We start from the raw sequence: 144,179 nt of genomic DNA, 5'->3' as shown, positions 1-144,179 counted from the left end.
AACATAGGGAAAGCTTCTGGCAGCTTTTCACTGAAACCACTCTGCTATATAAACCTATTACATGAGCTCTCTGAAACCTAAAAGAAGAAAGAATGCAAGTTTTAATGTTATTATCATTGGCTTTGTAGATAAAAAACCCTTATGTATTTCAGCATTCACCAAAAAGGTGTGGACAAAGGAGGCTTTGAAATGCAGGTCTGTAACTCTGGGGTGAAGTGGTACCCAGTGTGATGTCTACTGGACCCTTAGTAAATCTGCAGTTTCTTCAGAAGTTTGCAAGAGAAAATTTAGGTGGAGGGAGATAAAACACCTTTGATTATCAGAGGAAAGGAAAAGGTATGAGTCAATTTTGTGAAGGAGCATGGAAGGCCTATTCTGTTTATGCTCAAAACAAACAAAAAAACCTCAACTGCGCCCTCCCCACCACTGGCTTGAAGTTCAGGCCTATCCCATCTCCATTCAATGTCTGGATTAACCTTCCACTTTCCAATAAAGTAGCTGAGGGAAAATGAGTGAGAAAATGCCTGGTTACAGGTATATTGCTTTAAGTGCGTGCTGGCTGGCTCCTGAGCTACGTAAAGTTGCAGAGGGGACACTGCCATGACCTGGTGGATATTAAGGAGGGTGATATTAGTCACAATTCACCCCTCAGCCTTTTTGTTAAATCTGATCATTCTCATTGCTGGAGTCCAAGCCACAAAATTTGGTATTTCTTTGTTAGAATCCTCTTTACTTTCTTCCAACCCCCGGTTCTCTCTGTAAGCAGAATAGAATGGTAGTTTATTTTGGTATTACTGTAGTGTGTCTACTCAAAAGAATGTAGAAACCAACACCGTGGATGCAATTTCTGCACAGCTCCTGGCTGAGTACCAGCACATATCATTGTGCAAGTTTCAGAAAAATACAGAAGTAGGCTGCTTGAACATAAAAATGCAAAATTAGTGGTACACTTCAGAGTACAACAACAGCTTCCTACTCCCTTGGAGGAAATTTCTGCTGAGGGCTCTGGGCAATTATTTCATATTTGCTTGTGATTGTGTTGTGGCTCCTATGGAAGGAGCTGCTCTGTGCTACCTGTCCTGAAGAAACTGTATGGGAAGAATTTGGAGAGGGAATAAGGGACCAGTAGGTACTGGCAAGAATAAGGAATATTCCCCTCAGCAATATTTACAAATGATTCATCAGTCATTTGTAACCATTTCCCTTCCATCCAGCTACCTAGGAAAATCTATCTACAATAAATCAGATTTTGCAGCTGACTACGTGTATAGGCAGTAGTTTTCTAAAGAAAGTTATATTTTGGATCTTTTCAGGTGGACATTCCAAGTGGTGTAGAGCTCAAAAACCAAGTGGAATTTTGTGAAATATTCATCTTTGCTTTAAAACAGCCACTGAGAGCAGTCATGGAAAATATCAGAAATCTGTTGAGAAGGTCGCAGCCAACAAGTTATGTGCATTCAGAGCTGTGACAATGGGATTACAACTTCAGTAGCAATTGAACTGCAACATGGGTTACCCCAGGAGTTTCCAATACAATTAATATTTTACTTTTCTCTTCATTTGATTTGCTATTCACATGGACTGTTGTATCCAAGATGGTCTTAATAACAGCATTTCTAGGGATTTGTTAAGACATTTGTTAAATGTCTTATAGGAATTCTGACATCTTTTTACTCTTTGATGCTTACTCACTTTGATGTAGCAGAAAAGGTATGTAAAAGAGGATCTGTTCCATAACAGAAACTTCTGTTAAATGTGATGTTTTCAGCTGGGGTGAAGTTAATTTTCTTCATACCAGATAGTATGGGGCTGTGTTTTGGACCACACATCAGACATTTTAAAATAGTTTTTGTTCTAAAAGCCTGCTACATTTGTTCTTAGTTTAGAGATCAATGTATCAGAGATAGGCTAGAAATCAATAGTCAAGAAGAAGTATGTCTTCATGAAGAGCTTTATTTCTAATTTTAGGGGTGGAAGTTTGTGTTAGAGAAGAACTTTAGAAAACCATACAAATGAAATCTGCTGTATCAGAGAGGATCATACCTGTGTTTTATACTGCATGTTCTCAAATCTGTCCTAAACCTTCCAGAAACCTAGTATACTTTATAGATATACTCCCAGCTGAACTCCCATCCTGTGTGCCACTGCACTTGAAGATACCTGTAGAACCTTATGTATTGATTTAAACTATAATTTTACACATTACACTTGAAGGGGCGAACTTTTGTGGTAAGAATTTTGAGCTTATAAAAATTTTAATAAATTACTTCAGTGTTACTTTTTAATTTGCATAACATGAACTTTTGTAAATTACAGATATACATTTTATTTATGCATATGGATTTATTTATAGACAATATATAAGAAGCATTTGCCAATTCTAAAATGTGACAGTCAGTATGCAGAGAATCATTTGCCAATTTTATTTTCAAAAAAAACTATCAGTATACATACTGTGGTCACACTGCCACGGCAGAATTTCCAACAGTCCTGAATTGCAACACTTTGGAGAAACTTGTAGTTTTAGAGGTTTCTGGAAACTGAAACAAAGAGCAGAGTCAAGGTTCAGATGTAAGAAAAAGAGAAAGAGTTGAGAGATTTCTGAGCCATGTATGCTCCTGTTGTGAGGTACATCTAAAGTAAATTAAAACTCTTTTTTAAGGTCAAATCCAATTAAAACATTAATATCTGAGTCTTGAAAAATCAGATCCCGCTACTGGTTCTGATGATTGAGAAGTCCTGCTGATGCAACCCACTGATTACAGGTCCATAGCTACAGGGAGCTTGTCTTCATTTGGGTTTCTTTGTTAATTAAGCCATAGTAAATAACATATTTTTTACAAGCAAACAAAAGCATCTCTTTGGCAGGCTGTGAGCTGCTGCTCTCTCTCCATCCCACTCCTCCTGGCTGCCCACCAAGCAGCTGCTGCCAATCTGGGATCAGTCTTTCTGTCTCCACACAAAATGCCTACTTTTACTGTCAACAGTGGCAGTTTGGATGCTCAGGCAGCTTTTCCACCAGTCTCCTTGCATCACACAGCCAGCCTCTGACAGAAGCACTGTTTGGAGCTGCAGGTAGACATAGCATAGCCTAAATGGCTGTAAGCTGCACAGCTCCAGGTCAATTCAGTTCAGTAGCTGCCTGCTTTCCAGACATCCAGAATGGTCCTAGTGTCTTCCCACAGTTCTGCTCTAAGGCAAAACTAGGCTTTCCTTTATTTATGGCACTGGACCAAAACATATTAGTATAAAGCTCCAGGGTACCTACTCGTACACATATGGAGAAATAGCAAAAGCTCTCTAAAAAAAATGTTCCTGATGGAGGCTCATATCCTGTCTAGATACAAATATGCAAAGTATTTGCTATTACTGGTGGTAAGTCACCACTTGTTAGCATTAGAAGTCAGAGAATAACCTGTGCCTTGGAGCCATTCTGTAATGTGTGCCAGGATAAAAAGAGGAAGATGAATAACTTCTTCAACCATTCTTGGCTATTGTGAAATGAAAGTGAAAGAAAGGGGTGAGAGAAATGAAAAAAGAACACAGAAAGAAATGGTTAGGGTTGAAGGGAAAAGAAGATAAAAGTATATGTAAATATAGAAACAGAGACAGAAAAAGAGACAACTAATAGAAATATATGGAAGAAGGGATGGAGAAGAACAAAAGGGAAGAAATTAAAGGATTGAGGCAGCACATCAAATTATCACAATGTTTTAATGTTGGCAGATTCTTTCAGTGCCTTGCTATCTGCATTTTTGCATCACAGGAGAATTCAGTCAACAAAAACAGGCTGGCAGTTCATACTGAGGTGTATGCAATCAACTCTGCCAGACCCTGGCAGGTGATGAGCAGAAAGCAAGGCACTAGCACAAGGACACATCTCCTCTGAGCTCCTCTGAGTAGCTTTGTTTTGTTAAGGGTGGTTTTTTTCTGGCTGTCTCCTTCAACTTCCATTAGAGGGAAATCTCAGTACTTTGGCTAGGATTGCATAGGCCCACAGCATCAAAGGAGTGCCACTGTCCTCTCTACAACTGCATTATTTTCCTTCATCTGCATCACGATGGGATGTGAGCAGGGTCAGGCTTGCTCCACCACAGCAGAATGAAGTTGTCTACTTTCAATGCACAATCTCAAGATAAGAAAAAACCTCCAAAATACAAACCACCAAAAGCCTATGAATAGCTTCAGAAGAGACATCACTTCACACAGAAAACCTTCTTTCCAATAATTTGGCTTAGCATCAGCCCTATTTGAGTGGCACAATCATCTGCCCATTACAGAGAAAAGGATAAGAGACATGCTATTCACTGAGGGAAAAAAAAACCCAACCCACCAAAAGCAGCAAAACCAATGTGACTTGGAGAGCATAAATAAGGTAGAAATTGAAGGATATAATTCAGTAATAGTGGGAAAGTGTCTCAGTTTAGAGAGAAGTTTAGGAGAAAAACCACTCTGGAATGAGTATTTCTTCTAAAAACAAAGAAGGGATCCAACAATGCCTTTCCTCCAATACGAAAAGAATAGTAGTGGATAAAAGTGGAAAAAAAAAAAATAACCAAAAATTTTTGACCAACAGAATGCACACATGGCACAGTAAAAAGTAAATAAATGCTAGATATTGAACTGTCAGATCTTCCCCCTGCAAGTGCACAGTCACGCCAGAACAAAACCCCAAAATGTCAGGGAAAGAAAATAAATCAACAGTGGTTTACCATGTGGTGGGATGCAAATGGTGCAGTGTCTGATTTGAAAGACAGGTGTCTGCCAAGGAAGGTGGGAACCTCTCTTTGAATAAAAAATATGACCCCCTTCCCTCCAAATTATTATAATTTGCAATTAAGTGGCTTTCAGGCAATGATATGGGAAAAGGAATAACCGTTCTTTACTAGCATGTATAAGAAGGCAAACAAACAACCACATGGCAGCACAGCCAGCAGAGCAGCAGCAGAAACCCACCTGCAGCCTTCTCTTGGCACTTTTCCCTTCTCACCTAAAAGCTACAGACTCACCTAAAAGCTACAACAACCATTTTTGGGCCTAAGGCAGATGATCAGGGAATAAACTAATTTTCATAAAATCACCCAGGACAGAAAAGAAAATAGCTTGTGTGAGTGTTTAAGTATGACTGAATATAGAACAACAAAGAATTAAAGGAACCTTTCCAGAAAGAGTTTCATATCAGAAGGGTCAAAACTACCTTTGGAAAGAAAAAACAAACCAAAGATGACAGAACGAAAGCAAGATGACAGCAATGATAAATCAGAAAGGGAATAAAATATGCCTGTACCTATGATTGAAAGTGGAAGAATTTACTTAATAGATTCATGGAGAAAAGTCATTATCTCACAGCTAGTAAGCATGTCAGGGTTGCACACCATGACTGCCTTACTGAAATTAATTATTCTTGAAATCTCTATTTTGTCCTAAAAGAAACGAGTAGGATGTATTGAGTGTATCTTTCACAATAATTTGTCAGGAAATACACATTTCAAGTAGTACTACTATATGTTACACTAAAATACAAAAAAGCTGCTTTGTGGAGGTTCTTTTTCTGTGCAGCATCCCGAAACAGAGTGCTTGTAACCACAACAGGAAACCACTTTCAGCACTTTCATTAGTTTTTCTAGGTATGACTAACCATGAAATTGTTTCACAACAAGTAGGGCACCAGAGGCATTATTTAGTCTTTAGCTGTGCTTGGTAGTTAAGCATACTTTTGAAAATACAACACTATTCCATAAAATGTCAGCTATGAATTATGCAGAGCAGTCTGTAAACATAGTAACATACAAGAAAACCCCCAAACTCCTTTCTAAGTAACTCGTAGGGTATCTTAAACTGATTTCAGGGCTGAAACAAGTTTAGGTACAAAATACTGAAATTTTTTATTAGCAACAACCAGTCTTTTAAGAAGTGAATATTCTTACCAGTTGGAAGCTCTGAAATGATTCTCAGTACTGTTCTAAAGGTTCCCCAGGGATAAACTTCATTCATTTCTCTGTAGAATTAATTTATGATAAATAATTATTATATTGTATGCACATGCATTATCAACAGTTTTGTAAACCCAAACTAATGACTTTGGTTTGTCCCCTTTTAGAAGCTGTCAAATGCCAAAGAAAAACCTGATGACCTGTGGGTTTTTTCTTCCCCATGCAGATGCACTCATGGGCAGCAGCTATCTCAAAAGTCCACAGCTCATAGCTCTTTACAACTCAGCAACTGCAGGCAAAATTAAGATTGAAAATAATGATCATAAAATATTGTACTTTGGGGTTTTTTTCATGTAGAAGCACAGATGGCTTTCACATAAAGACCAAAATCTGTGTCGTTGCATATTTTGTGGTGTGGGATGGAGACTTAAGCATTCAATCTCTAACATTTTACAAGTAATTTAGGAGAAATACTTATTTTATATATCAGAATTCAGCTCTTCTGGCAGCCTATCTATGCATGGAAGTGATATTTCGTTGACCATGAAAAAAAATTGGGGAAATTCAAGGCAGTAAATCAGGAAAGTTTAGGTGGAAAAGTTTTGAAGGTAATCTGGTACAACAACTTCAGAAACAATTGGTTCAATTTTACATAAAATAATCACTAGCCCTAATATATTTCAAAATGCATGTGTGTGTATATGTATATAAAGTGGAAAAATGTCAGAAATCAATTTGTTGACATCTGAGAGAAAAGCAGCCAGAAATACTTTTCATTCTTTGCACAGCTTCCTGACTTATTTCATTTGTGGCTTTCTCTGAAAAGATTAATTGCTCTCAAGGCAAGAAGAGACACAGAGCTTTTCAGAGTCTGGAAAATCATGTGTGCCTGGATCAGACTGATTTTTTTTTCTTTCCTAAAAAAAGCAAGGAGGGGGAAGGAAGCAAGCTCTTGATAGAGAAACAAATTGCTGTTAGAGATGAAGACAATCTCACACAAACACAAACTCAGATATTAGAACTAGGTGATCCTTAAGGTCCGTTTCAACACAAACCATTCCACAATTCTATTATTTTGGGTAAGAGAAGGCCCAGCTGTTGCTTGCATGTTTCAGCAAAGCACTCACAGCCCTTCATGCTTATTTACATTTTAATAGTGTTTTCTTCTCAGTCTGATTGATTTCTGGTGTATATAAATATCTCAAAGGCAGATGCCAAGTGGATGGTGCCAGACTCTTCAGTGGTGCCCAGTGAGAGGACCAGAAGCAATGGCCATAAACTAAAATACAGCAAGTTCCACCTCAACATGAGAGTGGCAGAGCACTGGAACATGCTGCCCAGGGAGGCTGTGGAATCTCCCTCTCTGCAGACCTTCCAAACCCATCTGGACACATTCCTGTGTAACCTGCTGTGGGTGATCCTGCCTTGGCAGAGGGGTTGGACTACATAATATCCAGAGGTTCCTACCAAGCCTAATACTTTAGGTTACAATGCAAGATGTAACCAAAAAGTATGTATTCTATCACCATCTACATAAACTGTTAAGATAGAGGGGCAGTGTTCTTTATCTTCTCCATGATAACTCCCTCTGGTTGCAGTCTTGGCTATGGGGCCATCAAGGTCTCCCAGCATGGCTCAGAATTACATCAACCCAGTGTGAAATGCTCCACCCAAGGGGAGGAACCAAACAGTCCTTCCTGGATATAATCTGAGACTTGAAACACCACAGGCAGCACTATGCACTGGATTCACAGAGGACAAGAGCTTGATACCCACCATTGGGCCTCCAGAGAAAGACCAGATTTTCTACAGGAGAATGGCTTTGATAGAATAACATCCGTCGTTCCAGCATGACTGTAGCCTCCATTTAATTAGATTGCTACCACCACCCTGACTAGGGTGTCAGGTCGTATTCTGACACTGTCAGTTAAGGCCAGTGATTGTGTCCTATTGCCTTTATTTTAATTTTCTACTAAACTGTAGTTCTGACTTGGAATCTCCCACTGATCTGCTTTGAAACTGGTACACCTAACAACTCTATGATTCTTTGATTGTTTCTGTAAAAAAAGATAGTGCAGTTGAAAATGCCTCTTCAATCTTCAAGTTTCAATAGTTGACTCTAAGCTTTAGACCCCAACCTCTGATTATGCCTGCAAAAGTATCTAACACCCTCTGTTCAAATCTGTGAGAGTCCTCAGTGTCCCCAGAAATATAAAGGAAACTTCTGACATTTTCAGATATCAAACACAACCTGGGCACAAGAACAACACTGAAGGGATACCTGAATCAGAGCCACCCTCAGTAATCATCTGTAATAGAGGACCATCAACAAAGTAAATTCCATTTAAACTTAGAGTTGTGTCTTGCTTGGATCAAAATGAAGAAATAATGCCCTTCTAATGCAGAAGGACCTCTAGACAGCATTTTTCCACAGACCATCATCAGGATATTGAGACAGTGGTGTAGTCAGTCCATGACATTTAACATGACATACAAAAAACGGGAGAACCAGTTACTGGTGGATAATGTGCAAAAGAGTTAGACACCTGCTTCCACCACATTTCCTTTCCATTAAAAACCAAATAAAACCCCAACCTAGACAATTTGCAGAGAGACATTTACCTTCTGATCATTTGATAATAAAGTGCCAGTACTGTTTCAGAAAGCAGATAAAAGCACTGGTAAGGAAACATTGTTCTGAGCTGGTGAGGTTTTCATAGGCTGGCTGCCAGTTCCAGGTCAATCTCTCAGCATTTTCTGTCTGCTTTTTAGCATTAGAGTATCAAAGTAATTAGAGAAGGAGGAAGAGGAGAAAAAAGGTAGAGTGAAAAATAAATGAATGTAATCTGGTAATCTGTTCAAAGAACAAAACTCCAGTGTAATGGATAACTTGTGTAATCATCCCAAAATAACTCCTCAGGGACATTTAAGAACAAATTCAACTTCTTCAGGCTTAGGTCTGAAAGTGAATTATATTCATATGGATTGAGTACTTTTTTCTTCTCAGAATAAAATTGTGCTCCAAGGAATCCTTCATTACAAATATTGTAGTATAAACCCACATCTCCCATGACCTAAGTTGATTTTGATGTGTAGATCTGTGTTTTGAAGGACAAAATTAAAAATTATTGCTATTAAAACTATTTTAAAATGATACTTTAGCAGCTGCATCATGAACATGGGAGCAGGAATAATTTCAAGGTTTGGGGATTTCCCTTTGGTTATTAATCAGTAGACCTCAGATCATAGTGAATACAGTGACACCACAGGGAAGAACCCACTGGCTTCTACCTGGTGCAAATCAAATTTATGCTGGGGTATTTCAGATGTGTCTCTGGACTACCATGATCTGTATTTGAAATGTTGTATTTTGTGTCCACATGTGCCAATATGGACAGTCTCCCTTTCTACTAATGGCCTTTGTAATCAGGGGTGCCCACATTTTTGTTTCCAGGTGTTTACCCACATGTTCACATGGAAGGTGGAGGTCTGTTGATGGCCAGAATAATAGAAAACATCTGTAGGATATTTTAACGGGGGAGATTTTCATTCATGCCTCACTCTGCTCTATTGTCTGTGGCCCTGAAATATTTATTCAATAAAGCTGTACTGCCCACTTAACAAATTACATCTTTCAAACTTATTTATGAGGGGTGACAGATGAGGTTACTGTGCAGGGGAACACTGATGGATGGTGGGAGCATATTACAACACCAACGTGGCATGAAAAATTATTCTTTGATTATTGAGAAGGAAGAGACCTCTCCTAGCACAGATAAACTGCTGCACTCACTAGTATCTGCTGCACCTCCTTTGTCCTCATTGCAAGAAGAAGGACTGAGAAATCAGGGAAACATTATTGCTAATTTGCATTTAACCAGCTTATAAAAATGCATGTACTAAAGCTCAGAGGTTATGAAAGAATACTTATTTACAAGTCACTTGGCAGAAAGATTTTCTTTCTCATACCATATGTTTCAGTGGTAAGCAGCATCAGAGAAAAATTGAAACACTTCATCCGTTTGAATGTTTAAGCCTCTTTTAAACAATTGCATTAGTTCAAACAAGAGCCAGGTCACTTCCATGGGCTTTGCTGTGTTGCTTGATCCACAGCCTTGCCCTTGCTCCTTTGAATTTGGATTTCAAAGTGTATTAAGCAATCTACCCACCCGCACCTGTGCATCCTCTTTGTGCAGCACATCACTGTTGTCTCGGCTCTCTTCAATCTCCAGTAGCACCTAGGCCTGGGTAGGAGCTGGAAAAGGGGGAGCATTCCACTTACCATAAAAATATACCTTTCTATGGCACTGTGAACCAGGGATACCTGAAGACAGGGCCAACCAAGCTGTGCCCTCTTCTCTCACTGAGGCACATAAAAAGCCTTTCTCACTGCAAAGTGAGGGAGGTGCATTTGGAGAGGAGTTATCCTTCCTCTGCAAGAAACGGAAACCTTTCATCCAGGATCCAGGAGAGCATGTTGCACGTTCTGACAGTTCTGCATGCTGTCTTAGGTTGCAAATGCAAGATGTGGCTGGGGGTGTGTATTCTATTACTACCTGTTAAAACTGGGTGGGGCAGTTTGCTTTATCTCTTCCAGGACCCATCTTCCCTCCAGGAAATGTCTTCTGCTAATGGGCCATTGAGTTTCACTGTGTGACTGAGAAAATTACATCATCCCACTGGGAGATGATACACCCAGGGGAGGAGCCAAGCATTCCTACCTGGATATAATCGGAGATGTGGAACATCACAGGCAGCCTTTTCGCACTGGATTCCCAGAGGAAGACCAGGCCCATCTACACCACCTCTGGGCCTTCAGAAGAAAACTCTACCCTTCTACAGGATCCCTGCTCCAGCAGAAGCACAGCTGGCACTGCAGGAGCACTGCAGCCACCATTTAATGGGATGCTGCCACCACCCTGACCCACAGGGTGTCAGGTCATATTCTGGCTCTGTCAGTGTTGTTTTGTATTACTGCATTTTTATTTTTCCTAATAAATAACTGTTATTCCTACTCCCACATCTTTGCCTAAGAGTCCCTTCATTATAAAATTGTAATAATTAGGAGGGAGGGGGTTTACCTTTTCCATTTCAAGGGAGGCTCCTGCCTTCTTTAGCAGACACCTGTTTTTTCAAACCAAGACACATGCCCAGCAGCTGAGTATCAGCCTTGGAGGCAGCACTTGCTCATCTGTAAGGCTCAGCAAGCTGACAAGGATGTGGCTCCTCCCTGTGTCACTGACCTTAAGTTTCAAACGAGTGAGGCAGTGAGCACAGGAGGAAAACAAGAACCTGTGTGGGGCAGAGAACCTGTTCCTACAGAGATATCAGCCACCATTCAGGACACCCCTGCAGCCCCACTGTGTGTCAATGTGACCCCTTTTCTGATAGGTGCCCCCCAGCCCTATAGGGTTATACCATGGGTCAGTCTTTAAAGGATGAGCACAGGGAATGATGCAAGGGATGTCACAGCATTCCCCTGAGCATTTGCTTAGCTGGATGCAGAGGTACATCCATGCCATGGAGGCATCAGGACCTCTCACAAGGAGACCCCACTCCAGTTTTTTTATGTGATTTTACCTTCATGTGCTCACCACAGCTGTGATGTGCAGGGAGAAGGTGAGAAGGTCATTACTTTTGAGGTGGAAACTCTATTTGGAGGATGTACTTGCTTGTGCTGCATCAAGCATGATGAGGTCTGTCAAGGAGTCACATTTCCTTCCTCTTTTAAAGGAGAGCACCTCAGGAATATCAGGCTAAAATCTTTCCCCTTCTCTTCCTTGTCTTTAATGGCAACTTTGTTTAGCTACTAACCCTAGCAAGACATCTTTTCATGTAGTTTGACATATACACACTACCTGAAAACATGTATAGAAAAGCTTATGTACTTGAATGGATGACTTAAGGACTGTGTGCAGGGACAGTGTGCTCATCCATATTTCTGTTGTTTTGGTCCCGACTCCCAGTATTCTGCACACGGGTGAGGAGCTCAAAAGGGGATGTGAAGGAACTGCCAAAACTGCAGCAAAGCAATGCTCTCTGCCCAGCACACAAAGCAGACCAATTTACTGGACAGGGTATAGTCATACCTACCCTTGTCCTTGATGTTTCTAACAGTATGGTGCATCTGACTATACCTTTTCTTCTCCCCTTGCTGATATGGGCAGCAACCTTTGGCTGAGTCCCATGTAAGAAATCAGAAACAAGGAGCAAAGACTTTTCCAGAATTAATTAATGGAAAAGGTAACTCTGCCAGCAAAGCATTATCTGGCAGTAGCTGTCAGGCACCAGTGTCCAATGTGCTCACTGTCAATTCATTCCCTTATTTCTCCAGATGAGGTATTTCAGATCTGCCTCTACTGCCCTTAGACCACAAACCATTTGGTGTGCCTGGACCAAGGGACATGTGGCCACCACAAGCTGCTGCTGCACTCTTTCAACCTGCTCTGGCACCACATTGGCTTTTAGAGAAACAAGATTAATTTTATTTATTTTCCAAGATTCTTGATGGTGCTGTTGCCAGATGCTCTTTCAGGTATAGCCTCCACATGTGCAGCAGACAGATGTTTCTGGTTTCAGATGTTTCTCCTCTGCCTTCATCAGCACCTCTGTCCCAGCTCCCTGCCTAACCACAGCTCAGAGATCAGCTGCTCGTCTGTTGCACTGGAAGACACTGCACCACTGGTGCTGGAGGGAGATTTTAGCTGCATCAGTCCTGGTAAAGCAGATCTGTCCCTTTGTGTTGTTATAGGACACGTGAAAGCACGACGTGAGCCACCTGCTATTTGCAAGGTAAAGAAGAAGATTCATTCTCTGACTCCCAACTTTTATACTTTCCCAAAGGTGACAGTGGATTGGAGAGTGAATGGGCCACTTCTCCAAAGACATTGGACAAACCAGTAGTACATCAAGTTTCTCTACCTCCATAAAAGAATATAAACAATATGTTGTTTACAGAAATTGTGTGGGAAAGTTCTCCAACAGAATGTAAACTCAGAAGGCTTTAGAAAGTCTTAAGAATCAGGGTGACACCTTTGGGCAGGTGAAACTCCTCCTGGCAAGGGGCTTTCCACACTCCTCTGCCTGACAAGCTCCTGCAGCTGGGCACAGGCACCGTGGCTGATCCTCTGCCATGTCCCTGGCTTATGGTTGTCCCCAGACCATTCCTACTTCCACACACACCAGAGAGTCACAATACCACGTTGCCCTCAAGGACAAAAGATTTGCTTCATCTTTAGCCCTGTCCAGTTTATAATTTCTCATTCTTCTTCTAGAAGAGACACACTGCATTTCCAGTCAGACAGTCCCTCTAGCCCTTTGCTAATTTTATACTTTTTTGGGGAGGATAAAGAAACCCGTTTCTGCATTACCTGTAACAATTTGTTTGTTTTTTTTTTTTTCTTGAACTCACTACCCATAAAATGTATTATATATTTATTTATTTTTAAAAGGCCCAGCTCCATAGTTAAGATCAGGAGCAAATCTGGACGTACCTAGAACTGTGAAACTTCCTTGTTAATCAGCCAATGACTTTAGCTGGGCTGACATTTTCCTGACTATTTTTAGAGTGTGACTCAGGCTCTGTGCTAGGAAGCCAGCAGAAATCCCTGTGGGCTGATACCAGAGCCTCATTCAAAGCTGTGCTGAAGCATCACATTAGAGGGAAAGGGAGTCAAATGGGCAAAGGATTTTGTTCACCTGCCTTTGGGGCTCTCCTTAGAAAAGCAAGTAAACATGGAAAACAAGATATTATGGCAACATAAGGTGATATTAGGAACTGAAAGGGAAATCGTCTTACCTGGCTCTGACAGGAATGTTCCCAACACATTTTTGGGCTGGTGGATAAAAACACAGAGCCTTATGAGTGTCTGCTCCTAGATGTGCAGCTGAAAAGCCAGAAGACACATTTTAAGTCTTTTTCCACAGCCAGTCCTATGAATATTTAACTGAAGCCTGTTTCTCTGCCTGTGTGAAAGTCTGTAGCACAATTCTCAGCTCCCACCTGGCCTCCTGACCATTTGTTACTGTGAAGAGAAGATCCACAGATCTGATTAATGACTGTTTGGTAAGATCCAAGGGTACAGATGGGTATTGGGGTTTGGGGAAGAAAATGGGGATGCAGGAAGAAAGGCATCAGTCTTTTGTGGTCTGCCTCGTTCTCATTAGTAAACTCACAGAAGGTTGGGGCCTTGTTTTAAAATCCCTGTGTGGTCTCCAAGACCTGCCTGTAGAAGAAGGATATCACTGGAGAAGAAACTATTTCTGTGAGCCAGGTTTCTCTTATGAAGGATGACACAATCTGAGCCCTCATCGATCAGCTTTAATGCAAGTTAAAGTAGTCAAACCTTCCCATTAAAAATTCCCTGGTTCCTCCAGTCACTGGATTTTAGTGGGTTTTTTTCCTTTCTAATAGAAGAAAGTATATTTGGCCTGAAGTGTAATGGACACTGCTGCATCCTGAAAAGAAATAATTTAAATTGTCACATATGCGTTCAAACAAGCAACAAGGCATGTCACTGCTCAGCCTGGATGTGGGTACCTTGGAAGTTCTGTGAGGGTGGTGAGGCCAGGAGCCCACCCTGCCCTCCCCCAACTTTTGAAGAACCTGACCCTCTCCTTACCCTGAAAAAGGAAGAAATAAAAGCTATTTTAGCAGAATCTTCAAATTAGGCTGTTCTAGTGCACACAGCAATGGTGCTTAGGGAAAGGTCCTTACTACTGCCTATCCCTCAGCTCTCACACAGATTCTGTGCACCTGGGTTTGCTGGGCTACTGATTACAGCCATGTACTAACTAGGGCTTGGAAAGATGAAAAATGCTTTCCACTACAGCTCTGTAACACACCATAATTAAAATGAGTAATTTACTTATTGTCATGGTGCTACTGATCCCACCACACCTTCCCTGCTACCTTGTGCTATCCAAGTCTCAGCACCTTGGTCCCTGGCTTGCTTTGGGATGCCAGGCTAGCAGAAGCGGGGTTTTCCTTAATTTCTTTCCCTCTTATGTAGACATATTCTTATTTTATTTCATGTGTGAGCTCCCTACTGGCACTGAGGTGGAAGTGAGCTGGCTGAGCCTGTGGCAAGGGCAGATGGTTTCCAGAGTCAGCAGCACTACATTGATTTCTCTCAGCCAAGGACCTGGCACTCAGCCTGCCCAGGGAAATGTCACCAGTGGCTCCAGAGTGAGACAGAAAACACTCATAGCACATACAACTGGGCATTGCAGTAATATACAGGAATGGCAGAAACCCCTGGACCCCACCAGCCAACCAGTAAGAGATGCAGAAAGCTTTAAACCCTAAGGAGTTTTAGTCATGGTTTGTTTCCATCCTATAATTATTTTAATTCTAGTTAGTACAACTACAAACATTACTTGTGGCGCCATCATCTTAAGCAGTGGAGAATCCCACAGGTCAATAGGATATTGCATTATGTTATTTCCTTTCATTGCTTTTAGGTCTCATCATTCCATGCCTTTATGTCAGGCAGAAGTAAATAACTACATGACTGTTTTCTGCAGTGGCACTTTACACATCGCTTAAGCTTTCTCTACAAAACAAACACCCATTTTCATATCCATCTTTAATGGGGGTAGAAAGTGCTTAGTATCCTACAGAATTTATGACTCTCTAGGTGCTTCTTATAGGAGATATTGGATATTGGACTGACTAGAAGTGCTCAAAGCAGACAGACACAGAACACTAGACAACATGAACCCCAGTGTGATTTCCAGCTCCATCCCAGGCGCCAGCTCTGAAAGCAGCCATGGCTTCTCTGCCCCCCCAAGATGAATTGCAAAAAAATCTCCAATCAAAAAGCCCCACCATACTTCAAATTAAGTCATCCTAGAGAACTGTCTTTTTCACCACCATTTTTTTTTTTTGTGATAATCAAGTACTCAGAGTTGCCTGAGCACAACCAGCACAGAAAGTTGTTGCTGCAGAAAATAGCTCCTCCTGTGTGATCAGAATATGAAGAGCTGAGAACTTGCATTAAAAGGAGAGAAGGAAAAATGCTCTGCAAAATACAGCAAAGCAGCAAGGCTGCCTTTGGCCAGAAATGTGCTGCCAGCTTGTAGCCAGGGTACCTCACAGGGACACTGCAGAGAGGACTCCTGCCCTTATCCTTCATGAACAAATTAAAATGCTTTCAAGAGACTGCTCCCTGCAAAAGAAAAAGGGACTGGAAAAGGCACTGGGAGGCCCATACAGTACCTGACACTTCCTGTTGCCTTGGTTTAGATGATACTTATATTTATCTGGTTTCTCAGATGTGTGCATCAAGCAGCAGTAGGCCTGACTGGTGGGGGGAATTTTCTCTTGTGCCAGGACAGCAGAAGGAAGATAAGCCTTTCCACATGGCCTCAGGATCTGCATGGAGGGGTTGGCACTTCTCTTCCAGCTTCAGTTGTTGCATCAGCAGCACCACCTCTGGGTCCAATGGCACCACTCCTCTGCACCGCAAGGAACAAGCTGGGCAACTTCCTGGGATTGTTAGCTACTGACCCAATAAAGCTAATTCATGTACATTTTCAAAGGTCCTTTCCCAGTTTTCTTTTCACACCTGTTCCGTGAGCACAGTTCAGAACTCTGCACCCAGAGTCACCCTGGAGTCCCTCGCATGCACAAAGCCAAACATTTGTTGAGATGAGCAGATGAGCTGTGCTACTGCAGGCTGAGCCATCACTGCCTGGCCTTCCTGCACTTTCCCCTCTCCAAGCCACTCCTCCTGACATAGAACCCAGCAGCCTCTTCTCCCTCCCCAGTCAGTTCTCCTGAAACAACCTCATCTCACTGCCACCTGCACACCCTGCCCCTTCTTTCCTACTCCTTGCTTCTGCTTTGCAAGCTGAACTACATTGTGTCAGGCATCATACAAATATCCTGCATCACTGTAGCTATTTTTAAGGGGCAATTCTTCAAAGCGTGTCTTATTAGCAGCTGTCTTCAATGATTTGCCACGTGACAAGCCATGTAAAGTCAGGTAAACACAAGGAAACATAGCAGTAATGGAGAAAAGGCAGGGAAGGAGGGAAAACACTCCTTAGCATCAAAGCTTCTGCAGAAGTGAGCAATAAAGGAAATAAAAGCATTAGCCAAGGAATAGATGACCTGATCACAGCCTCTCTGAGTGGGAGTCAGGGATAATTCCTATGGGTTTGGAACAGCAAACTGGGACTGACCACTAGGCTGGAGGCTGAAAACTCATAGACAGGATTAGAAATTTAGAGGGCACCATCTAATATAATGTCCTACATATGTGGGAAACAAAGGTACTCAGCAGGCCTGCAGGCAGCTCACAGGTCTGGCTCCTGCTCCTCACACTTCACTGATCTTGAAATAACCTGTCCTGGGGGGGAGGGGTCTCTCCTGCTGAGATGCTGCCCCAGCCCCAGCTGCTGGTTTTCTTTGGCCACCAGCATCCCTCCAGCAAGAAAGTCCCAAAGAGCACTTCCCACACAGCCCTGCTCAGCTTATGCTCTCACAGCTCATAGCTGTAGTCCAGGACAATCAATTCTCAGTTCCAATGGTTTTCATGAAAAAACTCCAAAAACCCATTCAAACACCTCTTCCTTAACACACCCACCCACCATGCTCAACACTGAACCCTCCCTTCAGCCAGCTTATCCCTGAAATCTTCATTAAAAAAAAAAAGTGTTGCTCATGTTGCTTTCAAAAGGTTTTCATTTTTTTTTTTTTTAAGATGTCAGCAGTGTCACCTGAACATTCTGAACATTAAAATGGATTCTGAGCTTTAAACACTAATATAAGCTCTCCATCAGGTCCTGCAGCTCAGTACCTGCAGCTTCTGTACCCCCTGTTCAATGTCAGAGGGCCCAAGTCCTCTAAAACGGAGTAACAAATGTAGTGAGATAGGAGCAACAGGGGTGACAGTATTTACAGTAAAGTATTAAAAGTAAAGATAAAAAAAAGAAAGGAAAAGCTTTTGGAACAAAAAGGCAGAAGCAATCTCTGTTACCATCCAAGTCTGAGGATAAACAAGACAGATAATGTATCCTACCACCAGCAAGAATAGCCATATTTGGGAAAGTTTCTGACATTACAACCAAGGGCAAATTAAAATGAGCTGGCAATTCTGCTAGAAAGTGAAAATCATATTTGTGCTTTGCATGCAGTTTGCATTTAATGTGTCACTTGTGTGGAGTCAGACTTCACATCCCTGAGAGGGTCAAATGCATTTATGAATTGCTCTGATAAATATCTCCAGTGCCTGAGGAATAAGACAAAGTACCATTGATTTGCCTTGTTCCTTTGCTGATGAGGTTTCATCTCAAGGGACATGATCTCACTGCTGCACACAATTTTTATTTTCAACAGAGGAGAGAGAGAAATTCTTATGGTCGGAATAAAGCTGCTTTGCCACCGATGGAGTTTGGTGGCCAACAAAAGACATGTACAGCACTCAGAAAATAACCATCACCCCCCAGCCATTCCTGTTTCCATGCCCTTGGTTGGTACACTGGACACTGACAGTGATTTGCCCAAAATAAGCCCATACTAAGCAGGACCCCAGCTCAGAGTAATGCTCCCCCCTCACTTGACAAGGGGTCAAACTCAAGAGAATCCTCCACCCCAAGTTGTTTTGTGTAAGAAATACATCCTTTTATTAAATAATAAGGAATGCAAAACACACCCCAGGAAAGTGAAGGGTCCTGTGTAGCAATGCAGAGGTGCACTCAGGGAGAATTTTGGACCATAAGCTGGTGGCTGGTTTAGCCCCACCTGTCCATTAAGTATCACACAATTTTGCTCACTCCCTTTCATTCCCAGTGGGTGGGGGAACAGAAACAGGGGGAAGAAAAAAAAAAAAAGACCCCCCCACCCCCCTTCCCCCAAACATTTGTGAGTTAAGAACAGGTTAATGAGTGAAACTCTGAAACTAATTAAAATAATAATGAAAATACATTTTAAAAAGAAAAACAGCTGATGCATTGTACAATTGCTCACAACCCACTGACCAACACTCATCTGATCCCCAAAGAGTGGTTGGCCCATTCCTGGGTAACTCCTCACAGTTTATATCCTGTGGTAATTTTCCATAGTAAGGAATATCCTTTGGACCAGTTTAGCTCCACTATCCTGGCCATATTCCCTCCAAACATTCTGTGTACCTCATCACTGGCAGATCATGGGCTACTGCAAAGTCTTCTATTTAAAGTAAGCACAACTGAGAAGCAGCCAACACGTCAATGTGCTAGCAATGTTATTCTCATATTAAACCCAGAACACAGCATTTAACAGGTACTTAGAATAAAATTGACTTACCCCAGCTAAAACAAGGACAGCTGGGGCAGACTACTCCAGTAAGGGATAACCAGCTTCAGGGAAAAAATACATTTTTCCCACCAGTCAAAGCACAGGCAAGTCCTTAACTCCCTGAAGAACAGGGCCCCCAGCATTCCTGTGGTCTTTTTCTTCTATCAAAAAGAAGGTGAATAAAGCCAAAGCACAGCAAGCAAAAGGTACACAAGCAAGCAGTACTTCCCTTTCAGAGGCTCAGTGGGTCCAAACTACCAGCCCCCAGAGGTACTGCAAATGGCAGGAGCACCCATCCTGCAGAGCACCTCCCTCCCACACACCTGGCTCAGGCAGGAACAGCCCCAGCTGGTCATTGCCGACCAGCACTGGGCAATTTGGGCATCTGCTTGTATTGAAGACTTTGCTAAAGCAAAGAGCGAAGTGTTTTTTTTTTTTCCCTTAACACTAATGATCCTTTTTTAAGCAGCTGAAAGCCAGTTGGGTCAATTTTCCATAGGAAAATCCCCTGCTCTATTGGGCTTTAGGACAATTAATTTTAAGCCACCACCCTCATCAAAGCAGCACTATAGCCAACACACCTCTGTGCAATTCTCCTCACCTGCTCTTTGGTATTTTCTGACTCTCACACTCAAGCCAGGCTGAAACCAAAACTCATCTCCTGTCTGCCTGGGTGTGAATAACCTCCCCTGTTCCCAGGCAGTGCTGCTGGCAGGAGGGAGCTGATGCCAAGCACCTCTCTGATGGTGAATGGATGCACCCCAGGGCTGGAGGGATGAAGTAATTCACACCCTGAAGCTGTACCTCCAGCCTGTGTTGTACCTCGGGGACATGAAACAGCCTGGAGAGGAGGGGTGATGGCTGAGCTGATGAATGGCACTGAATCAGATCTGGTGGAATTGTGTCCCATAAAAGCGTCCGTGTACAGACAGAAGCTTCTCATGGTTGGGCTGAAATAGGACATGGGATCCAGTATGCTACAATGGGCATCATACTCTAATTTGAGATTTTAGCTGCCTCAAAATTCCTCTCCCATCTGAGTGCAATTCCCAGTGCAGGGTGACTCTGGCAATTCATATCTGGTCCTGTTCCTGCGCAGTCTGATCCATAGCCCAAGCCATGCAAAAATGACCTGCTTTTAAGTGGTTTAAGTGCATGCATGAATAGAAGTTTCACCAATTTACTTTAACAACATCCTTTAGTCCAAGTGTAGATGAAATGTGCCATTTCCTTCCCCCATGGGATCAGGCTCTGGTGGGGGCTGCAGTGCTGGTCTTCAATCCCATTTTCATCCCTTTCCTGCTGCTCACCTCCTGCTGAAGTCACTGTCACCAGGTATCTTGGCTGGGTTTTGCTTTGCTTTCCCTGGGTATGACCCGGGGTAGCAGTTCTGCTCCCCTTCAACAAATCTGCTGGCTACTGGGCAAGACACACCTTTCCTGGGCTTCCCTTCAAATACACCCTGGGTGGCCCGGGGAATCTCACCGAGTGGCTGACAAGGGCTAATTGCATCTTTTAATTAAGTGACCTGCAGCCCATGCCATAGGTGCTGTGCTTCTCCAGAATATGGAGCTACTCATGCCCCAGCCTGGAGGGGATGGTTTGGTGTTTTCCTGTGCTTCCCCTTCAGTACGATGGACACGGAGTTCCCTGGGCAGCGTGCAAGGGGGAGAGTTCCAGGAAGATCAGAGAAACGCTCCACAGTGGGACTTTTCACTTATTTAACGCGGTAAATGGTCACTGATTTGGCTCAATAAATAAAGCCAGGAGCGGGTAGGTCGCCCGAGGCTGCGCGATGGATCTGCGAGGCGGGAGAGCCTCCTGCTGGAGAGACACGGCGGGACGCAGGATGCGAGATGCAGGATACAGGATGCTGGGTGAGGGATGCGGGATGCTGGATGCAGGATGCGGGATGCTGGATGCGGGATGTGGGATGCAGGATGCGGGCTGCGGGCTGCGGGATGCTGGATGCAGGATGCAGGATGTGTGATGCGGGATGCGGGATGCTGGATGTGGGATGTGAGGCGCAGGCAGCTGCCTCTGCCCGCTGTCCCCACAGAGTGATGAAGACTGCTTACTGCTCATTTTTGGAACCACTTTCTTAATCCTTGTGGTTGCGCCTCTGCCTCCCTTGCATCTCCTCCAGCCATTATTCCTTTGCCTCCAGGAGCTGAGGCTTGGTACCCCATGGCACCTCTGGAGCAACCCCGGGATATCCAAGAGGGGGCCACTGCTGGTGCTCAGGGCTGGGGCATGCAAGTAACATCCAAAAGCCACAGGAGTGGGGAGTGTTTCTGATGTGATGCTAGGCAGTTCCTTGGCTGTGTTACTGCCACGGTATTTGTCTCCATCTGCCTTTCCTGACATTGTGCTCTGCCAGGGACTCCATGCCAGGCAGTTAAGGAAAGGGTAGCGAGCTCTGGAGAAAGGCAGCAAAGACATGGAATCATAGAGCTATGGAATTGTTAAGGCTGGAAGATATCTCTAAGATCATTAAATCCAACCATTAATCAGCACTGCAAAGCCCACTGCTAAACCATGTCCCTGGGTGCCACATCTACATATTTTTGAACCCTTCCAGGGATGATAATACCACCGCTTCCCTGGACAGCCTATTTCAATGCCTGACCACTCCTTCAGCAAAGAAATTTCTCTTAACATCCAATCTAAATCCCTGCGCCAATTTGAGGTAATTTCCTCTGTCCTGCCACTCATTGTGTGGGAGAAAAGAGCAAATCCCACTAGGCTACACCCTCCTTTCAGGGAGTTATAGTGTGTGATAAGGTCATCCCTGGGCCTCCTTTTATCCAGGATAAAACGTCCCAGAAGCTTCTCATAGGATTTGTGTTCCAGACCCTTCCTCAGCTTTGTTGCCCTTCTCTGGTCACACTCCAGCACCTCTGTGTCTTTCCTGTAGTGAGGATGCCAAAATTGAATTCATGCTAAGGCATGGAACAGCATCCCACAAAGGCTCTAAGCTCAGCCCCTGAGCCAGGCAGTACTTACACCTGTTTTAGCAGTTAAACTTGATGATCTCAGAGGTGCTTTTGAACCTGAGGAATTCTATGATTCCATGATATAGTTAGACCTTTTTAAAACCAGGTGCAACATGAAGGGAGGTGACTTGTCCTGGTGTTACTCCTTTGTAGGTGTCTGCTCCCAGCCCTGGTTGAGTCAAAGTGGGCTGCTGGTTGGAGTCAGCATGGCTGCCCCAAGCAGGGACAGAGAAACAACTTCATCTGAGCTCTGGGTTCCAGCAGATGAAAGCTCTGCTAACACACCTAAGGCATTACCACTCGCAGATGGCTGCTCTGTCCCTCTGCCAGGACAGACGTGCTTCCTAGCTGGAGTAGGTGGAGGGAGAATCTGCCTGGGTTTCAGTCACCTGGAGCTGCTGCTGGCCTCCCTGTGCAAGCTCACCTTGGCCCTTAGGTGAGAGGATGGACTGTAAAGCCAAGCTGCAGATGCAGATGTCCAGGAAGATGTCCAGAGGAGCCACGCAGCAGCCTGCAGGAGGGAATGGCCCAGGCATGTGAGGGTGATGACACTTTGCCCACTTCCACAGCTGCCAGGACTTGCCAGCAACTTGTTTGCACAGTGAGCAAATCTGAGGAATGAGCATTTTGCAAAATTATAGCCTCACCTATTATGCACTGATTTCTTATAGCTGAATTCTGATAAATGCACTGGCTTATTAGATTTCTTTTGGGCCATAAAGTCTAATTATCTCAGGGATGCCCCCAAACCTGATCTCCCTACATTAGAGGAATGTCTTTTCAGTGTTTTTTCCAGAGTGGCTTCCTGAGACCCAGCACAGGTGAATGCATCTCTTTATGGGCACCCTAAAAGTGCATTTTCTTTCTTAGCATGGTTTGAACATCATGGGACCCTGCATTGTGCATACTGCTGTGCAGTGCAAACCTGGATAAATTCCCTTTGAATCTCACATCCTCTCCATTGACTGTGATGAGTCTGAGTGTCACCTCCTTAAATCAGAGGAGTGAATACAATTTGCCTTATTCCTTCTGGGAAAAAAAAACCCACAAAGCAACAGAGCACAGAGTAGCACAGCTTTATTTCCATATTTTGACCAGAAATTAATTCTATATAGAGCAGAGAGAGATGTAACACGAGCCCCAAGAAGGTTCTTACATTCAGGCATAAATTGCCTGACGCTCTTCGTTATTTACAGCCCTGGTGGCGTTGCCGGCAGCTGCCCCCGCTCCCGCCAGCTGTGCGGTGTGTGCAGCTCACACAACATCTGCACACAGCTGCCTGCCAAGGAAACCCGGCCCGCTGCCCCGTGCCAGCTAGGAAATGCAGACAGGGAACAAAGCAGCCGGCAGGCGGGGAGATCCGCGGGGAAGAGCGAGTCCGGATTTCTTGGCTAGCAAGACATAAATCCTCTTTGTTTTGGTGAGGAGGGCTTCTGCCCTTGGAGCGGGGCTGGTGGGGTGGGAGCTTCAGGCTGTGCTGCTGACAGGAGTTGAGAGGAGAAAAGGAATTCCCGGTGTTGCTGATAAAGGCACATTCAATCGCCTTCAATGTGGTTTTCCTGCCCTGAGCCAGTCGCTGCCCTGCTGTCGTGGACAGAGCAGAGATGAACGGGGTGGAGGTGGGTGCCCAGGAGCAAGGGGGCAGCAGGGTCTGGGGAGCTGAGAATGAAGTGGTCCACAGCTGCTGCCTCTCCAGCTCCTGGGGGGAATACTGTGCCGGGCTCCAGCCGATCTGGCATGTCTCCTCGAAAGAGGCACTGTGGCTGGGAAAGAGGTGTATGTGCCGGCAGCACCAGCCAGAAAGCAAAAAAGGTAAGCCAGGATGGGGGCAGGCTGGGACTCGTGGCAGGGCTATAACTTGAGTTGGCTCCTTCAGGGATTTCTCTCTGCCTTCTTTTGCATCTACTGGCAAACTTTTTTGTAAGTCACTTAAATTACATTTAGGAAGGATTTTTACTGTGCCTCAAACCTCTAGGAAGCAGCATACCTGTGCTGGATGACACAACAATCCCTGGGCTCTGCTCCACACCCTGCTCCCAGGGATACGTAGTGATGTCTGATAAGGTGAGAGAAGAGCAGCTGGATGACCCCTCACAACAGTGGTGCAACTCCCACTGAGGCATGGCACAGCAGTCATCTTTTAAAGCTGTTTTTACATATCATGCCGTGTCTGGGCTGAGGCTGCAGCTCTCTCTTGAGATAGCAGAAACATTTACCTCTCACACAGCTGCTGCTTTCTGTTTAGAAGCAGCTGAAGGGCAGAGGGGACCAGAGCAGTAACGAGCTGGAGATGTGTTATGAAGACCAGGCAGTCACTTGAGTCCCTTCCCACTGGTACCTTCTGCCTCCTATGAATGCCAAAGTATGCAGTGGCTGAGTTCAGGAAGGAACAACCCACAAGTTTCACATATCAGGCAATTTCTGTATGTTAGAAAATACATACAACACAATAATCAGATTCGTTTTATTAAAAAACTTGCAATAAAATTCCTTGGAATTCACCATCTCAACTTTGAGAGTTGCAATATTTTACTAGTACGTAATAACACAGTCTCACATATTTACATTATAATCCTTTATATAACAAAAATAGCCATATTGGACTACTGATTAATGCTTCCAAATATTAGCCTCAACATTTTGGTATTTCCCCCTTTCCCCCAGCTGAGTCACTGTCTATGCTCTTTAGCATTTACAGTATCTAACAAAGCAAAAAGGACAGAAAACAATAAAAAGTATGTGTCTCATGATTTCAGGCAAATCCCTTTCAGATGGTAGTTCTCTGACTCCCACATTTTTCAAGAGAGATAAAGTGCATTGGAGAGGAAGATGTCTGTGTTATAAAATGTCAGCAAAGAGTTAAAAGTTTATATGCAAGATTGTACAGAAGGGAAAAAAGGCAAAAAACAAATCTTCACAAACTACTACTGCACAGCTTTGGCAGCACGTCACAGGTAGCGGGGAAAGGGAGGGAATGAAAAAGCCAACTACAAGAAAAAGGATGGCCCATGCCATCCATTCCCAAAAATGCCACAGTATGACTTTGCCATGACCTTTTGGTAGGTGTTTCCCAAACCAAAGCTGCAGCATAGCCAGAGCCACAGTGCAGGAGTATAACAACCCTGCATCCCCCCAGCTTGTTGAGGCTGGTGGCTCTGCCAGGCAAGGGACAGAGAACTGAAGCCTCCCAGTAAATCTGCCCCTGCTGCCCAGAGCAGGACTGATTACTTTGGAGAATTTCACTGGGACAGACCATTGTCTCTGAATTTAATGAAGTTATTTTGTTAAGCTGTGCACTGATCCATTTGGTATTTATTTCGTCTGGGATTTGAATTCCCTTTATAACACTGGCATTTGCTGGTATGGCTCTGCTGCATGTGAGAAGAGACATGGCTGGAAAAAGCTTTGTAGCCATCATTGAAAACCAGGATCCTGATGCTTTGTTCAGGAACTGCATATAAGTGGGATGTCACCTTTTTATTTTGGTTTGCTTATAAACTACTCTAAATAGAAATAATTCTCTTCTGGAAATGGACGGAATGTATATTTTGACAAGTACAAAACCATTTTAAATGTTCACTAAATACAAGGAACATCTTGGTATAAAAATAACAGACCCTCCCACCCACTGTCCCCTCTTTACATATCTAATTATAAAATGGTACAGTCATTTCAGGTTCCTAACATGAAACAAGTGTTGAGGATGGCATTACATACACATATAAAACATTTAGATATTTGACATCTGAAATAACTGTATACATTCAGAGCAAACAAGCATCTTGATCGGGCTGTTATGTTTAATGCTACTCAGGACCAAGAATCAAGAAATACACAAGAAAGGGAAAAGACTATTACTCCTTTTTTTTTCCCTTCTTTTTTTCTTTTTCCATTCACTACAGAAAGAAGTAACTTCCACCAATTCACAATTAAAATGTTTGAGAGAGAGAAGATTAATTTCAGATGGAAAAATCATCCATTGGCTTTTCATTCAAAATCCACATCTTTCATTTCTTTATTTCTCCCTTTGAAATACAGCTCCCGCTTAGAAGGGTGTTTCCTTGAAAAAGAAATGGGCAGATAAAGAGGCCAAGAGGGTGTCCAGCCCAGTGGGGTAAGTGACACGGCAAAGGGGCAGCCCTCATCCTCACTCCCTGCCCCAACCTGCAGCTGCCATCTGCTTCACAAACAAATCCTCCCTGAACAGTCCATCTGACATCCCTCATTCTCTGAAACTATCAATTAGTTCAGGTTACAGCTTGGTAAAATGAAAGCAGTTCTTATTTTGGATCAATTCCCCCTGTTTAAGAATCCTGTGAAAGAAACACCTCCAGCCCCATTTTCTCTCAGCCCTAAACCAGTCCCCGTTGTGTCCCCTGCTTACTCTAACCAAACCCATTCACTGCCATGCTGCTGCCCCAAATACACTCACACGTTTTTGCAGCTACAAAACAGATGAGTCCACATGGGCTCAGTGCTCATCAACAAAGTTCCAGTGCCAGGGTCAGCACCAGCCATGAAGAAGCTTGGCTGTCCCAGCCTGCTGAAAGCCCCTGGCCTGTTTCTCATGGGGCCCTGGAGATGAACTTGGGCAAGATCTCTTCCCTTCTCCAACCTGCTCTGAGAGATACTGGCAGCACAAAACACAGGAAAGGAAGCAGCAGGTTTGATCCCATGATCTCCTTTCCCTGCAACAAAGGCTCACCCTTGGACAAACACTTGTGAGATGGGCTGGGAAGGAATAGGGTGGATTTCTCTGCCATTTTAGTCCTGCAAAATGATGCACCCCAACAACTTTTTGCAATGACTTCCTTGGGATTTGATCCAAGGGTCCTTAGTGAGATCCAAGGACCACTTATCATATGTGATTTCAGTAATTTCTTTTTCCAAATTGCCTCTATAAAACCTTTTTCTTTGTGACACAATCTACCTCAAATAAAATGCCTAAAAATGACAACTGCTTCTGATTTCACAACAGTACAGTTTCCATACTCACATCAATGCACTTTCATATGCATACATGTCAAGTTAATTCTATAGAGTGCTTAAAGAGTGAACTGCAGTGCTATGATAGTCCTGATCCTGGTTTTAGGGCTTTAAAGCAGTCAGAAAATAAAAAAACCCCAAACTCTCAGTAAGTGCCAGATCTGTATCCTCACCAGAATAGGTGAGCTGTGGGGAAGGGATGTAGACCTGGTGCCTTGCACATCTGCATGCACACATCAGGTCGTTTGTGAGTGCAAAATTCTGCCTATGCATATGCATCCTACCTATTGAACAGACCTTTGGACCTATTGAACAGACCTTTGGGAAGGCACCTTAGTGAAACCCAAAAATCCAAGTATTCTCTGAGTACAGTTTCTGTCTCACCAGGTTTTATCCTGCAACCCAGCCTGAGTGATGATGAGCCTCACTAAGGCAAATGTTTCTCCCACCTACCACTTGCTCATGGACAAGTGCTTCAGATGACAAGACAGGAATTGCTGGGAGAAGTACAGGACCAACTCAATGAAAAGAGTGCCTTTTCCTGGGAGCCACACAGTCCCCTGGCCACTGCCCCTGTGCAGGAGGTGCCCCCCACTCAGTCATGGTGCCAGCCTGCAGAATTATATCTATGAACACTTGCTTGTCAGAGGGCTCTAGAGGATTTTTCTCTTTCCTGGCTGCATGCTAAAGGCTGCTCTCCCTTCTGAACAGCCAGTACTGCATCCCCAGCAGCTAAGCCCCACCTACTTAATGCCCAGGCTTAGTGGGCAGCAGTACCAAGGTGTGCATGGGCACACAGATATACAGAATTAAGGCTTTCATACATGTTACAAACACATGCCAGGGGGTCTTAATGTTTATGAAGCACCTCAAATTCCCAAGGTAGTTCACGGGTTATATATTGTCAGTCAGGTCAAGCTTCAGAAAAACATTTCTTTTTGACACAGGCGCTTAATTATGCTCATAGAAGACTTGTTCAAAATAATGCAATTTTGATACAAGTCCAAAATTAATTGTGTTTCTTTGAAGAAGGATGGAATAAAACATTTACCTAAGTGCTTTCCTAAGTTCAGGCTTCAGTGATGTTAACCCAGCTTTGCCCTCATCATCGCTTAACAGTGCTCAGAGCTGCAGAATGCTTGAGGACAGGGATGGAACAACATCTTCCCTGAGTGAACCTGCAGGTAGAACTGGGAAAACAAAAGTAGAAAGCCTCCTGACCCAGATTTGTTAGGATGCCTCTTCTAAAAGGCATATCAATAACTGGTGATATATCAAAACAACCCACCCAGCTTGGCACCCTGCCTCTGCTAGTGGCCACCTGTGGACCCTGAGGGACCAGATTTAATATGGGATATTTAGGAAAAGTGTGTGCACAGCACGAGACCTCTACAAAGTTCCTCACTAACTGTCAGAAATACAGGCAGGGTCTGAATTACCAAATCTGTGGTGCCTTTTTGAGCACAGCTCCCTTTAATGATTTGCTGGGCAAAGGACCCAGCTCAGTATCAGCTGGGAGTTTCCCCTCCTGCCTCACTTTTCCAGATTTTGCTTGTTCTGCTGTGCCTTGGGTGTTTCTGCTACAGCAACAGCTAATTGGTCAATCTATCCATTGAGATCAACTCAATTCAGTTCATGAAATAAAATGAAGACTTTGTGACAGCTCCTCTGAAACCCAAGCAGTTTGGCCAGGAGTTCTCTGCCTGTGTGCTGAGCTACAGTGTGCCTGTGTGAAAGGATCACTGACAACTTGGACATCGTGTTTGTGATGTTCCTGTGACATGTAGCACCCAGGCTCCAGTGCTGCAGAAGAAATTGTACCAGTGTGTGGGCTTTCTAAAAGGAAACCTGACTGTATATAACCAGCCTCACTCCTTCCCCTGCAGTTGTTTGAAATGAATTTCATTCCTGGGTCCAAATTTGATGTAAGCACCACTTAAATATGATTTCAGCATTTTTACAGAGCTTAAGTGGAGCTGATGCAGTACCTTGTGCAAACTCTCATATGTAGGGATCAATTTCAACACTGATGTGTCAGGCCTTTCCCATAGCAGCAAGGAGTAGAGAAGACATAAAAGAATAAGAAAAACAAGATTACAGAACCACAAATATTGTCAAGACTAACCTAGTGTACCCTCTGGAACAGTCTGTAACTTTCTTTTTTAACAAAGATTTCCAGCTGCCTCTATCTCTTTAATTGAAAAAAGATTCTCATTACAACAGCCTCTAAAGATGTAACAACACATTTATGGGTCATTTACATAGAATCACAGAATGGCTTGGGTTGGAAAGGACATTAAAGACCATCTAGTTCCAAACCCTCTGCCCTAGACCAAGTTGCTCAGAGCTCCATCCAACCTGGCCTTGAACACTTTCAGGGATGGGGCATCCATAGCTTCTTTGGGCAGCCTCACCACCCTCACAGTAATAACTTATTTCTAATATCTAATCTAAATCTGCCCTCTCTGAGTTTAAAATCTTTACCTCAAGATTACCCCGCAGTATAGAGACTAAGAACACAGAACAAAATTAAACTAAATGTTTAATCAGTCCTAAATGGACAAAAGAGCATGGAGAGTATTTTTTCCTTCTTTCTGTACTGAAGAAGCAAGTCAGCCAAAATTTTAGGGATAAACATATTTGTTCCTGCATAAAATATGACAAACACAAATTTTGGCTGGAAGCTGGTTTTCACATTTAACAAGTAAATCCACAATGAGATTAAATGCAGTGAGCCCCAACAGTTGCATTTTGAGATGCCACCATAACACTGTCAAGTCAAAATGTTTGACCTCTGCATGAAATTTCAATGTAACATGAATTGTTGATTCTGTGAACTGATTCACGAGGCAGTAATGTGATTCAAATCATCTGATTCTCAACAGAAACTATGTATTCCTGTGTAACAGTTAGCTTCTTCACAGTTGACTATTTTCACTGAAAAACTGTATCACCCACTGAACAATTAACAATGAGCTCTTACCTGGAAAGCAGAGCTCAGGATGAAATAAATTATTATGTCAGGTCATTATTATTTAGGTGTTTTGATTTATACTAGTTCTTTTATTTTCATATTCCTTCTCCAATATATTTTGGTGTATGTATCTGTATACAAATTGCAAATATTCTGTTATACTTCTGACAGCATTGATAGGGACTCTGGAGGGCAACAAACAACCTGAACTCTTGTTAGATAACAAGCAGACAAAAACTGCTGCCAAAATGTAAGAAATGAAACACACTAAGGGAAAAGACCCAAAGCAAACCAGGAATTAAACATTTCAAACAGCTGTTTCTTGCTCCCTTAGCAATTTCTGACACTGACAGCAGCATCTCCAGTCCCTTTGTATGAATACTGTCATCTGCTTAATGCAGAACTGTTAATAAGCACTCTCTGGAAACCTCTCAGATGCTCCTTCTGCCCACTGATCTGGTTTTGGTCTGTAAAATTAAGAAGTGATGTTATGCTAGATCTCTTTTTCCAGCTACTGAATTGTCACTTGGAGGAAGGACACTAATGTAATGACACCTGTGAATAGCATAAAATACAGGACAGGACTACATGGATAGAGTGATTCTTTAAGCTCTTCTTTCTCTTCACATTGTACAATATTTGTCTAGAACAGAGCTCTAAGTAAGAGACAAACTGATGCCATTTTAACCCAAATTTCTGCTCATTCAGAGCTCTCTTACAAATAAAAGCCTTCAGAATATACCATTTCCAAGCCTGCCACTTAATGAAGGCAGGTGTTACATTAATGCAGGGTGCTGGTGCATCATCCTTCTGAAGCCAGCCACATGTAATTCATGCAGATATAACAAGGCAATGATAAATCCTGGTCAGATCATGAAGTGACCAGTGAACGGGAATTCAGATTTCTGGACTGAACTCTTGAAAAAGCTGGGGTCAGTCAATAAAAACAGAGCGTCCATCCATAACAAACTATAAACAAACAAACAAACAAACAAAATAAACATATGCCTTTTCAAAAAAAACACAACAAAAATTTGATAGAACAAGTGTAAAAAACACTCAAGCTGTCATTTCAGTCACATGTTTATGAGCCCCTGGAGAGTTCCATGACTGCTCTCGAGCACATGGGCAAACTGGAAGTGTCCATTTCCCACGTGAAGGTGTGTAGATGATGAAACCGCATCCAGGCAGACACAACAGATGCTATTGCTTTTCATGACCATTTCAGAATGGAGTGTTCAGGAGTGACAGTGCTCTGGAGGCATATGCATGACTGGTCCAAATCCTAGCAAGCTGACTCAGTCCCTACCTGTGACACTCCCCTGCAGTTTAGTGTGGGATCTCTGTTTTTCAAGATTTCACCTCTTCGCAGTCTTGATCAGTGGAAAGCTCCACATCGGAGAGTCCAACCTCCATCGCCATAATTAACGAAATATCTGAATCACTGCTGACTGCTGGCTCCTGGTCATCTGTGAGGGTAGAAAAGACAGGAAAAGCTCATGTCTTTCTGTTAATGTATTACTAATTTTTAGTTCTGCCGGTGGAATCCAGAAGTCTCTCCACCACTGAGACTGTGATTACAAACTTTGCTCTTATTCAATATCTGTCTAAAACACTTCAAAAACACCTCAAAATTCAAACCGTTCATAGTGAAAAACATGATGAAAAGGAGCCTGGATGGATAACATTTTCTTCTCTTAATCCTCCCAGGGCTTTTCATCCAGATCCTTCATGAACTTCCTCCCACCATGTGAGAATTTCCCTCCCTGTCCCCTTTCACTTTCTCAACTTGGTATCATCCTACCCTCCCCACAAAGATAGCAAGCTAATGACAAAGCCACAGGTACCTGGTGGAGCAACTCAGTCATCAGGAAAACATTCCTAACAGGAAAAAAATCTGCCCAAACCCTCATTAAGCAACAGAATCTCAGAGGACATTTTTAGGAGAGCACTAGTCTAAATGTAGGAACATTGGCATTAGACAAGGAAAAAACAAATCCAGGACTTTGGATCAGGCTATCTGCCTTCTCAAGTGGCTTCTCTCATCATTTTCTACTCTGCTTAAATTCACTGTTTCCTCTGATTTGAAGATACCTTGCAGGTTCTTGATCTAGACCAAAGGGATCTACCTTAATGCACCATGAGCCCAAATACACTAAGAGTTGTATTGTTGACTTCTGCCAAACTGCAAATCACATAGTTGGAAGAGCAACTTGTTTTTGTTTTGATCCCACAGCACTTACCATATGTATATTTAGCAGCAAATAAACCCAACAGATTTTAAAGGACTAAAAGGCAATTTTCTTCCAAGAACAATCAGAAGCAAAGCACACTAGGGAGATTTTCAAAGGCACAAAACCCTCATAGGTGGCTGAGTCCCTGAGAGAAAAAATTTGATGGTTCATATTTTCAAGTGGTTTAATTACAAAGATGGTATTTATACTGTAACAATACAATGTATTTAAATCTGTGGCAGTTTTTCCTTTACATATTTTACTTTTCAGACAATAGAAGCAGAGCCTGATTGATGTTAAAAAGTCTAGAAGTTGAATATCTAAGAATTAATAAGTAAGAAACATGACAGAGGAGCCAGGAAAATAATAACTCCTCACAGTTTAATTATTCACTTGAAGCTAAGTGAGCAGTTAATCACCTCTCAAGAGCAGCATGTTTTTTAAAACTTTTAAATTTTAAAACCCCCACATGTGTTTACTTACTCTGGGATTAGACCACATGTTCTGTGGAGAAAGCTTGAATGGGGTCTGCATTATTCAAACTGAAAGAGCCAGTGTTTTCCTTTACAATTCTTCCCAGTTTTCACCCTGGATTACTTTTATTACTTGATTGTAAGATAAATAATTAATGCACACAACATCTTTACATGTCTATCTCTTTTTCTGCCCTTTCAATATGACATTAGTAAACATTTCAAGGCATTGCTTCTGACCATAAATGTTTCCACCAGAGGTGGAGGAAGTATTTACAAGCTGAATGATACATCCTGCAGACTTCAGTGCAGGATGTATCACTGCAGAAATCCTTCAGTGCAGGACTTCTTAAATGATGTTGAACCTTCAGGTGAGCTGCTAGATGCTAGAGTACATCAGAGCATTTCATACACTTCCAACAACAAAAGCATCATCTTTAGTGGTAACAGCTCCCTGAGTCAGAATAATGTGGTTTCAGACCAGTGGATTATTTATCATTCCTCTATAATTAATTGGATTCTTAAAAACAATGAAAATTATGCTTAAAGATAAGTTTATATTTTTAAGACAGAGCTCCTGATGTTTAGCCATGTTGAACAGCCACTTGGAGCACTCTTGAGAGACAAGCTGTTTCCCATCTAAACTAGCTGTGCTGAAGAGTGACAGCATGCTGAAGAGGCAGGCAGAGCTGCCAACACCAAATGTCAGAGTATCCAATGAGCAGTGTTTAATAATGCTGAAATATTATTTCAAGAATTGTTGTTTCTTCCAGGGTTGCACAGCAGAAAAAAAAAAAATCTCAAGTTCAGGAGTTCAAGACAGGCAGATAGAATACAACCAGGTTTGCAGCTCACCTACCTAATATCTGATGGAGGTACAGCAGCACACACTCTCCAAACCAGCAAACTCAAGTCTTACTTTACAAATTGTATATAATTATTCAAATTCTTGCATCTTAGTCTTTGCAAAGTGTGGGCTTTTGTTGTCTTCTTTGGAACTGAAGTGCGGGCTAGAAGGAACAAGGAATGATCCTAAAAACACCCATACCTATGCTCTGGTGCTGTTTTTCCAGCACTGTGATAATGCCTAGAAACAGAATCATTCCACCTTCCTTGCTTGATACCAGTGCAGCAGTTCAAAGTCCTAAAGCTCCAGCTTCAGCAGAGTGGGGAGAAGAATTTGGATATTGCCATTCTTATGCCTGCCCTGCCATTTTTTCGGGAGCTGTAGGCAACATAAGGAAATTAATGCATCCTTCAGCATTACCTGCTGGCTCCTGTAAACAGGAGTCCTGACCCCAGCACACACAGGGTGAAACTCTGGGAGGCTGCAGAAGTTACACAGCCACTGATCAGCTGCAGGTGACTCTGGCTGCAAGGTCTGCAGAATGCCTCACTGTGGCTCCCGCACCCAGCACAAGCTTGCCAGGCTCTGCTGGTTTGTTTTGTTGGGTTTTTTTTTTTTGGCTGACTGCTCAATAACACAAGCCAGCACAGTTACTGTGATTTGTTGAAGTTAAGCAAACCTCAACTACCTCGCAAGTGCCAGGAGCTTAGCCTGCATTTTGCATCCCTGCCTTTCAGATCCTGTTTACAATGCCAAAGCTTATACAATCACACAGCTTCTACAGAAGATGCCTGACTCCCCGTTAACAACCTTTATGGCCCTTTTGCAAGTTTTTTGTAATTTGCTGTTATTCTTAAAGTCCTGAGGTCAAATGAGGAGCTCAACTTTCAGTGAAGATCTCACCTTTCATTTAAAAATAAATGAAGTTTAAGAGACAAAAAGGAAACTAAGTGTTTTAAAAATTAAATCTCTATTTTCTAGACAGATTTTATGTCGGAATACCTGACTTGTGATTTTAGATACTTGAAATTGGCAACCCTGTCTAACCACACACACTATGATACTTCCACTGTGCTTTACAGCACTTCTTGCCACGGGCAGAAAGCCTTTTGCTTAATGAAGCAAAAGGCACATCTCCAGCTGCTTTCCAGCCAGTGTCAGTGCCTACAGCAGGCAACTGTAGACCTCCCTGCCACATTCCTCCCATTTCAGGGAAACATAATACACCACAGCATGCTGCCTGTCCAGACAGACTTTTTCCACTCACTTGTATTTCCTGACACACATTCATCCGAGATATGAAATTAACCAAAATCCTTCTCCAGCCAATATTATTTTAAATCAATTACACTAGCATGGGAAGAATATCACCATGTAGATTTGGAAGTGACCTACACAAAAGTGGTACAACTCTTGCTTCCTGAAAAGTGCATCAAGTGATGCTTACATCTGAATATTAGTGCAATCAAACAAAGATGAAAATTTCTCTGGTGTGTTGAAAACAGTAATATTGCACACTAGTAATAGTTACCTACTGCTGCTGCTATTCATAACCATTGGTGTAAGTCTGTAGCTATTGTACACTAATAAATATTCCAAAAGGAAGAGGTCAGACAATGGGTTTCTAAGAACTTGACACTGCTTGCAAGAGGCTTGGGAGGGAGCTAAGCATTGAACAGTGAGTGAAAAGTGCATTTACAAACCCATTCTTCTGCCAAGCATATAGGCATGGGCACCAGCTGAGATATACTTATAATGACCCACTTAAGGGTGAGAAGCAAGCTGATGAAACTCTCTTGGACTTTGCACTCATGGGGGCCTCCCTCCTGCTCACCACTCTGCTCCTCCCGAGGAGGCTACATACCATACTGTCCTTTGATGTCCCTAGGACACAGATAGTGCTGTGGGGCTCTCCTAAAATTGTTCCAGGTTGCCTCAGAAGCTGAGTTTTTCCCCAGGCTCACTGAGCTGTAAAAGCTGTAACAGCCCATAACTGGGCTCAAATGTCAATAAGCAATTTGCATCCAGGAAATCAGCAGAAAAATGAGACCACACTAAAATGTAAACAACAAAAGCGTCTTGGCATTAAATATATATAAGGTTTGTCTAAGATGGCACTTTTTTTCCTTCGCCAGACCTTTGGGTAGCTCTCTGCTATTACACCGATTTGAGAGCAAGCAGAGAAGTGCTACTCATTTCATATCCTCACTGTAGTGAAATATACCTTTTTTCAGAACTCTTCAGTTTGTGAAGCCAGATTTAAACAAAAACATGAAATCCCTGGTGTTAGTTATGCTCCCAGATCTAGACAAGTATCTAAAATGCATGCATTACCATGAACCTGATTCCAGTCTAGGGCTCACTTATTCTGAGAAAACATTCAGATGTGTCTAGAAGGATTTTACTTCAAAAGAAACCAGAAATGTGACCATCTCCTAGAGCTTTGAGGACCTGATCAGAAATATATCCAGAGTGACTAGAGGCATTGATATGGGATCTTTATCAAAACACATTCTGCTCAGTTTGAAGCCACAGAAGAATGCCAATGCAAGCAGTGCTACTCAGGTTTTGCTTCCAGTATAAGAACAACCAGGATACAATTTGTCACATTTGATTTATGAGAGAGACATATCTAGAGTCCTCTATTTTTCTTGGCCTAAGAATGCACTTTCCTATTACAGAGTTTTTTGTTACCTCCTACTGTGGCCTTGCCATTGTATCACTTGGCTGTTTTAGTCTAAGAGGAAGAGCATCTTATGAAATTATTACCTCAAATGGCAACTCATTTCACAACAATACCAATTAAATTTATCACTAAGACCCCTTCTTTTAAAATTAGTATTGATTGTTAAAATTATTCTCAAGTAAATAATCTCACAGCTCTCCTTGGATCATTTTACAAGTCTCATATTCCTTCCATATCATCTTGAGATGATATGACACTTTAGAATGGGCCATAACTGCACTAACATAATATAAAATAAAATATATGTAAAAATATGCCTATAAAATCTCTAATGCAAAAGAAACAGTGGGGATATGTTTGAGGAGAAAGGGTTATAAAACCCCTTGCTACTAATGCAGTCCTTCTGCACACAGAGGCTAATAAAACGGATGAAGAAGTTTGGCTGGCTACAATTGAGAACAGAGCACTGGGGAAATATTTTATTGCTGTTCCCTAGAATCAGAGGGAGATTTATCTGAGCAGCAAGGGGAACAACTACTTGTGTGGTAACTGCTTTTGCAAGGAAAGATTAGGTTAGGTTTTTGTAAATAACAAGCCAGAGCTCTGTGAATGTACTAATGGCAACACAGCTTCTTCCAGGAGGTAAAGCAGATGATGTCTGAAACATTTTGCAAAGAATACCCAGACACCAGCACATAGGGAAAGAACCACATGCCATGACCTGGCATGATTAATTCAAGAGGACACTTCACAAATATGTTTACCTGCACTAAACCCCTAAGTGATTGAGAGATGTGATAGATGGGTCTGGATATGACATAAAACACTGGAGGCTCTCCCAAAGTAAACTTGTTTTTTTTTTCCTTACTACTGAATAAAAGGGCAACAAAACTTAATCTTTTTCTAGCATATGTGGTTTGTGAGAATATACAGCATCTCTTAATGAAAAACAGCCAAACACATGGTTCCTTGTTTTTAAACATCCTGCAGTATGAAGGGTTGCCATCATCATTAACATCTGGGAATCATACCCCATTATCTCAAGCCAAGCATCAAAATTGAAAAATTATTAGTAATATAATTAATTTTCTGAAACCTAAATTTGGAGCGTGGTGTACTTTAGCAATAAACTTTAACACCAGTTATTTGAGAAGACAGTTTGGGCTTTGGCAAAACCAATAAACCCATTTTCAGAGAGAGTGCAGAAAGTATCAGCACCCAAATGCTTTCTCCAAAAGAAATAAAAAAAAATCTGTCCAAATAAGTGTAAATAACACAGTGAGCAGAGAGCAAACACATTTGCAAAAGACTGAGCAAAAAAAGGGGGCAGAACACATACCAGATGTTATTTTATGGCAGTAGCTGAGCCCAACTGGCTAGGAAAGTAAAACTTCTTTTTTTCCCATTGTATATATATATATTATATATATATATATCTTTAATGAGCATATACAAAATCCTTGGGATTTTACCCAGGAATCAGAACACTCAGCCTTTGAAATTTAAAGCACATTTTAACATTATTTTAGTAGTCAACACTTTGGAAATGAGTCTCCTCTCTGTGAGAGACTAGTTGACATTTTGGGAACTTTTGATCAGCTGCCAACCCTCTCTGTGATACAGCAAACATACCTCTGCCAGTATGACACAGGCAGAATTTTGCTTTCAGTTTCCTCTTTGTTCTTACTCTTAATGGATCATGCTAATCATATTCCTGGGACCAGCAGGGAAACTCCTTCTGTGGCTTACATACTGCAACATAATTTTCTTTTTACATGACTAATCTTTCCTTTTTCCCACTGGAAACTTAGTCAAAATTTGGTCACAAAGATTACCAAAAGAGTCAGTGGAGTCATCATACTGTCTCTTGCACTTTATACTCTTGGATCAGCTCATCCCCACATTCAAGGTCCTTCACAGTTTATTTGCACATCTGATCTTCACAGAATCATAGAGGCCTGGGTTGGAAGAAACCTTAAAGATCATCTAGTTCCAACCCCATGCCATAGACAGGGATGCTATCTATTAGATTTTATTCACTACAAAGTGTTTTATTCCATCACTGACCTCATACCTCGGTCCCACACTCTCATCTTGTTTCACTAGCAGACAAGAATCACTCTACTTCCTTCACAACAGAGTATCCAGCCTCTTAAACCTTTGCAAAGCTGCTTTCCTTTCTCCTTACAGGCCTTCCTACTGTCTAGAAGGAGAGAAGGATGCTGCTGCATACCCTCCTTTACTGTTCACCACTGGCCATCCTCAGTGCCCAAACACTGCACCAGATGCACCTCTGGTCAGGACATCACATTCTTCTGATCCCATGGGAAGTTCCATAAGTAAATGTGAAGGTATTTCACTCAAAGTACCACTGGTACAAATTATTATTATTATTTAGAACATTTAGAAAATTATTCATGTCCTTGATTGAAAATCAGAAAATTACATCTCCCATAAGATGGGAAAATATTAAAAAAACACTGAAGTGCAGGGCTACAAGTACATGATGGTTTTGATTTTTAAGTACTTTAGCTGCCTTTGGTAATATATTACTGCACTCAACACCTGCAAGCTGTCCCTGCAGTAACCATATATCTAAAACATCAGGTGTGGTATGGGGACTATTTACTTGGTTTTCTTAGCTGCTGAATAAGCAGCACTCCTTGGTGTTACTGCAAAACAATGAGCATGAAGTGATAAAGTTACAGAAAAAACATGCTTTGTCATGTTAATGGTGTGTAAGGGTGAAATGTAGAGAGACAAACAACCTCTGAGCAGTGAGTGAACACCTTTTCTCACATTGCCAGCCATTCAAAACTCTGAAGGGGCAGCAGGTGTGAGACAAAAGCAGACCTAAATGCTGTATGTACTAGTGTGTGTTGTACAACACAGTCTATTGGCAGGCTGGCAGAATAAAGAGACTTTTACATCCAAGCAGTATAATCCCACAGTTTAATCCTGTGCAATTTAGCTATCCTGGGGACTGCTACTTGACTGAACTTCCTTATCTATATTTAAAAAACCCGTGTCAGCAGTGTGCTCTGCTTCTAGCAAGCCTGAAAGAAGGAACTAACAGCCTCGCTTAAATAGTGGATTGAATGAATGAGAGTGTTGTGGTAAGAAAAATTTCAATTCTTGTGTTCCTAAGGAACATCAGGAAGAGCAACCTTTGAAGGGGTGATTTAGAGATGAACCAGCCAACACCACACAAGTCCCTGGGAGCAATCATGTGGCAGTGGCATCCCCCCAGCTAGGTACAACATTAAACCAGAAGACTCAGTGTAACATAATGGTTTCCAAAACCTTTTTCTCTGGTCTGATCATGCTGCATAGCTGTGACCTCTCCTCGGGGAACTCCATGGCAGGAAGCAGCTGCAAAAAGCCAGCTGAGATTGCTTCTCCTCAGAACTGCAGGGAAATGCAAGGAAGCATTTGGTGCTTGGAAGAGCAACATACCATGGGCACAGAATAAGACTAGGACATGGAAGTGGACATGTTAGATAGGATGTTAGAAATTTCTCACTCCTTCAGGTCATGTGCAAGGTGGCTTCTAGTCAGTGAAAATCTACACAGGAGAAATTAATGCTGAGAACTTGATGTAAAACATAAGACTGCTGTGACAAACAAAACCCCCCATATTTCTGCCTAATCAATATGAACTGCTTCTACAATTACAAGTATGCACACAGCTATAACAGAGAACAGAACCTTGCCTCAAAGAAATCTCCTGTTTATTTTTGAATGAGGGAGTTGGAAAAGTTCACATAAGTCTGCCTGAGTTTGTCTGTCATGGCAGCATGTGCATGATTTTCCAATCTGTCTCTTTAAATACTTTCTACTGCACAAGCTCTCACAAAGCCTGGGTCACCAGCAAAGCACAGTACTGAGGAATCAGATACTGAACTCTCAAGAGCAGTTACACCAAACATCCTTGAGCAAAGACATCACAAAAATGCCTGTGAATTTATTAGAGAATTTAATGAGCAAGTGCACAAGAAGGGGGCTGAAGAGCTCAACAGTGGTGGAATTACTTGAATGAAGATTGTGCTTGTCTTTTCTCCCTCTCTCAGACATGATCATGCCTTCCTATCCAATGCTGCTAACACTGGGCTTCACCTGAGATGCCAAGAGCATTTCCAGGATAAAGGGACAAGTTGTTAGCCCCCTTAGAACTTTGTGGGCTTTAGTTTTGTGCACGTTGGTAGGAACTCCCTCCTCATCATGCATGTTGGGGACAGTGAACCTTGTCTGAAATCCAATTCCATTAGAAATGCCCATAATAATAATTTCACCCAGGGATGTCTTTCTCATTAGGTATTAAAAAATATATATACACAGTCATGAAGTCACAAGAGAAAAACCCCACAGAGGTGGTAGAGGAACCTGCATATCAGATAAGTAATTTTTACTGCTGTCACTAGCAAAATACAGGTACCAGCTTTGAAGTTTAACTTCTACTTTAAGGGAAAAACAGTCTTCCTTTTTGTTCAGTATAAGGAAACAACCTGCCTGAGAATGGGTTTGACTCTGTTTCAGCAGCAGCTCCAGTGCCTGAAGCAGGGCACAGCTGTTGGACCACTGTGCCTGACAAGCCAGAGATTAGGACAGCATTCCATGGTCATCCATCCACACACCCTTCCCCATCCTCTACACTACCCAAGGGCTGCCCACAAACAACAGACACGTGCAGAGACCCTAACATTGTATGTCACACCTTTTTACCCTCTGACACCTCACAGTGAAAGCAGTGTCCTTCCCACCAGTTCACACATGTGCACTTGCAGAAATTGACCATTTCTAGTCTCCTGCCACATGCTCACAAGACTGTCAGGTACATGTCCCCAAAAACCTGGGTGACATTGGACCAAAGTACACTCCTTAGGCTAAAGATCAATTCTTGCAAGTCCTTAAAAACAGAGTATACTTGACAGAAACAGCACAACTCAGAGAAAATATGATATTTAACTTTACAATACTGTTTAACCTGATTTGATTTGGACATCTTAGTTACATATTTTGTCACAGGACATAGTTTATCTACTTACTGTAGCTCAAGAGATAAAGATTGAGTTAAGTACAATTCAGCTGTAGACAAATTTGTAACAACAGAAAAAAAACCCCAAAATCATTAAGCCCCACCAGTTTCTCAATGACTCTGTAAAAAATCCCAGTTTAAAAGCACAGAATATACTTTTCAGTCTCCCAAACTCCATCAGGTTGTAGACATAGTCTTTCTTGATGGGGTGCACCAGCAATAGTACAATATTCTGCAGACAGGGCTGATGCATATATTGAAACAATGTAAGAACCTGAACCACTCACTACAGATATACCCTATAGCTTCACTATTACTTCCCTTCCAGGATGGGCACAGATAGGCAAACAGATTATAGAATGACCAATTACATAAGAACGTCCATTTTTCCATACAGAAGAAACAATTTCTGCTGTTTATATGTCTGTTAGCAATGAAGGAAAATAATGTGACATGCTGAAGTGTCATCTCTTAATTTTATAAGAATTGCAGAAGTTTTTAAAAATAAACTCTAGGTGCTTTCAAAGCATTCTACCAGTTTAAATCTCCTCCCTATTGGAGCATCCCATGAACTTTCCCACCTCGGTCAGTTCCCAAGTCCTCAGCCCTGGCAACAGCAGTAACCACTTACCATAGCATCAGTCCTCCTGGTGGGGAGAACAGGCTCCCAAATGGATTTCTGTGCTGCAACTTCCCCTGGTTTCTTCTTTCCCTGCCCCCTCACTGGATTGGTATCCCTGGTGGCCACCCCCCTTTCCCTGGAGACCAAAGCCCTCTGCCCCACCCTTAGCTCCGACCCCACCCCTGCCCCTTCTTAAGCTGTCCACTCCACGTGGTTGTCCTCTTTTCCCTCGCTGTGTTCCCTCCAGCCACGTGTGACATCCTTCTCTGGAATAAACCCTGCAAAAAGAGCCTTTCTTGCCTCTATCGCTGAGCCAGCTGTGGTGAGCGTTGAGTGAGGGTCTGACTGTGTTGCCTGAAGGTTAACTCAACTTGCTTTTCTACAGGAGAAACTCTCTTAACTCTCCTTTCTATAGGAGAGGCTTTTTTGGAACAGATTATAGGCAGCAGCTCCCACTACTCCAACTCCCATTTTTTTACCCTATGGGCTTCTTACAGAATCCATATGCTTCCTCTTTTGAAGCCCCTAAATAAAAGTTCTGCAATTAAGCCTTCTTTAACATCCACCTTCACAGATCCTTACAGAAGGAAGTTTTAATCCTAATTAAAACCAGTGTACACTTAATTTCTAGGGCCCCCTGTTCAGATACACTCTTGGTAGGTTCTTGTTTCTGGTCCTCCCTCATACCCAAAAAGGACAGCTCTGACCTTTATTGACCACTGACAACACTTACAGTGAGGTACTACTGACTTCTGGAGCTTTCAAAAAATGTCTCATTTAAACTAATTAACCTCAAATACTTCACTATTCTAAGATTTTTCTTCTCTGGAGCCTTACATGTTGATGTTTTAAAACAACAGCAGGAAAAAGGGCAGACAAGTAGAAATCAGTTTAGTGTAACAGTACCTCTAACACAGGGAGTATTACTCTGGGAGTGAAGTGGAAGCTGTCAGAAACCTGCTGTGGAAGGGATGTCCTGGGTAGCTGAATCTGCTCTCTACAATTGTAATGGCTGCACGACACAATCCCTTTCAGATTTGTTAGCAATTAGCATCATTCACTGCAGCAGCTTCCCAGCCACTTCATTCATCTTTGTGCCAGTGCAGAACTGCAGATGGGTGGCAGGTAAAAGCCATAATACCCAACTTTCAAAAGAGCCCTTCATGCAACGCCAAACCACAGAGCTTTAATTTTTTTTCACCATCCTACAGTGACAGATGAGTTCAGCTGCTAACTCTCCTTTCCTTAAACCTATCACAAGCCTATCAAGCCATACAAAACTTTTTATATTCCAGTGTAATTATGAAGCTTTTGAACAGCTGTATCCCAGATCTGATCTTCCCTGCAGCCTGCTCAATAGTTTCACTTTCAGTAAAGTATCTACAGCTGTGGCCAGTTCTTTGACTGAGAAGCAAATCTGATCAAGACCCCTAACATCAAAATGTGAATGTTTACACCTAAAAGTTTGTAACTTCTCACTATTTGGATAGTCTGAGTACTGGGAAGGTCTTTGTATGCCACTAGGTCTGTGGGTCAGCCTTTTGCAGAGGGTGCAAATTACTCAGACTGCTGCTGGCATTTATGGATTGGCAGGTAGGAGATGACATTGTCAGTTCATAGGATGTATAAACCTCTATAAATGGGACAGAGTACTCGCAGGAAAAGTAAAGTAGATTTCTGCAGCCTGCAACAGCCCATAGTTTCCATCAGGAACACCTCTACAAGGACTTCCTGAAAAGTTAAGAAAAACTGCCCAATTTAATTGGTCCATGTATAGTTGTTTTTATGAGAAACCTGTCTCTTTTCATTAGTTTAGAAGTAATAACACACCCCCCCCCCCCCCCCCCGCAAGAGATTATAGCAAAATTAAGAGGTTATGGCAAAACCTTTTATTTTGGAAAAGTAAACCCTTTTAATGTCCTTTGCATCCTCTTTAGGTTGCTTTCATGGCTTACATAGAGGATTAAGCAATATTTTTTACCTAATCAAAAGCATTTCACAGGAAAGAAAAATGAGTGCATAAAAACCCCATCATGAGCACATGATATGAGGATTAAAATATGACTAGGAGGTGTACAGAACCACTGTTTGTTTGGAACAGAGATGTCCAAAATGTTACTTGTGTCTTGTGGTAGGGCTAGTGTACCAAGTACATGAATGCACATTCAATGCACTCAGAGAACACATGATACAGAACAACAATTAAGAAAAGCTTTCATAAAAGAAGAGGTCAGCTGTTTATCTTGTATGTTCACTTTGTAAAATTTAAATCATTTTATGCCAATCTCCTTTTAACTGTAACATTCCTCTGACAATCATGCTCAACATTTTTTTTCCCATTAAAAATAAATCCGAAGTGCCAGGCATGGCCTGCTACACTCAAATATTGTTTGAAAAAAAGTATGAAAATAGATTTATGTAAAGAAGAAAAAAAATAAAATCAGCCTTTACAATAACTGAAACCAAACTGACAATTTCTATTTAAAGAGTTCAAATTAATTTAATGTGAGTCTCCTCCTGATCCTGTGTCTCCTTCCTGCCTGCCTTCCTTTTTGTCCAAAATGAGTCTGTATTAAAAAGAACATAGCAGAGTTTTTGAGTTTTGTCTCTCCAGCCTAATGCAAGAGTGCACACATGTTCCCTCCTCACTTACCTACTCCTTTTGCTTCCTTGCTCATGGTTCACACAAGTAACATGACAAAAAAGTGAGTTCCATTTACTGGGTTGCAAAATGCTGAGTGTGACAAAACCCAGAGAGGGGCAACCAAGAGCAAAACTAACACTGAAGTGGAAACTCAGTCTCACCTAGAGGCCACTAAAGCTGGCTAAAGGGCATCTGAGGATAATCTCATTTGCAAAGTGCCCTTGGAGCCTTGGGTCTGGCTGATAGGACAGGGATCCTGCAGGGACATCAACAGAAGCTGATTTTAGGCTGTATAAATTTAGGGCCATTTAGCATTTCCTTTCAAATAAGCCTCCAGTCACAGTGTAGTTTCAAGTGAACAGTTTCTGGCATCAGAAAATCCCCTCCAAAGCCCAGCTTTTATCAGGGATGCTTGGTGGAATGCTCATGGGAACATGACAAAGGCCAAACACAAGACATCCATTTTCTGAGTTTCTTCTTAGAGCAGTGGATGGGAAAGGTCAATTTAAGTTTCAACAAATTGCAGCTGGAATTTTACTAGAAATTATGTTCATTAGGTCACTTGGCCAGCACCACTAGCATCAAGACATCCCTAACACTCTACATGTGAAACTCAAAATGAAACAGAATAACTTAAAACCACTATTTCTCTGCATGAAAAACCTTTGTCTCTGTTTCAACTTTTTAAGTTATTATATAGTCCTGTTCCTCCTTTTGTGTTCTGAGCATTAACACTCCTTGGAGAGGCAGAAGAAAGAGTTTTTACGCTATATAACAACACCTCCCTAGAAAAATAAAAGCAACAATACCACTCTAACCACTTGGAAACCAACCATGCAACTTCAAAAAATGTAAATGCACTTGCACTTTTCATTATTATTTCCCTTGGGTACACCACTGTAAAGTTAAAGTCAAAACTCTGTGACATTGAGTTTGGTTTTAACCCCTTTTGCCATTCCTTTTTTATTCAAGTTTCTTCACTTTACACTCCTCTCACTGAAAAGTTGTCATGTCCAGGAGGTTCCCAGGCACTTCTAGAACAAGTTAGACCCCAGGAGCATTTAGAAAACAAAAGATTAAAATATTTGTATATTTTAAATCTAGTCTGGAAAAAGGGCTTTTAGAAGCTGAGTACCACTTTATAGTAAATTTTAAGTTTTTACAAGGGAAGTGGTCTTGTATCTTTCAGTCACAATCAAGCAAAAACTGAAGGATTAATTCAGGAATAAAAAAGAGACAGAAGAAATTACTTGAAACACATGTAATTGTTTCTGCCCTGTGGAATGTACATTTATAGTGGTTTAATTTTTGAAGGTAAACAACTAAAATCACAAGCTTTCTCCCAAAGCTTTCCTCCAAAACTGTTTCCTTGGAAGAGCAATCTTAGGCTTCAGGTTTCTCCACAGATGGAAGGATGCTCCATCTCCCAGAACAGGTTGGTAGAGGGTCATTTTTCTAAAATTTCCTTCTTTAAGGCTATTTTGGTCTTACAGATTGACAGGTACTCATGCACAGAAAGATAATTTGCTGGTGCCTTTTCAAAATGCAATTACAGGGAAGTAATGAAGTTTAGCAACACCTTAGTTGAATTCAATATCCTGAGCACTCAGGGGCAAAATCTGAAGTCAGGTTTCTCAAGTATACGTGACACACCACATTTGGTGGCTGTCTCCTAAAGAAACCTTAGCAGCTGAAAACACTTTTATAATAACACTGTGTTATTTAATTACCTGTGCAAGGAACTGGAAGATTTTAAACCCCCTTTGTGTGACTTTTTCCCCCCACTGAGATGCTACAATTTAGTAAATTTAATAAAGCTATTTCAACTAAGTGCTTTTCATATTCCTACTTTGCCAGTGGCACCCTTATTCTATACATTTTCTGTGTTCTTTTCCTATAGGAGCATTTTTTTCATTGTCTTATAGCACTATGCTACCTAGAGAGCAGAAAATAGAGCAAAAATTCACAGAGATCTCCAGGTAAGTTGTTTTGCACACTGTATATATTAATTAATGGCTTAATTATTGCCACCCAACAGAGCCCATGTTTTTGCCTACTCCCTGAGTGCCTCAGATATGTTAACATGAGTTACAATGAAAAGAACAGTCAAATGTATTAGCATTTGCAAAAGACAGTCACAAAAAAAAGCTAATTTAGGTGGATATTCATTAATGCAACCCTGATGCTGTGTGCACCCTGCTGAGTACAGCTTGAGTATATTCCCCAGGATATCAGCCTTGCCACTGTGGCATCTAGCTGGGCAAGAATATATCCACATGGGTCCTACTTTCAGCATCCCTAAATGGGAGGGCTTATGCACCCCTCCCATTCCCAGGCTCTCAGGCAGGATTAAATCCTCTAACATGCGTGCCAGAAGTTGGATATTTCCTCCTGGATATTGGGTTTGACTTGTTACCTCCTTCTCTTACAATCATTCCTATTTTCTAAAAACACTCATAAGCCAGTTTCTCCATCTGGCCTATCAGTCTCAAACATCAGTTTCAGGCACTATCTTCACTTAGATTTGCCCACATCCAGAGCAACAGAAGGTCCAGGAATTAAGAATTTAGTGAGAACTCTCACTTCTAGGTGAAGTGGCCAGGTTACTGTTGCAACCCTGGAGGATCCCTGAAGCACCCTAATTTCTGCAGGGCTTGGAGGAAAGTAGGAAAGGATGAACAAATGAGTAGAATTTCACTATTATTTTATGAGCAAATACCACTGATGATTTTTTTTGTTTGTTTGGTTTTGTTTTGTTGAGGCTGAAATCGTAGGGCGTTAAGAGACTATGTGAAAGTTTGAGCTGCTGCCCCTACAGGAGACTGGAGAAAATTTAGAGCAGAGCAGTTCCGGATGCCTTTTGCAGGCCAAACATCTCCTGTAAGATTGTTTTTCTACCTTACAAAAAACTATCACATAGTTACAGTCCCCCCTCCCTTTCACTTGATCTCTTCTAAATGCAACTCTCTCATGTTTTTTGAGAAACCAGAATTGCTTGTTACAACAGAAGAACTACAAGTGTAAGCATGAACATGATCCTTTAAAATCTTATGAGAAACCAGTCAGCTTCCTTGAGCAAATGATTCTCTTGCACGTTCACAGGCTCACAGCCTGGATGAATAAGGTGAAAAACATTATGTGAAATGTTTTTCCACATAATGACTGGAAACATTTTATCAGCAGAGTTCTTGCCTGACTTCTTTCATTTGAATTACCTTCACTATGGAGCACTAAGGCAAATGGACACTCATGAAGCAATGCAGCCAGAACAAAATACATGCAGTCAGAATCAGGAGTGACTGCTGCAGAAATGCCACTACTTTCTGACTGCCTCCTGTACCTCAGCCTCTTGTTTTTACCCTTCAAGAGGCACAGCTGCCTTTTTATTGTCTTTTTTTTTTCCCCACTAAATTTATGAGACGAGTTTGCTTGCTGTGAGCTGCTCTTACCTGTGAGGTTTCTGGAAGTGGGTCCATATCTGTGTATGTACTGACTGATCCAGCACAGCCTGACCCTGGCAGGGGTCTCTGAGGTGTGCACAGTATAGGTGAGCATTACCTATCCAGAGGCACCCTGGAATCCTCCCTTCCTCTGTCTGCCTTACTGTAGAACTACTGCTCTGCCATACTTCTTATTTTCAGGTGGTGATCCAAGCTGGATCCTTGTGTCTCCCATTTGGTTTTGTTTCTGAATTGATAAGAAAAAGATTCAGAATCAGAGAAGCATGTTATATCTTAAACAACACTTCCTGATGATTTCAGTGGAGGCTTTTGTGTAAAACTGATGAGAATAAAAACTCCACAGACATTACAAGTGTAAATAATCAAGTCGATTGTATGCAAGATACTGAACATCTCTTGCAAGGTAAGGCTTTTATTGTCAAGTATAAAAGAGATTAGCTAGTATGAAGTCATCTGGTCTCTCTGCATTTCAGATTTGTATTTTACGCTACATTGTCAATTTTGCTTTAGAAGCTTTCTTGTTCAGTGTTTTATCCAGATATCTGCTAAAGACATTGGAATATAGAGAAAGATAAGCTGTGTTATCAGTGGTACTGGTCATCAGGTCCCCTTTCTCCATGCACACATGCAATGCACATGCAGAGCAATTGGGAATGACACATCTGAGGACACACTTCTGCACCAACACAGTGAGGTGCCTGGACCCTGAGTGCACACCAGGAGCCCACTAAAGTCACTCTATCTCTCTCCTCCTCATCTGGGCAGAGTAGAGAAAATACAACAAAAGCTAAGGACAGGGAGAGATTACCACCAATTACCATCAGATGCAAAATGGACTCGTCTTGGGCGAAAAAGAATTTAATTTATTGACAATCAAATCAGAGTAGGGCAAGGAGAAATAAATCTTAAAACTCCTTCCCTCAGCTTCTCCCTTCTTTCTGGGTTTAACTTAATTCTCTCGCTGTTTTCCCCCTAGCAGCATAGGGAAGTGGGGGTTGTGGTCAGTTCACATTTCCTCTGCTGCTCCTTCCTTGTCAGGGGGAGGATTCCTCACACTCTTCCCCTGCTCCAACATCATGGGGACACTCCCACTGGAGACAGGCCTCCAGACTTCTCTAATGTAAGTCCTTTCCACAGGCACAGTTCTTCACTAGCTGCTCCAGCATGGGTCCCTTCCAAGGGGTGTAATCCTGAAAATATAGGCTGCTCCAGCATCCTGGAGCTAGCTGGCACTGGCTCCACTGGACAGCAAGGAAGTCTCTGGCAGCTTCTGACAGAAGCCACCCATGTAGCCACCCTGCTACCAAAACCTTCTCAAGCAAACCAAATACCAACACTCTTTACAAGAGCACTTTTCCTTCCTTAGTTTCATTGTCAGAGACAATAAATCCCTTAAGTCTCTTGCATTACCTGAACATTAATAAAATGCTTGTGTACTCAGAAATGAGCATTCAAATGAGATTTGAAGCTTCATCCTTTCTTTACCTAGTTGTCTATTGTGATTTTTGAGCAAATTAGACAGCTGTGTAGGGCCCAGTTTTGATGGAGATAGTGTGCTTGCTTTTGGGAATAGTGTTGTGAAAGCTGGCTTCTATGTCCCTCTCTTCTCTTGTGCTCCACATTTCTTTCTTCCTATTCTACTGGCACAACAACTTCTGGATCAGAAAACTAATCCAAAAGAAACAAAACCACCAGGAAGAAATTGGCTGGCTTCTGGACCGGGCTTCCAAGGCAGCTGCACAACATAAAAGCAACATGGAAGCAGGAATGTAATTTGAGACAGACAGAGGCAAGCCAGGGACTGTCATAGACTTCAAATATACAGTCAGACTTAAAAAATGGAGCTTCCACTACTGAAAGTGAACACTTTCTTCCATATCTCTTCCTAGACTCAAATATTAAGCAACCTTCATGGCATCTGCAGCCTTTTTGGGACCCTAGGTCAGTCCAGACAGCTGTGAGTGCTTACCATGCCCTCTGACTGAGCTATATTACAGCTCAGCAGGGACAAGGGACCTTATTGATCTCTTGTCTTCATCCTTGCTCTGTACACAGTGTCAATGGACACAGAAGATGTGAAACAGAAAACCAACAAATAAATTAGAATTTAAATTTCCTCCTTGATTCACAGCAGTTTTGTACACCCCTTTTTGCAATTTTCCATGCCGAAACACTTTGCATTTCACTTCTCAACATATGGAAAGGAGGAGCAGTTTTATAACAGAAAAACTTCCCTGTCCATTCAGAGTCTGGCAGGAGTCTTGTAGGTGTATGTGATAATCCAGAGTACATTTTTAGTGCCAGCTATGCTTCACTTGATGTCTCTTTCAAACCACCAGTGCTATATTGGCATCAGTGTTAGTCCCAAAACAATCTAGGAACTTAGCTCATTGGAAGTTTTGGTCCATGACAATTATTTAGTGCAATATCCTCACAAGAGCCACCAGGACTTACATCACACAGCAGGCACATGGGACCCAATCTGCTCAGTCTTTAACTAGGTCCCATCAGAATTCTCTCTCTGGGACAGTATTAGGACTTGCTAATGCAAGTGTTAAAAACTTGCTGTATTAACTAGTATCTAGAGAGTTTTTCCACCTTTTCCTCCCTCTTTACATTCCACCTATAAAACCCCACTATTCATAGCAAGGAGGAGCAGTCAAGTGGTTACAAGACAACAGTGGATTATATTCTTATCATGCACTTTAATCCACTTCCAAAGGCTGACTATTCTTCACAAAGGCATTTTAGACATATATAGATCAAAATAATTACTTGAAAAGTTATATTAATAGATTTAATGAAGAGCAGTGAAGAGCTATCAGAGAGATTTTAAAGCCTCCTAACAGTCATGATGAGCTATACCTTGGGAGGGTTTTATGGAAAGAACAAAATGAGAGGCAGAAAGGAACTACTGATATTGTATAGACTGTCCACACTGTTTTACAGTGTGCCAAACTCTGTGGACTTTGCAGGTAATATGACACCTTGGGGAAAAGTTTGTGGTTTTTCACACTAACATCCTGCTTGTGTGTTCAGTAGAATTATTTATGGACCTTCCTCCAGCTACAGAGATAGTACTAGTGGGATTTCTGAGGCCCCATGCAGTGGGATGAGACAGCCCACTGAATGGAATATAAAAGCTTGTCTAAATTGAAAAACAGGAAGTATTTACAAAGAGATGGCAAAGACAGTGCACATTATTTACTGCAGAAATTAGTAAGTGCTTGAGGGAGATAAATGACCATGGATGCTATAAAAGAATAAAATCTAATAACTACTGTTCACCTGCCAGTGTTACCATGCCTTTAGAATATCTAGATGTTACTTTCCCAGAAAACTACCTTTTTTAAACATATAAATCCCAGCTGAGCCTGACCCAAAGAATATTGCAATGGTCTCCGAACATTTTAGATCCCCCCTCTGAAGCTGGTATAGCTCAAAGCTCCTTCAAGTCCAGATCTCAGCCAAGTCCAGCTCACACTCACACCATATGTAGAGCAGGAAATTCCACCTGCACTGAGATTTCTAAAAATGTTAGCATTTTGCATAACTCACTACTAAAAATTAGGTGCCACAGATTGCTATGATGCATTATTGTAGAAAAAGATCCTTAGGTTGTCATCTGTCATATGCTCTGGAGAGGCAATAAAGTCAGAGCAGTAAACTCAGCTGAGATGAACTCTTACGTGTTTCACACTATTTCCCCCTGTCCACTCCCCCTCCCTTTTTTTTCCCCCAGAACTACAGTTTTTCTTTTTTTTTCCATCAATACCTTTTCAGCAACCTGTTACAGAAATTACAACATGCTATCCCAGGATCCTACACAATATCTCACCACAGACAGCAAACAATCATTAAGACTAAACACTGAACAGATTTTGGGCTGTGGATATGCCCAAGAGACTTGATGAAGGCTTGGATCTTGCTAAAGGGCAGCTGAGAGAAACTGCTGGTCCATTTTTAAGTGCTCAGTGCTGTTAACAGGAGATTCTTGGTTTAGCAAGGAACTCTAGGGCTTAGTCCCATCCAGATGTTCATAGTACACTACATTTCCAAGGGTTCCACAGATATCAGAAGCATGGGGAGCAAAAGGGAGGGAGAGAAGGCGAGATGTCTGCTGAGCATACACACAGAAATAAGAAGAAAAGCACTGGCTGAGTTTCAGAAGTTAAAATCTGACCCCACTGAAGTAAGCAGGTTTGCCATCATGGAGACAGAATTTTACCCAATGTGAACAGTATTCTGGGAATATCCTCCCTCCAGACACACTGAGGGAGGTCTTCTGGCTCTGAATAATCACTGGAATCACAGGATGGGAAACTAAACCCAAACCAAGACAACAATACCAGAATGATTAATCGACAGACAAAAAAATAATGTAACAACAATGAAGTGAAAAGCATTGCAGAAGTGGGTGGAAAGAAGGTGGCAAGTCCTTTACCTCCTGGACCACTGAACTTTGAGGAGCAAGGGAGGATGCAAGGACTTGTGATGATGGGTACAATAGGCCACATCAAGGCTGCACTGGAGTCTTGGAGTCTGCACAGATTCAATACCAAGGAGGAAAAAACTTGTAGTGCATATTGAGCCTTGGAGTAGGCTCACATCAGTAATGCTATATAACGAGGCCAGAACCTAGCAACTTCAGCAAAGTTTCCTAGGAGTAATCAGTGTCATAACTTACAAATTCCCAGGCAGGCTAGTTCACAGAAAGGGCACTCTCAGCAAGCTCTGTGGTTGTGTAACTGAGCATTCTGGATATGAGAAATACAATAAACACACACAATGCCTATAAAGTTCCATCTACTCTGACAGCTATGACCCAGTTATTTAGCCTACAGTTGCCCTCTGATTTAGTTAGCATTCGGATTCATACCACAACTATATATAAGGTCCTGGATGTTCTCTGTTCACTGCCTTAAGAGTTCAAGTTGCCTGCTATGCCAGGTTCTACCTTTCAGACTGCCTGAACCCTCCAAATTTACTTGATGCAACTAGAGAGTCAAATTCCCATAACTGCTGTAATTCAGCTTGCCTAACTCCCAGGCAAAGACCTCTTCTTTGCTGCAGCTCTGCTGCAAAAAGGGACTAAGTGACTTTTCTGGGAACTACTGTAAAATGCACCACACTGGATGTGGTGATGACAGCAGGGAAACTTGCACATCCATCACTGACAAATATTCAAGTACTGCATTGCCCTTTAGATGAGAAATCCAGATGAAGATTCATGTCTTCATGTCAATGATGAATGAACGACAGCAGCTAACTAAGTAGTAGAGCAGATTTCCCTGAGTGACTGTGTGACAACCACAGCAGAGGCAGGGATACATTCGCTTTTGGAAGGTCCCAAAGTGCTTTGAGCTTTCCTCAGGCCTTCCTTCTTCTCAAAGCCACTGGAAAGGCTGGCTTCCCCACCCACACCTCTGACAGCGTGAGGTTTACAGCCTTCAACCTGCTAGTTTTCTCCCCCTGCTCTCTTCTCTTGCTCTCTCTCATATAACCAGAATTATAAACAGGAACAAAGCTCTTTTCACAGTCCTTCCCTGGGCTTGGCCAGTCTCTTCAGGAGACAATCTCCTGATGCTCCATAGTTTGCTGTCTGTGTGCCTGGTCTTGGTGCAAGTTCCTTGTCTGTGGGCTCTGCTGCCAGCTCTCAGAATTGTCCAGTCTTCAGGTCTATGGTCCAATATTATCAAAGGTAAGGGGGAAAATAGAAGATAAGGTGGGAAACAAAGCGCACCAAGGCAAAATCAGGTATCTTTTTAGCCTTGCAGTATTCTGCTGGCTCTGAGAAATCTTTTCGCCCAGTTACTTAACTTAGCTGGCAACTTGGAAAATCAATTAAAAAAGTATTTTGTCCTTCTGCAAACTCTTGAACCAAATCTGGAGGGAAGAGAGTGCCTGGAGAGCTACTGAGCTCTTGTGCCCCCTGGCACCCTCAACACCTTTGCTATGCCTGAGAAACCAGAAGAGAGGTTCTCAGCCTGACAAGATCCTGGGATGAAAAGCACAGACTGCTCCCCATGCTGAGCTTGGGACCAGGCTGCTGGTTTTTCCCAGCATGTGTCCTGCAGCTGTGTGTCTAAGGGGCACCCCACAGCCCTCCTTCCCTGCCTGGATCCTGCAGAGAACTGTGGGGCAAGGATCATTAGCCATGAGAGGATCTACTTGCTTCTGGAGTGCTGAAGGGCAGAGCAGAGACCAGCATTTCGCCCAGTCTCTATTACAGTGTGGTGCCACCTTTCCTTTGTTTTTAAAATCAGCCTTAAATGCATTTAAAAACAATTACTGGAAGGAACAAAATCCCATCTTGTTCTGAACAGCTCTTGCCAGCACTCAAGGAGACTTGAGAAAACTGAATGTCCCCAGCTGGCAGGCTAGCCATGGAAGATGGCTGGGATTATAACATTGCTACTCACTCCTTGCTGGATCCAGAACTTACACCATAAAAGGACCAAACCTGAAACCTGAAATCCACAAAACAGAATGTAAAAATCTGGGCCACCAGTATCTAAGGCCACATGTCCAGTCTTTCTAGAAATTATTTTCACTTCCATGACATGGCATGACAACATGAGAGAAAATGGGATTATCAAGTCTGCCACAGAGTAGGTAGAGTAATGTAAAATCATTTCAGCCTAGCTGTCATCATGTCTCTCCTACCTTTTACACATAATATTATTACTTACCTCCTTTTTCATGCTCAGGCCCATAGCAGTACCTAGAAACCACTGAAAATGTATATTTTTTCCAGAACCTAAACAATCTCTATACACAAAACTGTATTTTATTACATTCTTCTACCTCTCTTCAAGTGTATCTGATGATTTTCTATAATAGTCTTGTCAATATACCAACTGTTATCAACCACATAGGTATCTTCTACTGATCTGCTATTTTGCCTAAAAATATGAATTTTAGACTAGCACAGTCCTCACTCAAAACAGCTGACAAGAATCCTTTTAAACTGTCAGATTTTTAACAGAGAACATAATTTTTAGGAACAGAGAGACATGCAGACATTTTGAGGATTACTTGTTCAAATGGTACCACTTACACACCTTACACAAGTAAAATTCTCCTTTTCCTTGTACAAATCATCAGTGCTGTTTAACTGCACTCAGGCTTTCAAGTACAGGAACTCTGACCATCAGCCCAGTACAGCAGAACACATGATAATTAAATTTACTTACCCTTCAGATTCCTTCTGGCCTTAAAATAAGGCCATTGCTCCAATGAGAAGCCCTCAAAGGGCTGCTCACTAGAGATGGGTTTGTGGCTGGAGTTTCTAGACATTTATTTCAGTGCAAATCCTGCCAGAAATTGGAACTTACTGCTTGTTGTGAAGTTACCCTCGCCAGCCTGGGGAAAGGAGCCCACGTCTTGGATGACCTGCAGCGCTCCCACGGGCCGGGCCGGGGGGTCCAGGGCCACCGAGCTCTCGTTCACTGTAATGTCACTGGCTCCTGTGATCTGGTTGGTCGGTGGTCCTCCTATGGATGCTTCTAAGTCCGGAGGTATATCATCCATGCAATCTGCATTTGGCTAATGGGAAGAAAAAGGAGAAAATTTGGATTCTACCTGATAAAAAGATTCAACTTACTTCTTACCTATTTGTCAGATTTTCTTTTTTTGGCTTTATTTCAGTGTTGAAAATGACAACATAAAATGAATAAACACACAGTGTTTGTCTTCATGTACTTAATACAATCTGTTGGAAGAGAGACCCAAAGTATGCCATGGGAATATTGAGTATTAAACTGTGTCACCTACAATTGCTAAACATTCTTATTTATACTTTTAAAAAGGTTTGGGAATGTGCACATTAAAAAAGTAATTAACTTATTGGTATGATCTGCTCAACATAGGCAGATTGCTGAATCAGACCACAAATGTAAACAGAGACAGGAGCTGAAGGGGAACAATTATATTTTAAAATTATTATTTTTTTTTTCAAATATACACTTTACAGAGCCAGTATCTGAACTTACAGGAAAAAGAATTCAATAAGAACTGCCTGTGTGTGCATCTATGCATGTGGTGCAAAACTAGAAGCTAAAACTGTTTATAAAACAAGTCTCTAAACATAAAAAGATCATCTTTACTAATACTGTATTTCCTACAAAACACAATTATGAGAAAAGAAACAAGTAGACAATAATGGGAAACTGAAGAGGATTTTTTGATTCACAGTTTTTCTTGCTATGTGATGCAAGAGCAGTGACAGAGACATAGCAAGAGTGAGCTGCAATATGCAGGGGCCTTGTAAAGTTAGGAAATGTTAATTTTTTTCCATTTATCTTTATTCTCCAGAAACCAGACAGCTAGTCTGGATCAGTCATTTAGGTTTCCTGTAACTTCAGGGGTTTGAGACATTTTTGCTATGTGATTAATCCCTTAGCTGTAGGTATGAATTGCTCCCTCTGCTCAGCACTAAGCAGAGACAGGGCTTACACTGGTAGACTGAAAACTCAACATTCAAACGGCCAGTGTCAGAGGAGGTGTACTCTGTTTGGTGGATCTGATTTTTTTTTCCTATGCTTAGTTGTCTCACATGCCAAGGCACTTTGGAAAATCTCACTATCTGCTTATCTCCACAGCAGGCATGAAGAAACTAAGCAAAATATGATACAGCAAAGGCTTAAAGAGAGATTTAACTTTAAGCACATGAGAAATCTCCTTGAATTCAAGTACTGAAGGTTACCATATGTTTACTTTTTTTTTTTTTTTTTTTCCCCAGAATCAGGAACTTAACATGTTTTCTCTTTTTTAACACATTCCCTGTCAGATTGTTGTCACTTCTTGAGTATTTTTTTCACAAGTGTTCCTAATGAAAAAGACAGGCAATTTAAGAAGTCTTGTACCCACAAACTGAAGTTTGGAATGAAAACTAGAACTGTTGTTGTCTGGCTCCAATCTAATCCACAAGCAGCAAGAATGCCTCAGATTTGGGATAAAAAAGGCACATTCAGCTATACCAGGTGTTAATGAAATTCACTGAATCTGTACTTTTCCAAGTGAAGTACCAATCACTTATCTGTAGGACAGGGAGCCAAAATTAACCCTTAGATCTATTACTCTTTCACTCTCTTAGCTATTATAATGTTTTCAGATTTTCATTTTTAATTTATTTCATATTTGATGGCAGTGTATATTAAAAACAAAAGGCCTATTTTCCTTTCTCCTATAGGCAAAATTATTTCAATTTTTCAGGGGACTGGTAGTGTGTCCTTTGCTCTGATTCCAGTTATTCCTACAATGGGGTTCTATCACAAACTTTTAAACCTTCTAAAGAGGGGGATTATAATTGAAAGTAAAACCAAACATTAAAGATGAAAAAAAATATTACTTGATATAATTAATCTCTTTACTCCTGAATAATTTTAATTATAAAAAATGCCCCAAATGAAGCAGCATGCTATAAAACTATTTATATTAAATGCTGATCAGAAAAAAAAACCCCCAAAAACCAAACCATTATGGCTTTGGCAACCAGAGTGACCCAGATACAGTTCTAAGTTTAATTATATTGGTTTTACTTGTGCCCTGCATGTAAGTGCTTTGAGAGCACAATTCCACTAAAGTCAAAGGAAAGCTTTGTATTGACTTCAGAGGGTTTGGCTAAGGCTCTTAGTTAATAGCTTCAAGTCATACAATGTGCTGCCAAAAATGCAGCTGACTGCATATCCAGCAGATGTTTGCAGGAAAGAGGGAGAAGCAGAGGGAAACTATTTTATGTGATATGATTGTCCCAATAGCAATGTAGCTCTTTGAAAGACACTTTCAGTGGTAACCCATTTCAAATATTGCAGGTGTAGTCTGAGCTGGATTTGCCAGCAAAGAGTGGAAAAGGTAAGGCCAACCATATGCTGATAGATAATTAATAATCTTCTGGAGCTGCAGAGAGAAGTGGAGGTGTTGGGGTGCTCAGCAATTGTGAAAAGGAGTGCAGGAGTTTTGGTGCCTCATGGCTGCCTGGGGAATCTGAGTTTAAGGTAGATAATATTTGAATTCTCTATTACAAGCTAAATGCAGAGTTTAATTGTGAACTGAATTGAAACATTTTGATATTTGGGGTTTAACCAATCCTTTCCTGGAAAATACAAAGTCTTCCAGCTAAATAAAGCACACTATAGCTACAGACTCACAAGCCAGGTCTTTAATAACAACCATAGGACAAACATGCAGCTGGCAGGAAAAAAATCCCCCATAGCCTGTCTATGGTAAGATTTCCTCATTCCTCCCATTGTAAAAGCCTGCAAAAGGACTTTGGCAAATTTGTACCCAAATCTCCCATCAGAGGCTGATGCCTGCCTAAGGCTTTTTTCTTCTTTTGTGTGTGGAAATTTCAGCTAAGAGAGCTCAGAGAGACTCAAGAATGTGGTTAGGAAATGACATTTTGCTTCATCCACTCTACAGAGATCTTTGCCACCTCTCACTGAGAAGCCCTAGAACTTCATAGGTTCTTTGAGGTCAACATCTTTTCCCCCAGCAGCCTATGGACACCTGGCTAAGTGATGAGTCTCTAAAAACAGTAGTTCATGTGTGCTGGTGGCTTTTTTGGCTCATAGGAGGACCAGAAATCACACCTTAGCAATGATGTCCACCCTGGGCTGTCCTCAGCTAGGCAGTGAGAGGGGTGAGGACAATATGATTTCTGTGCAGGTGGAAAACAGGTCCTAGGAGCTGAGCAGGAGCTCAAAAGGACACAGGCTGGGCAGGAGGGGTTATGCAGAGGAGAAGGAGGAAAGAGCATAAGGTAGGAAAAGAACGAACAGGAGCTGAGGTGTATTTCAGAAAGAGAAGGTAGAAAAAAAAGAGGAGGAGCAGCAACTGATAGCAGTATAGGAGTTTTTAACCCTCAAGCTACCAGATGATCTTATACCTTCACTTCCTTTGCTGTAAACCAGAGGAAACGTGACACATAGGCTACCATCTACTCCAATTTCTCATGGACAGCATCTCCTACTACAAGTCACTTTGAGGGATAAGACTCTCCCTTCATGAACATATCCAATGATCCATGTACCCCAACATGCTTCATCCAAGAGATGAAGAGAGCTGTTTTCAGCTTGTTGTCTTAGAACAACCTAAAGGAAATTTTTACAGAAATTCATACAATAAAATCCCCTAAAAATACTTTGCTAGTGGAACATTAAAATCCAAGTTCTCAAGTGCTTTATTTTTAGTGTTAAGACAGACCAACACTAAAGCTGATTTGGAAAACTTAATTTGAACCAGTTACATCAGCATCTTTAATTACATGCTCGGTACAATTATTTCCAAAGAAGCTCCAAGCAGAAAGCTCTCAGTGAGGAGAGAAGGATAGATCACTGTTCTCCTGTACTGTACAGCAGAGGAAAGGGAGCTATGAGAAGGGAAACAGTGGTTGAGGAAATGTAGTGGTGTTTCAATTATTCCTACACCTGCCACTACAGAGCTGTTCATAGGCAGTGAAATCCAGCCATGTAAACCAAAAATTTTACACATGGCCTCTGGGCATGTTTCTTGTTCCACTAGCTGTGCCCAGCCTCAAACAGCCTGTGGACATGCTTAGCCTTCAGCAGCAGCCAGTGAAGCCAGTGAGAGCCATGTCCTGGATGCAAATTCTAATAGCACTAAACTTTCTGGAGAGCCTTTAACATCTCACTGCAGGCCTCCAGAAAGCATGGCTCTGGTTTGCCTGTATCCCCTGATTATGAAGGACAAAGAACACATTAATGAAGTGCTTGGATAAAAATGTGAAGGGGCCATTGTGAGAGCAGAAATGGTGTGGTGCTGTCAGATGCACAGGGAAGCCATGGAACAATACACTGGGTAGGGAGAAGAGGTGTCAGAACCCTGTGTAACTGCTCATGGCAGCCTGTGAGCTCAGATAAAACCTGGGGAAATACTTCTGTATTTAAGTCTAGGTGCAGAGATACTGCATGGCAGAGCTAGCCTTCATTTGGGCTTGTCATCTTAAGCACTGATTTAACAGTTGCATCGCCTCTAAATATATTAAAGACAATATGCATGTTTAGCAGAAAAAGTAGCCAAAGTGTTTTGATGCATTACCCTAGCTACAATGCCCTCCTTCATTTTCCCCTTTGCATGTTTTCAGTTTGGATTATATTAGGTTTATTAACATATCAGCCTGCAACCTGCGTCCTTGTCTCCGTGAAACTGATTTCTCTGAGAATGGCTATATCCGCTCCTCGATATGTCCACGTGAGCTATTTTACTTTATAAAGCTCTTTCAAATGTGAACTGGTGCATCACTGACTGTGCATCGGGGGGATGTTTACAGCACCTGGCAAGGCATCAGCTGGAGGTGTTTTGGTATTGAACATCACAAGCCTTGCACAGTGGAGGAGAGTGACTCACTCCCTCCTAGTGAAGCCCTGAGCTCTGTGATAGCTCCAGCTGGCAGACGGTGTATGGCAGACAGGACATACACTATCTGAATGCAAACAGGCGATTTAAAAAGATCAATTACTCTGGCAGTTTCTAACCACATTTGAATGCTCCAAATAACAAAAAGCTTAATAATTTTTGGTATGCGATGTGCTCCATCACATGCTTAATAAAGGAGAAATGGCCCTTAACTGGAATTAGGAGTACAGACCTTGCTTCAGATAGACTTTAAGAGAAATCTGACAGAAAAAGGACTTTCTTCCCCAGAATGAGCAATTGTCCTTGGTGAGTGTAGCAAAGAAAATTTTATTTGCAGACTTCCTGCTTTCAGATTTGAACCAACGACATGATTTAAAAAATAAATCCAGTCCTGAAAGCCATGTGAAAAATTCTATAAATCCACCAAAACACCAGTGAACAACCTTCTGCTTCACCAAGCAGGCAGCCACAGACACGCAAATCCCGACACTCAACCAACGCCCATACAGACATTCCTCCTTGCTAATACGAGTGGGGTGCAGGACAGAGGTAGATAATAATTAATTGAGGTTATACTTATTATCAGAGGTTAATAATAACCAATTATATATATTATATATTATATCTATTGTATTTATATTATATACAATTACATTATAATGATATATATTATATAATTATATATTATAATGATCAATTATATGATAATATATAATTAAAATTATTATAATTATATTATATTATAATATTCAATAATATGGCAAAAAGAGTAAGATGGGAACAGACAGACAAAGGTTAGGGCTATAGTCAGGTGGCTGGTGTTTCCCTTCTGCCCTGATGGGCTGCTCTGCAAAGTGCTTACCGGAATCCCTAGAGCTTTTAGAATATTCATTTTACACATCGGGCAGGTACGATGGTCTAGCAGCCAGGGGTCTACACAGGACTTGTGGAAAAGATGCCTGCAATGAAAACCAGGATATCTTAATTCAAATGCAGCACAGCACAATTTACCACTTAGTGCCAGATGATTCCGAATTCTTTTAAGTGAGAGTATTTCAACTGGTGCAGTTTGTGACCTCTTCAAGGACTGCAGAACTAGGTTCTACACACAGGACTAAAATGATTCCTGCAGCAACTCAATGTGCACATGTGCACATTTCAATGTGTTTGGAATAGAAGATGTAGTTATTTAGAGAGTTAGTGAAAATATACAAAATGCATTAGCAAACCTGATATTCTTTAAATGTTAAAGGCTGCCAGTAAACAAAAGCTGCTTGCTGGAAAAGGTAAAAATCATGTTAGTTTTTCTTAATAGTTCTACAGACAAACCTGATTACACATCATTTAAATGTGAAGACATTGAGGGTCTAGTATTTTTCAGGATAGAGTAATAAAGAAATAAATTGAATTAGAAAAAAAAAAGATACTTTTCATTTAAACAGAAAAAACAGTACAATGCTTTTACAAATATTCTCTCTGACTTCTCCACTCTTTAGAAGCTGCTCATCAGAGAGAGCTCCTACACAATTCCCTGAAGGAATTGTTGTTAATCCTGTTCTGAGGATGAAGTGACCACCAAGCAACTACCTGAGCCCTGTAGCTGCTGGGCACTGCTTTTCCTAGACATTAATCAGGTGGAGCAACTGAACATTTTTTGTTTAGCTTTGCCTTTAACAAACTGATAATGACTGTAGAGATCTTTAATGTGTGTATGGCAGACTGTATTCTCTCTCTCGAGCATATTCTGTTACTGGGAATATTAGGAAACATTTCTTCACCCAAAGGGTGGTCAGGCATTGAGACAGGCTGCCCACGGAAGTGGTATCTGGAGGTATTTTATGACATGTGGATGTGGCACTTGAGGACACGCATTAGTGGTGGGCTTGGCAGTGCTGGGTCTATTGTTAGACTTGAAATACCTAAATATCTGTAAGATCCTAAGGCTCAGCCTGGAGCACGGCACATACCAGTCTCTACAAGGAAATGCAATCTCTGAGAAAGCCAGAGTCACCTAATGTACCAAAGTCACTCTAAATATTTAACTGCTACTTATTGAGCTGAATGGGTCAGCAGATGCATGGTATCACCACACGGCAAATTATTGCCTTCCTGTGCTTTGTATCACTTTATACAACTATAAGAAAGGGCAAACATATTCTTGGAAGTTCGATCTAGTCTAATTATATCAGTTGGCTGGGGTATCAAATCTCATTTGATCCTGTATGTCAACAGGATTAATCAAATGAAGCATTGTGATATTTGAAGTTTAAGCTACTACTTTATAACCTTACTGAAGTTCACAGCAGTACTTCCAAACACGACCTGACCTAACGGATAGCAACAAATGAACCAGATTTTGGTCTCTGTCCTGCTTAACATTTCCTTCCTTCTATCTTAGGAGGGTCATGTTTAGCACATCATCAGACAAGCATTCTGAATAGGTGAAAGCATAAAGATAAACATTCTTAGGCATGTGTAATTTTACATTTGGAAGTCTAACCAAAAGATTTTCTTGAGTTCGTTAATTCAATGTTAAGTCATGATGTCTTACCTTTCAGCTACATGAAATAATACTGAAATTCTTGTTAGTGATTGGTTTTCTTTATTAAGAAATTAATTATATTATCAAATTCATAAATATGCATATTGGCAAACATCTGAAGCACATTTGCGCCAAAATAATCAGGTCCATTTACAAAACCTGAGATATTTATTAATCTCTCAGAATACAAAACAGATTTCCAAAATCTGTTTTCAATAAAAATTACATAGTTTCCACCAAATCCCCTTTCATTTTCAAGCTTTTTCAAAGCCTTTCCAGCTTGGACAGCCTCAGTCAAACTGGTGTTCATATCAGAGAGTTTCATGTTTGCTCATCATCAAAAGCTTGACTTGCATGCCTTAAAGACTTTAATCTAAAGTTCAATGTTCCTAAAGTTGGCTTCAAAAACAATATTCTAAAATAAATCCTTACAATGACAAGTAATTTAAAAACATGACAGGTCTTGTCACTTTGCACATCTCAATACTAATTTAGCACAGTGTATTATGACTCCATTAATTTCAGATTTAATATGTAATTTAATAATCAGAGGGAACTTGATTATTTGACAGAAATCCACAGAATAATGGAATGCTACTGAAAATCAGATAAAGAGTTGTCTTTTGTACTGCATTATACAATTAGAGCTCTTATCTGTTTTGAACATGTAAACATTTGTGCAGAAAAGCAAGGTGGCAGGCTTTGCAGATTTGGATTTGAATGTTTATTAGGTATAGCACTATGTACATGCTTATGGCATTCAACATACTGGCAATTGTTTAATGTTCCAAATTCAAGCAAAAGAAGGGTCAGCATAAAGTAAAATGAGAGCAACTGCAGTATTTCACTGTCACATGGTAAGACAAAGATGTAAAAATATCAACTGCAACAAAAATCCCTCCCTTTGCAGTTCCGACTGATGCAAATTTTAAATGGAAGGAGAGGATAGAGCCATCATGGGTGATTTCAGAAGTAATGACCCATACAGGAAGACAGTAAGACCAAGTTTCAAGCTCAGGCTCAGGATATGGCTTTGGCAATCAAAGTCAAAGCTAGAAAAAAATACAGGTTTTTTTTTCCCCCTATTGTGTGCAACCACAGTCATTGCAAAATGATGTTGATTTGGACAGGTTGAAAAGTTTCTCAAAAGAACTGCAATTGATTCGTTGACAGAGAGGAAGGCGAGATGTTGTCACAACCTCATACAAAAAGATTTTCATAAGGGAAAGGAAACAACTGTTCTCTACCTCTCCCAGGGATACGAAGCACAATGATGTTGTTTAAACTGCAGCAAGTGAGATCCAGGTTACACAATAAGAAAGGCTGTGCCACAGTCAGGGTAACGAAGCATTGCAATAAATTGTCAAGGGGTTTGCAATCTTCATCCTGGGAGACTGCAGAGTGTGTTGGAAAAAGCTGCCAAGAATGACACATGCGTGCCAGTGCCTCTGTGCTTTTCCAGAGGTGGTGGCCTCCTGGGATCCCTCCTGCACTCTCCTGTGACTGCACACGCCTGTGCAAAGCTCACAGAGCACCAAGGAAAAGAAACTCAAAGTCCCAGAGCATTCAATTTACTATTATCTAAACAGCACTTCACATTTTTTAACTAGATGTTGCTTTAGTTTGAAATGTATTTATGTTTTTTTGGAGATGCAATTTTAATAATACAAGAAAAAAAATCATGTTGCACTCAGCCCAAAATAATAATAACAATAATAGTAATAATAGCAATAGTAATAATAATGATGATGATGATTTCAGTACAACTATTCTAAAGTGTTCAGCTTGCCAATAATTTTGAGAGGCTTTTTTTCCAGATTAAGGGAAACTATTCTCCTTCCACCTTTCACTCCTAGTCTCATCTATGCAGAAAGAGAGCTACATCCCTAATAACCCTAAATAAGAGCACCAGTTGCCTGGATTAGGTCTGAAGTAAAGGATTTAGAATTTTTGTGAGAGACTGAGTAGCACTGTAGTATTCAACAAGAAGGTTTGATATTTTGGGAGGCACATATGCAGTGTTATTTACTTCTGAGGAGGACAAAAGAAGATGATAAGGGTGAGAGGAAGGAATCAAAGGGAAGAATGTGTGTGACAAAATAATTTTCACAGCAAGCTAATAAAAAGAAAGCAGGAATGAAAATTCTCTGTTTCACTGGCGTGAAGGTTCAGGAGAAAAGAACAAGCTGGAATGAACTCAGAGAATGTGTTTATTGGTGAAAGAAATGAAACAGAAAAAAAAAAAAAAACTATGAGGCACTTAGCAGAGGTAAGGCTGAAAGAAATGTCTTGCCTCTCTGTAGAAGTTTAGTAAAGTTTAGAAGTTTAGTAAAAGGCACACACTGGGAACAGCAGGACCAGTACCTTCTCCAAAGCTAGAGCAGAAAAGGCAATGTTGTTTTGAAACTGGAGATGGAAGACAAGCAGAATGAAGTAGGGCTGTGGCAAGAGATGTCACTGCAGGAAGAATAAACTTGGTTACATTTGATTTTTTGTCAGTGCCCTTAAAGACAACTTCAGAGATGTTTGCTACTGTTAAACTTAAAACCGGCTGCAAGTCAACACTTTTTACTTTTACCAAGTGTAATTCCTTATTTATTTAATGCACTTTGTAGAGTGAAGTTTATTACTACAGTCAGTTGTGGGAGCTGCCTGATGAAGACAGAGAGGAAGAAGCACAAGTGCACTTGGAATTCTCCTCTGAGCTTTCCAGAGTGAGGTACATAAAAACAGCATCCAGTGCCAGCAGAAAAGAAAGGACATTTGGGAAAACAGCCCAAGTCCCAGTAAGCATGACTTTTTGACTTCAGAGCTCATCCACTGCTATACTGGAGGCTTAATGAGGTTCCCATGTTGGAAAATGCACATGGCTTAACTGAGGATGCTGGCACAGGTAAACTACAGTCTGTGGGTCTTTATCAAGATATAACACACTCCTACTTGCTTCACAGAAACAGAAATTAATCCACTTTCCTTTTTGTTTTGGATGAGGAGATGAGTTTGAAAACAGCAGAAAGAATCATGAGTACCATTTCATGTTTCAGAAGTTCAAACCCGTGCAAGTATGGAAAACACTGCCCTTGCAGTTTGTGTAGCAGGAAAGCCAGGGTTGGTGAAATAGCTGCTTGATAAAGATCTTTGAGATTTTATAATTCCAGACTGCTAAGGTTCAAACTGTGGGTATTTTACAAGACAGCTCTTCTACTGCTACCCTTTTAGCATGAGTCATTTTCTGGGTGACCTTTTAAGTCAGCCAAGAACTAAACACCACCTGTTAACTCTGTGTTTCCTTTTCACTCTGCTTGACACAATGCTGTGGGTAACAAAGGCTCATTGAATTACGAGGTGGGACACAAGTGAAAGCTAAAGCTTAGACATATATTTAAGCTGTTGTAGATATACCTCAAAACACTGCCTATCTCAATCATGCAAAATTTCCAAGCTTTATTCTGCTTCTGTGCAATCAGGATTGATGCCATACCAAGGTCCACATTTTCTGGTAATTTCTCATTTTTCCATATATCTGCTTCATGAAGTGATGTGTTTCTGTCTGCTTATAGGAAAAAAAAAAAAAAGAGTTCACATGGAATTTGTCATTGTGGGGGATTTACAGTAGGTCAAATTTGTGATTAATCTGTTGCTTTGTGTTAGCCATTTAGTGATGGCAGTAAACAGATTCAATGAATCACATGAACTAACAGAAATGGACAGCTTGTAATATTCAAATATCTATTAGGGTAAAACATAGCAGAAAAATAAAAAAGTATTTCTGTTTCTCAAGCCAGTGAACATGACTCAGGAGAAACAAGAAGTTCTATTGAAAAAAATATAATCTTTGCTCTATATGTGCAGCACTTCATATCTGTATGTCTATGGAAATCAAACCCTTGCTGTTGTTCTCCTAGGGGCAACTGATCCTAGGAAATGTCCTAAGAATTTGATTTCCTTAGAGAAGCCCTCCATTAGGTAACACTTCACAAATTACAATACAATAGCACAAAGATGAATACAGCTGTTAGGAGTGGCTAGAGGCTGCACTCCTGTGTCACATCACTGTGGGTTGATGTGCTGCACAGGGCATTTCACATGAGGTGTATTTTACTTGCTACATCTCTTTCTATGGCTGGGGATTTTTTCTGACAAAAGTCATATTTTTCTCAGGCCCAGGATAACAAAAGAAGTAGCTCAATGGGGAGCAGAAGCCTGCTCTATCCCTGGCTGCTGTGGCCAGGATTCACCTTCAAGTCAGAGGCAAATTCTCCTAAGGCATTTATTCTAATTTAAAAAAAACCCAAAAAAACAGTGATGAAAGCAGATTAATCAAAATTTTAGTTTAAAAAATCCTACTGAAGACTTTGTTATAGGCTCAGGTCGGAAAAAATTTCTGACTACCATACTAAACCCTCAAGGTCTCACCACCATCACTGGTTTCATTTCATGTTGAATAAAGAGGCATTTCAGATATCTTTACCAACAGATTTGGAATAGGCCAAAATAATAAACTCACCCTTCCCTCCCCAGTTTCTCAGGTAATCTCATCAGTTTGAAAATGAGGGCAGAGACTGTCTTGAAGTAGAGATTATTAGAGCTAAAAGCACATTCAATTTACCTGCAAGGCAATATCCTGACAACATCATTGGGCTTGTAGCCTTCGATACAAACAGCACAGTTATCAAAGTCTGGCTCAGTCTCCTATAGGAAAGAGAATATTCATAATATTCATTTTTTATTTTGTTAGCTAATCTCTTCATACAAGAGCCTATGTGACAAAGTAAAACAGTCACTGAAGCAGATTACAAATCCAGTAATGCATTTCAAAACCAGCAAGTCAGATTTTATGACATGTTTCCATCTGGAAACTTGCACTGGGAAGCATGTAGATTTAGTTACTATGTTTAAACTTCCAGAATTTTCTGCATCCTGAACTGAATCACCCTCTCCCCCACCTGAAGGACACAGTAGCTAAATAAGTAAATGGCATTTCTGTTCTGCCTCATTGTCCCAGAGGTCTGAAGGAATCCTCAACACAGACTTTAATTTAGTAACGAGCATTTTGAAAAATTACCTTGTCACCTTTCCTGATGGTCCTGACTTGCAGCTTGCTGATTGCTTTCTTCGCAGCATCTCCAAGCCGGCGCTGCAATAAAAAATTTGCTCTTAAGCAAAGATCATCTCTTCATGCAGAAATCAAAACCCTTTTCTCCCTAGGCTACTTAATAATTTTAAATACATGTAACAGGATAATGTATAAATATAAACATAATAATTCATAAAAAGGGCACAGTAGGTGTGCTACACTGCAGCAGTGCCTACCAGTGTAGGCAACAAGTCCATTATTTGGTTATCCTACTTCTTCCCTCTCTTTTTTTAATGACACTTGTTAAAAAAAAAATACTGGGCAGTTAGTGCAGTGAATGCTGAACTTTTTCTTTCATTGTTCCATAGCTAGTTCATGATCTTCAGCAGGATACAACTTCTGAAAGTGACCTGTTAATTTTTTATAAACAATAATTCTGAATAATCTCTCCTGTCTTTTTTCCTGCAACACACAGTTGCCTACATTATAAAGATGAGGTGGAAGCATCTGCAGTTTCTTACAGGTAAAGCACTGTATAGTCCTGCAGTAACATCCTGCCCATACATAACCATTTGCTCATTCTTTGCCTTTCTATCATTCCCTCCAGTGGACCATAAAGTGATTACCACGTGATGTTTCTGACTGTTCTCCCATATTTCCAAAACCCTGTTACTGCGCTGGCAGGGTCACAGCCACCAGGAATAAAGTATGTAATAACAGCCTGACACAAAACACCCTGTCCTCAGACACTGAAGATGGACATATCTGCTCCTTGCAGGAGGCTGGGAACATCGCAGGGCCAATCACACAGCCACTGGTCAGCACCCCATGTTACAGAGCTTCTTCCTGTATCACTGCTCCAAGGACTTGGCTGCTCACTTGTGCCAATCCAAGGCAGTCTGGAGACAGACTCACAGCCTGGAAAAGTCTTTGGGAGGTCATGTATTCCCGCCCCCGCTCAAGGCTGGGTCAACTTCAAAGTCAGAGCTGTGTTAGTCAAGTTTTGACTATCTCCAAGAAAGGAGATTTCACAACCTCTGTGGATAATTTGTTCCAGTGCTTAACAAATCTCAGCCTTTTTTCTTCTCTAAACATACTAATGGAATTTCCCTTTCTGGTAATTTGTGATCATTACCCTGTGCACTTCCAGGAAGAGGCTGATTCTGACTCCTCTCTGACCACCCTTTTTGCAGCTGGAAGCAGAGCCCTTCCTCCTGCTCGGCTCCCCGCCCAGCTTAGGATGCTCCCTTCACCCCTCCATGTGCTTCTGCATCCAACATACTGGTGACCCTGCTTTGGACACTCCTCATTTTTCCTATGCCTCTCTCACATGGTTTCATGCAGCAATGCCCACTCCAATGCCTTCTTTATAACAGTTCATGATACAGTGTGCTCCAATTTGCCACCAATAAATGACTTGGACTCTTCCCTTCTCCTCCTCTCCCCAACGACATTTCCAGCCATGTGTTGCAGAGAAGAGACAGACTTAGGGCTTTTGGTGATTCAGAAGACATTCAACTCTCTGAGCTGGGAAACTCCTGTGCCAGAATTCAGAGGGGCCTGTCAGCAGGAAGGATTCCAGCTGGAGGGAGTGAGAGCATGAGGCCAAAAAAAGAAGGAAGTTCAAGGTTTATATTTATACTATATATTTATATTTATATTTATATTTATATTTATATTTATATTTATATACTATATAAATACTACACTATACTATACTATGCATTTATATTTATATTTATATTTATATTTATATTTATATTTATAGTTATAGTTATAGTTATAATTTGAGACCTAATCACCACACAGATATGACCAGTAAATTGCCCCTTTGGTCTTCAGATTAAATTAAAATCACTGGATTAAATTTAGAGAGTAAGCTTGTTGGATTGGAAAGGCTGACAAAACACATGTAATATAATATTTAAAGCAGAGTGCCATTTCAGATCTGGCTAAAGAGGAGAAAACAATCTGGACTATCAGGAGATTTATATATGAGCTTTCCAGCAACTTAATTATTGTATGTGAAGGAGTATCTTGTAGTTAGACAATGTCTCTTTCTGTGGTCCATTTTTCTCAGAGTCTCCCTTAAAAGAATAAATAAGAGTTGGAAACATTTCTTGTCAGCTATTTGGTTCTTTAATGTAAATCAAAGATAGACTGATAACATACAGCAAGACAAGAGCCATTATGTCATGCTTCAGAAAGTGCTTGTGATCCCTTTTTATCATTATTATTACTTTAATAAATGAAATATCTCAGTTCTTTTTTGCACATTCTTGAAGGGGAAGGGACAAGATCAAAAACTCATGTACATCTTTGATCTGCTTGCTTTAATATTTGCTTTCTCTTATCTATTGTAAATAGATAAGTTCATAACTTACATGTAAATGAGAGTAATTTAGTTTGTGAGAGAACAGGAATTTCTTGGACTAAAGTCATACTTTCAAAGGATTCTCCCATTTGAATGCAAGGCATGCTATCAATAACCAATTATTTTTCCTAAAAGATAAGAGGCATTACAGCAGTTTAAGGGTTTAAATTGAGGCTTAGAGATTTACAGTCATAAATCTCATAATCTCATTAGCAATGCTGCAACATTCAGTACTGGACTTGAAGGAGTTAAGCATGTCAGATGCAGTGGTCTTGAGGAGATGGCAGTGCTCATTAAATAGGAAGGACAGTCGCATGGAAAGCACCACTTATGTGTTCCTGAGAAAGTAAATGACCGTAAATGCTGTGGAAGAGAAGTCAGAATAAGTGTTTCTCCCTTAATGGTCTTACTAAACCCTCATCTCTGCAGGAGATCACCTTGTGCCTTGTGCAGAACGAGATGCATCATCAGCACGAGGTATCAGACACATCTATCCACAGACAGAGGTTGCAGACTCCATCATGGGAAGCATCTTCCCAAACTGCTTTAAAGATTGACACCCTTATTCAGTGGCCCAAAACTTTCATTCCAAGCCACAGCCACCAGTCTTCCTTCTCAGATAAATGCTCTATATGCTGACAATCACATACTAAAGATTCACCTAGGACATGAAAGATTCTCTTCAAGTCCAGTGCAATGGACCTGCTTTGGCTTCCACTATCCTGCAAAACTGAAGGAGTCCAACCAGTTTCAAAATGACTGTGTAGGAAACTTCCTCTGTACAAGAAGCCACATGGAAAGAAGGCACATGGAAAAAATGTGGTAAATAAATCTGACACTGAAACATCATCCCTTCTTCATTTTCCCATCTCACAAACAATAAAAAGGAAACTCTGCTATTGCTGGTGAAATATGAAATCTGACAGACTGGCAGGGTTGGTTTGTTGTTGTTGTAGCTGTTTTTAAGTCTGTGCCCTGGCTGTTAGAGGGCTGTAACATCAGGTCATATTTTGCTGAATTATCTCTGGAACTTGTCATGTAATTCTAAACTGCTTCTAATTAGCTCTGCAATGTGATGTTTCTTGATTTAAACAATTTCCACAGCCTTTTATGAAATCTCTCAACTCCCTCATCTTCTGGAGCCCTCCAGGAACCAGCTGCTGAGGAAACAGATTTTCTTACACAAATTTATTCTCTTCATGTCAAAAGGATTTATCATCAAGGCAATGACCAACTTCCTGGATGTCTTGTTAGGTGGGAAAAAAAGGTTCAATCATGTGAATATCACCTGTCTTCTACTTCCGTATGTAATGTACAGCTGTGTGTGCTAGAGGTACTCTTAAAAATTATAGGTATTAAAATAAAAATTGATATCTCATCGTGTTTGTAGCGACACCCTGGCTGTAGGTGCACAAGCCCATAGTGGAAGACAATTCTGTGCACTACTGCATTGATTCCCAGCCAAGTTGGGATGAATAGGCTCTGGCATTCAGCAAGAATCTTTGAAATCCTGATTCTCCACTCATCAATATCAGGCACCTAATTGGAGTAAGCTGTGTCTTCCTTCTGTTACGTCAACTTAGATTTTGCACACATGATAAGGAAGAGTGGTGGCTGAAGATGTAGATGGATTATGTCCAGGTTTCATCTCAGTGTGGAGTCACAGGAAATTATTCCAGGATATTTTTTTCAGTCTTTCTAGCTGCCTCTCTCATGGCTGGACTCATTGCTTTCTTGATGGATAACTAAAACAGTTCATTTTGGATTTACTGCTTGCTCAGAAACTTACACCTAATGAAAGAAGGGAAGTGGATCTGGAAAGTTACCACATAGAGAAGAACTAGACAAAAGCGTTTATAAAGCTTGACAAAAGGACAGTATGGTTTTAATCAGAAATTTGTGATTCCATCTTTGAGCTACAAGAAAATGTGTCATAGAAAAAAAAAACAACCAAAACTTGATGGAAAACAAAAAGGAACACTCATGGATGGAAAGGGCAAGAGCAAGCTGTGCTCTTCTGAACTACTTACATTGTTATATTCCGTAGCCAGGACTAAAAGAAACAAAACTAAAAAGCCACAGAAACCCATTAACACAAATAATAGGGTTTAGCTTGTATATTGCTACCATTTTCATATGAAAAGAGCAAATAAAGAGATTAGATGTCAGATAAAACTGTATGAAGAAAATTTTATGAAGACTTTTTAGGATGCCCCTTATTATTGCCAAGTTTTTCCCTCCAAAATAATAATAGTAATATTTATTAATATGCAATTACTTAGGAAGCACCCTTTCTAATTCTTCTAAAGAACAGAACTAGTATAATAACCAAGTTATTAAAACCCCTCCATAGGACAACTGCTTGTGTACATGTGGTCTCAAACTTTGGAAAGAAAATACTGAAAAGGAAATATGTTTGAACATATAAACACATTAGTTTCAAATTATAACATATTACCTGAATGAGCTTCTTATTTTGCTGAGTTTCATGTTTATGTATGTCTATTTACACTGCTAAGCTGCCTGTATAATTACTTGACTGAAAGTACACTTACTCACACACACAAATTAGGCATGCTTGTGCTTTTGCAGACAAAGCATCTAAAAATTATCACAGCCGTTGGAGATTCACAGTGAATCTGCTGCCAATGATGTTCAAATTCCAGCTGGGATAGTTTCATTCTTGCTATCCAAAATTTCAGACTGTATATTTAAATGGAAAATACATTCCTTCTGTCTGTAAATACAGAGTAGCTGCTCTCTGTCTCAGAGGATGCCTGAATTTCAATGGGGGAAGGCGAGGGATTCCTACATATCAAGTATTTGTTACAGTGTGTGTAGCAGGGCTTTTCACTACAAGATGATTATTCATACTCTGAGTTTTACCTTTTCTGCAGAATAAGTAAGGCAACCCTCTTCGCCCTGACAGCAATTTATTGAGGGTTCAGAAACCTCTCTGAATTACAGTGCATTTTTTACAGTGCAGTAAAATGATTATCTCTTCAAATTTCATACATTGATAACATTTTCTACTGTACCATTAGAATTAAATGTACAAGCCTAAGCTTCCCAGTTCTGCTGAGATAGATGCCTTTGGCCAAGAAAGTATTAAATATATTATTATTGTTGCTATTATTATTCACTGCTGAACTACCATAAAGATGGGCAGTGCTTTATAAAACCACTGCTACTGACTTCTCCTCAGCTCTATAGGCTTTTTATCTTTTTCAAGGGCTTTGGACAAGATGCCAAAACCAATAACAATGGTTTAATAACATTAGTGGCTATCACTACAGTCCTGTTCAGTGATCATTGTCAAATGAAGAGGGACGAGTTTGTCTTTCTAGCCCAAGACACTTCTAAAGAAGCATTAGAGTGAGAATAGGTTTCTTTTCCCTTTCTCCACTTATCATGAAAGTTGCTTCACACACACATACCTCACAATGTTTTAGTCAGCATTTTGAGCTCAAGAGTCCTTAGTTATATACATTGCTATGACTTTTGGCTATATGTACCACAACAATATTCTCACAAATAAACATCACCTTTCTATTTTTTTGTGTTTTGCATAAGGAAAAAAACCCATAATATACATACACTATTAATTTTTTTTTTTTTCTTGAACCCCATCTATATTGACATAAGTCTTGGATTTTCCCAGCCAGAGTAATTTTTATATTCCTATTCTTTTCACTTTCTTGGGTTTTCTTTTGGTTTTCTGTTTTTACTATGCATTGACAATTTCTTTAACTTCTACTTCTGCAATAAGTCCTGTGGTTATTTTCAGAAACACAAACAGTTATTCCAGCCCTGCTCACCTGATTTCTGTCTCTGGCATTTGCGTAGCGGAATCTCTGGATGTAGTAGAAGACCAGCCATGCCAAGGAGATGATCATCAACACAATGAAGGAGATGGAGACGAACACCACTGAGGTCCTGCTGACGTACTTCTGCAGGTTGCGTGTCCCGATGGTTATGTACATCATCACAGTAATGTTCCTCTCCAGGAGGCTCACTATCTCTTTTCCTTTGGGTTCAGGAATCATTATTGCTACAACATCTTCTAAGCCTATCAGGCAGAGAGAGAAAAGGAAGCTTAAGTAAAACAAGTGATCACCAAAAGGCAATCATAGAATCACAGAGTATCTTGAGTTGGAAGGGACTCACAAAGATCACTGAAGTCCAACTCCTGGCCCTGCACAGGACATCACAAGAATTCTACCATGTACCTGAGAACTTGGTCCAAATGCTTCTTGAACTCTGTCAGGCTTGGTTCTGTGACCACTTCCCTGGGGAGGGTGCTCCAATGCCCAACCACCCTTTGGGTGAAAAATCTTTTAATATCCAGCCTAAATCTCCCCTGACACAGCTTCATGCCATTTCTTCAGGTCCCATAACTGCTCACTGGAGAGAAGGGATCAGTGCCTGCCCTGCTGCTTCCCTTCCTGCTGAAATTATAACTGCAGTGAGGTTTCCCCTCAGTCTCCTCCAGGCTGAACAGACCAAGTGACCTCAGCCACTCCTGATACAACTTCCCCTCGAGGCCCTTCACCATGCTCGTGGCCCTCCTTTGGGCACTCTCTAATGGCTCCATGTCTTTTTTATAGTGTGGCACCCCAAACTGCCCCCAGCACTGGAGGTGAGGCCGCCCCAGAGCAGAGCAGAGCAGGACAATCCCCTCCCTTGCCCAGCTGGTGATGCTGTGCCTGATGCCCCCAGGACACAGTTGCCCTCCTGGCTGCCAGGGCACTGACTCAGATCCAACTTTCCATTGACCAGGACCTCCAGGGCCCTTTGTACAGTGCTGCTCTCCAGCCTCTCATTCCCCAGACTGTCTGTACACCCAGGGCTGCCCCATCCCAGGTGCAAAAACTGGCCCTTTACTTGCTGAACTTCCTATGGTTGGTGATTGCCCAGCCATCTGATTTGTCCAGCTTTGGCAAAAAAAGTAACAAGAAAGCTGTGTTTTCTTCTGCTCTTTCCTTCTGTTTGCCAAGAGGGAAGTCAGATGGATCTGGTGAAGGTTTCAACTGAAACCAATTACACAGTATGTTTCCACATACTAATCTTGGTGAGATATGTAAAATGTGTTCCATGGCTTGACATAAACACAGGTTCTAGCACTACTGAGGCTTATCTTGATGGTATTGCTGTAAACACTGCAAAAAGGGAGGTACACTGCATCCAACACTCCCTATACATTTATCACAGTCTGTTTTGCAGGGTCATGAGTCTGTCAGAGAAGCCCCTCCAAATTCTGCATTCAGATCAGAAATGCTTTCAATCACAGATTTCCACATGGTTTCACAATTGGATCATGCCAAAGCATCACTGCTCTTGCAACGGGCTGGCAACCTAAGAGCACCTCAACATGTTCCCACTTTGAGTCCCCACAACCCAAGCCCATAAAGCAATTTGTGACTCTGCTGGGAGCTTGACTCTCTGAGTGATACAAGTTTAAAATCAGGATCACTGTTGAATTCCACATAAAGTTGTCTCTGCAGCCCAGATCAGCCCTGACACAGCGTGCAGCATGGCCCCACAAGGATGCACGTCAGCACAGCTGAGGCAGCAAAATCCCACTAATGGGATGAAGCAGGGACTTTCTGCAGTCCTGCCAAGCCTACTGGCATGACCCTGGGCACTGGGCCCTCCACTGATCTAGCTATCCTCAACAACACACCAGTTTTGCTTTCTGTACAGCACTGATGTTACTTCCATCACAGATTGCTGAAACTATTTTCTTTTCTTCTCAATTTTAAGTCCCCTGTGTACATGAAATATATGTGGTCTGAAATTATCTGGGATTCACCAGGTTGTTAAATGCCTTTTATGGCCTCACAAATAAACTACCACTGCTTTACAGTTGAATATTAGCAATATTCTGTTCTTTCACTTCATGAAACAGCCATGTAGACAATTTTTACACCTAAACTATGTTTGCAATAGCCAATTGTTCTGAGTAGTTAAGAACCAACAGGGTATATTGTAATGTAAAAATGTGCTAAGAACAACAGCAAATGAAATTATCACAAGCTAGCATTTAGAAAGGTACAAATAGGGGGTATCTGAACTCAAAGAGCTAGGCTGGGGTGTGGCCTCAGAATTTCACATGAAATCCCAGGAAATCAGCTGACATGTTGTTAATCCCATGGCTATCTGTATTTTGACTGTGGCAGGAAGAGAAAGCACTGTGTTCATAGGGGCACTCATGGAGATGAGAAGGGATCACTTGCCCTCAAATAGAGGTGTGGGAGGGTGACTTGCACTTTCAACAGCATCCCTCTCCCTCCAAGCTGTATCCAATGAGAGCTTCACCAGTGCAGTCCTGTATACTTGTCTTCAAAGTCCAGCTCAGACATTTCTTCACTAAGAAACCCTGGGAGGTATAAACCAGGTTTTCAAATGGATTTGCATGCTGAAGGCCACAAGGTATTCGGCAGGACTTTTGATATGCACAGGGGGGTGGTATTCAGCAGAAAACACTAATTGTGGTGGAAACTTTATAAAATTCTGCTGGGTGCCTGGATCAGCTGGAGGTACTGAAATAGCTGTGGCAGACTGCTGCTACTCCCAGAAATCTGCTATGAAGCTGAGAACTGAACCCTCCTCTCTCAAGTCTCAGAGTAGAAGTGCAAACACCAACCCTCTTCTTCTTATGAGGCTTTCCATCATAATAATTTCCTGATTATGAACAGGTCAGTCAATGAATAGGGAGGATCAAACGTTTGGCCAAGTCAGGAGTTTTAGATAGTCATGATTGGAAACTTAACCTTCCCGTTGATACTCTTCTATAAAGCTAGTTTTTAAGCTATTTTCTGTTATTTTTTTCTACCAAGAATATACCATCAGCAGTCAAGATAAATCTAGCCTTGCAACTCTTCTGATACCTATTGATTACAAAAGGTTAATGCAAACATTACCCTAAAGGCCTAAGGAGAATTTGACAAGTCTCAAAGTGGCTGAGAAGGGCACTGGTGCCATACCAGTAATTTTCCTGCAGTCAAATAGACAAATTGTCTGGAGCAGGGCTTAGCTGTCCACATGGCTTCCTTTGTTGTTTTCCTCATCTTTAAAAAAATAAAAATTTTAAATTCATTCTATGGGAAAATCAAAGCACCAATCTCATGCATAGCCAAAAAGAACCCACAATGAAAAATTTAACAGCCAAAATTACCGAATTTATTCAATTGCCCTCAAAAGCCACCACTCTGTCCAAATGACTTATCCAGTACTGACCTTTAACGTCATTGTCAGTGCAACCCAGGACACTGCACGGATATCACCTGAAAGCCTATAAAAATGGAGATAGAGGCAAAACCATTTCCAGTAGAAAATACAGATAATATCTTAACGATTTAATGATCTTGAATCTTGTGTGTCTTTAAAAACTTTAACATTGTGTTTAATTATGTTCAATTATATTATAGTTTATTATGTTTAATATAGCTTTAATATATTTCTGGACACAGGACACTAAGAAAATTGCCATGGATATATACTAAATAAACAGTTCTGAAATGAAATGTAGAAGACACTTATTCCAAGAGGAAAGCAGCTGCTTTTATTTATTCAGACCCTTAATATATTAAAATTTCAAGGTACCTGGTTATTTTCTTGGAAAATATTACCACTTGCAATGAAGCATTGTTGGACAAAATAACCAGAGCAGTGACAAATAATACTCAGAATTTTTTTTTATCTTTTACTGATTTAATGATAATTTCTCCAAGACATTATAGAGAATGCTATTTATTGATCATGTTATTAAACTATGTTTTTAATCTCAAATATGTACATATTAGGAAAAAATAAAAGAAAAGGAAAGTAATTTATTTATATTTTCTCCCTTTTTAAAGAAAATATTTGTATTATCTCAGTTTCACATAAGCTGCAACATACATAAAATGTATGCAAATTAAAGAAGGAAAATAACATAATGTGACATCAGTGTTAGAGGTGCATTTTTATCTCCAAGTACACTTTTGCTCAACGGATTAGAAAAAGAGAAAGGATCTAGTAACATGTACTGATGCTTCCCTGGCAAGTTAAATGCTACCACTGCCTTTCATTAAACACACCCACAGTGGGAACTGCAATTTGTGGCACTCTTGTTCCTTAACACATTTCTTTTTCTGGCCAACATTAATGCAGAGTCTGACATGAATTTTTAATCAACTGTCAGGATGAATCAGAGTCCATAAATCACAGGTATTCAGGCTGCAGTGAATGGATTTTATACTTGGGGTTTTTTTGGCTAAGGAAACATTTAACATATCAGTGTTCTCCCTTGATGAGCCAATAACAAAATAAGTAAGGTAGAAATTACAGACATTTAGGATGATTTAAGTAATTTTAACTTGCTGAAGTGTACCTGCCTAATGGAATATTTTTGGGTGGAGAAAATGCATGCTTTAGAAAAAGATCCATAAGACCCTCTCCAAACCCACCTCTCCATGCAGTACTTGGCTATGGAAATACATTTTAGCAGGTATGCCTTCATGCAAAACCTGCAAACTTCAAGGGTAAACATCTATTCACTAGTGACAGAGGAAATGAAAGACTTTAGTGCAGTAACAGTGGCTTTTGTAGAACAAATGAACAGGGGTTACACCAAGAAGATGTACATATATGTTACACTTTGGCTGCAGGCTGTGCTTACAAACCTGTGGTTTTCCTTGATTTTGCTCTGGGTGCTTTCAGAGGTGACACTGAACACAGTCCTCTCTTCTCATTAGCAGTCAAGCCCAGCAGTGGCAGGGCTGCTCCTTTAGTGCTTTGTCAGTTTTTGATGGAGACTCTAAACTGTGGTCTTTCTGACACATTTTAGAATAGGCAGTTTAATTCTTCATGCTTGGCAACAGCTGGAAGTCAGTCAGAGAAGTTAATTGAACTATTTGAATAGAATTTCAATTTGGGAGGCACATAGAGTCTTCTCTCCAAGATATCCTATCAAGATATAAATGAAGATTTGTCTTATATTGTAGATCAAAATCAAGCAGTAAAGTGCTTACTTTTACAGATTTTGTAAGTGAAAATCCAAACACTATCTTGAATTCAGAAATTGCCCAGTTTCAATCTGGCTCAGAGCTGAGGAACAGAAACTTTACAGGAAGGGGCAAGAGCCTAAGCAACTCTTCCTTACTTCTTGAAGAAATAATTTCATTTTTAGGAATCCATTTCAGCAACCAGCAGCTACAGTAGGGAAGTCAAACAGACACATATCTAACTGATCCCACATTCCACCCAGGCTCAGCCTGCAGTGTGTGCCAGCCCCAGGCAGTGTCAGGGAATTCAGTGGTGTTGGTGGTGGTGGTGCTTCCTGGGAGCTCAGCAGTGCTCCCTCTGCAAAAGGACTCACTGTGCTGCCAACAACTGAGCTCTCCTGCTGCAGCTTGTGCTGCTGCCTACTTCCCTCTGAATGGATTTTATGCTATGGTCTGGATGATGGGTAGTATTTTAAAGCTAATTCAGAGCAAAAAACAGACATTTGTTAAAAATTACTATTTTTTTCCTCTCCAGAATAGCAATTCAGCTGAAAAATTACTCCTGAAGAGAATGAAGAGGACTCCATAGTGATGGTGCTGTGATGTCTATGTATGTCTAAGCTATAGATGAGAACAGTCTGTTTGTCCATCAGAAGATGCTACCTTTTGTTGCAGATCTTGCTCTCTTTAAAGAGGGCATTACTTTATATTTGTGTTTGGTATCTTTCCAATGAAGTTTCGTGAGAAATGGTATATAGGTTAATGAGAATGCCCCTGTGAATTGACCTAATATCACAGAATCATAGAAAAGTTTGGGTTGGAATGGATCTTAAAGATCACCTAGTTCCAACCTCCCTGCCATGGTTAGGGATGCCATTCATTAGATCAGCTTGTTCAGGACCCCATCCAAACTGGCACTGAACTACTGTCTCAGTTGCAAATTTGCCCTTGAGCTACTATCTTCATAATTGCAACAAGGATTCCAAGTCTTCATGACTATCCACTGAGAGCTCAAGCTCAGTTCTTCTATTCTGTATGGTGCAATTACACAGTGATCAAAATAACAGCTGCTACCTGCTTTTCTTCTTAGAAAAATCCATCAAATTAGCTTTACATTTTATTTTTGAGAACTCAGAAAGTACATTTGAAAATCAAAGCAATATTTTCAAAAACCTGATCTCTGAGCTTCACCCAGTATGGGGAAGAAGAAGCATAATATTGTTTAAACAACTTTCTAGACACTTACATAGCAAACAAGTAGATATTACACTACTAGTAAGAAAGCCAGGTGGGTAAAAGGACTGTTCCCTGCAGGAACATCTCCCTACTGGGCATTCAAAACATTGGCCTCAAATTGAAGTATTATTAAATGATACTATAGGAAAAACATTGGCAGGAGAAGAGCAATATACAATAAGTGGCAATAATACGTAGTCAACACATCATGTGTCATAGGTGAATGACTACAGCCTGTCATCTATAATCTCTTACATAAACTGTCTCAGTGGCAGAGGACTAGAAAGGACACCAACTTCTAATGAGGTTTCATAACAGATATGAGCAGCTACAGATCAGCTTGTCCTAAGTTATTCAGTGAGACTCCTCGCCTAAGACTCTTAAGCTAAAAAGGTAGTTCTGAATAAAAGAAGAAGGGCCTGACATGAGAACATAAGGGGTTAAAACACAGGATCTAGGTATTCAAAACATCCAAGAGCAACTAAGTACAAAAAACATTGAGGGATCATGAACTGCTGAAGGCTTGGAGAGCAATTCTGGACAGGTAGGATTCAATGTTTACCCCGTGCTTATTCTCTTCCCTACGCAGCTGCTGTTCATCATTATGAGAAACACCATCTGAGACAGACAGACCTTTGGTCTCAAACCATAGTTTGTTTTCACACTAACTGGGAACTGAAAGTTTTAACTCCTGTGGAAAGAAGAAAGATTAATTCAAGTCATGACACCAAAACAACAGGGCCAAAGTCAGATGTTTGATTATACCAAGAAGTCTCTGTCTAAGGCAAAATAGGGAAACTGTATCTGCTTCTGAGACCACTGATGAACAAGGAAGGACAGGGGCTGAGGCAGTCAGTACCTCTTGCTTTTCAAAGCCCCAGTGAGGGACTGACCCAAGGCAGAAGAGTGCATTTCTGATGTGGAGGCAGGAGGATAGGCTGAATGCTTTGAGCTCTGTACCACATATGTGTACACGAAATGTCCTGCTTCCCCCACAGGGGTATGAGCACAGCATAAAGCAGAGGAAAGCAGCAGCAACACGTGAGGTGACTGCATCCTCCATCAACCCTCATGCTGAACATCACATTTGTCTCCTGCAGATGGACCCAGCCACCTCTTCTCTCAGTGACCATCCCAGAAAGGTGTTACTGTCACCAAGGGCAAGGGACTGGGAAGGTTTTAGGCAGGATTTCAGCCTACAGTGTAGGAAAGCTGCAGAGCAGGACACAAACATCTTTGTCCACCCACTTCTGCGATCCATAGGCACGGCCATCCCCTAGGCACCCCCATGCAGCAGCCTCTCTGCCCTCACACCCTGTGGGGTGGAGGAGGAGATGTGTCAGCAGAACAGCAAAACAGCAATGCCACTGTTCTCTGCTCCCACTGCTAAAACTGAGATGCATTGGACAGGCAGAGTTATCACCCTTCTGGGGTGCCCAGCCTGAGAAGGAAAAAATGCATGGGAAGGCCAGAAGCAAGTGCAGCCTAGCAGCACATAGCCCTGTATTTCCAGATATCAAACTACTGAAGCTATCAGAACACAAGATTTCACCATATAATAATCTTTCTTTTTTTACTCTAGAGCCCTTGCTTTGCGATGATGTAGGAGTTTTCATCTCCTCCCACCAACATTTCCAATTTGTTTTCCTTGTTACAAAGCAGAGAGATATTTCCTTCAACTTACCCTCTCACTAATTTCCCACTTCTCCTTGGCACTGCTAGCACTTGCCTCGGTCCCTTACCCATCTTCCAAAACATTTAACTATAAATCAGGTTTCCTTTAGAAGGCAAATGCAGTAACCATGGAGAGAGCAGCGACACCTTTTCCCCACAGAACTTTTCCCATTTGCAAAAGAAGGAAATTAGGAAATTCTTCTATGCAAACTATTTTTTTTTTTCCTTAGACAATATAATTGCTATGAAACATTTGTCATTGAAGAAGCACAAGTATCTATCAGAATAATTAAGTGACACATAGGGAAAAAAGATGTACTGATGTAAATGACTGATTACAGTATTTAAGGGATGTAAAAGCTTGCTAATTCTGTCCTGAATTGGACAACAACAACCTCCAGCAGAGATGTTCTTGGTTAACTTCTTTTGCTGCTAAATCCAGGAGAGGCAAGATGCTTCTGACTGAGATCTTTCCTGTGGAAAGCAGCTTCAGACACTTTATTGCTGTTAAGGGACAAAGAAATTTCTGTTCATGTTTTTGCAATCAATACTGATCTTGCGAAGGCTAAAAGAGCTCAGAATATATTGACTTTCTCTAAATTTTATGCAGCAACTGCAGCAAAGGAAAAAGAAGTAAACAGCTACAAAGCTCACAAAATCAAATTCAGCATGATAGCTGCATTTTTCCTGGGCTTTTTCCTACAGTATCAGCTCATCAGTCTGCTGAACTAACCAGTGCTAATCAACCAACGTAGTGATACTTATTCATACTTAATTACAGAAAACAGGCTGTTCTTCAAGAGGGTTTCTTAGATCCCAGCCCAACCCAAGGCAAAAATTGTTGTGACACTGTTATCTTAACCAGAATAGTATTTCATTATAATTGCTAAGCCTTTGAACTGAAGACCTCCCTAGAATTTTTCCTCAGTTTCTAAACCATATATATACACTTCTAATGGCATGTGCCACTTGCTTTCTGCATTGGAATTTGCACTGGGATACTTATGGGTTTTTTTATGTACCGGGGGCCAGAATTACTCCTTCATGCAGGCTTTACAGCTCAGCTATGCTCCAACTCAGACCAAAATATGCTACAAGGATAATTTATTAGCAAAATACAGCCTTTTCAGAGTTCTGGCAAAACACATCCACTGTCTAAAGCAGAAGCTGCTTTGTTATTTTCAGTGGAATGGTGCCAAAAAAAATTGCCTCAAATAGCATCCTATGTAGTCAGGGTAGAGTACAATGCAAACACAAACCAGTTAATGTGCCTGGTGCTCTTAGAAGAGTGTAAATATATATTCTCTACACAGAAAAAAAATGCTGCCATTATTATGGAGATTAATAATTATTACTATATGCATTATTGCAGGACTTCTAATTTAAACTTAAGATACAGAATTGGTGGTTTTTTTCATGTACTGACCAATCCTGCCCACTTACTCATAACATGAAAAAAAATATTAGCGACATATGCTAAATAAACAACCTGCCAGTCAGAGCAGCCTTGCAGGGCATGTGTTTTTCTTTTCCAGAGAAGATGAATGAAAATCCCCAGACCAAGAGATTCAGACAACTCTGATTGAAACCGCACACAACTCTGATGGCTCTGCATGGGCTGGAGTGGTTTGTGGTTCAAAAAGCACAGACTGAAAGAGTAAAGAGCTAGAAAAGAGCATGGCACATCTGCTGTGGCTTTAGGCAACATTGCTGGGCTTACTCCAGTTCAACTGACCCTGAATTAGCTGGACAAGAAACAGACTCAGAGCAACAATCCAGAAATGTAATAAAATTACTTCAGGGAATTTCCTCTTTCCTCACTCAGGGAAACATCCCCAGAGGTGCAAAAAACTGTTTTTATCAGTCCGTGATAAAAGGATAAGGAATTAAAATGGAGTGAAAAGAGAGAAAAATGGGAAAATAAATGGTAAAAAAGCAAAACAAAAGGATAAATAACTAACATCTCAGGCAGAAGGTGAAGAACAGCAGAGTGAAGTAAGACAAAGCTGAGGCAGCATATCACCAGCACACGTCCAAACTTTCCAAAATCACTCAGTGCTATTAGATTTGTATGAGAGTTTTTAATGCCTCTACAATATGGGCCATTAGCTCTCTCTTTTCTAAGTTGAGTGATCCCTGTCTTACTCAGCCATTCCTCATATGGAAGCCATTCCATACCTCTGAACATACTTTTCCATATAGGGGTTGGATAGGTTTGATTAATAGTGGCTTGTTTGCCAACATTTTTTGTAGTTGCTGCCACCTGAAAGATTTCCCCAGGAAGAAAAAGAGGGTTCAATTGCTCATGCTCAGTGTACGTTGTTGCCACAAGCCTGATCCACCTTCTTTGTCACCTCCTGTTGGTGTGACAGGGGAGACTGATGCCAAAAGTTTCTGCACCTTCTGCAAAAGCAGCAGTTGAGTTTTCACATAGTAATTAGCCCTCATTTGCTTTAATCCATGATAACAAAATCATTCCAAAAAGTACAAAGAAATACTGAAATTATTTTTCAGTTCAAGCAACCCTTTTCTTTATATCTTCCTAGCTCCTGGAAAAACACACACTCCTGTGGGTCCAGCAACAGGGGCCCTGTCTTACTTCAATTTTCCTCAGACAAAAACTTGAATAACAAAGTCTCTCTTTGTTTTTTTTTGTTGGAGAAATCTTGCTCAAGAACCTTGTTAGGGAAACCTTCCATTTTGAGGATGGGGCAGGGCTGCTCAATCTTTGGCCTCTCTTTTCAGGCATTATGGTAAAAAGCTGATTAAAACTGGGAACCTATTCCATACACTGAAATAAAAAAGTAAAATCAGCATAAATCAGAGAAAAACCAGGGCAAAAGTATATTGTGCAGGTAATAAAATTAATCTCATTTGTCAAGAAATCAAGTTTCATTTCATTAGTCTCTGTCACTGTCAATTTTGCAATTTTCCAGCTGTCCCTATGATCCCTTAGAGTAAGCAATACTTAAAAATGTCAAATAAAAAAGAAAGAAAACCAAGCAGAAGATAAATATTATCTTTCCTATATGGTGAACATACTGACATAGTTAATTATCTACACCAATGCAAACAGATTAGAATAATTTTTAAGAACTGTGATAGCTTTTAGAGTAAAATACAGCTCTCAGTAGATTACAGATTTCTCTGTACATCATGGGAAAAGGTCTGGGGGAAAATAAACACCTTTTAAACTCATGTCAGGGTTACAAAATTTAGCAACCAGTTGGTTTATGTGATAAAAACAACACAGAATAACACAAACAGAGGCATAATTATGAAGAACAATTGGGACAAAATTGAGAACAAGCCATCTAAAAACGTTGGTTTGGGGTGGCAGAGGGTTTTCTTAATTAGATTTTTGATTTTTTTGAGGTTTTTTTACCCAAATGAACTATCTTGGTGTTAGATAACAATCCTCTGACTGACTGATTCAACTATCAGCTCTGGTATAAGTGTAATTAGATTTAACTTTGTCTGCTGCTCTTCAGTCTAACTAAATACTTAGGCTGAGCCCTGACTCCTACAGGAAAAGAATGGTTGAGGCAACTACAATTCTATTTTTAAAATCACAGCTCCTGAGTTCTCTCTATGCCAGTCTTTAGCAGCACCACCAAGCAGAACTAAGCTAGCTGGCACCATGGATTGTGCTGAGCCAGCAGAGGCTGCCCAGAGAAGCTGTGGATGCCCCATCCCTGGAAATTTTCACAGCCAATCCCACCAAAAGGTTGGATGTTATTCTCTGCTGCTTCAACACCACCGTAATCTCTCTGAAGTGGCTGTAATGGTGGGTAAATATTATAAACTGAGAGTGAGTCTGGCACAAGTCACAGAGGAAAAGCAAAGAGAATACAGCTCTGGTTTCCCCAACTCACCCACGTCTACAAGTCCCACTTTTTGGCTCAATTAAAGCACAGGAGAGAATAATCCAACTCTCTGAGGACTCAAGAGAGTTGAGGAACATAAAGAATATTTTCTGATGCTTTAGTTCTTACATGTGTTTTCTATAACTCCCAACACATACCTATTAATGCTCCTGAGGAAAACCCAGCCCAGCCATTTCCCACAACAGAGCCTGCTTCTTACAAACATAGCTCAAAAAAGCAGAATGAGTGGCAGGGGAGGGATGCCAGGGATCACCTGTGGCCCCGCACATTTTTTTAATGCACTTCTTCAAGCCAAGTGATATTTCTAAGAACAAAGAAGTCAAAATGGCCAAACAAATCAGGGGATAAAAAGACAAAAAAACCCCCAAACCAAACCAAACAAACAAACAAACAAAAAAAAAAAAACCAACCAAAAAAAACCCCAAAAAACAAACAAAAAAAAAAAACAAAAACAAAACAAAATGAGAAAAACCCAACCAAACAAAAACAGGTGAAAAAAGAGACTGAAAACTGGAAAGTCTGGCAGAATAGCTGACGAAAATAAAATCTGCCATATCAGGGTAGAGCTCAGAGGTAATCTAGTGGCAAAGAAAAGTACAATCCTGGGATTTAGAAACAGGAAACAATGAGCAGAAGCAAAGAAGAATTGGAAGGAACAGAATAATGGAAATGCTTATGGCTGTGGAGAGTGTTTTTTGGAGAGACCTGAAGAATTTGAGGAGCTTTATTGAAAACAGGACCAGGAGATGACTTGATTATATGTGTACACATATAATATATGTGTACACATATATATATATGTGTGTGTATATATATAATATATATATATCTACATATATGCACAGTTGATCTGAATAAGACGGTCTTTGTCTACATTGGAAAATGCTAAAGTATTTAGCATAAAGTATTAAGATAGTTAAAGTATTAAAAGAGTCTTTTCAAATCAGAACTAAATCACAAATAAATTATGGAGTTTTAAACTGTGAGAGTGATTAGATTGTGGGAGTAGCATGCTGACTGAAAATTATCCTTAGTAAACAGATCTGATTAGAAAAATGAAAAAAATCCCTCTCCAATTTTTTAGATGTGCACCCCGACTCCTCAGGAGCTTTAAAACAGAGAGGGTAAACCTCCCCGGTCTTGCATCAAACACATTCAGCTGAGAAGAAAATTCAACAAAATACAAACTTTCCTGTGTCTCTTTCTACATGGACAGAATTCCAAACAAGGGTTCAGCAAGGATGCATACGTGTATGAGAATGTGTGTGTGAGTGTGTGTGTGTGTGTGTGTGTTTATTTGAGTCACCAATACTTGTCTTGGCAACTGTAATTGCCACTAGCATTTGGGATTAAAGGAACATGAGTGATAAAATGAGATTATTTGACAGGAAGTTCAAGATCACCAGAGGTTGCTGTTCACACATGGCTCTCACTAATGAACTCCTTAATGTTTATCATTGAGCTGGTCATCCTTGGCTGCAGGAGGGAGTCTGGAGAGGGAACACAAGCTGCACATTACCAAACATGTATGATCTTTCATAAGGTGATGTTCCAACCTGAGCTCAAGAGCAGAAAGCCTAATTCAAAACAAGAAACAGAACAAAGACATACCGGAAAAAAGAAAAACTTCACAAATAAAACACAACAGAAGTGTTTTTTTGGGCTTCAATGAGACAACTGAACTGTGTGAACCCAGAAATAGCTGGTAGCGCTCACCAAACCTCAAGCTCTGCAAGATACACCCACCCTAAGCTAAAACTACACATCGAGCCTGAAAATGTTTTGAATATGCAGGCCTTCTTACAGATGAAAAAAAAAATAAAAAAGAAAGAAAAACGATCTTCAACGGCATGTGAAAGTCTAAATGTCTTGGAGAAAAATATTTATACTTCTACAGAGGCATACTGTTTATCTTTCCTGACTTCACAAGGAGAAAGTCACTGGAATGCTTTCTAATGCAATACAGAGAAACAACTGTGCTCTGGAACCTTATAGTTCTGCAATCCATGTGGAGCTTGGATATATAGCTTCTCTTTAAAATCTTTTTAATGCACACCTTGCTATGACAGTAATATAAACACCTCAAAGGTGCATTTATATTATATGAAAAGCAAATATCATATAAACCTTATTTTCTCACCTTAATCAGGAAGGAAAGGTCTGTGCTTCCAGATAGAAGTCACATACCTTTTCTCCTTAAAGCTGGTTCTCCCCACAATGAAATGAAAGTGAAATCCCCCCACTGGCTAAAATAATGCAGAACTGGATATTTTGGATGTAAAGTTAACTGTGGAAGGGTTACTGAAGGGAAGGGAAAACATCTTCCACCACTGAAAAAGCTGTCTGGTTTTATTTATACACTGCTCTTTAGACAAGAGGTTTCAATAGACTGCCTCACAGGCCTTATTTTCCCAGCACAGGATATGAGCAATCCTTACTGATTCTGTATGGAAGTTACAGACATCCTAGAGAAAGGAAAGAGGGCCCTAAATATCCTGGCAGGTATAAGGACTAAATGTTTTCTTAAAGTCCTGAAGTATGTCCCAGCATTGTACAGGTTGTAATTTTTAGCAAAATAGAAGTGCAGACTTCATAAAACAGCACTTTACACAGCATCTGAATGAACCAATGCCAGTTATATGCTTTAGCTAAAACAATTCCACAATTTCATTTCAGAGATGCTATTTCCAAATAATTAAAACAAGTTATAATTTTTGAAGAACATTTCCCTGCAGATCAACAAATCTCTCCATCTGCTCAGCAAACCCTTTTCCCACTGTCAAAAGCATGTGGGCATGATGAGAAGAAAAGGGTTGTAGCTCTGATGTGTCTTTCAGATGTAAGATCTGCATTTCTTTAAAGATGCCATTATTTTTTACATCACTATTATTAAATTTGATGGATCTGTATGCTTCATACTTGAATAATACAGGGAAATTTTTATTCTTCTGTTTACAGCTTCTTAGCCTTCCAAGTGTTCACATAAGAAATTACTTAAGGAAAGACCCAATTCAAATCAAGCTGAGATATCTCTGACCACATTAGCAGTTGCAGGATATGCAAGATATACCACTCCATGTTTCTGTTGATATATGCTACAATGGGCAAAAAAAAAATCTTGTGTTTTGTAAAACCATTCTTTGGAACACCAGGGCAGGTAAGACTGATCTCCTTAAGTGAAAATATCAGCTAAAAATTTTATTTCAGGTGTCTATCTTTGCAAACACTTCCAGTCCATTTCTCCTGGAATAACCTTTATTTACAGGCTCTTGAGACATTTACTGTGCAAAGGCTGGAAATGGAATCAAGAACTAAGACAGCATTACCTGCCCTTGTGGGAGGTTCCCTTCTCAAATGAGCAATTACTGCATTAATCCTATCTATTACCCAGGGATTAGCCTGGTTTCATGGGAACAGTCCTGCAGAACTTGAAGAGATACCAGATCTTCCAAGAATACAGCTGTTTCGCTTATACTTCAGTTGGAAATGTAAAACAGAGTTTGCAATAGTGCACTGCAAAAAAAACCCCGACATTAGTCTGGCAGTTAATGCAAAAGGTTCAAAAATACGGTTCTGTGGCTTTTCTGGCATCATTCTGCACCTGCAGAAGGCATGAGAGCACAGCTCTGCCAAGAAGCTGGACTCAGCAGGTACTTGAGTCCAGCTCAAGGCAAGGGCAGCAGCAACCCTGGAGCATGTGGTCACTTTCCATCAAAGATGTGCCTGTGCAAAGAGTCAAAATCCATGGATTTCCTGACATTCCCAAAAGATGACAAATTTGACAATACAAGAATTGTTGGAGGTTAGAATTTTTCCTTTTTTTTTTTTTCTTTTCTCCCAGGAAATTTTCTTCCATTTGCTGCCCAAGAGATGGCAACGAGGATACATAAGAGGAACAAAAGACGTGGCCTAGATGGGAGAGGAGTGCAGCTGGCTGCAGTGTCCTAGCTGGGGAGCTTTCTCTTGGGAACTGCAGAGGAACTTGGAGGGTTTGGCTGGGGTGTGAGGAGCTAGGTTTGGCCCTCTTCGCTCTCTTGCTCTCAGGACCGAAGACAGGTGGGGTTTGGTGCTGGGCTGCTGCTGCCCAGAGGATTTGCTGCCATTACAGAGCTTTTATCCTCCCACTGCTTCTCCTACCGTGGGTGAGCCTTCGCTCGGAGGAGCAGCTGTTGAACTGGGACGTTTCCAACACCCAACCTCACTGGGAAGGGGAACCTCACCCTCTTCCCCTCCTCGTTCCCAGAGGAAGCATTTCCCAGCTGCTTGTGGGAGCTGCCTGTGGAGTCTGGCAGCTGCTGCCCAGCCCTGCCGTTTGCTGCCATCGCTCTGGGCTCTTTGCTGCGCTTTATCCCGACATCCCACGGCCGCTCCTGGAACGGCTGCAGAGTTTTCACTACACTGCAGGTGGGTTTGTGCTGCTGATGCTGTTGGCTTATCTAGTTTCATATATATATATAGATATAGATACATATATATATATATAGATATCCAGACAAATACCAGTAAACATCTGTTACTCTTTTTCCCATATCTTTGCCTGAAAGCCCCGTAATTTTAAAGTTATAATAATTTGGAGGGAAGGGGGTCATATTTTCCATTTCAAAGGAGGCTCACATCTTCCTTGGCAGGCACCTGTCCTTGCAACCAGAACAAGGATATGGATTTTGTTTGTAATGCAAAGTTACTGCATTATGTACACATTTAACAATGATAATGCTGCTGTCTGTGTGCTTGGGTGTGTAAATCTCTTGTGTCATGACCTTCAGTCTTCCCTGCTAATTTTTATGATTCTAGCTTTAAAGCAGTTAAACATCAGTTTCCTGATTCTTGTAGATCTTTTAGGGTTCCTATTATGAAGGTCAAAGTCTCTAATGCCACTTGCTTGCATTAATGTCAAGTTTGAATAAATCTCTCACTTCCCTTTGTGTTTGTGGTCACCCAGTCTCAAAGCAATTCATAGGCAAGGGTTCAGCAAGGTCAGTGTTTATGACATGAAATGAAAGAACTTCAGAAATAAAAGAAGGAAATACCAAAGACCTTAAAGGAACTTAGCCAAAAAGCAACACATTTTATGTGACACTTCAATTACGTAACATTTCCCTGGAAGGTGAGCCTGGCAGTCTCAAAGATTGGTGCATTAAAAGTCAACACAGAGGACTTCTATACCAAAAATATTCTTTCTGACACTTAAACCTGGACAGTCACTTTCAGAAGGCAAATGAGAAAGAACAAAACAAAGGACTTAAAATGGAATAAAAGTCTTCTCTTATCAAGGATTTTGGTGGTGATTTTTTAATGCTCTTTCTACAAAGATGCAGACAAAGTATATATTGAGGAAGATTTCAAGTTTATTAGTGCATTCCTTTAAATATTTTTTCCCTCCTGCAGAGGACAAACAGTTTGGTCTACAAAGCATTGTCTGGTTACTAACAGTGCAGGATTCAGTACCATGCAAATGGCACGGATATTCCCAACAGTATTTATCCCATCTACAAAAAAAAAAATGCACCTAGCTTAATAAAAGAATCCTGGAGCATTGTGGAAAACATTTAAGTCAGTACAGAAAGAGCAGAGTGAGTAAGAGCACCCAGGTTAATAAACCAAAACCAAACCAAAACTTTGTGCCCCATAGCATCAGTTATTTTTACTGTGAAGAGCACTGGCCTAAATGACTTTCTGAAGTCCCTTCTAATGCTATTTTGACACCTCTCAGTTACTAGTTTGTAGCACTTACTTGCTATATCATGGTGGTTCCTAAAAATGTTTAGTAGAAATCTACATGCAAGAAAAAAGAAAAAAAAAGAGGTAAAGAGAAGCCCCATTGAAACAATGCTTGAGACATTGCTCTGGATCAGTTGTTTGTGAGCTTCACCTCAAAATATGGCAATCTAAACATTATAAGAAAGAGAAGAAAAAGCCCCAGACAAATTAAACATAACACTTTGAACATGGGATGCCTAAGGTCAAAAAAGATGATATATTCATCCTCTGCAGATGCCTTGGTCTTTGCAACAAAAAATAGACTGTACCTACCTATTTGGACTAGTGCTGCCACTTTAGGATAACTTTGGTTAAAAAAAGCTAGCATGAATGCTTTCCAAAGCAATCCACCAATTGCTATTGGGCAACATCTGTGGGAGACCAAAGAACTCGATTCCACACTCTGAAGGGTGCCCCAAAGCACAAATCTGTTCATCTCAGTTTAATCTCAGTTGGAAAGTGATTGGAGAAACCTGCAGGGAATAATTGCCAATAAAAAAAATCAATACCTATTTCTTTACAAGAAGCAAGAGAAAAGTCAAGGAATACTTTTTTTAATATCCATAATCAGAGGTCATAGCAGAAGCACATGTTGTTAAAAAGACAGGCTTTGCCAAGGATCCAAAAGGGAGGTCACTAGGCAATTAGTACAGCAGGCTGCACTGACCTAGAAGTTTGAAATCTGTCACTCCATGATATTCTCATTCTCCATGAGGGAATGAGCCATCCATAAACACGTGAAAAAAAAAAAAAAAACCAGCATGCAGAAATAAAAGATTCTCTTCAATCTGATTTCTTCAGATTTCATTTTAGTAGGAAATACTGTTTGCATCTTTCAAATCAGTTCTCACATGTCACGCAGATTAGACAGTACCAAATGGAGCACACAAAGACAAACAAAAGCTGACTTCCATCTAGCCTCAGAGAAACTGCAGTCATTCCAAGGCAAGGAGCCCTGCTGCTGACTGGAACATGCAGCCTATAAAAGCTGGTGCTAGTTTGACCAAAAGTGCTACCCAAAATGCTAAAGGGCACAAGGACCCCTCAGGAAAGAGAACAGTTCAGCTATCCCATTGAAGATAGACATCAGTGGCTTTTGCTGGGATGGCAATTCCCATTTCAGATTTAGCTGTGAAAAAACAAAAGTTAACTTTCATGGATCAATGGCAACAATCTTATCAACTTTGAGAAAAGATTGGTTCACCCGAGCTTTCATTACAATGCCAAGTTTTTAGAAATCATCATAGTGTCAAGTTCTCATGAAAAAGGTAATCATAGAAGGAACTGAAGCTTTCATATCACTGAGTTATCTACAACACTGGTTGAAAAGGAGGGAAATGCTGCTAAGTTGTATATTGGTAATGGCTTCAGTAGTTACCAACCCAAAATACTGCTAGAGTGTAGCAAGCACATATGTTCAGTTTAGAAATTCCTGTATCACTACCCCTGACTGGAGAAGTGAATCTTCAAGAGTTTCAAAGGTATGATAAAATTTTCTTGCGTTTTAAAAGAAGACAGTTGTATTGCTCTAATCTGCTTAACCACAGTGATATTATCAATTCTTCATACTAAGAAACACTTCAATGTTAAAACCCATGGTTTTTTACTTGGTTGCAAATTCCTGTATGCATTAAGTAGACATCTGGATTACAGCAAACACTGCCCTTTTTGGTTTCCTTGTTTATTAAATTACTCAGCACTTCATGTACATTATGTGAACTCTTCCTGGGGGACTTAAGTTTTGAATTATACATGATACTTCACATTTCTAGTCAATAATATAATGTTTTTTGTCTTTCAATAGTTGTTTCATTCATTAACTCCCTACAAGCAAGTTGGTTACATTATAAAGTATAATTTCTGCTCTTGCTATGCTATATTTTCACGAAATCAATTTTTGCTTTTGTTATCCTATATTTTCATGGAACCACAAGATTATTAAGGTTGGAAAAAACCCCGCTAAGATCATCAAATACAATTGTTTTCTCATTTTTAGAAAGAAAGAGTTGATAAATTTGAACTGTAGGTGTCAAAAGTCACCAAATAAACAAACCTATTATGTAAGCAAATAGTACATACCAATGACAGGAACACAGTTAATCTTCAGAATGTTTTTGTTTGGCATACAATATTAGTCAAATGCTCTGATGGCAAAACCTTGCTGGTTTATTGGAGTTTTACAAGTCTACTTAGAAGGTACTGGAGAAACAGACCCAAAAGAGGCAGAAACCTGGAACTGCAAAGAAAGACTTCTGTACATGTCTTGGGCCAAGGCAGATTGACCCTGGGCTACAAAATTAAATAAAAATGGTGCCTGAACTACATGGGGCCAAAGGGATGCTTTGTTTTGGTGGTGTTTCAGAGCTGCTTGCTGAATAGGAAGGCTGGAATTGAATACCCTTTGGCACTGGACAAGGTGTCTCTTCCCATCAAATCCCCCAGAATGGGATGAGGGAGGACTGGGATGCAGACTTAGGAACAGACTGATTGACCGTGATCATCAAAGAAGAGTGAAAAGGTTACAATTACAACAGGACTAAGGAACAGGAGTCTAGAATCATACATAGGGCAGACCCAAAAAGTAACATGGGAAAAGAGCAAACAGACAAACAGATGATCCAAAAACCTGGGCTGCCCCAGACATGGTTGCTTGCCAACCTCTGGAAATTGAATGGAGAGGACCACTCTTGAGTTTTATCCACAATCCTTCTAGATATTTGTCTAGAAGCTAAAAATCCACTGGTATTGATCCAGTAGCCCAAGGAGACTTTCTTCTCACTATGTCATCTTCCACATTACACATAGCCCTACCATGCCATTTATACACTCTCCACAGACAGAAATATCCAGGTAGCGATAACATGGGTATATAATGAGACAGAACACTTCCCTGCAGTTGTTAGTTCAAGCTTAGCAAGTCCGGCTAAGCAAACACAACATTCCCAAAAGATATACGCAGACTATGACCCTGTGACTCCACACTGAGCTTTCCTGTTATCATAGAATTGTTTAGGTTGGAAAAGATTTTGAATCCAACCATTTAACCAGCATTGCCAAGTCCAAGACTAAAATAAGGCTGTAAGTGCCACATCTACACATCTCCTCCAGGGAAAATACAGACTTTTAATATCTCTTATTCCTACCCTCATTGCATGACAGCTAGACAGATACCAAAGACACTCACATCTGAGCTTCCAGAAACAGGCAAAAAATACATATTGCATTAAGACACAGAATCAAAAAGTGAGTTTCCCTGCATCATTCAACCTGGTTGGAAGCAAGCTGTGGAGGAGGAGGAGGTTTTGAGCTGAAGGCAAAGGGCTATCTAGTTTTTGTCTTGTCCCCTAGGCTATTATTAGTTCAGCCCTGTCTGTACTGGTTGAAATCGCATCTCTGTGATGTCAAAACACGGTCTTACATCATTTTCACAGAGTAAAGCAAAATGCAGTCCTGAAAAGGTAAGGTTATCAGTAGCTTTAGTGCCTATTACCAGGCTTTGATGGTTTCTCAACATCCCCCTTGCACTCATTGCGACCTGCGAGAACCGTGCATTTTCTTGATTTCATTAAGCTTTCACCTCCTAGCAAATGCTGCGTGCCAGCCAGCATAATTTGTTTTCTCCTGTGAAGAGGCTCTGTGGAGGCTGGAGCTGCAGAGTGTGGATTCACCCTGCACGAGCACACTGCAGTAATCTGTACAGACAGAGCACTCGGGGACTGCACCAGGTGCCCTTGGGGTGCTCTCTTTGGCTGCGGCAGTAACGTGGCTAGGAGACAGCAAAGCCTCTGAGCAGCACGTACAAGACAAAGATTCATTCACTCTAATCAGACTTATGTCTTCCCTGCCCCCCTGTATGCCAGCAAAAGTGAGGAAGATGAACACAAGAGGCTTTACCACTCAGACCCACGAACTACCAAGCACTGTATAAACTGGAATTTAGCAGCCATAGCAAGATCTACTGGACTCAATCTAAATAAGAAAAATACAGTAAGATAAATGTATCCCAATCCCCATCTGTCCTCTAGGTGAAAAGGAAATAGTCTTGCTACATATGAATAGTTCCCACACATATGCTGAGAAATACTCTTATCTATAAAGGAAGGAGGCTAACATTAGCATAGATCAATTTCAGCTCATTTCAGAACTATTCTGTATGTGTTGAAAAGAAAACAGATGATGGGACTGTCAATTTAACCACCCAGGGTCTGGTCAGTATTAAAAAGTGATGAAAAATGTAATCACAGCCTTAGAAACTGGTCAAAGGAGACTGATGGTGAAACTATGGCTCCATTTTTTTTCCATAAGGGAAGTTGAAGAGAAAAGCCAGAGTGATGAATGTGTTGGCTATTAATGCCAGGTTCCATAGGCAACAGCCTGCAATTTAATCCTATGAATCACTAAAAGGAAAATGTTTGATTGAAACAGCTTGCTCTCAGAAGAGCTCCCCCTTCCTGCCCCGAGTCTGTTCCTGAATGAGCTTCTGCTGTTCAGAACAACAACAAAATAGATTAACTGTTAGATAATCTGATTTGAGGGGGGAAGTGCCCCACTAGCCATGCCACACTCTGCTAAAAGCACAAGGCATAAAGAGTCACAAATATCAAGCAGCACATTCTGGTCTTTCTCTTATGTTTGTACAGAGTTTGGAAGCATTTCTTCTCCAGTCAAAAACGGCAAAAGAATTTAATGTGGCGACAGCCTACTCTTTGCTTATGCCCCCATAGAACATGAAAACTGCTAAGATATTATTCTAGAAATATAAGCAATGCATATTATAAAAACCTCCTTTAAAATAAAAAATAAACCTCATCTAACAACAATTTACTTCTAAATGTATAAAATTGCATGTATGTGTTTTATGTTCCTAAGTAGAGAGCTAAACCTCAGTAGTATGTCTGCTTTTTCTTTTGCTTCCAGCAGCTTTTTATTAGTCAGGCCTATTCTCCTATATTTTTGCAGTGATCTCTTTCTAATGGTTTTATTTCTTGCTGTCAAGTCAATGTAAATGGCTGTTGCTGAATATGAGAGATCTGCTTTTCTCCACCCAAAGAATTGATTTAAATCATAAAGCACCTACCAGGAAAGAAGCAGGCAGTGAAACACAGCAGCTGCTGCTTTTTTTGAGCAGCTGGACAACAACAAGCTGACAAAATCAGAGCAACACTTGGGGATTTTTCAAAATTAGGACCTGCGTATTCTCTGCATATTTTTTTTTTTCACATTTACACAGGTTCTAAGAATTTATTTTGTCTGGTCTTCAAAATCCAACCATTATTGTGTGCAACCTTAAGTATTTTGCAAGTATTATACACTACAGTAAGATAAGTAAAGTACATTGCTCACTGCAAAGAGGAAAGGAGATGTGCACATAGGTACTTAGGAGGTACCTGGCTCTGAAAGTCATAACCCAGCCTTAATACTTGCTGGAACTTTCCCAAACATCTGGGATGGCCTTGGACTAACCTGGTCCTTAGGGACTGTGCAGACAAGGGATTTTCACTCTGTAAGCCCGTTTAGTACCTTGTGGGCAAAGGCATGGCTTACCACAGGTACCTCAGAAATCACTGCACCATGGGGGATTAGAGGAGTAAGATCTGTGATACCTGGGCTGGGAAGGGGTGTCTGAGGTCTATCTCCTGCAAATTGCTTTGCTAGACATGGACTGTGATTTTTAGAGCACCTCCTCCTTGAGCTCACTTCCCTGCAGAGGCATTAAATCAATCCAAAGCTAAAAAAGTAGCAATCCAGACACTACATTGCCAGTGTAAACTCTGCTGCCTTTGTTTAGGCTGCAATGTTATGTCCTGGAGGGCATCTCAGAATTGCTGAAATTCTGAAGAACTGACAAATACTGACAAATGACTATTTTGTTAGCAAAAGACAAAAGACAAATACTGACAAATATTGACAAAAGACATACTTGACTATGTTGCTTAATACAGAGCAGTAAGTACAAGAAGAAATTTTAAGGGCAGCCTAAGGGACCAATTTAGTGAATACATGTAGGGCCACTGGATCACAGCTGAATAACAGCACTTACATCCTGTTGTGTGCATGATGTGCCCAGATGTGTGAAAAAAAATGGAGCTGCAGGAAGAGTGATCTTCAAGTTACAGTACAAACAAGCAGCCACCACAAAGTCATCAATGCAACACATTTGTGGTGAGGGGAGAACAGGTACGCATTTGGCACTCTTTAAGAATTAGTGTGTGCAATGAGAATCTTTGACCATTAATCCCAGAAATTTCCATTTTCCAAAGACGTTCAGACACTTGGCCAGATGTTTCTTACACAGCCTTTAAAAGAAACTGCCCTATGCCTGTATCATAAATATTTGACTGTCTCAGTCTCTTAACAATGGAAATTTATTTATCCAACAGCTTATTAATAAAAAGACAAACAAACATACTGCTTCTTCTGGATGTTTTGGTTCTTTGCCACACACAAACTACAGGCAACATAAAATGAAACAGTACAGTTTCAGACTTTTTTTTTAGTAGGAAAGTAATGAAATTTATACTGTCATAAAACCAACTCTGAAATCACAAAAATTTTCTCTTAAGTTCTAGCTTAAGTTGGGTAAATAATTTTCTGTGCAATGCCTTTAGCGATATAGAAATGAACTCTTGCAATTATGTCAGGCTACTAAATAACTCTTTAAAATTAACCATGACCCTGCTCAGAATAGCACATGCATTTTTTCTTGTGATGCTGATAACAATTTTGACCAACAAAACAAAAAGATTCAGGAAGTGGAAGCAGTGATAATACTAAGTGGAAAAAAGTCTTTAATAATGCGTCTCAGAGTTCAAAAATCTAAGAGACTCACTTCCAGTGTCAGAAGAAAAACAAACCAGATCCTATTCTTTTTGGAATGAAAATGCCTTAACTTCAATGGAAACAGCCAAGTTCCATGTGTGAACTTTTCTTCCACTGCTGTTTAACTAGCAGGAGCCTGGCTACGTTCTTCATAGGCTCACAGTTTAGTTCATGGCTGCAAAGAACCTGCACTTTTGCATTAATAAAAATGGGTTCTGAGCCAAATCCTTGAGTCTGAACATAATCAGCCTCTGAGGATTAAGTCTTTATCTAAGCAGAAAGGAGAGATACTACCTACAAGGACAAATTTCCAGAGATTCCCCTAAACTTATTTTAAAAGCTAGTCCAAAAGAGTCATTCTTATGATTAAATGTCTTCTGTAGTCAAGATGTTCTCACATAATTTAGACAAACCTGTAGACTTCCAAAATTTTAGCTGGGGCTGTAGTCCAGCCTCTTCTCACTCAAGAAACATTTTAATGTTAATTTCAGTCTAAGCTCAGAGAAATCCTGGGTGAACTGGTGCCATGGCACAAGCCCTCAGACATTCTGCATTTCAGGATCCATTGCCATTGCTGAAAAGCTCAAGTTGCCAACTTGTGTATGTCTATGGCCATCACATTCTAGAATAATTTTTCTTCAAAACACTAGCATGCACCTTCTCAGATACCTCAACTCTGGTTAAACTACATATAAACTATTTATAAAATGATTAACCAGCCAAAGCACCCACACCAAAATCAGGACCACCACAGGTAGAAAACCTGCCATCCTTCTCTCTTCCAAGCTAAAGGGCTTTATGAGAGTGGTGAGGCACTGGAAGAGGTTGCCCAGAGAAGCTGTGGATGCCCCATCCCTGGAAGTGTTCAAGGCCAGGTTCAGTGGAGCCTTGAGCAACCTGGGATAGTGGAAGGTGCCCCTGCCCCTGGCAGAGGGGTTTGAACTCTGTGATCTAGGAAGGTCCCTTCCAACCCAAACCATTCTATGGTTCTATGATTCTATACAAAAGTTAAAGTTTCCTAAACCTTTTCAGCATTGAGACTCTTCGTACAGGTAAAAGAAAAAGGGAGATTTAAAACCTAGTAGCAAAGAAGCATGTCCCAATTAAAGAGTATTTAGGGAAAGTCTAAGTTACTCACTCTCAGGGCCTTGGTTTGACAGAACAGAAATTGGGGTCCACCTATTCAGCTTCTCAATCTAATCCTTCAGTTTGCTTCTCCCATCTGAACACACAGTAGGACAAATGAGATAGACTGCAAGCAGCTGGACTAACAAAGGATTGGGACCACACCTTCTACAAAATGCTTTAGGTTTTTGTCTTTTTTGGATCTCCTTTATAATGCACTTTAAGAAAGAAAATGCACGAAGCAGGACAAAGAAACCCCAGAGGTTGTTTCTTCTGTGCCCACTACTGCCACACAAATGTATGACATCAATAAAGGAAGTTATGTTAAAGTCAGGAAATGAAGGCTGTCAGTAGACCTATTTCCCATAACTACATCAGTACTTGGTCAAGTTTTTAATCTGAATACCCTGCACTAAACTTAATTATTCTTTCTCATAACAAAACAATTTTCAAGAAAGAGCTTTCAATGTAGGATGAAAATAGCAGATGGATCATCCATTTAAACCACAATATTGCAGATAAAGAAAGCATAAGGGTGTCATTCAAATTTTGTGCCTAATCTTCCTCCTATTCTATGCTCCAGGAGGAACCCAACTAAATGAATAACTACTGTGCATGAGGCAGTAAAATATTATTTTTTTAAAATTACTAACAAGAATGAATTTATCCTACCTTTGTCTTTCTCTGCTATGCTATGACTGAGTAATGATAGTTCTTTACACATTTATTATCCTAGATGTACTAAACAACAGAAGTCAGCTTTCCAATGTCCAGTAAACAAGGAATAAAGAAAACTTAATTCTCATTTATCTGCCTACTTTCATCCCATCATCCTGTTATTAGTAAGATCGACTTAAAAGGCCAGTTTTCCCTCTTGGGACAAAGCACAAACCAAACATTTCTGCACCATCCAGGATTTTTTCTGTAGTCCATTTATAAACCAAGGCTTACTGCATCCATTAAGGAGTATGGAAGAAAGAAAAGCATAATTTGTGGGCACTATTACAGCAAAAAAAAATTACAAGAAGCAAACTTTAATCCAGGTACTGGTACACATGGCACCAGCAAAGCAAAGTAATTTAGATCAGCTTAAATTAGATTAGAATCACATTCTGTAGTAATGTAAAATATAGGTATATTTTAGTAAAGCCAACATTTTTTTCTCCTAAGCAGATTTCAAGTATTAGTATATTTACTTCTTTGATGTCTATTCTCATTCTGCATTTAGATATGAGTAACTCTGTTACAGCTCATCTCATGTAATTGTTTAGAAATTTTATCATCATCATTGCAGTGGTTTTCCTCAGAACAGTATTATTCTTTCTTCTCTAACTAAAAGGTGTTTAAAACAAGGAGCAGAAACAACTGGTGTGAGGGTTCATGGACCTGATGACAGATCAGACAACTAAAAACTTGCCCCCTGTAGAATGAGTCATCCGTGTGAGTATAAAATGAAAACAAAAATTAACAATTCATTTCTGTTAAAAATATTAATAAAGCATTGGTGGAAAATGCAAAATTAAACTTTCTGCAAAAAAAATTGTTTTAAATGCCTATCCATTTCCATAAATCTTCCTATCCAAATTCAATGCATACTGCTTTTTTTATGTCGAAAAAGGCAGAAATCAAAATTTTTTATATGTTCTAGATTAAAAGAACATTCATTCACCTCTTCTAAATAATTCATTCTCTAATATAAGATACAGCAGAACATGGTCTTTTAACATCAGCTTAGATGGGTTTTTCAGAGTGCAGGACACACAAGCAAGGAGTGAATCCAAACAAAACCATTATGGGAACTGTACTATGACTCTAATGACAAAGATCACTAAACACAATGGACACATATTACAAACACTATTAAATACACAAGATAATATTCTAATGTTTTATCACATTATGCTCTAATGACAGAAGAGCTCTCCTGAATCTTGTGTGTACTAAATGAAATACTCAGAAAAGATGGAGAATTCATGATGGATGAATACTCAGAAAAGATGGAGATCAGAATTCATGAGATGAGAAAGAGAAGGCTTTTATTGTAAAATTATACCATGAAAGAAATAACTTTCTGCACTGTCTAGAACCAATTTCTGTACCAAGAATTTTGTACCTACTGCAGTGCACTTTTTCATCAGGAAAAAAGCAAGCAACCAGACATGGTCATTTGCAATGGGATTCAAAAGCAACAAGACTCCATCTAAGACACTAGATAACATTGAATAATAGCTAAGGGCCATAAAAATGAAGACGCCAAATGTATCATTTATGAGCTGAGAGGATTTCACAGATTTTGTGTGTTAGAAATAAATTTCTCCATGCCTTTATTTTAATTTCTGAAGCACATTAAAGAATTAAAAGAAAGCAGGGTGGTTCAAGTGCTGAAAATTGCCAAAACAACACATTTGAATCTTGCATCAATACAAAAACTTTATGATTTCTTTTATTTAGGACTTTTCTGCCATAATAGCTCTATAGACTTGGAGAAGTCATGCTACCATCAGACATTTTAAAATAAGAGGAGAAAATCTTTAGATTATTTTAATTTTTTTTCTCCAGACTTCCTAATTACCCCATTTTAACAAGGTCTTAGAACCATTAGTATAATCTGTGACACAACCAAACATGAAGTCTATAAAAGACTAGTATATCATAATATGCAGAGCTGTTGTCTTTCTCTCTATGACTCTCTGTCCATTACATCATTACCTATTACAGGTTTCTACAAGCAAGCACCACAAAGCAAGGAATAATGAAAAAAAAAAAAAAAGAGAAGAAAATAAATCAAGGGAAAAGAAAACTATAAGTTGGCAAAGGTGAAGAACCCAGGTCCTTCTCACAGAATTGTTGCTTTTGCTTTCAAAATATGAGGCTTCAGCTGGAATGCTTATTATGATTAGCCATAAAAGTGTTTTTGAAGTCAGAGGCTCCTGCACCTAAACACATCTGGATCTTCCCAGGATCACATACTATATATTCTACAGTGCCTTTCATAGACTCAGCTGTAGGTATCACTTCAACACTTTTTTTTACTGAAAAGCAGCACAAAATAAAAATCTCAGGGAATTCAGGTACTCTACTTTTTCATGCTTTGTCTTTTGAGACCTTTTGATGAATAATTTATTAATGGGCAAGTGAAAAAAATAGAAGGGAAAAGGTATAAAATCTTTCTCCTATCATGTACGAAGTGTGAAGAGTGAGTTTTCAGAACAAAACCAGGTCCTCTAAGAACATTCATATTCATAACAGCATAGAGGGAAAAGACAAGGAACAGTACAGTTTGTATCTTACATTTCTGTGGGGATTCCGTAACAATCATAGTTAATCTTGAAATCTGAAATAATATTGTGGAAATGTAATGAAAATCTTAAATGTAGCCAGAAATTAATGTATTGGGCTCAATTAACTTCTAACATAACTGGAAAAGTTGACTGTGATGGGAGCTCTGATTTGGGCTGGAAGATTCATGGAAGCACTTGGAAAGGCAGTGGCTGTGCTTACTCCCTAGTGACTTTGCTATGTGCCTGTCCCTCCCACCTGCAAATGCCACTACAAAGCGGACTGGAGAACACACAGCTCTCCAAGTCTTTCCTGAAATCCCCCCCCACCTGGTTAGGATCCTGCTGCAGAAGCTGCACATCCTCACACCTTTCTGGGGCTCTGAGGAGCCACAAAGCACTCAACAACTATAGGATGTTCCCAGTGTGGGGTGCTCCAGCAACCTCTAAAAGAGTGGGGGTGCTGAGCTTGGCCCAAAGACACTGATGAGGTTGAAGGGAAGCTATCCCTATTTTTCCCAGAAACAAGTCCTCAGATAAAAATTATTCGAATGTCAAGCAGAAGTACAAAGTAAATGAGAGGAGAAAGGAAAAAAATAAGTAGTTCTGCACGAACCTCCCCTCTTCTTGTTTCTGGACCTCATAGCTTTTTTGTGGAATAAAAAGAAAAAAAAAGCCTTAGTAAAAAAAAATTGTAAACTTCCAATGACTACGCTTTCAATTCTCACACAGAAAAGTGACAAAGAAGAAACCTACAGCAATTTATGGTCTCATTTTGAAAAACTGACAGGTTGGAAAAAATAATTTAACTGATGAAAACTTGAATGATGAGGGTTAGAGGCCTGCAATGAAATATGTGACAATGAACTACATCACTGTAGGTAAAAAAAGTACCATGAAATACAATAAAATTCATGGCAGTGGACTGCAATATTCATGGTGGGTAAGGAAGAGAGAGGAACATTAAAAATATAGTTTTCAACTTTTCTCTTTCTGCTTTCTGACACACTTGCAGTCATTCTCCAGGCATAAGCAACGCTACATAAAAAGAGTAAGAATAAAAATACTACTCATATTTAATTAATATTGTATCTCTTATTTTTTTTATTTAAAGAAATTTAACTAAAAGGAATCAGAACTCTTAATATATTATAATGAGGATTAATTAGCATCACTACTTGTTCCAAAAGGGAGATGTTTTAACACTGAAAAATCCAGAGGACAATTTTGGCCTCTGTAACACTGATAGTAATTTTTTAAAAAGTCCCCTCATAGCAGCTTCCCTTAGCAGTGCTGACAGTGAAAAAAGGCTTCTGTAAAGCACTGATATGGAAAGTTCAAAACAATAAGAAAATAGCATATTTTAGAAAACTAAACAAAAATCCCAACACATTAACTATGGGGGAAAAAAAGACAACAAAACTAAAATGTACACCACTGCCAGTGGAAGTGCAGAGCTCAACATGTAATTAACCCACTTTCATACCTGCCTACCGTTTGTATTCATTGTTTGGCTTGGGTTTTTTTCTTTCCTACATTTAGCTACAACATGAGCCAGGCACGTCTTTTTTCTGGCAGGTGGACCTCTTCCTCTTCCTTCTAGCTTAGAACAATGTTGGTAAAGATTCATGTAAAAAAACTCTTAGTATATAGGATGTGTTGGTAAATGAAAGAATAACATTATAACAAACTTAAGGAAATAGTTTTCTTTTTCATAAGTTATTACCTTAAGCAGATCTAGCTTTTATAACACATATGCCACGGACACACAAATATTAGACACCATCTAATAAACCTTTTTGTCAAGAAATAACAGCACTCAACAATATCAAAGCTATCCTTGAAATAAAGATATAAAACTCAGCCATAGTGCCTTTATATTCCCAGGCAGTATTCCAATTATTTTTTTTTTTCTTGTCATCTCAGTAAGTTTTGCAGTATAGCTATTTATGGATGATGAGTGGATGCATATTTTATGTGTTAAGCAATACATTTTATTAATTGTAGAAATTTTAATCCATCTTTCTTATGGCAAAATCTTAATTATACTTCAGCCATGGTACTTTGCTAATACCAGTCTTTGTCACAGCTGTTCCAAGTATGTGAGTGTGTCTCACCTACTTTGCCATTCAGAGTTAGGAAAAGAAAGAAAAGTACCCTGGGACCTTGTACAAGCTTGGACTGCACTGTCAGCTAAAATGTCTGATATTTTTGACTTGAAGACATTATTTTGTAGTTGATATTGCAACAAAATCTGAAAGAGGTAAAGGAGACGCTAAGGGATATGGCAGTGCTAAAAAGGAAATTCCTGTTTAGAAGAAACACAGCTTAAACAATATAATAAACTATTTTCTTTCTTTATAGAGTTAAAAATAACAATCCAAATGTACTGACCACATGTTGCTGGCTAAGATCTGAGCTCTTGATAACTCATTAAGAATAATAGTACCCAGAGTACTTCACTGGGTAAATTGGAGCCAGCTCCAGGCTTAGACAGATCAGGCAGATGCCCAAGACAGCTTTAGGTCAGGACAGGACAGAGCCTGGCCAGCTGCTGGTGCCATGCCAGAACGTGGGGCACGTGGCTCCACAGCCACTGTAGAGGCACAATCCTGCAAACCAGTCTGTCCAGGCTCCTGCCTCTTGGTTTTCCCCTGCTCCCTCCTCCCTTCTTCCTTTGGAGGGCCCGTGCTCAGGCTGGGCTGCCACAGAGTGCAGGTTTGCCCAGCAGTGGTGGCTTGGCTCGGCTCCATCCAGAGCAGAACTCCCAGCCAGCTCCTGGCCACCAGGCTGACTCATTCCCAAGTCAGTCTGTGTGCAGCCAGATTCTTAAATGCATGAACTTTTGTTCAAATCCATAAAACTGGCACACCTCCGTGGCTTATTCAGATACTGCTTCCCACTGCATAATCCACGTCTTCCCATTTAGATTTTAAGTCTGGCCCAGTTCATGATATCATTGCTAATGATTCTCCAGTCATGGTTGTGCTGCATATATTTTCTTTACCCCTATTTTTGGGCTTCCTACTTTCTTGAAAATATCTCCTCACATCAAGATCAATCTACTTCAAAACAATTGTGAACCATCAATGTGGTTCACATTAGTCACCTACAGTATTGACAAATAAGTGAATTTGCAGACTGTGAACCCTTTAGACTTGACAAAATTCCTCTCCAACCTACAGAATATCAACATATTTTATACATCAGAAGATCTATAGACAGAAAAATCCAGCCTGAAATACTTTTCTGCTACAGCAGGAGGAAGTCACTGATGGGATTTTCTGTCAAGAAGCAAATGCCAATGTTTAAAAAACAGGTTCTTATATTTTAAGTTTCTGTAATTATGCCTGCTACAAAGAACCTACACTTTTTATATGCCTCATTCACATCTCCCTTATCACATGCTCTAGCTGCTCTTCCCTTGCTGTCTAATGCTCCTGGCATTATCTCCAGCAGTCCCCCCAGACAGTTCCTCCTGCCACCAAATTCCATGGCCTTAAAAGAGATGTGATGTGCCACTTCCTGCTCCTTAGGGTATGTGAGGAAGCTGCTCAGGGATGGCAGTTACAATGCAGAACCACTGGGAGCTCAAGCTACAATGCCTACAAGAGTACTGGACATCTCTGTTTAAGTGAATAAATCCTGCTTCCAAAGCAAGTTTTTTTTTTTTGTTCTGAACAGCAGACACATATGACACCCTGATGGCATGCTTCCCATTTGAGGCTGTGTGCATAAATCCCATGTTTTCTGATAATATGATGTCCTTTAAATGGTTTGTCACCTGCTTTTTCAAAATGTGCTTTTTCAAAGTTGAGGAATCATACCTCTAGTAAAGGTTTAAATGCCAATTGTGATGCATAAATAGCAAAGCCAAGCTGGGCAGAGCAGAAGAGCAGGTCCTTTTGGTTCAGTGAACAGATGCTGTCTCATCTCACTGGGATCTCTTTTCCGGGTACATGTCGTATAATCATGTGCAACTCTCTGATATATATCTGGAACTTCCGGACCAAATCTTTAGTCTCGATGCATTTATCTAGACCATACCAAAATACTTTTAATTATTCTAAACTTACCTATTAAAATGCAGCATTTCTAGATTTGAAGCCTCCTCATTTTCACTCGAGAACATATTACCACACAAATATACAGGGACTGAAGAGACAGAATGCTAGGAAAAATGAGTATGTTGGAGTCTTGCTATTAATTATTACTGTCTTAAGAAGTACAGACAAAAACTCATCAAAATGTGCCCATCTGCATTAAGCCATGGGACTGTGGGGGGACACACATGGAGTAGGGGTCAGGGACAGTCACTCATCAGTAGGCTACTGCAACACCAATGTCTTCAGCAAAAGTAGCAACTCCAAGAAAAGAAATACTGGTCTGTGGGATTCCTTTTAGGGGACAAGAAATGGTAAGATGGAAATAGAGGCAAAGGAGGAGACAGAAGGCCTGAGGATCTGAAAGAAAATAATGGAACTCTGAAACTTATTTCTCAACATATGTGTGCATACATGAGGAGGGAGCAAAGTTACAAGGACAGCTCTAAGAAACGAGAAGAATTCAGGCAGAAAACGAAAAGATAAATAGGAAAAAAAAAAAAAGACTCTGATAATCTAATGAAGCAAAACAGTAAAATAAGTTTTCACCCAGAATCATCTCCCTGGTCCCAGGTAATGCAATATTCAACTTACACTCAGTTGTTTTTCAAAACACCAGTACTTTGTGTGAAACAACAGCAAGACAATCTGATTCTTCCAGCTGCACATCCATCAGCCTCACCCTTTTTCCTGACTGACCTTCACAGAATATAAGCAGCATGCCCATCTGCCCACCAGATCAGTTTCGGCTTAAGCACAAGAGTACGATTAATTAGCAAAGAAAGAGTCAAGGAGAATTCATTCACAAAAGTAATCATGAAAATACATCTAAATAAACGTGACTGCTGTGGGAAAGAAGAGGTGAAATGCTGTGTGTGCTGCATGATTCTAATTTTCTGTTTGTTCCAACTCCCACCACCATCTTCCCTTAGATGGGAAGTGGCAAAAATTGTGACCCAGAAACCAGTCAGACACAAGGAGTGTTACCTAAAAGGGCTGTGTTTCATTTCCAAAAGGCTGCAGGCATATTCCTCACACAGCTATATATGTGAATAATATTACACATGGAACAGAGACCAAATTTTGGGACTGAGATCCACCTCATTAGTGGAGCTATATATCAAAGCACAGAAAAAGCAGTTCCATAGACAAGCACTTCAATTATATAATTATCCTGCTGGCAGCAGTTCAGTTCAGCTTCTTCTGCTTTCACTGTATTTATATTCAGTTTATGTAAAAGCCTTCTGTACACATGTGCATATTTTTCCATGCATTTCTTATTCATAATTGCTGTTTACTTTATGTTGTTAGCTTTTGCACTCAACTTGCCTGTGACCCTTTGTTATTAAAAAAAAAAAAAAAAAAAAGCAACAAACTCCACAAAAAGAAACACTTGCAGAGTGTTTAAAGGAGAAACTTCTATTCAAGGAAGAAAGAAAACCACCACGTATGCAAAGAAGTGTGGTGACAAATACAGGAAATTATTAGGTACTCATATTCTTTCCTATAGCTCCCTTTGCATTTAGGTTTTGAAGAGGGAAACAAAATAGAAAGGTGATCATTCTAAAGATCACTCCCAATAAGGTATAAAAATGAAACAAACCCCGCTTTTGCAGACAGATTTTTCTCATCAAATCCTTTTCTTCCACTAGCTTTGACACATCACTCCTGAATGCACACATCTCAAAGACTCCAGGCAGACAACACGAAGCCTTTCCCTGGTATTCAGATTTAGGGAACAGTGACAAACTGGCACCTCTCTTCTCTGCTCCTTCATTCCCACTACACTGCATCTGAGCAGATCATTCTTTCAGCAGCTGTTTTTCAGGCAGTCTTTCCCGACAACGCTTTTTTCTCACAGAGGCAGCAGTCAGTTCATGCAAGCGCCAGGAACATAAACCAGCAGTAAGGAAAAAACGTGAGTGCAGCTGGCAGAGCAGCAGAAAAAGCATGCTCATAGCATGCTGTTTGGAAGACAGTCCTCACAGCTTATGCTACTGTCATATTTAGATTAATGATGCATTTTATTTTCTAAACAAGCTAAATTCCCTCCCTTCTTCTCCTCTTGCTCATACACATACAGATGCTACCATCACACAAATCTCTCTCATTATGTACAATTCAGCCTCAGCCCAGTACAAGCTGATCAAGTTATCTTTGACACTGAAATAGAAATTCAATCTGAAACAGGCTTTCAGAGAAATAATGAGTATTGTTATGCCTGACCAATCAATCTTTGCATGTTAAGCAGTACCAAATAATCTCTCTTTAGTTCCATCAACTTAGATTAAACCCTCACCCAAAATGAATGCCTTTCCAAGGAACATGTAACATCTTTTTTGACCAAAATAATGAGAATTTAGAATTCAGACTTGGTTAGAAATACTTTTTCTACCTTCAGAACAGATGACAAAAAAGAAGTTGTCAAAGGAACCCTAATGAAACGTTCTAGTAACCCTACTTTTGAACTGCTGAATAGACAATGTAATTCAAACATTTCCCAACAGCACAAAGAAGGAGACAAACCACAGCCAGTATTCGAGTCCACTGTCACAGCTGCACATCACAATCTGCCAGGAAAGCCTCCTGCTTGCACCAGGAGCTCCGTGAAGTGTGGAAGTCTGTGAGCCGTGCCATGAAAACAGAGGTCCAGGATGAGAGACACCACTTTGCCAATGTCTTGGTTTGAAAAGACAGGTGTCTGCTAAGGAAGGCAGGAGCCTCCCTTGAAATAGAAAATGCAAACCCTCTCCCTCCCAGTTATTGTAATTTTGAAATTAAGGGGCTCTCAGGCAAAAATATGGGAATAGGAATAACAGTTCCTTACTAGGAAAATTAAAATACAAATGCAATAGTATGTGAAAACCACTGACAGAGTCAAAGTACAACCTGACACCCTGTGGGTCAGGGTGTTGGTAGCAGTCCCATCAAATGGTGGCTGCAGTGCTCCTGCAGTGACAGCTGTGCTTCTGCTGGAGCAGGGATCCTGTAGAAAGGTGGAGTTTTCCTCTATATATCCAATAGTAGTGTAGATGGGCCTGGTCTTCCTCTGGGAATCCGGTGGAAAAGAAAGGTGCTCCTCTGGGAATGCAGTGGGAAAAGGCTGTCTGTGGTGTTCCAAATCTCTGATTATATCCAGGTAGGAATGCTTGGCTCCTCCCCCTGGGTGCATCATCTCCCGATGGGACGATGTAATTTTCTCAGTCATGCAGTGAGACTCAGTGGCCCATTAACAGAAGATATTTCCTGGAGGGAGGATTGGCTGTGGCAGAGATAAAGCAAACTGCTCCACCTGTTTCTAACAGGTGTTCCAGTTAACAGAAGGTAACTGCTCCACCTCTAACAGATGGCAATAGAATACATACACACCCCCAGCCACATCTTGCATTTGCAACCTAAGACAATCAACATCATCTAAATTGGATTTTTGCACTGAAAATTTGTGTAGTCACCAGAACTACAACCTGAAATGTCTCGTTCTCTGTGCACCCTCCTGAAGAACTTAGTTCCCATGAGCTATGCAGCATTCAGGACTTCCAACTGATCCATATGCAGTACATTTCCCAATAATAGAGATAATAGAATGACCTTTTTTTTGTGTTAATAGATAAAGGTATATATCTGATTTTCCACCCAGCTATCACCACTGGCAACTGTACACTACCCACTGGCCACAGGGGAGTGTGTGGAATACTGTTCCAAGTGGGGAACACTGGTATCCTGAGAACACATCCCCTTGATTTTTGTTGTTCTGTGAGCTTCTTGTTACAGATTGCTGCTGCACTGCAAAAACTCTTCAGTGAAATTACTGAAATGTAAAATTAACCCACTGAGAATATTGAGGATCCAACACTACCATCAGAGAAATTACCCACCAGTTAAAACCTGACAGTGTGTCTTCCATGTTTACAAAGTAGCAGGCTAGATAATTTATTTCTATATATCCAGTTTAATAATATTTAAAGGCGGTGTTACAAAACCAGATTATTAATATGCCAAAAACAATTATCCCTGACCATCAATATATTGCACATCTCTTGTCCAAGTTCTCATCTCACATCCCGTCTTGTTAATAATCTTTTCCATATCCATCCTTAATATTAAAAAGTATGGGATATTTCACAAGTAAGCTTAGTCCTAATTTTATCTGTCTGGGAGCTTGCAATCACTCAGGCACTTTATGTGTTACTCAAATCCTCAGTAAGCAACAGAAAGTACTCTGAAAATGGAATGAAGTTATTCCACTGGAAACTCTCCAAAAAGAGATCAGTAAGTATTGGGAAGCTCTTGGTATTCACTCCACTGGGAAGGGAATGCAGGTCAATTCATTACAACTGCTATGATCTGACAAGTGTTCTTGGTACTCAGGCCTCCATACAAGCAAGCCTTGCTTCATCTTAAGTAACAGCTCTCAGAGACAGAATAGGCACTGCACATTCCATGGACGTGCTGGAGCATATTTGGTCAATATTAAAGAGAAAGGGACAACCCAAGGATTCAAAGAATCCATGACTTGGTGATTACAGAAACATTTCCAATAATGACATGTACCTGATCAAGTTTGTTTTCCCGCTTTTTAGCTCCATTCTGGCCTACTGTTAACTGCACTCACTTTTGAAAATATATATTTAAGTAAATACAACAATATTTTATCTGATATCATCAACTCTTGTTGGTATTTTTTTAGACACTTCTGCAACAACAGAGGAAGAAAGTGAGCTTTGTTTATTTATAGGTATCTGCATTCATTTATGAGTAGGTGCTGCAGGTTAGGATTTGTTCCTTTTTCTGTTTTCTGTCTCAGGGAATTTTTCTCCCATTTGTTGCCTAAGAGACCTGAACAATGGATACTTAAGAGAGATAAAGGATGTGGCCAAGATGGGAAGAAGTGGTGCGGCTGGCTGCAGTCCCTTAACTGGGGGATTTCCTCTTGGGAAAGGCTGAGATGCCTCGAGATTTCAGCTGCAGGGTGAGGAACTGGGTTCAGCTTCTCTCTCTCTCTCAGGACTGGACGTGAGATGGTTGGGCTGCTGCTGCTATGGGGAGAATTCACTGCCACCATGGAGTTCTGTCCTTCACTGCTTCTCATCACCGTGGAGGAGCCTTTGCTCGGAAGAGCGGCCGCTGAACTGGGACCTTTCCAACACCCAACCTCACTGGGAAGGCCCCTCACCATCTGCTTGGATGCCTCCGGGGAAAACCCGGAACCCTGACCCTCGATCCCCGCCGGGGAGAGCTGCGCTTTATCCCGACATCCCACGGCCGCTCCACCTCCGCCGCTCCTGGCATGGCTGAGGAGTTTTCACCGCGCTTTGTGGCGAGCTCTTCCCTGCTGCTCCCGCCTGCTGCTCCGAGGTCCCTGCTGCAGCCCACGCCGCACTGGGAGTGCTCCGTGCCGTGGGTTGGCACAGGAAAGCCGCTCCTCTCCTCTGTCCCTGCCCCGCAGCCGCTCCTCTCCTCTCTCCCTGCCCCGCAGCCGCTCCTCTCCTCTGTCCCTGCCCCGCAGCCGCTCCTCTCCTCTGTCCCTGCCCCGCAGCCGCTCCTCTCCTCTGTCCCTGCCCCCCGAGCCGCCATGGCCGTGCGGAGAGGCGGCCGCGCCGCGCCGCAGCGCCCCCTGCAGCCGCGGGGAGCCACCGCACCGCCCTGCCCGGCCAGGAGCCAGCAGCGCCCCCGCTGGCCGTGCCCGGAACTGCACCCGGGGAAAGGGCCCGGCAGCGCAGAGAGGCTGCGCTGGGTTTGTGCTGCTGTGCCCACGGGGCTGCGTCTCTGCCTGCTTTTATAAATCTGTTCTAGTAAATAACTTTTCCCATATCTTTCCCTGAAAGCCCCATAATTTCAAAGTTATAATAATTGGGAGGGAAGAGGGTCATAGCTTACATTTCAAGGGAAGTTCCCACTTTCTTTGGCAAGCACCTCTATTTCCAATCAAGACAGTAGGTTCATGTGAACATTATTCCATTGCTGTAATAACCTGCTTAATAGGCCTGAATCAGTGAGCACATCTCTATAGATAAATAGTGCTGAGGGAAAATACACACAGGGATGGGGAAAAGCTGACATTCAATCTAAATTGTGCAAAGGCCCTGCGAGAAAAACATCAAATTTAAAATGCTTTTGTCGCTCAAGGTTTGATTTTAATAAACTTCAGGTTATGCTTTCCAGAAGAAGGCAGCCTGGGGATATGCTATAGCATATTTCAGGGTCAAATAAATTTTGATTGTTGGAAAACTCAAAACTACGCCCTTAATTATACACTTAATTTGCCCAGAGATAAACACCTTTGTTACTAGTTCTGAAATAACAAGAAATGGGCTTCTGAGGATGAAGCTAGTCTCAAATAGGTAGATTTGGGATGTGCCTTTCAAAGGTTCTGAGCAGCCAATGTTTTCACTAATGGAAGAGTTGCAGGGCCTTAGCATCCCTCAAAAAAGACCGAAGTTAAATCCTTTGAAAGCCATAGCCATTAACTATTTGCAACTTTTTATATCGGATTAGAGTTTGCATAATAAAAGTAAATCTCACTAAAAGGGACACAACCTGGAGCAGTGATATGCAACAAAACAAATTTACAACATGGTTAAACTAAGCAAATGAAGATTTCCACCTATACAAAAGGATGTGTGCTTAAAATGTAGTGTTGCATTTATGTATTTCTTTTAAACCAGCATTGAACAAATAGAGAAAACTACCAAACTTTTAACTGAACACAGCAAACCCAAAGTAATTCAGACACCTTATTACTTGATTCTAGTTCCATAGGACAGAACAGTTCAGCAAAAAGAGTGTGTTCTTGATGATCCAGTTCACCACTGACCAAAAATAACATTTATTATTAGCATAAGCAGGTTCAGCCTCCAAAATGTGCTATTTCATCACCTGTGGAGATAACACGTGCTACATGCATCTTACTTCCCTTTCTAAGGGATCGCCAAGTTGTGCTGCAGTGTGCATTAGGAGCAGCATGCCCTGTCCAACTATGCCCATTCTCTCCAGGAGATTCAAGAATAAATTCTTGCTTCCATGGGTTTTGGTGAGGAACAGAACGTACAAGAACCTACAGTGTAACTAGAAAACACACATTAATGTCATAAAGTATATGATCCAGTTTTGAGAGTTTGTTTTTTGTTTTTCCTCCTGAAGCTCTCTGTGCTGACATAACTCACCGTTATTTTAGCTTTTCCTAAAAGACATCATCAGTAACTTTCTGTGACACATTCTGCATTTGACTGCCTCTTTATTATTTTTTTGTTCAGATTCTTCAAGTATATTCATTTCTTGAGAGCCCCAGCTGAGGGTGGAAGAAGGATGGTAAATCTGCAGCAGGTTCTGCCCTCAACTTCACGTGCATTTTTCCCAGTAATTTTAGACTGGGTGCCTGTGAGATAACACAGTCAAGCCAGACACTAATTACTATGGGACATGTCAAACACTCATTTTATGAAAAACATATCCTGCTCTCAAATTGATTTCTCTATCAATAAAATACTACTTGTCATTAAGTAAGCAACATGAAAAAACAGCTTCTCTGCCCCAAGCCCTGTTTTAAATGTCTGAAAGGACCATTTCTCAGAGGCAGAAGTCACCATGCACTCCAAATTCTGCCTGTACTAATCTGAAGCACTTCATTTTGTATCTCACTCCATCAGTGAGCATTTTCTCTACATTCCAGCAATCAACTGAAGATATAGACAGGATCTTTTTATGGCAAGGGAGTGAGTACACTGGCATTCTGACAGCAAAGCTTAATCTGGAATTAAACTCTGCAAGCATGCCTTAAATACCACTTCCACTGCTCATTCACTTTATTTTCCCTAAAGGTTTTTCCTCTGAAGCAAATATAATATGATTTTAAATCATCTACCAGTGTGTCAGAGCTAGAGTTAAGTGCACTTGTTTTGCATCAGTTTTTTTGCTGCTGTTGTGTTCCGATCATTCCAGAGCTAACTAGTGAAACCATCCCAAAATAGCACTGTCAAGAGCTTGCAAGGGCAGACGGTCATCTTGGCAATAAAAAGAACTTGTTGAAGAGCATTTTGTGTTGAAACAGAATTCTCTATTTGTGCTACAAAAAGCACTTAGTCTGGTTTGGAGCCACAGGAGCTTAGCACCTGAAAAAAATGTTCCAGTTAAACATATGGGGGAGGGAGATAGTGCGTCTTTCATTACCAGATTTAATGGCACACAGGAAAAGATCAACAGTGCTGTCAGACAGCTGAATTTCATTTTAGCTCATGATCAAAATACACCCAACTGTTATTTTTATCACAGAGCCCAGATATGGATTATTTTCTCAGGTCTGGATTTGACAAAATGTCTGATAAATAATACTCTTATATACTTTAATCTGTAAGAGCTATGTATTATTTTGTAGCTATTACATCTCATGTATTTTTTTTAAAAGATAGTAAATCAAAAGATGGAGGTACATGGACTAAACCTACATATTTTTACATGTTTTAAATTAGAAAATGCTGCGCAAACCATATACTTGCATGAACACAGCAAGGCTGCAAGGCTATAGAAATGTATATGCCATAGTAGACAGACGAGATTTCAAAACAAATGGCTTTTTCTGGCTATTACAATAGAAATATATCCTAATGCTAATACTTTTATTTCCATCTGCAGTGACAGATTCTTTTTTTTACTAACTTTTTTATTCTGCAAGGAATTTCAGAGAAGAGAGACAGATGAAGCTTTAACTCCTTCTTTTGTACATCAAATTTTCTTAATCTGTAAGCAAAATTCTGTGACATCACATTTAGCAAACAAGCAAATGAACGAGGTGAGCTCTGTTCTAGCTGTTAAGTCTTGGTGCACCTTCAGTATTCTCTCATCTTCACATAAGGCTTCAAAGGACAACTGTTCACTGCCACAATAATAGACATAGGCTTAAGCACACGGGCAACCACAAGTGAACTTACTACTCAGGACTATTATTAAATGGAGATAGAAACTTCATATATTTAAATGCACAGATTTCAAGATAAGAACTTTCTATCTTAAAAATGTATAGATTTGAGTGTAACAAATTATCCCATCTGGCTGAAAAAGCAAAGTTTTTGCACAAGTAGTACGGGAAGTTGCATGAGGTCATAAATATAGAAGATAATGGAACTCAATTGTGATTCCAAGCTATTACAACAGGGAATTAAAATGGAAACACTTTCTTTTTAGAAACTATACTGTTTAAAATATTTTAGCTGTGTTTTTATCTTGATACTAAACCAGATACATAAAACCTGGCAACATTTTTTTTAACTTCAATGCATGAAGATTCTCTTGTGAGGACCTATTTGCAGAACAGATTTTTTCAGGGTCACATATACAATGTAGAAAAGTTTATTGACTTTGCTACCAGTTACATGATTTTTTCAGCAAAATAATCAGCTTCAGAAATACAAGAAAAATGCCAACTAAAATTTTATTCCTACAGTTAGGGCTACCATAATTCCTCCAGGATACTCAGTACTCTGATTGCATGTATTTCAGAAATGTTAATACATGGAACAAGACTGTTTCTCTTTAGCTAATCAGAAAACATCATTTCTAAACAACCATATAGCTCTCAATTGGCCAAGTGGGACTTTCACCCATTATCAAGGGAAATTAAGTCCTCAACTGACAGTAAGAGTGACAACTTGAAGCTTGAAAGACACATTTTTAAAAGGTACAAACCCCAAATACAGGGTTTTTTTTCCACCCTATTGTACAGATAGCAGAGTGTTGCAACTAGCACTGTCGTTCCAGACAACATGCAAAGGACTTTTGTGCCACAGGCTGAATTGATTCTTAAACACATTCACAGAGTACAGTAATTGGAATTGTAAGAGGTTATAATTGGAGCTCTTGTTCATCTAAAATGAAAACCTATTTCACCCTGTTGAATTCTGACAGTATGACATCTGCATGTACAGGGAAGCTGACAGCTGTAATGTCAGAACACATTCAGAGCCCTCCACCTCTGCACTATTGTGTCATTGCCATATTTTCGTATTTCACAGGGAAATTCAATCTCATTTTTCTCTTACTAACAAGTGCGTGATGTTATATTTACAAGCACTGCAGAAAATGAGGCGTTTAAGATTACCCTACTCTGATATTTTACACAGAGGAACTGCTATTTAGGATTCTGCTTTCACTTCATGGAAGTGTAACTTGCAGTATTTTCTTCCTTGCCTGCCTTCCAAAGGTTTCTTTGTGAGGACCTGACCACACCACAGTCCTCAGCAAAGAATTCAGTGGGAGCTAGACAAAATTCTCCTGAGTCACAAGTTGCATTACTTGTGTTACATCTCTGTTTTCTAGGTGAGTATTCCTTAAGCTGGTTTATGGGAGGAAGCTCAGCACTGATTTGTCACTGTGTATTGATGATACCAAAGTTAATATCTGCACACACAGAGCAGAACTTCATTCCACAGGGAATGAATAGGTACTTATTTTCAAAATATTGATAAAAATACCACTTAAAATACTTGTAGCAAATACTTGTCACAAATTTTATTTCATCTACTCTAGACAATCAGCTTTCCTTTTCTACTGAGCATTATAAAACATTATCAAGCATTACAATGAGATAGTCCTATATGAGGCCATAAACCTATGACATTTCTGCTAGATCACAAGCATTCAGCTGGGAAAATGAAAATGAACAGAAGTAAAATCACCCTATCTAATAAAATCAAATCATCAAACTGTGGTGAAACAGAAAAGACCTTAGGAAATACCAGACTCTACTCCTGGCGTGGTGACGATTCTTGCCTTGACACACATTTCAAGTTTTTCCCTTCATAAGGTTTTCTACCACATGTCATGTATTTCTCATCCACTAATTTTTCCTGTTATGTGTTCTTTCTTTGGCAACTCCTGCACTAGTCTTCTGGCTCTCCAAACATCTGTAGGTTTTTGTCACATCTATTTCTATTTCCTCTTTTGCAGCATTCGTCCTTGTTTGGAGCTCTGAATAGCTCCAGAACATGCACGCCTGCTTTTCCATGAGATTGTTCTCCCAGCATTAACAGATGATGCACAGTGTTGGCAACCAGCCTCTGATGAGTCAATGAAATTGTGTGAAATGATGGCACAGGACATGTAATTCTGAGACAATGTGCTACACAATGAGGAAACCTGGAAACTTGTTATTAGACTCCTTCAGAAGACCTCTTCTCAAAGGCCCTCACAGGCCAGTGCACTTGCATCTGTGACCAGCTTGACTTGCCTTATTCCCAGCCTTAGAAATAAGTGGTCGTTGACTTGAGGCAGGGATCCTTTCAAGCCTGTGCCAGAGAAAGACATCCCAAGCCAAGGTATGTGTACTGGACAGTCAGCTGCACTCCTCATTAAGTTTAAACAAACAAAATAAACAACTGGCTTGAGCCATAAATTGCTCTCTGAAAAGTAGATGCCAGAGCTGTAAATGATAACTTTGATACATAGGGCACTCAGAAAACTAATGCTGAAAGCAGAATAAGATCACAGAAATCCATTTAATTATGCTTGTCTCTTTGATACTAATGTGGTAACTAATTGTTTTATAGAGACACAAAGAATGCATTTTTCTTGCATTTTGACAAAATAATTGCGGACTGACTATGCGCTTCCTAACAAGATTCTGTGGTAAGTTTTTTTACTAACACTGCTTTCCAGCTGGTGATGGAGAGCCTCACAATAAGCCTATACTCATCCTAGACTCTAGTACCAGCTTTTTAACTCCTCATCCATCTTCACTGACCTAAGAGGCATCTGATCCCATTCTGTAACATCTGATGTATTAAAAGCAATATTGAATGAAGGTGAATGCTATTCACTGTTGTCCATCACAGACCTTTGTGTAAGTTCTCCTACTATAAAAAGGCCCCTTCTCAAATGCAAAGTGAGTACATATTTTAAATGTGAAGTATGTATTGTACTCTGTGGGAGAACCAAAGAGCCAAAGAAATAACAATCCATGTTTATGCAGTACTAAGGCAAATACTCTGATGCCACACAGATCTTCTGCTTTGCTTGATGACTATTCAAATGAGATGTGGAGGCCTATTAAGTTCCATTTTTAGCATATTCCATCTCCCATCTACAAAATAGAATAAAAACCTTTTCATTTGCTGAGAAAACTGCTTTCCCATTCTTACTGCAATCAATGAATATCACCCTGTTCTATTGAGAGTTTTAAAGTTCTTCTAGAGGTTTCTTATGCCTTCTGATGTTTACATATTTCTACAGAATTTTCTCACACTATTCTTGTAAATAATGATTGTTTTACATTCTTCTTTGTAAGTGGAGAGAATTGATAGACTATTAGTTTGACCAAAGTAGTTGGAGAGGTGGCACTTTCACCCTCCAATCCACTGTCAATTTTACTATTCTATATATAGTGGAGTCAGAAAATAAAATCTCTCTTTTAGTTCCTTTCTTCCCTCTTTTACACCTAGCCTACTTGTGTCAGTTATTTCGTGTCATAGTGTAACAAATTAATACCTTCATATTTTATCTCTCAAATGCTACAATCTCATATTTTGCCAAGCCTGCTACAAATAATTAACTATTAATGAATTACAATACATCTGTGATAAGAAGACAGCATAGGATTAAAAAAGTCCAGAATCCTAACCATAGACAGGTGGTGAATAACACCAAGTCATATTCAAAGAAGTTATAGTCAAAGTTGCATAACTACCTTAGGTTTGAGCTCCTATTTATTTGCAATAATTTAATTTCTGTTCTGTCAAGTCACAAGAAAACAAAGAGATGTGAAAAATAATAAGATGATGCTGTCCACAACCTAGATAGTGTAATAAAAAAAAAAAAAAAAAAAAAAAAAGCTAATTCATTGTCATTGAGAGATGTGCAGCTGGGTACTCATAAACTAGACTGATCAGATACAACTCCATAAAACAAGATATACCCTGATTTTAAAGACCGAAGTATACCTGTTTGGGTCTTTGCAGAAGAGAAACCCAACAACTCCAGGTTACAACTAACCTGGACTTTGAGTTTCAGGCCCTTCACAATCTTGACATGATTTCCATTGTTCAGTTTCTGCTATTAGGTCTGAAGAGCATTTGATGATCTGAGAGGCTTGTGACTATAGGAAGGTAGAGCAGAAAAGCATAATGGTTCTTTGAAGCTACAATGCCAAGTAGGTCATTATGTACACAAAAGAAATGTTGAAAAAGCCATTTCTAATTTTTCATTGAAGTAATAAAGGACAGAAGGGAGATTCATAGAGAGAAAGGTGCTGATCTTAGCCTCGACGAGAAAAACTTCCTTGAGAAGAGTTGCACTTCTAGCTCCCTCACTCCTCCACATCTGACATGAGATGACTAGTCATGCAGCAGCTTCTGCATGAAGAATGAGCATGAACTTTCTATGTGCTCCTGGGAATTATGAACATTCTCACCACCACAGAGAAGCCACAGGCAGATTTACCCAACATGCATTCACAGATTTTCCAGTGTAAGTAACCGCTCTTCCCTGACCACAGCTGCCTTTCTCTGAGAATCTTCCCTTGCCCTTTAAAACATTTTGGATAGGAAGATGGATATTCTACATTTAGTTCCACTACATGTCAGAATATTACAGTAGTTTCAAGAAGATGTGGTTACTGAAACTGTGCAAGAAGACCAGAGACCACCCTTAGGAAAACCATTAATTAAACACGATCAGGCAAGCACATGGCTAAGAAAGAGAAAATGCATGCCCTGGAACAGTGTGGTTGTGATATGACTTGAAATCACAGTCAAAAGAGAGAGGAAAGAGGCAAAGTGAGGGTGAGCTGCTAATGGGATAGGAGGTCATCAAGGATAGAGTAGCTATTCTAGAGGAAGAGATGGCTCTGCAGGAACAGGGAATATCAGTGAGCCAGCCAACCCACAGGGCATGCCAAGACCTGGAGAGTGGGAAGCTGCAGCTGATGTGACAGAAATGTTGTCAAAAACAGTATGAACAGCCTAAGGATGTATGGCAGGAAAGGACTATGTCAACAGTCTGAGGCTGGAAAGCTGGGGCACACACACTACACTGACAGTTCCTTTCCTGCATGTAAGTTATTTACACTAATTCAAGACCCTTGGTCCTCTAACAAAGGCATCAGATAGTTTTCTGTAGACCAAAATTTCAGTGCACAAAGGATTTAGGTACAGGGCCTTCCCCTAAACTGGAAGCTGAATCCAGGAATGAGAAACCTTTCTCAACTGACCTCAGATTAGGAAGCTAAGGGGCTTTTGAGCTTTGCCTGCACACTACTTGCTCTGCTTTGCAGATAGATAGCACTTGATGCTCAACATAAGACTTAATCCATATGTAGTTCCACTCTCTGCTTTTTTTTGGGGGAACAAGGCCATTTTACAGAGTTAAGATCCTCTTCACCATGGGCTGCCATTCCTGCCACAGCACTACCACTCCCCAAGCCTTTGGCGAGGCCAGCATGGAACTAAGGGACTGCAGGGTGAATCATGTCTGATAGGGCCCAGGAAAAAAACAAACAAGATTAATTTATTCTTTAATCTTTAAAAAGTCTTTTTGAAGCCCAACTCATTTTGGAAGAGCTAAAAGGGAAGCAAACCGCAGTGTGGGAGTGGGAGTCATGCAGCTTGAAGAAGGACAAGGAAGGAAGAGAACAAGAGAGAATGGGGCACTATTCCCATGTTCACTGCTTTTCTGTAGAGCCTCCAAAGTTAGAACCATTAGCATAAAATTGACAATCAGCACCTCACAGCATCTGGCTCCTTACAGAGGGAAGTTTTATGGAGTATGCAAGAGGCTGTTTTAGAACCTGAGGTGGTTTCATTCATTTTACAGAAATATATTAATCTCCCCTCCTTAAACTCAATGTGCTGAGTAGTTCTGATCAGGAAGCAGATTTGTAATGCTAATAATCCTGCAGTTCCTTTGATGTGATCCCAATCTAGTAATTGAACCCATTAAAAGTCACAGAAAATACCTGGCAATCATTGAGCTCAATTAAATCATTGCATTTGTATTTTCAAATGCTTTTAAAGTAACAAACAGCACAAGGGAAGCCAGCTTCCTGGCACATGCTGCAGAGGAAAACAAAACAAAACCAAAACAAAAAACCTCCTGTACTTTTAATCTGGACCCACTAAGCTTTCATTTATAACCCTCCCAAAGAGAGCTGCAGACATCACGATACCCCATCAGGATCTCTGTCCCAGCAAGCCTTAAAATTAGCCATCCTGGGTGAGTTTATGTGTACCAGATATATTGTACAAGAATCAGGGTATCAGCAGATGAAACACCATTCAGTGGCTGGGGATGTTAAAAAAAATAAAATGTTTTATTCAACTCTTGTATTTAACATGAAATCTACTATTTCAGTAGGAGGGGAAGGAAGATGGGGAAAGACATTTGGTCTAACTATAGTTTGATGTAAGCATATTTAATGTAATTCCTGGATTATTTTCCCCCTTTACAGGTATTATTTTTTTTTTAAGTTACAAAACTATGAATTGGTAGATTAAAGCAGAATTTCAGAATGTATATGAAAATGATAACATTTAAAAATTAAATGACAAGAATAGCTTATGAAAGAGGTGAATACAAATAGACTTCAATTGAAATGGGAGGAAAATTTCAGTCTTGCTAGAAAAAAAAAGCAAACCAGTCTTGGTGGGAGCTCAAGCGTATGAAAAAAGTCAACATATGGAACCAAAACTATCAAATAGGAAGCTTGGAGAAACAAGGTGCTGTAGGGATGGGAATAATCTAATAGTACGGAGTGAAGAAGATGCTGGAAGGTTGGAATCCACTCTTGGCATAGGTTTGGCTACTCCACCCTTTTTGCATGTTTCTCCATTTTCAAAATTAAATGTTATTTACTTATCCTTGGAAAGAAAATTATCCAAAACAAAAACAAGATAGTAATTACTAGCAATTTTGAAAGTTACAAATCCTTCTTGCAGAGAGACAACATAAAATGATCATAATTATTACATTAATTGTGAATGCCTACTTAATTAAGTATATTTGTTTGCTACCTGGACTCTTGTCCTTCACTGTGATCGTTAGTGTGAACTGCTGCTCATACACACAGTCCAGTGAAATTTAAGGAGCACCATCTGGGTAAAAACATACACTGAGTAAAGCTATGAATAGATCAAACAAGTTCATTGCATCCATGGTACATGCCTGCATGAGTATTTTCAGCATGAGGGCCTACACTGAAAACTAATCTCTCATTTTCCTACAGGGAACCTTGTCTTTTTAGTTAAGGCTTTTACCTAAGGATCTGACAAATAGAAGGCAAATTCCTGTCCCCGCTCTGCTACACCTGTGCATATACAAGTTGCAGGGTTGCATTATGAGTTGTCTGTATCAAACATTTTATTTACATTTCAAGACAACACATTTTATTTGCATTATAATACTGGAAAGGTTAAGGACTCAAGTTGGCTGAAACAATTTGTTTTTCCTACCTCTCTCCTGAATCTCCCCAAATCAGAAAAGCACACAGAAGAGGGGGTTCTAAGATCTTTCTAAACATTTTAAAAAGATCTAATTTTTTCTTTCTTCCCCATGTCCTGCAGAACTGCAATTGAAATGAATTGCAAAACAAGCCAGCAAAAGTACTACCACCATGCCATGTGCAGATCAAACACAGGGCTTTTTATGTCTTCATAGATCATTCTCGGCCAAATAATGGTATGGGATCTCTACATCCTTGGCTCTCCTGTGAGTTCAATACCAGGTGTGGATTACCTGCTGTTGCTGGTCTCCCTCGATGAGGTTACCATTTTTTGAGATACATGTATGTGAATAAGGACACACAGGCATACACACATCTGTGCCCACAGGCAAAGGATTCATGCTATCAACCCCTAAATAAAGATATTTATGCCTGCATGGGAGTGATATGCATAAACAGGTCCAAATCTCTAAAGAGGCAGAGTTCTTCCTCTGTACTTTAACAAGAACGTGGCAATGCAGAAATAAATTCAGAACTAAATTCCTCTTCAGTCACAAATACATACCTCTTAACACATGCTTCTCAGACAGATTCATGACGCTCTGCTGATGCTTAGTGTGTGTCGCAGGTGCTCACATTCCTACAACAAAGCTTTTGTCAGAGTTGTCTGTCAATATTTTCAGGCTTCACCAAAGGGCACATTTTTGCCCACACTACATTTTGTACAGCCGTGACTGATTTTGTATGGTTGATTATATGGTTTTCCTCATTTCTCTCTGAGATTTAGGCATGCTTTGAGGATGATGAAAACAAAAGTACTTAACATAATGCTGACACAATGTACTACAGTACATTGCTAATTAGATTCTTGCTTTTTAAGTCTCAAATGAATACCCATGCAAATATTTTTACAGTACGTGCTGATTATAAGAGTTTTCCATGTAAGGCAGAGGTTATATTTCCCTAGTGAAATCTCATTTTCTGAGCATGTACTGCAGCCAGAAGGTTCAGAGTTTGAATATGAATTTTGTAACTATTTAAATTGCTTGAAAGAAGAATTTTATATGAAACATTTCATATTTAAGATGTTCAGAAACTATATCTTGCCCCAAATTTAGCAAGATTTAGTACACAAGAAAGAGCTGTACTTAAGCTGCACTGTTGATTCCAAAGCAAGGTTTGTTTTAAGCCAATCTTCAATGGTAACTTCTAGTTATTCCCTGACTATGCAACTCAGATCTTGTAGCATGCTGTTTCAGATATTTACATGCTATTTCACATGCCTGTTTCCTCTCCCCTTAAAAAAAACAAGTAAAAAAAACCAAACAAAAAACCAACCAACCAAAAAAAAACCAAAAAAAAACCCCCAAAAAATGAACAAAAACAAACAAAAAAACACCCCCCAAAAATACCTAACAAAACCCAACAACAAACAAAACACACACTGGCTCCCAGGGAGGAATGCCAGTCATAACTATTGAAAATTTTTGTCTGCTGGTAATATTAGCATTGCTCATGTATTTCTGCGTTTGGATGGCATCAGAGATTAATTCAGCCCATAGAGAGAGGACATGAGAGGCAGGTAATTCTATTTACCTTGGTTCTTGTATGACAGCTTATATTCTCTCTCCTCGTTTACTTTTCTGCCTTGGATGACTCAGTATCTAAATACGAGCAGATCAGAACTACAAGCTGAAATCATGAACTTTAGCTACCCTCTTATTTCCATGCTCAATTACCTATCTGAATCCCTCCTTTGATTTCTCATACTTGAATGTAATTGTAACATTTCTGTTAAGCAGTGCTCTGCATTTGATATTTCTGTCTGAATTTAGCCTCCTACATTTAATCTGGATCAAGGAGATCAAAAGGCAAGATGTCCTTAGGATACAGCAGTGCCTCTACTGAGTGAGAGACAGTGATTCTCTCATTAGCAACCACCTTGATTAGCAGAGAATTTCACTGTAATATGCCATGCTGAAGATTTACAGAGAGGTTAAACAGTTAAAGATTTCCAAAATGAAGGTGAAGTGAAAATCTGAAAACAGCCCAATTGCTGTACAAATCAGCATTCAGTATCTTGTAATCAGACTCTGAAAAAGAGAGTGATCTGAAGTATGTTAGAGAACCCAAATGAGTTTAGCAGTGGATTTGAAAATCCCACAAGCTCTCAAAACAGAATGACACCACTCAAAACACAATATGCATATCAGAATAAAGGCACTGAAATCACATGTGGCATTGCCTACACTATGGTCTCTTCAGCTGAATGGTATTTCTAGAAAACTTATGGAAAAAAAGGAAAAAAAAAAAAAAGATCACCAACCAGCCCTGTATTTCAAGACCTAATAACTAATAATCCTGTGTCTGGAACAAATTCAGCCTATATTAAATGCCATCTTGGTCGGACAGGAAGCAGTTTAGAAATTACCTCTGCTAGGTTTAATGTGGATAGACGTTGTCTCTGTAACTATTTCCATGACAACTGTCCGCATTTATTTGGTATATAGATGGATGGCATAAAACACAGATTCCACTCCTTCACTGGAGACAGTGAATGCTAATTTTGAGCATTCTCTTAACAACCACCACGGAAGCACTCCCCTCGTGATGAGGCTGTCATCATTGCCATTCCTTCTTAGTATACCAGTTAGTGAAGAAAGGTGTGAAAACCATATTGCTCTCACTCTCCCAGTTTAGAGCAGGTATTTTTGCAGTGCATCCAGCCAGTATCTGCCTGAGATTCTGGAGATTTTCTCTCAATTATGACTTTTGTCAGGCAGCACCCTCTCTCCCTGCCCTTGGAGACAAGCTAGTGGGAATGTGCATCTTGTACACCAAACTTCTCAGCCCCTTCCTAGCACAGCTCTAGCAGTACCACACAACCCAACTCCTTTCACTTCACACAACAGTTATAAGCCTTGCAGGAACCAAATTTTAGCTGTCAGGAGATTTCAGAAAAAAATGTTTTGAAGCTTACTGTCAGAAATACACATAAGACATGACCTACTATTCTCAAACTCTTCAAAAGGTAAGAAAATTAACTTCTCCCTATATCATAAATGTAACAATGACTACACACTTTACACATTCACTTGAGGCTGGGTGGACCCTTTGTTAAATGTGCTGGAGAATTCAATGCCAGTTAATATTTACAGGCTCAAGGCACTTACAGGCTGACCCATCATTTTATGCAATTACAGAATTATCTTAATGGAGTTCTGGTGTTGTCTGATGCCTTGCTTGAATCCAACAGATGTGTACAATTCATATGAAATGCTGACTGCTGATACTTCATTGTCAGGGCTGGTGAAAGCCTGGTATTATGTTTCTTGGTGGCTCTTCTATACTTGAAAAAGTGTTAAATACTATGAGGGCAGCAGAAGATACAATGAGCTCAGGTGTTATTTTTCCTGATCTATTTGGCAATTAAATCCTTAGGAAGGTGTGCCATTGATTTCAGAATGGTTAGGATTTTCAGAAGTGAGATTACAAATTAGTGGCATAGGTAAGTGCATTTCTGGAAATCAGCAATCTCAGAATGCTTTTTCTAAAGGAAAGATTTGGGAGTTGGAATTTACAGTTCTTGGAATTCTTTTCATAACATACGAAAATGTAACTAAATTAAATAGGAACTTTGGAGACCCTTAAACAGTGACTAACCTGAAATCTTAGAAATCTGCTCCTGAGCTGGTCTGAAAGCAGTGTGCATATGGAAAGTATGGCCTGTGGAAAGTCAGCTTAGAGCCCAGTCTAATCCCAATACTCCATGCATAAACAACTGAGATCAGCATACTGCTGCTGGAGAAGCTTTTCTTTTCTATGAACTTCTTGTGACTTTTCCAGTCATTTGTGTGCTTCTTCAAAGTAGCTATAAAAGTGGACCTAAAATTCACCCACCTGTTTAAAACTTCATACATTCTTTCAGATTTCATGCTACCAAGTCTGTACAGAGCAGCACCCTTTCCCAAAAAAAGGTACAATCTATTCACTGCTAGAGCCTGGAGGTGCTTACATGCTGTAAATATTATCCATTTCAGTGATAGGGACATTGCATAAAGATGGAAACCAAAATGAAATTGTAATTACTTTTTTTAAAGTTGACTTAATATCGTGCACTTTATGAATAAAGACTTAATGCATTCTCAGATCCTGAAACTCTTGCCAACAAGTGGAGACAACTGGTGAATAACAGCATGAACATCAGGTTTATTTATAAATTAATCACACCTGCAGCAATTCACTGATGCATGGATTCCAATTCTGTTTTATTAAACAAGGAGATACAGGAGAAGGCAAAATAGGGCCCAGGCCTGTGAAGAGCACAGCACTCACAAACAGATACTAATCACCTCCACTCACATGGCAGGCCATTCACATTATGGAACATCTTTGAGGCTTGTGGTGATAAATACAGATTTGCAAAGCACACAAGATACTATGGATTCACCTCAGGTATTCATTAGCACTTGTGTATCCTACATTAATATTTGCCTGGTCTAGCAAGTCTTTCTGTGAGGTTAACACAGTTGTTCTGGGGCACCTGAATATACTTAAAGATTATTAGAAGCAATAATTGGAATATTTTCCAGGAAGAGCCCTTTAACTATATGTGGCAATTAGCTTTTTAGGAATGTCTAAAGGAGGAACATCTGTTAATGTTACACTTCCCTCCTCCTTGGTTACAGTTTCCCATCATCTCAACATAACCCAAACAATTGTTTAAATGGCTAAAAGTTCTATCTAAAACTGACTTGTACCACTGGGAATATTAAGGAAACCTGTCCAGAATTTCTCAAAACAAAATGAAGTTGGCAAACTGATAAGGCCACAAGACAGGATGCAAAGTTTTATCTACTGGAACCAAAACTGCAAAACATTACCATAATTGCTTCCAAACTGGAATGGGTATAAGGTAAGGAGCTGCTGTGTATCAGATTGGCCTTAGATATATTTGTATTTCCAATTTAGGCAACTCCGTGACTAGCAAAGAAATGCTGTGTGGCTATTCTAAATGACATGAACTCCTCTAGCTCACCGAGCAAGTACAAATGACTGCTTGATACACATCTTTAAGCCATCTGCAAATAACTAAACAGCTGTCCACGCTTCCCACAGCTGTGATTGTTCCTCTGCATGCAGTGGTGACAAACATCAAATAAAACACCTTGGAGAAGTAACAGCAGCTGAGTTTGAAAGGGTTTGGGCAGCCAGCTTTTTCACAGAGGGAAGGGTCACAGTGTCCACTGGAGGTTGAGAGGCACCTTTGCTTCCTATTGTGGTGCAGACATGGCTGATAACCCAGAAAGCAGAAGCCAAACTATGTAAAGAAAGGAAAAATAATGAAATAATCTCTTTTAATTGGCATTTATTAAGCACCACTTTAATGACATATATAAAGTGTATGTATCTCATCTTTTACAATTTCAAATAAAAGTGCTTAGCATTCACAGTGCTATAGAAGGGCATAAGCTTCACCTGAAATGACCACACTAACATTCTTAGTAATAAGCCTCTGGGCTATGTCAGACACTTCTACATCTTTCATAGATGACATTTCCTCACAGAACCACTTTCAGTGACATTTAGTCAAGGTGCTCAACTTCTAGTCCTTTCTCAGCAAGAACTAAATGTGAGCTTAACTGTAACTATTCTTGCAAATGTTTTCCTCAGCTGGGCCATGAAGTGTTCTCCAAATTAATTTAATGTGATGTAGACATCATTTAAAAATACCTACTACTGAGTTTAATGTAGCCAAATCACTAGCTTACCAAAGTGAGAAGTGGTTTTTAAGTACTGGTCTCATTTGCAAGGAAGAGATTTTAGGAATTGCTGTATTAATCCAGGTGAGGTCCCATTAAAACTGCCTCCCTGTTATCATTACTACCAAGGAGACTATTGCTTTACATATGCACAGTAGCTCCTGTTTTGTGGGCTAATCCACAACACATTTGGCTAGTGAGAGCCAAAGATAACAGCTTTGTGATAGAATTTGCAGAGTTGTCTTTGCATTGGCAAAAAGTATTTCTGGTTAGTGGCCAGAACATGGAAAGATAACAGTAATCATGGTGCTAATTCAACACAGCATTGGTTAAGAGCTAAGAACAGATTCTACACTTCAAATGTACAAATGTACTCAATAGGAGATATTTTCCACTAAAAATTCAGTGCTTGCTTTGTTATTTTCTGTAAGTCTAATAGCAGAAAGATGGTTAGATAAAGTAGTTAATGGGAATAAAACTTTTAATTATTGTAGAAAGAAGTGATGTCATGCATATTTAGAAACCAGATAACACCACTTCTCCGGCACCAAAAATTTCTTTGCACTAACAACCATTAGAAGCCATAATTTTGGAAAGAAATATCTATGCAGTAATACTTTTGTTTTAAAAACTGTCTGTGGGCTCTCTTAACTTGCATCTCAATAAGTTCTGATTACTAGACTAGGATAGGAAAAAAAGGGAGGAAAAAAAAGGCTGTCTGGGTATACCATAAAGAAAAGAGAATGCTTCTAAATGGAAAAAAAAATAAACCATACACCCACTAACATTGAAAAAATAAATTTTCCTTTGTATCTTCTAAAGCAGGAGTCAGCAAGTCAGGGGAGTGAAGATGACAGATGAGCTCCCTGAAGAATCAGTGTGCCCTAGAGAATCCCAGCTGCCTTAGACAGAGGTTTTCACAGGCAGTTAAGCTGTTTGGTGGCTTTACCTAATTCACCTGTGGGTCCAGCTGGGCAATACTCTGGGAACAATGCACTCGCCATTCCCAAACATGCAAAACTGCTAAATGCAAAGAGAGAAAAACATAGAAGCTCAAACTGGAGCTGACAAAGAACCTCATCATCTCAAGGAATGATTGCACCGCCTGTAAAGGCAGCAAGGAAGGACTGGGACAAACAGCAGTGAGGCAGCAAATAAGAAAATGCCAAAGATCATGACAGTGGGTGCAGTGAGAAAGGGGAGTCAGTGCAGAACTGAAATGAGGTTTAAGATACATGGATTAGTCAAAGACATTTCACAGTTTCCAAGAGAAAGACTTCCCATGTGATGGGGAGACCACAGGGGTCACCACCTACTTTGATGGCTTTTATTTTCTCATCAACATGAATCCACCTCTCCAGGATTCAGGTTCATCCATGTGACTTTCATCTAATGGCTATTTCAGCTGTTTCTCTGACAAAGTGAATGATGGTACTATCATGTTTTGAACTGTGTTTTGAACTATTTCATCCTCACCTGTGATAGCTTTGCTGCTTTAGGTTGCATTCTATCACAATATTTCCTTGTGCTGGCATTCAACAGTAAAATAAAAGTTTTAGAAGAAAAAAGGCTTTCACATCTTTCACGCTGCAAGACAAACTTCAGCAAATGGTTGGTTGGTGCAGGCTTATAGACACCTCTCTGCATTTGCTAGCTATCTTCAGACACAAAAAATAGAAGTGGCTCAGACTGTTTTCATTGCAAGTGCCTTTTCTTGCAGTTTCCTCCCTATAAGAACAGTCACAAAGAGACACCAAGCTGACATTGGTTCATCACTGTCACCCAGCTAAGGGCTTTGCAGAGGCCCTGTTGTGAAAAGCTGATGTTTCACTCCATAGGGTTTATCTCTGCCCATCATACAGAGCTTCTGCGAGAGCAGTTTTAAGTTTCCAAGTGTGGAAAAAAGTTGGGTGGTAGCTCCAGAGAAGTACCCTAAAACCATAAGAACTACTATGAACACCTTCTCTAACCTTCCTTGTACAAATACCACTATCATTTCCCCAGAGAATGGGGTATTTTTACCAGGATTCGGCATTTAGAGAACTACCCAGTCCCACACAAATAACATTAAGGTATAGGTAACCATGTAGGAAATTGCACCATACTACAAGCCTGAATTTATTTCACTTGCATTGACAGCTACTGATCCCTGTTGTGCCTTTGTCTGTGAGAGCAATCTTTACCTCACAGAGTACCATTCCCATGTGTATCTAGACACAGTGCTGAAATCTGCTAGTAAAGACAAGCAGCAAGAGCTAAAGACCCTACACAGTCTAGGGATTGCACAGTGGGAAGACAGAAGCTGCTGTCACACACTCACAGGGGAAAGAAATTCAGTGCTGCAAACCTCAGATCAGTACCTTTAAATAATACTGATGATGATGAGATGCATGCATAGATTCCAACAGAAAGGTGAGTGGGGAAAAAGTGAGGTCTGTGCTCTGGAGGGGAACTAGTATCTAAAGCTAGTAGAAGCTGATTAAAATGTATCATAAAAAAAGGAAAAGGGAAACCAAACTGCTTCTGAAACTGAAATTCAGCAACATCAAATATTTACTAAAATTAAACTTTTATTCAAACCAGACCTGTAAGACTTTTCCAGAGAACAAAAACTTTCCAAAACAGTTTTCTGTTGAAAATCCATTTTGCTACCTCAAAAAACCAGTTCTGATAAGAAAAATTTTCCATCAGTTTTTATACCATCCAGTGTGCAGGGAAACTTAATTATCTTCTATAAAAGCATGAAAGAGACGAGACCATAATTTAGACTTTTAAGAATTAATGAAAAATACTTAGGAGTGTTCAGCATGAACCCCTTCTATGCACAGCAAATGTGCTATGCCTGTCACTCTTCTGAGGACTTCTCAATTGCTGGTGTCCCAATCCTCTGAGCCCACCCTGAGCAGCAGACAGCAGATGCTCTTTAAACCCAGAGTCAGCTGCAAAGGAAAAGCCATCAAAAGAGCATAATCCTGCTCTGTTTCCTCTTCTAATCAATGCTTACCCAAAGCAAATAGCCTTTGGTTCCTTCTGTCAACCTGGTAAGGAGTGGACAGAAAGGAAAAAAATCAAAATAGGAGAGATGCAGGTGCAGAACATATAAAGGGAAAGGGAAGAAAGTAAGGGGAAAAAAAAATGGGTGAGAAATCAATGAAAAATATTTACTGGAAGCAGGCATAATAATGAAAAAAAATAATGATAATACTGATAACAATGAAATTATAATATTAATAATAAAAAAAAAACAACAAACCAAAGGAGAGAAAAAATTAGGTAGAAAATAAAGAGGGTATAGGATTGAAGGAAAGATAAGGCAAAGCACATACATCAAAGAGAGCATTATAAAAAGACATAATGTATTTTACCCAGACATAATGTATTTTACAGATCCTCATTTTCCAGCATGAAAAATTTTGCTAAAGTGTTTAGTAAAGGTATGGATTTGATGGACAACCAGATGGTACTTCAAACACATGGACACATAAAGAGAAATAAAAGACCAGGCACAGAGATTACAGTCTTGCAAAGACTGACTCTGTCAAGGAACATGATAATGTCAGGTAAAACTAGGAGACAATAAGCATATAATAAAAGCTTAAAAAGGCACAAGAGGGGAAAGCATACTCTGTCCAAGTATAAGAAGCAATCGTGAATGTGACTGCAGCATCAGATTGTCCTGTTTTAAAGACTGATTTATTTTTGAGTACAAACACAGACATGTACTAGAAATGTGGCTGAAGATTTAAGATTCTCTAACACAGAGATTTTTGAAAGAGCAAGGGAAAAGCAGAAATAATTTCTGTCTTCTAATAGAAGCTACTGAAATGGAAAAGGAAGAAGAATAGGAACATTTTAGCTAGCATCACAGGATGCAAAACCAGAGAGATCATAATCAGATACTGATAGAGAACCCTTACATAATTGGAAAATGCAAGATTTTTTTTATAGTGAAAGTTTTTAGACACCCAGAGATTTGATCCTGAGGATCTGGAAATGCTCTGCCACTATGAGAATAACAATTAGGTGCAAAAGCTTCTCAAGTGCTGCACAAATCAATTTAACCAAAACCATAAAATTGTAGAGCTTATTGTGCTGGGTTTGAATCCAGCACAACACATATTCAACTAATGCTGACACATTTTACAGCAATCTTAAGATTACACAGAGAAGAAACTACCCACCAGGCTCTTGAATCCATTCTGAATACAGCTGTATAATGTCAGGCACATTCAGTGTAAAATAACAGTGACCGTGCTAAAAAAATAAAGAATTTTTGGACAAGGACTGCAAAATGAAACAAAAAATAGAGGAGCACAATTTAGTGATGTGTGATTTATAAAGCTGGAAGCCAGACGTTAGTGTGATGTTAATTCCCTAAATAATATAATACATATACGTGGTGAGATATTCTTACAGTGACTTGCAAAAAAGAGATGGCTTGTAAGGAGGGACTTGAACAGTAAGAAGGAAACCAAAAAGCATATAAAAAAGGAGGAAGGCTAAGATATGGAACAAGTTATGAGGAAGAATAAAATCCTATATTATTAAACCCCTCTCAGTGACAAATTATGATAGTTCATAGACAAATATGTCAGTAGTAAGGGGGCTGTCTTGGTAGACAAGCATACAAAAAGAACTGCTTTGTTAGGGAGCACCCCACTGCTGAGGTTCTCTCTCATGATAAAGGCTCACAACAGCACGGAATACAAACTATTTTTAAAAAGCTATGTCTCATTAAGTGTGTAGCATAAGGGAGCACTTGCCAGCCCATCCTGTTCCATGTATTCCTGGAGGAACTGCATTCCTATGCATATGTAATGTTTCTATCTACATTTAAGAACTATACAAGACATACTCAAGCCAGTACTCAATGGAGTTACATGGCAGCAATTTTTGTTTCTGGGTTTGGGAACTAAAAAGATAAACATTTTTTTTTCCTTCTAATTGTGCCTCAAACTGGAAATACCTTTCCAATTTACAGCGGGACTATTCTGTACATGAACACAGTGAAACACATCAAATTTGAGACCAAAACTCTGACAGACTCTCAGGTCTAGCAGTATAATTGAATATCACTATGATTATACAGTCAGAGGTAAATGAACAAATACTTCAGATTATTGACATTATTTATTGGCCACTCTTGAGAGAGAAAAAGAAAGAACAATTATTTCTAAAAGCTATTATCTTTAAGTAGCACAAAGTAGAGTACACTAGCTTTTCATATTTCAGTGTGGAATAGCAATAAAACAAACAGTGTAATTTTTTCATCATCTCCTTAATTTCTCGTCAGTTCAGTTTTCTAAAGTTTATTTCAAATAATTTATTTAAAAGGAGACAGAAAGCAAAGAATGCCCTTGGTAGACTTCTCCTGTAAAACACAGCTGCATAGTATTGATGTTTCATATGCAAACAATATTTACAGCCTATTTATTATAACTGGTGAATGAAGAGGTGTTTCCCCCAATCAATTTTTTAAATAAAAACCACTGTTTCCAGCAGTTGGTAAGAACCTGACTCGGTAATTTTCATCTGGCTGAAGAATTACTTCTACTTATACCTAATGTGGCCATTGCATCAGACAGTAGATATAGAGATGGTATATTTAGTACAGTTAATTTTTAAAATTAAAGTTGCATCTAAGAGGTTTGGGTTTTCTTCTCCAGGTAAGAGAAATTGTAGCTCTCAAGAGAATTACATTATGAGATACTACATCCAAATGCACTCAGGAAAAGTAGGATACTCTGAGGGGTCTTTGACCCCTGCTCATCCACATTCAGGATCTAGTCAAACTGTGCAATGCCTGACCTAGGGCTGAACCATCCAGACTTCTTTTTCAGAGAAACCAAAAAACAAAGAAATTAAATGAGGAGAGCACTTTCAAGAACAAAGTCTGGGATCATATCCCACTGTGGAATAAAGATATAGCACAGTAAAACCTATTTGCACACAACCAGTTGTGAAATATTTTGCCCCTTCTTTCTTCTCACAATTGCCATGTAAGTACCCTGTGACATACAATGGATGCAGTTGGCTTCTAACCTTATCCTTTAGTTGCTGTGCCTTTGTGGAAGTTATGTGAATTTAATATTACTGCAAGGCATAGTATTCCTAATTAACATCTTCGTACATTTCGTATCTCCTGCCTCAGAACCATTCTCCTTACACAGACTGCTTTTGTTTCTGAGGCAAAGTTCATGAAGTTCTCCTTTACAAGATGCTAAGCAAAAAGCACTGTGATGGTAGTGGATGGTAACACTGTAGGAAGCAGCCCTGCATTAGTGAGGTGGCAGATTACATAGACTACTCAGTCTTTTCCATATCTGATTTCTATGAGTCAATGATTGTATTGTTCACTCCCTTCTGCACCAAAGGAGTCATCAAGTGACTGTTACTCAAATGTAGCTGAAAGGGCAGAAGTGGGGCTTGTCTTGAAATGATTGCTGTTTCTGTGCAGGTTAGCTATGGCAAAATTACTGGGAAGTGGAGAAGTTGTTGGGCTATCCCTTCATAAAGATTTAACTCTTCATCAGCTGGGCTTGTGGTGTACCAAGGCAGACATCACTTGAAACACAGTCATCTACCATGACAAAGCACCATGAGCTCCATCAAACAAGTGCTGCACAATAATGGGCTCTTTTAGGCCCTTGCTTACATAAGAAAAGTAGAAAGTGTCCTCTTACCAGAAGACTTAGTAGTGTCAACACTGAACTAGTTAGTTTTTTCTCCCTTTTTTGCGTAAAATGTTCCCGTCCTCTGTGATGTGAAGGGAGGCAGCACGGAAATACATCTGAGTCAATTAGTGAGCTACACTAAGCCACAGACAACCACGATATTCTAATAACCCAAGCTAAGATATATACTTTTAAAGACAAAACATCAATGGGACCTTGTTTTCTCAAAAGCAAGCCATTCTCCTAAGGACTATATAGCAAAAGGAGTTGCTCCAAGTCACCAGTCAGCAGTTAGTGTGGATGTGGATACAGTTTTGTTCTTGAGGAAGATTTTCTTCTTGCTGTGTCACTTCCTACTGCAGACATCTGAAGACAGCACTTCTATGAATGTCACTGTATATAAATGTTGCAGATAACCAAAGCAGAAATCTAACTGCTTTTGCAATCAATAAACTTGGAAGATCAATGAAATCTTCAATGAATCAATACTTCCCCACTTTGTAGGGAAAGCCATACCTTAGTACTTGATCCAAAGCTCACTGGACTCAGTGTCTGACTTCCCACTGCAGTGGGCTCTGAAGGAGACACAGGACCCAGCTGTGAGGCTGAGAGATGCAAGACTCAAGGTAAAAAGTGTCTCATCTAATGATGAAACTCAGTGCCCCAGCTGAAGTGACTGTCCCAGGTAGTGCCAGGGACTAGTATTATTTTGTTGTTCTAGTCCTTGGGAGGAGAAATTAATTCCTTTCAATTCAGTTTGACCTGAACTAGTTACCTAACAGCACCAAGTGCCCCCTCCACCTGGTATAGCTGAACACATGGGCGGTAAAGCAGTCTAGAACCTCTTCAGAGCAGAACTAGCAGAAGAAGCATGACTCACCAGGGAATGCAGTGGGACAGCCTGTCAGCTAGAAATCCTGAATTTTGATAAACACTGAGAACTAGATTTTCAACGCTGCAGAAAGCCAGGCCTACATGATGGATCCAGCAGCTCTTCTGAGTTCTTAAGGACGGCAGTACCTCCCAGCAATGCCTTAATGGACACGGCTCAAAGATGCACTAATTTCCATCTCCCTTCCCCACTGAGTAAGTTTCTATTAGGAATCAACCTTAGATGCCTGGAAAAGAAAAAAATTATGGCAGACTCTAGAAGGCTGAAATCACCAGCCCTCTGTTAATTCACACTTTTCCATATGTAAATTCAGTGTGAATGCTCTCAGCACATTTTCCTCATTAGAATTCCACAAAAGTTTAGGAAAACAATTGTTTTAATAAGGAAACAAATGCAGCTACAGTACTGAATTAAGTCTGTAAAGAGAGAAATCTTCAACTTCGGTTTTTAATTTGCACATCAGTACAAATCTACAGGACAGGCCAAAGCCCAAACTATTACCAACACATCTTAAAATATGTAAAAGGTAAGACTAGTTATTGATGAAGGAACAAAAATCTAAGTACAAAGGAAGAGACTGTTATTGAGCTGAATGCTCCTGAGTCTGGGCCCCTTCACAGCACATACGGAGGGACACATTTGAATTTGCAATGGGATGGCCATACCCTCCTCATGCTGTCTGGCACATACACCCCCTGCACTTGAAGGCCAGAGATGGAGGGGAGAAGTCAGAATCATCTTAGATCATTTCTCAGATTCCTGTATCAAAGGTACGGCTGCTACTTGCTGCTGTGTGTACAAGCCACTACAAAAAAAAAAAAAAAAAAAAAAAAAAAAAAAAAAAAAAAAAAAGAGGCATCTGCCCATTATTGCAAAGGGGCTGTCATAGGTGAGGCATGTGACTTAAAATTTGTGATTGGATGCACTGTAAAAGCAGAATATGGAGAATGCAACACTGCCTGCATATGTTCCTGGTGCAAAATACATAGGGTGCAATTTACTTCACATGTTAACAATATCGGTACTGTGAGACATTCTGACAGACCTCAAAATTCCAACTGAATCTTAGAAACTATGTAGAATATTACAGACTTGATTTGTACCCACATATGAATTATGTGTAATCACAGTTAACCTCCCTTGCCCCAAGCACTGACAGGTTCCCAAGTTAGAAATGGTCCATATAGGTTCCCTCAAATATGAACTGTAGAGAAGGAAGTTCTCACCTTGAATCACCTTCTGGAAGGCTCTCTTACTGTCTCTATTCAGAGCTCAGAGGAAATGTTGGGATATAAGCTACAACAGGTTCTAAGACAACTGCAAATGAATACGTAATTATTTAATGTAGACACAGTGGCTAGGGCCTTTTCAGACCTAGATAATGGCTAATTTGGTCTGAGTAAGAAAAATCTTCTATGAGAAACCCCAGCCAACACCATGGATTTCTTTTGGAGAAAAAGAACACCCTCTATATTTTTAGAGTACTTTTCTACTAGGAAAGTTGATCTAGAAGAAATGCAAAGCACCTGAAATAGAAATTCTAGATGCTTTTTTTTCCTTCTCTGGTTGGAGCCTATTTACCCAAAATGCAAACAAAGTCATACTCACAGATCCTATGCCATTCTTCAAGCCAAAAAAAATGCCTGCTTGCACAGGCTGTAGCAGATTATATACAAGCTAAGGACATCCTAGCAGGAGAATCCCAGAGCTGCACGTTTTCTGTGAATGTAGATGTCATAACTCCACCTCATCCTTCTGGGTGTGCAAGCACTGACCTCAGTACAAGCTCCCTGAAAGCAAAGTCTTTCCACGGGGTGACGGAGCCGGTTCAAGTTGCACACTTCGTGCTGTATGCTCTATAAATAAAACCTGGAGAGCCATATTTTAAGATTTCTGCAACAAGCTTTGATATAATACTACCCTTGTTTTGATTTGGGGGTAGTGGGAGGGAAGTCTACCTTCATTCAACTTCACACACAGTATCTTACAACAGTTGGCTATAGATTTCAAAATCAGGAGGAACTACATGAGCAATGGGACACTGGCATGTGCTGTAGCAGAAAACAGGAAATATAATTAAACATAGAGCCATGAGGTAAGTTCTTTGGCAAGAGAAAGAGTGCCTTGGGAAGAAAGTGGCAAGGGCAAAGCACTACGAAAAGGCAAAGTAAAGTGGTTAAGGCAGGGAAGGAAGCCCAGGGGGAGAGATGAAGCAACAAGGCTGAGAGGAGCAGAAAAAGAAGCACAAATAGGGAAAGTGACAATAAGAGAAAGAAGGCAAAGCATACAGAAGACAAGAATGTATGTAAGGGAAAAAAACTCTTAGGGGTACTATTAAGAGTAAAAGTTATTTAGTAAGGGCAGAAGCCACATTGTTATGCAGCCGGATACACTTTTCTGTATAGGAAGAGTTTGTTTAAGCTTCTATGAAACCTCAAAAAAATCTGTGGGAGGGAAATAGGAAATAATAAGGGAGTAACATCATATTTCTTTTGACTATAAAATTGCTTTTTAGGTCATATTTCACCCTCCCCTATCAACCTCCAAGTATTTTCCAGGATGGAATTTTCTTTTCCTCACTCCAGGATTTTGCGTGGGCAGAGCACTGCAGATGCTACTGAACTCAGAAACCAAGAAACTGATTCATTTTTCCCTTGAATCTTATGCTATCATTTAGACTGGGAACAAGCAAATGTCAAGGCTCCAAGTTAGAAACTTGCAGCCACAGTTTTACACAGCCTGACTATTCACTTTGTCCCAGAGTAACAGCAATACCAGAGGGGGAGTAAAGTTCTGAATCCCTCCTAGATTGCTAAATATCTAAGAATTATTATGTTTTTCTTCTATTTCATCAGAAGAAAAACTTACTTGTGGTCTAAAACTCCTCTCAGTTTTGACCATGTGAGAGGATAGGTTTTCTCTAAGGCAAGCCCACAAACTGTTATTCAACTTCACTGAACAAAAATCCTTAGAATGAAGATAACTTCATCAAATCTAGGAGCAAAGTCCTTCAGTCTCACTGATCATATTCCACAAGGCCAGATTAATTTCTGAAAGTTTATTTTCCTTTCAGCCACTGGTGGTGTACAAACCCACTGCTGGGTATCAATTCAGTACTCAGAAAGGATTCTCAGAACATATCCTGTGGAATCATATGACACAGAAGAAGCTGCTACCAGGATAATTGATAGTATGTTCATATTTGTTAAATCTGAGGCCACTTGCAGTAAGAAAGTATCCTTCCCTACTTAATTTTAGACTTTAAAACAAACCAAAGCTCTAACATTTTAAAAGGTTAGACACATTTTTTTACTCCCACCCTTTCTTAATAAAACACCATTTGTGTGGGAAAACAACTCAGTGCATTCTTTAAAAACAGGCAAACAATTAATCCAACATGTTGGCAGTTTTAGAGAAACTTACTAGAGAAGAATAAACTATGCTGCATCTTAAGTTTTAAAACAGCTTGAGCTTTATTTTGAGGATGCATAAGTATGCCAAGCTCCTAATACTTTATACTTCTTAGTATATAATCTGTGATACTTAAAGTAGCAAGAAGTATAATCTGAACAGCTGCTAAACCATGGGCAGGTTATAAAACATAATTTTAGGAAGCTCAAGAGGTTACGGGTTGCTTATCTCACAAAACCAAAGGAAAACGCCAAAGAAAAGCTCCATCTTCCACCAAACCTACCAAAGAAACACTAATTTGCCCAACACAAATGATCTGAAACAGGCTGGACACAAGAGGTTCTGAGATCAGTATTTTTGCATCAGCAGTATTTTAGCACTATGGTTAGGCAACAAATTGCTGTTCAGCACATCCAACCTAGCTAGTTTACTGTGGAAATGTAACATGTGATTAGAATAACATCCTGTTTTGCAGCATTTCTGTGTTTCAATTTACCCCAGTTCTACTAAGATTCAACAGGCATAAAACAGCTGGGCATGATTAGTTACTGGATGGAAACCAAACTGAAATTTCACAATAGGTGGCATCTTATCTCCATGGCATAGGCAGCTGGTATAAAAGACAAGTGACCCCTGGCACAAAACATTGTCCCTAAATATAAATCTGGTGAACTCTTTTTAAGACATTATTTCAGATCAAGCACTGGCACAGATACAGTGGTTTTTTTTTTTTTTTTTTTGTGGGCATAAGCCAGTGTTTAGGTTATTTTGAATGACTGGATTTTGACTGGGTTCTAGTTGACAATCACATGTTGGGACAGGACCACCCATGTGCTGACACTGCAAGCACAAACTCCACCAGAACATTCACCTGGGAGAGTGAAACACTCCCCCCATCCCAGTCCTGCATAACAGATCTCATGTTCTCACCAAATCAGATACATTGCGTTCCTACTCGATCTCACAGCTTTTACACCATTGCAGCCAAGACTGTGGACACCGTGTTCTCTACTTTATTGCACCTCCTGATAAGCCTGCACCACAACACTGCAAGTTCTCCTCTTCCGAAGCTCTCAGTCACACTCGATCCCACCACGGCACCTGCCAGAGGACCCTCAGGACACAACGAAACACCGGTGCCCCACAGTGCGATCAGCGTCCCATTCCTCTGACTAGAGCCAAACTTTACACGTTTCAAACTTTTCATCCCTGGAGCACCGGCGTGCATTGCTATGGATATGATAGCAGCACATCCATCCTTTGCCGTGGCAGCATGGAGAGGAGCTCCACGGACCCCACGATGGGCACCCATCACCCAGCGACGCCCACAGCCCATCCTGCTCCCTATCAGGAGGTGCCAGGACACCTTCCCGCAGTAGCTCCCACTTCAAGGATGCGGGAGGGCAGAGCGGGCTGGAAAAGGGGGCCCATCCATCTGCCCCCTCAGCACACCCCTGGGGGCGGCGCGGCTCACCTGCGTGGGGCATTGTGATGGTCTCGTTGGCGTTGCTGGAGCCCACGTTATAGATGACGACGGCGGAGGCGTTCTGGGCGGCGGCGTGGCGGATCTTGTCCTTGTAGGTGCAGTTTCCCCGCGGGATCAGGGCCACCCAGCTCTTGCCCGGTGCCGGGGCGTTGAAGCGGGTGCCGGGGTCGCAGGCGTAGCGGTCGGCGGGCGAGGCAGAGAGGGCCACCTGCCCGCGGGCGTCCTGCTTGGGCGACTGCTCGCCGTAGCGCCCGCACTCGCTCTTCTCGCTGCGGAGCTCGGCGCTGCCAGCTGCCGGGTCGGCGTAGGTGATGTTGACGAAGGCCGTGTACCACTCCTCCTTCTCGGCCACGGTGAAGTCCAGGCACAGCAGATGCACGAAACAAAAGGACAGCAGCCATGTTGAGAGCGCCAGGCTGCGGCACGCTTGGATCACAGACATTGCCATCTTCATCTGCCGGCCCCCCCGCCCTCCCGCCGGCCGCCGCCGGTCCGTGCGTGCGTGCGCGCCCCGAGCCGCCGCTCCGAGCGGGGCGGCGCTGCTCCTGCCGGCGCCGTGCGGGACCAGCGAGCGAGCGGGGGAGGGGGCCCTCCCCTCTGCAGCCGCTGCCTAATTCATGTCGGGGCCGCTTGATTTCCTCGGGCTGGCCCCGTCTCCGCCTTCCCTTTTCCCTCCTCCCTCCTGCCCCTTCCTCCCCTCCCTCGCCCTGCCCGCACAGCTGCCTCCCCCGCTGCTGGCAGCGGGGCCGGGGAAGAGCGCGGAGGGGGCGGCGCGGGGGGAGTTCCAGACGCGCACACGGCGGCGCAGTTCCCGGTGCGGGCTCAGCCCCGGCCCTGCCCCACGGACGCGCTGCCGGCGGAGGGGGTTCCTGGAGGAGGGGCTGCCGGCGGAGGGGCTGCGCTCCCCGGCCCCGTGGAGTGCTTCCCGGCGGAGGGCGCTCCTGGGAAAGGCGCTCCCGGCGGAGGGGGCTCCCGCCGGAGGGGGCTCCCAGCGGAGGGGCTCCCGGTGAAGGGGGCTGCTGCTGGAGGTGCTCCCGGCGAAGGGGGCTCCTGGCAAAGGGGCTCCTGGCAAAGGGGCTCCTGGCGGAGGGGGCTGCCGGTGGATGGGGCTCCCGGTGCAGGGGGCTCCTGCTGGAGGGGCTCCCGGTGGATGGGGTTCCCTGTGGAGGGGGCTCCTGCCAGAGGGGCTCCCGGTGCAGGGGGTTCCCGGTGGATGGGGTTCCCGGTGCAGGGGGCTCCCGGTGGATGGGGCTCCCGGTGCAGGGGGCTCCTGCCGGAGGGGCTCCCGGTGCAGGGGGCTCCTGCCGGAGGGGCTCCCGGTGCAGGGGGCTCCCGGTGGATGGGGCTCCCGGTGCAGGGGGCTCCTGCCGGAGGGGCTCCCGGTGCAGGGGGCTCCCGGTGGATGGGGTTCCCGGTGCAGGGGGCTCCTGCCGGAGGGGCTCCCGGTGCAGGGGGCTCCCGGTGGATGGGGTTCCCGGTGCAGGGGGCTCCTGCCGGAGGGGCTCCCGGTGGATGGGGCTCCCGGTGCAGGGGGTTCCCGGTGGATGGGGTTCCCGGTGCAGGGGGCTCCCGGTGGATGGGGCTCCCGGTGCAGGGGGCTCCTGCCGGAGGGGAAGCGCCGGCGGCGGGCGCGGCGCGGGCGCGCCACCTGGCGGCGGCGCGGGAGCGGGCGGGCCGGTCCCAGGGCCGCCCGTGCCAGGATCCGGGCATCTCCCGGGACCGCAGCTCGGCACCTCCGAGCGCCCGCTTCAACTCCAGTTCTGCTCCGCTTTTCCCACTTTTCCTGACGGCTGTAGGAGACGCTAAGAAGTTTGCAAGTATCAGTGTTACAGTGTAACGATGGCGCGCAGCTCAGAGGGGTGGTCGCGTCTACAGAGGTTTTTTAATACACACCGAATACCTTTTGCCTGTACTTTCTGGAATGGGAAGGACTGGCGAGTTTACTAAGATCAGACGTGATGACAGGAGCACAGAAAGCCTCAAAGAATGATGGAGCTGCTCTCTGGGGGCAGTTAACCGATGTGTTTAATTTTGGTTCGGTGAAAGTCCAAAATTGGGGATTTTCAGTATATGAAACACCCCAAAGGATTTTGGCCATGACCAACACCTTTCAAAAGGATC

At 40.8% G+C, this 144,179-nt stretch overlaps 1 protein-coding gene across 2 annotated transcripts; it reads right to left on the bottom strand.

Moving 5' to 3' along the window:
* Nucleotides 1-23,271: 23,271 nt before the first annotated feature.
* On the bottom strand, nt 23,272-142,788 carry RNF150 (ring finger protein 150). 2 transcript variants are annotated; one of them, XM_021526499.3, is made up of 8 exons: nt 142,047-142,788; nt 74,363-74,613; nt 68,159-68,230; nt 67,703-67,785; nt 61,414-61,510; nt 55,511-55,721; nt 31,481-31,640; nt 23,272-28,387 (listed from the first exon to the last, which is right to left on the bottom strand). In XM_021526499.3, the coding sequence occupies exons 1-7, from the start codon at nt 142,510-142,512 to the stop codon at nt 31,522-31,524; spliced, it is 1,299 nt and encodes a 432-aa protein (XP_021382174.1). In that variant the 5' UTR covers nt 142,513-142,788; the 3' UTR covers nt 23,272-28,387; nt 31,481-31,521. The 2 variants fall into 2 exon arrangements, with proteins under 2 accessions (XP_021382174.1, XP_031360542.1); XM_031504682.2 differs by having other exon boundaries at nt 23,272-31,640.
* Nucleotides 142,789-144,179: the final 1,391 nt, after the last annotated feature.

This window comes from Lonchura striata, chromosome 4, assembly GCF_046129695.1.
Source record: "Lonchura striata isolate bLonStr1 chromosome 4, bLonStr1.mat, whole genome shotgun sequence".
NCBI classification, from domain to species: domain Eukaryota; kingdom Metazoa; phylum Chordata; class Aves; order Passeriformes; family Estrildidae; genus Lonchura; species Lonchura striata.
This window is presented reverse-complemented; position numbering and strand designations above follow the sequence as displayed.

Excerpts from the sequence above, each read along its gene's own strand:
- RNF150 (XM_031504682.2), bottom strand. The coding sequence starts at position 142,512 with ATGAAGATGGCAATGTCTGTGATCCAAGCGTGCCGCAGCCTGGCGCTC. Across the intron at positions 68,231-74,362 it reads ATGCCAGAGACAGAAATCAG|CGCCGGCTTGGAGATGCTGC; the intron begins GTGAGCAGGGCT and ends TTTTTATTGCAG. Across the intron at positions 67,786-68,158 it reads CCATCAGGAAAGGTGACAAG|GAGACTGAGCCAGACTTTGA; the intron begins GTAATTTTTCAA and ends TCTTTCCTATAG.